General features: G+C 45.1%; 1 protein-coding gene across 5 annotated transcripts; it reads left to right on the top strand.

Moving 5' to 3' along the window:
- The first annotated feature begins 20,841 nt into the window (after positions 1-20,841).
- ZMIZ2 (zinc finger MIZ-type containing 2) lies at positions 20,842-78,389 on the top strand. 5 transcript variants are annotated; one of them, XM_044279177.1, is made up of 20 exons: positions 20,885-20,908; positions 21,176-21,283; positions 55,575-55,649; positions 56,124-56,238; positions 56,444-56,649; positions 57,293-57,479; positions 57,707-57,970; positions 59,585-59,758; positions 63,721-63,795; positions 65,189-65,360; positions 65,447-65,588; positions 65,673-65,883; positions 67,461-67,566; positions 67,692-67,849; positions 70,540-70,607; positions 73,029-73,097; positions 73,231-73,472; positions 75,680-75,858; positions 76,343-76,543; positions 76,634-78,389. In XM_044279177.1, the coding sequence occupies exons 3-20, from the start codon at positions 55,600-55,602 to the stop codon at positions 76,739-76,741; spliced, it is 2,727 nt and encodes a 908-aa protein (XP_044135112.1). In that variant the 5' UTR covers positions 20,885-20,908; positions 21,176-21,283; positions 55,575-55,599; the 3' UTR covers positions 76,742-78,389. The 5 variants fall into 5 exon arrangements, with proteins under 5 accessions (XP_044135113.1, XP_044135112.1, XP_044135111.1 ...); XM_044279178.1 differs by lacking the exon at positions 21,176-21,283 and having other exon boundaries at positions 20,842-20,908; XM_044279176.1 differs by lacking the exon at positions 20,885-20,908 and having other exon boundaries at positions 20,932-21,283.
- The last annotated feature ends 40,495 nt before the right edge of the window (positions 78,390-118,884 follow it).

Below are 118,884 nucleotides of genomic sequence, written 5' to 3'. Positions count from 1 at the left end.
GATAATGTACACAGTGATGTCACAGTACAGGATAATGTTCACAGTGATGTCACAGTACAGGGATAATGTACACAGTGATGTCACAGTACAGGGATAATGTGCACAGTGATGTCACAGTACAGGGATAATGTACACAGTGATGTCACAGTACAGGATAATGTTCACAGTGATGTCACAGTACAGGGATAATGTGCACAGTGATGTCACAGTACAGGGATAATGTACACAGTGATGTCACAGTACAGGATAATGTACACAGTGATGTCACAGTACAAATATAATACAGTATGTCACATAATGCATACCTATATGTACCTTACAAAGATTCAACCAAAAAGTACAACTTGCCCCATAGTAAGTCCACATTTGGCTGTCAGCAGAAATATGGCAGTTGAAATGCATTGGAGCAAAGCTGAGCTACGTCCTTAACATGTTGAAGTAGTTTTGGGAAATGACAAATTTGGTAACTACCGTGTGTTTCAATTCAACCCATAAACAATGATGAGAGCAGCCATGTTTTCGAGTCTCATGCAACCCCTTAAGATAGATGTAATTTCAGCCAACTAAAGAGGAGCAGTCTCCATTCAGTTCTGATTTGTGGCAGTGGACTTCGCCCTGACGGCTTCTTGTGGGCGAGATGGATTGTCAGCATCATTTACAGTACATAGGTTTAGTGCACATCACTCTTTTAAGGGTATAGCTACGCTGCAATTTTGGGGGTGACACATATTGCGCATCCAAATATCGCAGTGTAGCAGGACAACCATACAAATGAATGGGGTCGCAACGCCACCCCAGAATCTCCTAAATCCAGGGTCGTGGTTGGGGTCGCAGTTGCAGCAAACGAGTGAGTCGCTATGCAATCCCATTCATTTCTATGGCTGTTCTGCTACACTGTGATACTTGGGAGCGCAACACATGTCACACCTAAAATCACAATGTAGCCATACCCTAAAGGGAACCTGTCAGCGGTTTTAATGCTGTCCGACCACAGGCAGCATGAAGAAATACTGACACACTCCGTCATTGCAAATAGCTTTGTATAGCGGGAACATACGGGTATTGTAAGTAAACATAGGCATTTATGAAACAGAAATATGCCGAAATTAGGCAGATTTCTGGCGCAGATTGCGGCGCAAAGTTCCTTCTGCAACGTCTCATCAGGTCTAAAAAAGGGGGCCCGTCTCATTCATCATTTTCTACGCGTAGGCGTAGAACAGTGATGCCCAACCTACAGCCCGCGGGCCAAATGCGGCCCGCGAAGCCGTGTCATGCGGCCCGAGCTGCAAACGGCACAGGCAGCAGCAAAGCGATGCTGCCTGCGCCTGCAATCTCTCCGCCCAGCCCCGCCTCCTAGCTAATTTATTCACTGCACTTGCCTCTGAAATTGAAGAGAAGCGCCGCCGTAATCTTGCACAGGCGCACTGGCAGAGGCATCGTAGTGCGCATGCATCGTCTTCCTGGCCTCTGCCAGTGCGCCTGTGCGAGATTACGGCGGCGCTTCTCTTCAATTTCAGAGGCAAGTGCAGTGAATAAATTAGCTAGGAAGGGGCTCTGGGTGGGGGGGATATCTGTGGAGGACACTGAAGGGGGGATCTGTGGAGGACACTGAAGGGGGGGATCTGTGGAGGACACTGAAGGGGGGGATCTGTAGAGGACACTGAAGAAGGGAATATCTGTGGACGGCACTGAAGGGGGGATATCTGTGGACAGCACTGAAGGGGGGGATATCTGTGGACAGCACTGAAGGGGGGGATATCTGTGGACAGCACTGAAGGGGGGGATATCTTTGGACAGCACTGAAGGGGGCATATCTGTGGACGGCACTGAAGGGGGGATCTGTGGACGGCACTGAAGGGGGGATATCTGTGGACGGCACTGAAGGGGGGGATATTTGTGGATGGCACTGAAGGGGGGGATATCTGTGGACAGCACTGAAGGGGGGATCTGTGGACGGCACTGAAGGGGGGATATCTGTGGACGGCACTGAAGGGGGGATATCTGTGGACGGCACTGAAGGGGGGATATCTGTGGACGGCACTGAAGGGGGGGATATTTGTGGACGGCACTGAAGGGGGGGGATCTGTGGACGGCACTGAAGGGGGGGGATATCTGTGGACGGCACTGAAGGGGGGGATATCTGTGGACGGCACTGAAGGGGGGGATATCTGTGGACGGCACTGAAGGGGGGGATATCTGTGGACGGCACTGAAGGGGGGGATATCTGTGGACGGCACTGAAGGGGGGGATATCTGTGGACGGCACTGAAGGGGGGATATCTGTGGACAGCACTGAAGGGGGGATATCTGTGGACGGCACTGAAGGGGGATGTCTGTGGACGACACTGAAGGGGGGATGTCTGTGGATGACACTGAAGGGGGATCTAGGGAGGGCTGTGGGGATGTTGGGGTGGGAGATCCTGGAGGGGTGTTTGGGTGGGAGCTCTGGAAGGGGTGGGAGGTCCGATAGGTATGTGGGGGTGGGATATCCGGGAGGGGGGGGGGGCCATCATTTTTTAGACCTGTAGAAAAAGGTGACAGCGCAGTATGTGATGTATACATGTGTGTAATGTATGTAGTGCAGTGTGTGATCATCACATACTGCACTACATACATTACACACATGTATACATCACATGCCCCCTCACAGTAGTCATGCCCAGATATGTGCCCCCTCACAGTAATAATGCCAAGATATGTGCGCTCTTCACAGTAGTAATGCTCACACATGCCCCCTCACAGTAGTCATGCCCAGATATGTGCCCCCTCACAGTAATTATGCCAAGATATGTGCCCTCTTGACAGACGTAATGCTCACACATGCCCCCTCACAGTAGTTATGCCCAGATATGTGCCCCCTCACAGTAGTTATGCCCTGATATGTGCCCTCCTCACAGTAGTTATGCCCTGATATGTGCCCTCCTCACAGTAGTTATGCCCAGATATGTGCCCCCTCAGTAGTAATGCTCACTCGTGCCCCCTCACAGTAGTTATGCCCTGATATGTACCCTCCTCACAGTAGTTATACCCTGATATGTGCCCTACTCACAGGAGTTATGCCCAGATATGTGCCCCCTCACAGTAGTTATGCCAGATATGTGCCCTCTTCACAGTAGTAATGCTCACACGTGCCCCCTCACAGCGTTTGCATTTCTTTCTGGCAAAGCTACCTGGTCCCGGCAGGCAAAATTTATACCAAGTCTAGTGCGGCCCTCAGACGAAAAAAGGTTGGGCACCACTGGCGTAGAAAATGGTCTAAATGTAAGACAGCTAGGAAGATGTCTTACATTTAGACTGGCGCTGAATGCGCCTAAGTTATGGAGAGGCCGGCGTCTCTTCATAACTCTGCCGGATCCACTGCCAGGTATAGGGCTAAAACGTTGGTCTTAATAAATGTGCCCCATAGTGTTAAACAGGACTGTGTCGGTTCCTTTACTTGTGGAGCTGTTATCTATGACATGTAAGGGTACTTTCACAATAGCGATAAAGTTTTCCGGTATTGAGTTCCGTCATAGGGGATCAATACCGGAAAAAAACGCTTCAGTTTTGTCCCCATTCATTGTCAATGGGGACAAAACTGAACAGAACGGAGTGCACCAGAATGCATTCTGTTCCGTTTTGTTTCGTTCCCAGACTGGAGAGCAAACCGCAACATGTTGTATTTTGCTTTCCTTCCTGGGAAAAACGGCATTACCCCCAATGCAAGTCAATGGGGACGGATCCGTTTTCTCTGCCACAACCTGCCACAATAGAAAACGGATGACTTTCAATGGAGTTCAAAAACAGATCCGTTTTGGCAATGTTAAAGATAATATAACCGGATCCGTTCATAACGGATGCAGATGGTTGTATTATCAGTAACGCCTGGTGGAATTTCCATCCATAGCCACTTTCATAGGCTGAATCTCTTCAATGAATTCTATATCTCTCTGTGCCGAAATTCTCCACTGAACTTATACGACTCCACTGTGGTTTCCAGAAATCATATCGAATACCTTCTTGAGGACATTGTGAGTCACCTAACAGTGCAAAAAAAAAAGTGCTGTCATAGTGATAAGTACATGCACATAACCTACATACCGCTACATGTATATCTGTGCACATATTTGCCTTGCAGGTGTACAAGGCTTGGTGTCATTATGGGGACATGAGGCCCGGCACAGTCAGGAGAAAGCTGGATCTCTTCAGTTCTAGCAGGCTTAGAGTAAAGGTCACACTAGGTCGGAGCTCACATGGGCAGGAGACGTCAATATATTGTGCATCTGGCTCCCTGCAGGAAAGATATGGAGACGCCGAGCCTGACAATGAGTATACAGAGAGAGGATGATGATGAACTAAGCATGAGTAGCATATTTTCCTGAGAGGTCACATATCTAGGACACAGTAGAGGAGGGATCATACACTTGATCTCAGGAGCTCGTGTCAACTCCAGCCGATCCCAGTTTAGCTGGATTTGTCTTTCGCACAGAAAGGAATAGGTCACGCACTTTCCTTATCATTTACAAATTAGATTTTGATGCTGAAGTTTACTGACCGGTCGAAAATAAAATTGTAAAGTCAGTGGGGCTGATGTTCCTGCAGCTAAGCTCTGCATGAATCCTTGATAAATATTTTGTAGAATGTTGTAGACATCTTCCATATTTCTAGTTCATATCTGACTGTTAGTCAAGTAACGAAGATGTGGATTCTGTAAATTGTAATCCGTTTGGTGCTGGCTGGACTAGAGTGTGGAGTCTAGAGGATCCCTTAGTCTTCACACGTTACCTCTGCAAGGAGGTGTGGACTTTGCCATAGGAAGTCCCCCAGGTCATAAATTAGTAGTAACAGTGTTGATGGAGAAGTAGAGAAGTCAATGGAGCCAAGAATCATCCCCATGTGAGCGGTCAGGATGGATCAAACTGGAGGATGAAATGGTAGCTTAGTTAGGAACCAAGCCAAGGTTCAGGACAAGGAGTAGGACAACAGGTACCAGGCGAACAATCCCAAGGGTGAGGCAGAAGCCATATCCGGGAACAGGTTGAGGTCAGGATCAGAGTCAAACAGGAATTAGGATCAGAAGGACCCAGAATGAGAGCAAAGACAACGGTGATGGACATCTGCCTAGGTTCTGGACTGCTTCTGCTGACGGGGCCGGTTGAGTGAGAGCTCATTGCCAGTGAGGAGATCACCCTAATTAAAACAAGTGATTTTGGACCACTTTGGGCTACAGACTGCAACATGGTTGACCCAAACCTGATGGTCAGGAGTGAGTAGTAATCAGAGATTGTGACCTAGCAAGCTAGCTAGGCCATGTTATGGCTATGAATAGAGGACTATGAATACTGGTCCTGTTAATGTATACCTTGTGCGAATGATTTGAATATTTCCCTGAATCAAACTGTTTCTTTGAAACAGATCACTTTTCTGGACATCAAAGTGTCCACAGCGGGAATTTTGGAAACATGTGTATACCGCAAGGAAACCGCTGTTAATGCCCTACTTCATGCGTCTTCTTTTCATCCTAGGCACCAGAAAAGGTCGATACCAACCGGACAATTTCCACGTGCAAGAAGAATATGTACATCAACTACTAACTTTGAACATGAATCTGATATACTTAGACGATGCTTTGAACAAAGGGGATATCATCAACAGGACATACAGCGAGGATACTTAGGTGCAAAGAGTACGCAGCGTGAAACACTTCTCACCCTCGGACACAGAGACACTTCTGCTTCCTCACAGGTGGTCAGAATGATCACGAACTACAACACGTAATGGCACAATATGAGAAAAAGTTTCTCGAAATTCTGGCCTATTTTAAGATCAGATCCTGATCCTGAATGGGTCCTTACACCTGCTCCGACGTTTGTTGCCAAACGCAGCAAGAATTTGAATGATGTTCTTGTGCGTAGCCATTATGTTCCACCTAAGACCAGATTTTTGTTCCAATCACGTTGTCCCAAATGGGGCACAGTGCAATACAGTCATTGTAGTTTGTGCAAGGCTATTATCAAAACGGATACTTTTAGTGACTCGTCTGGTCAACAAATTTACAACATTGTGCATTTCATCAATTGCAGCACATCAGGGGTTATATATTATGCCACCTGTCCATGTGGACTCATATGTCGTTATGACCACACGTGAATTCCGCATTCGCATTCAGGAACACAAGAGGGACATACGAGCAGCTGCTAAGATCAGCAATTTGGAGAAGGATAAAATTGCAAAACTGAAACCAATAGCGAGGCATTTACGACACAAACATGATAATCGATGGCAAGATCCACATTTTCGATGGCAAGGTAGCCCTGGGTTCAAGGGGGGGGGGGTGATCTATTCAGAGACGGAGGGAACAAATACAAGTGGAAAGCAAGTGGATAGTGAAGCTCAAAACACAAACACCACATTGTCTCAATGACAAGATACCGTTTGCGTCTTTCTTATAAGGAGTGGTCTCAATCTATGTTTTTTACCTTTTTTCTATTTTTGTTGTATGTCAACTGAGCTGGTGCTTCTTGCATGATGATAAGTTATGGCTCTAACTATTTTAGGTTGGTTCTCTAGGTCTCTATCACCCATCTGTGTGATTAATGGGCAGTGAATGTCTGGCTGGTTGAATTTTGAGGCATGGTAGTTAGTGAATGGGACAATCATCCCCTTGGTATGTGGTGAGTGAGTGAGTGGACCCGGAATTCCGTCGTCCATGTGTCTCATTGGCTTTACATAGGTCCTGGTACTGCATGCTGTTTCAATTGGTTTATATATTTTTTCTTCTTGTCTGTTTTTACTTGTGCTTCACTCTTCACTTTCTCAGTTTGACCTCATTATACCGAATGATGGTTAGTAACCAGTTGTATTTTTTCTGGTGTTTTGTGTCACTGGGTGTGTTCAGTGCATCATATTTTGTCACGCGTCATGCATTCAACATTGCGGGTGTTAGCTCCAACTATTTTGGTTCACACCACTTTCATGCACTCGTCATTTTCACCTTGTGTACGTTGACCTCACTTTCTGTGCACCACACTCATTTCTACATCACTATTTTCTGTTTTCTATTATTGTCTTATCATTCGTTTTCCATTGCACGTATTGTAACCGCATGCAGATATATGCTGCAATATTTTCTATAAATTATTCATCTCATTATCACTTTATTTCATTATGTGAACACAGTCCACTTCAGTTTTGTTTTCCTTCTCTACCTTTTTTTTCTCCTTTTGTCTTCTTTCTCTTTTTTCCTCGTTTCTTTTTTCAGTTTTACCATGATCATTTTCTTCACCATTCACTCTGAACTATCACATATGAATTTTATACTCACTTATACACCTTTTTTGGTTTTTCAGTTTTACCATGATTATTCTTTTCATTATTCATTTTTAATCACTACATATGAATTCTACAGCCATTCACACACTTTTTATTATGATTATTGCATTCAGACAGTATTTGGTTTTATTATCAATTTTGTAGTTTTGATTTATATTGTATAACATTAATTCAATATGTTCATGTTATTATGTAGCAGTAATCATCACTGGCACTCCTTATCATGTATCTATATATACATATACCCACTGCCATGCTTTTGGCACTAATTAATACCGTAGGGTTCATTATACGCACTAAACTTACAACAAACACTCCATTATCAATATGTTTTAGGTAAATTATACATTTTTTGATCAGCTATCCAATATACATTCCATAACTGTTTATGTGGATCATGATGTTTATTTATGCTTATTTACACTTTGTATACACTACCTCTATTTTATTATGCTTTTGTAGTATGCATTGTCCCATGGGGACTAGTTATTAATCATATTGGTCCAATGTAATTTGTTGCGCCCCCACACCATTTCCAGCTTCCACTCCCTCATCCAACAGGGCGGCCGCAGCACGCCTGGTCTTCTGCACATGCGCTGGGGTGCGAGTGCGTCCTGTTGCTCCGTGATGACGCGGATCACGCACTTGTGCGTGTTCCTCCTCTTCCGGACCGGGTGGCTCGCTCGCACCCACGGTGCACATGGGCAGGGATTCAGGAGCCATATAGTGAGCGGCGTCCGTTTAAATATACACGTGAGACGGATAGCTAATGATTACTCAATCTATCATATTCTAACTGAATCTTTGTTTAAATCTCGGGGCCTGAACGCCCTTTGTTTCCACCTGCACTGTGATTCGTGCTATACTTATATAAAGCACCACTGCCAGTTTAGCCATCACCCCTTGAAAAAGCAGTACGTGAAACGTGCGTCGGGGAGCGGACTGGTGGTGCTTGTGCTGGTTGTGGAATCTTGCGTGGTCAGTACTAACACTCATTGTTACTTTTTCAGCATAGCTTTACTGTATTGTTATTGGTATTAACTCTTGTTGATGCATATACATTTCTAAGTGCACATGTCTTGAACACTGCATGTGGTCTCCACATATACATTGTTGGACACCCACAGTGTACTCTAAATTGCATCACATGTGCCTATACCTGCTGGCAATATAGCATGGTGTATTGAACATTTTGCTGATCTGACCCTTTTTGCACTTGCACTTTATGTAATGGTCTGCCGACCACGCACCACCAGCCTGTTTGGTTTTTAACTGTGCTTTTATTTATTGTGCTATGTCAGTCATGTGTATTTTGTTGGTTATAATAAAATCATGTATTTATCTACTATACTTTGTTGTTGCTCATCTATTTTGGTAATATGGTGAGGATCCATATATCCCTTTAGGAGTTTGCACTTTGGGCTACAGACTGCAACATGGTAGACCCAAACCTGATGGTCAGGAGTGAGTAGTAATCAGAGATTGTGACCTAGCAAGCTAGCTAGGCCATGCTACGGCTATGTACGTATAGAGGACTGTGAATACTGGTCCTTTTAATGTGTACCTTGAGACATACCTGTACTGTGACCTTAGCAAAGAGATTGCCCTGTGATTAGTGATGGCCGCCTGTTAAGCCCGCTGTGAGTGTGAAAAGTGTCTGTCTTACTTCTATCGGCAACTACCTGGTAAAAGTATCCTGGATTAGAAGAGAGTTCTGCCACCAAGGGCAACCACCAGTATAGACACTCATCTGTTACCAGTGGCGTTCACCTGTACAGTATAGAGACTGCTCTGTTACCAGTGGTAACCACCTGTAGAGTATAGAGACTGCTCTGATACATGGGGCTACCACCTGTATAGAGACTGCCCTGCTACCAATGTCAACCTCCTGTATAGAGACTGTCCTGTTACCAGCAGCAACTGCCTGTGGAGTACAGAGACTAGCGATAACCACCAAGCTCTACACCTCTCATTAAAGTGTGTAACCACCAAGCTCTGTGCCACCATGCTGTGTGTGACCACCAATCTCTGTGCCACCATGCTGTGTGTGACCACCAAGCTCTGTGCCACCATGCTGTGTGTGACCACCAAGCTCTGTGCCACCATGCTGTGTGTGACCACCAAGCTCTGTGCCACCATGCTGTGTGACCACTAAGCTCTGTGCCACCATGCTGTGTGTGACCACCAAGCTCTGTGCCACCATGCTGTGTGTGACCACCAAGCTCTGCGCCACCATGCTGTGTGTGACCACCAAGCTCTGCGACACCATGCTGTGTGTGACCACCAAGCTCTGTGCCACTATGCTGTGTGTGACCACCAAGCTCTGTGCCAACATGCTGTGTGTGACCACCAAGCTCTGTGCCAACATGCTGTGTGTGACCACCAAGCTCTGCGCCACCATGCTGTGTGTGACCACCAAGCTCTGTGCCACCATGCTGTGTGTGACCACCAAGCTCTGTGCCACTATGCTGTGTGTGACCACCAAGCTCTGTGCCAACATGCTGTGTGTGACCACCAAGCTCTGTGCCAACATGCTGTGTGTGACCACCAAGCTCTGTGCCACTATGCTGTGTGTGACCACCAAGCTCTGCGCCACCATGCTGTGTGTGACCACCAAGCTCTGTGCCACCATGCTGTGTGTGACCACCAAGCTCTACGCCTCTCATTAAAGTGTATAACTACCAAGCTCTGTGCCAACATGCTGTGTGTGACCACCAAGCTCTGTGCCACCATGCTGTGTGTGACCACCAAGCTCTGTGCCAACATGCTGTGTGTGACCACCAAGCTCTGTGCCACCATGCTGTGTGTAACCACCAAGCTCTGTGCCACCATGCTGTGTGTGACCACCAAGCTCTACGCCTCTCATTAAAGTGTGTAACTACCAAGCTTTGTGCCACTATGCTGTGTGTGACCACAAAGCTCTGTGCCACTATGCTGTGTGTGACCACCAAGCTCTGTGCCACTATGCTGTGTGTGACCACAAAGCTCTGTGCCACTATGCTGTGTGTGACCACCAAGCTCTGTGCCAACATGCTGTGTGTGACCACCAAGCTCTGTGCCACCATGCTGTGTGTGACCACCAAGCTCTGTGCCACTATGCTGTGTGTGACCACCAAGCTCTGTGCCACTATGCTGTGTGACCACCAAGCTCTGTGCCAACATGCTGTGTGTGACCACCAAGCTCTGTGCCACCATGCTGTGTGTGACCACCAAGCTCTGCGACACCATGCTGTGTGTGACCACCAAGCTCTGTGCAACCATGCTGTGTGTGACCACCAAGCTCTGTGCCACCATGCTGTGTGTGACCACCAAGCTCTGCTCCACCATGCTGTGTGTGACCACCAAGCTCTGTGCCACCATGCTGTGTGTGACCACCAAGCTCTGTGCCACCATGCTGTGTGTGACCACCAAGCTCTGCGACACCATGCTGTGTGTGACCACGAAGCTCTGCGCCACCATGCTGTGTGTGACCACCAAGTTTGTGTCCAATATCCCACATCTTATGCAACTGACCCAATCTCTTTGATGATGGCCCTGGTGCTATGTGGCTCCACCACAATCTATCAACATCCAGTGTAATTCCTTTTACACCTTCAGGTCTATATAGCAATTACAACAGACCACTCATATTTAGTAGTCCAAATAGGAAAATCCTTTATTCCAAAAATTCAAATAGTCCGAACACTCCAGGAAAGTGCTCATAGCTGAAGCATATTTTACACAGAATCCTACCACATGACGTTTCGGGTATTGAGTTCCGTCATTGGGGCTCAATACCGACAAAAAACGCTTTAGTTTTGTCCCCAATTATTGTCAATGGGGACAAAACTGAACTAAACAGAACGGAGTGCTCCAAAATGCATTCCGTTCCATTTAGTTTCGTTCCTAGACCGGAGAGCAAACCGCAACATGTTGTATTTTGCTTAACGTCCTAGGAAAAATGGATCCGGCATTACCCCCAATGCAAGTCAATGGGGACGGATCCGTTTTCTCTAACACAACCTGCCACAATAGCTGAAGCATATTTCACACAGAATCCTACCACGTGACGTTTTGGGAAACGGAAGACCACTTTAAAGGTGCTAGATGCTTTTAGCTATTTCTGGACCTCTCTATAAAGAATGGACCCTGGGAGCCCCTTGTTCTCAGGCGCAGTGCGGGTGCCAGCGGTTACTCTCCACCAATCGCACTTTCATGTCACGTCTAATGGAGGGGAAAACGCACTTAAGTCATGATAATAATTAGTTTGGGGTTTTCTTTCTTGTGAGAACATATTTTAATTGTTACGACATCAACTGTACAAGGTTTTTCAGTCCACTGCACCACCTCTTTACAACCTGCAGATGTCACTCTTGATACTGCAGAGTACAAGCTAATGACTCTTACTTTATTAATTCCATTAAAATTATAACTTGGGTACAATGGCAATTTTATCTTTAAGACAACATATAGTTTTGACTTTTTTTTTTTTTTTTTTTTTATAACAATATACAAATATGGGGTCGGATAGCTGGCTTTTGGCCCAACAAAATGGGTGCAAAATCTTACCCAGATTTGCCTACAAAGTAGAATGTTTCACCAGTTGTGCTGCCATACACGTGTCAGTCCTAAGGCTCATAGCTCTTACCTACACTGATGCATTGTAACGCACCCCCAGTGGTTTAAGCAGGACATGGTTAGATTGGGTTATTAGCCTTTGAAGACAAACCATCCTCAGGATAGGTCATCAGTATCTGATCGGTGAGGGTCCGTCTCCCAACACCCCCGATGATCAGCTGTTTGAAAAGGCACCGCCTCACAACATACCAAGCACAGCACCACACCTTGTATAGTGGCTGTACTTGGTATTGCAGCCCAAGCCCATTCGCGGATCATCTGACAAATGAGCAAACACAACTGTCCGGCGTAAACAGGGACCTATAATGAAACTATATAGGGATGAACGATCGTAACAACCACCCTTCATCCCCATACAGCGGTAGGCAATCAGGAATAAACGGTTTCATTTGGAATTATTGTCCTGGGTATCAGCCCTAGGTTCACACGTGACTGATTAGCTGCAGATTTGCCGTTGCAGATTTTTGTGCGGCAAATCTACAGTGTTGTACAGCACCAGCAAAGTGGCTGAGAATTCCAAAATTCTCATCTACACGCTGCATCAAAAAAAAAATGCAGCAGAAAAGCTGTGGTATTGAGGATTTGAAATCTGCAGAAGGTCAATTTATACGGCAGATTTCTCTTGCGGATTTCACCCTTCTCAATGGAGAGGGATGGCTTTTGCACTGAAACCCCCCCCCCCCCCAAAAACAAAACAGAAACACAGCAAAAAGCTGCAGCGTGTGACTACAGTTGTACTCGGCCAAAAGAAGAACAAGTTGTAAGACCCCACACTTACCAAATATTACTGCAGAACGAAGACCCATGTTTGGGTGTTGGGTGTCTGGACATCTAATTTAGGGGGAATCAACACACATAATAATAGCCTTAGATTAGTCATAGGATTAAGGGGTTACCAGGACCACAGACAGGAACACAGGGTGTGCCCAGAAACACCCTAATACAGCCCAACATAAGTCCTGCATGAGCAGAGGCAGCTCATTTCCTGGGTGCACATCATAAGGAAACACACCTCTGCTCCGGATTAATGTTACGTGACACTTCTGTGTTCCTTACTAGGGATGAGCGAATCGACTTCGGATGAAACATTGATTCGCATAAAACTTCATTTCAATACTGTACGGAGCGAGCGCTCCGTACAGTATTAGAATGTATTGGCTCCGATGAGCTGAAGTTATTACTTTGCATAATAGTCATAATAACTTCAGAAATTGATTTATACTGTAAATAAAACATTTCTTGAACGCGGGTTCGGTTCCAAGGTATCCTCCAAGATGACCTAAAGAAACCTTGCTAAAGAAACTGAGGGTAAAGCCTCATTCACACATCAGCGTTTTGGTCAGTGATTTCCATCAGTGATTATGAGCCAAAACCAGGACTGGATCCTCCACAAACTTGAATTATAATGGAAAGATCTGTACCCATTTTGTGTGTAGAGCTGCACCTGGTTTTGGCTCCCAATCACTGATGGAAATCACTGACCAAAACACTGACATGTGAATAAGGCATAAAGGTGCTGGACTGGCCAAGCATGTCTCCAGACCTAAACCCTATTGAGCATCTGTGGGGCCTCCTCAAATGGAAGGTGGAGGAGCTCAAGGTCTCTAACATCCACCAGCTCCGTGATGTCGTCATGGAGGAGTGGAAGAGGATTCCAGTGGCAACCTGTGAAGCTCTAGAGAACTCCATGCCCAAGAGAGTTAAGTGCTGGAAAATAATGGTGGCCACACAAAATATGGACACAATTTGGCCATTGTCACTTAGGGGTGCACTCACTTTTGTTGCCAGCGGTTTAGACATTAATGGCTGTGTGTTGAGTTATTTTGAGGGCACACCAAATTGACACCATTATACAAGCTGTACACCGACTACTTCACATTGCATCAAAGTGTCAGATCTTCAGTGTTGGCCCATGAAAATATAAGAAAATATTTACTACAATGTGAGATACTGTAAATAGATATATAGATAGAACACATAGATAGGAGATAGATATAAGATTAGACAGACCGATAGATGATAGAAAGATAATAGATAGATAATAAATAGATAAAATATACCAACTTGATTTAGACAGCAGTGCCCAATGACGCCCCCAGCAGTACAAATCACGTATAATAATATGTTGGAGTGGCTGCTAGGTAGTAGTAGGAGACAAATGAGTCTTGTTTATCAGTGGAGTGTGCCCACCGCTACTTTCATTGCAGTGTACTGTTCACACAGAAATATTGCCTTGTGCTGCTCATAAAGCAAATGGATGTGTGCACACTGCCATAACTCACACAACGTTATATAGCTCCTGGCACATTCTATGAATTACTGATATAGACGTTCATATTGCTGCCAATGAAAAACGTAATCTCCCGCTAAGTGTTAGTGATAGGAACAGCGACTCCTGCAGGAAACGTCTCTGAAGCTGAAGCCAACCAGTGAGCATAAAACACTCGCTCCTGTCCAGCTCAATCACTAATCCCTTTCGAATCCCCCATTTTGCTTAGAGTAAACCTTGAGGAATGGTTTTCAGGTTCCCACAGGCACTGCTTTAATAGACAGGGCCAGATTTAAGAGGGTGGTCGGACATCAATCTTAATAAACAAAAAAAGAAGCGATACTCACCTCACCGGTTCTCCACCACTCACCAGGTCCTCACTGGTCTGTACTTCCTGTTCCCTCTTGACACACTGGAAATGACTGGTCAGCCAATCACTGGCTGAGGTAGGTCATCACTGCAACCAGTGACTGGCTGAAGGGTCATTTCCTGTGAGTTTCGAGGGACAGAAGGAAGAGACCAGAGGCGACCTGGGAAGTGGAGGGGGACCTGGGAAGTGAGTATGACTATTTTTTTTTATGCCATTCTAACCATTCTTCACAAGTACTATACTGGTCAGACAACCCCTTGTAAGAAAACTTTAATGAGGGTTCCCATCTCTCCTCTGGGACCAGAATCCCACCTGACCAGTCAAAGGCTCCCATGCACTCGTGAGACGTCTCGCTGTCTTGATCTGGTTTTATTAACTGTATCGGACAGGGAGGAAGGGTGGTAGAGGCCCGAATCACATGCCCTATGTGCCCTGCTTATAATCAGGCCCAGTTAATAGATGCGTGCAGGCAAATATGTAGAGTTTTTGGCTTACTTTCGCTGGGACCCACTCCTATCTCCAGTACGGGCCCTCGAAATAAAGGAGATCGCAGCACACATGCACAGTGTGCTCTTCAATCCTCACTATGGGAGTTTTGTAAAGAGCCAAAAGAGCGAGCTTGATTATTTTTGGAAGTCCCACAGTGGCAAATGGAGACTTGGCCACTCAAGAGCGGGTACCTCTCCATTCAGTGGAGGGTGGCTGAGCTTGCGCGGCTACTCTCTGTTCACTTTGAGGCCCTGTTCTGGAGATAGGAGCAGGTTCCAGATGTGGGACCTGCATCTATCGTACACTGATGGCATATGCTAGCTATATGCCATCAAGGTCCCATAAGGGAATAGAAATAGGTATGTGGAAAAAAGCTAAAAAGGGTTATTCCCATCGCAGACATTAGGGGGCATATTGCTAGGATATGCCCCCAATGTCTGATAGGTGCGAGTCCTACCTCTGGAATGGAGCCCGCAAAGACTGGGAGGGTGCACCGCAAATGCATTAATTCCTATGGGTGCGCAGAAAATAGCCAATCGGCACACTCGGCTATTTTCAGAAGTCCCATTGAAGTGAAAGGGATGCAGCCACTGTTCCATTCACTTCTATGAGGCTAACGTAAATAGAGCTCGGCTATTTTTGGCACTCCCATAGGAATGAATGGAGGGAGATCGTGAGGACCAACAACTATCAGACATTGGGGGCAAATCCTTGCAATATGGCCCCAGTGTCTGAGATGGGAAAACCCCTTTAAGCATCCAATAGGAAGTAAAAACTCCAGCCTGCCTCCAACTTCCATACACAGTACCGCTGATGCGTTCCGGATCAACAGTGGTCCATCTTCATAGCTAGTTATGAGGAAGACTGTTGTAGGTTCGAAACGCATTATTGGTGTGGCACGCGTGTAATACGGATTCTATGGACACTGAACACTTTCTAATAGACACTGGAGCATTCTTCGCAGCGGCGTGATCCACAGCACGTGAGTGCGCCCTCCGCGTCGCGGGTGAGCAGAATCTACTGTCTGCATAGTCACATAAGTACATCTGATGGCTTATTAGAAAGGAGTGCCCTGATACAATGTAACAAAGCTGCATGCTGGTGTGAACAGGGCTAGGTCAGGACAGGCGTTCAGCCCCTGGAGTTAAACAATGGATGTTTTCTTCACTGATTCCAAATGCGGATACTGAGTTCAGGGCGGACTTCTGAACACGGGGTAAATTAGAAATTTGTAGAACTTTTCAGAATACAAGCTTTGTTTCACAAAAACTGGAGAACTTCTTAGGGGCCCCTTCACACACAGAATTGACTTTGGCATTTTTTCACCACTGAAAAACCCATAGAAACTGAAACCGCACAGGTTTTGATGGCTTCTGTCAGCAGATTTGTACGCCCCCGTTGCTCCTAGAGGCTCATTTCCATATATTAAAACATCATTTTTCTCAGCAATACGGGCACATATGTAGATGGGACCAACACAGATGTCTTCAGCTTCCAAGTGCACATGTAACAAGTCAGACAGTTTCATAGGCACAAAACTGCTGACAGATGCCATTTAATAAAACAAAAACAAAAAAACGCACCAAAAAACACAGGTGCAGAAAACTCCACTAAAAATGCAAAAGTGATGAAGAACTAAAAAGCTATGTGTGAACTTACCCTAAAGGGGCATTTACACGGCCAGAGAATCCGTCAGGTTATCGCGAACGACTGTTCGGGAATGGTGGCTCCCAACCATATGGCCATATAAATGTGCTGCCGATCACCCGATCCTGACGCTCGTGCAGGCACCACCGCCAGGAGTGCACCTAGCCTTTCTGCTGTCTGAGGCAAAAATTTAAATGGTGCCCCCCTCAGGCCCTGCTGTTAAAGGCATACTTTTCCATGGCCCTGCCACCGACCCCACTTGTCTCCAGGTTTCGCCGCCTGAGGCAGTCGCCTCACCTGGCCTCATTGGAGGTGCACCGCTGACCACCACCCATGGCTTCTGAGCACCAGATTGTGTGGTCTAAACAGTGATCTGCTGCTCAGAAGCCATGATTCTGTATCAGGACAAGGGATCGCGATAGTCATCTCTCGTCCTCATAATGTGGAGGTGACCGCTGCATGTAAACGCGTGGTCTCCTTCACTGAACGAGCAGCCGACTGTCAGGATGGAACGTTTCCTTCCCGCTCAGTCGGCCGGTCTAAATCCAGCTTAAAAGAGTCACAGTATGTTCACAAGGTGTTTTTCCTGGGCTGAAAAAATCCTGCTGGGGATCTGCTGCAGGATGCCTTGTGTTTTTTTTTACAATTTAGTTTTTATCCTGATGTGGTTTTTGATGCGGTTTTGATGTGATTTTTTCATCCTGCCCCTGGGACTCTGGACGTGGATGTCATGCAGAATCAACGTCATCTCATTTTTCGGTGGCACGGTTTTTAAAACCACAAGCAGAAAAGAGGTGTCATATGAGTTAACAAGAGGTTAAAGGAGTTGTCTCATCTCAGATAATGGGGGCATATCGCTAGGATATGTCCCCACTGTCTGAAAGGTGCTGGTCCCCGCTATCGAGAACGGAGCCCCGAAAGTGGTGGAATGCGCACTGCGCATCCGCATCCGCCCTCCATTCATTTTCTATGGGGCCGCCGAAAATAGCTGAGCGCTGGCTGGGCTATTTCCGTCAGGCCCATGGAAGTGAATGGGAGTGGTGGCTGGTCATGTGCCGTGCGCTCCTATTCACTTCTATGCGGAGAGCACTTGGTGGTGGCCGGACCAGAGTCCTCCAGCCACCACCTTGCAGGGCTCCGTTCCCGATATAGGTGCAGGTCCCAGCGGTGGCTGGAGACCCGATCTTTATTATTTTTCCTTATAACATGGTTTTAAGGGAAAATAATAGCATTCTGAATACAGAATGCATAGTAAATGAGGGCTGGAGGGGTTACATATTTTTTTTTATTAAACTCACCACTTGTTCGCGCAGCCCGGCTCGTCTTCATTCTTCTTCTTTGAGAACCTGGGAGGAAAAGGACCTTTGGTGACATCACTGCGCTTATCACATGGTCCATCACCATAATGATGGACCATGTGATAGACCATGAGATGAGCGCAGTGACGTCACCACAGGTCTTTTTCCTCAAAGAAGAAAAACGAAGACGAGCCGGGCTTCGCGAACAAGTAGATGAGGGGAGTTTATATTTTTTTTTATTATTAACCCCTCCATCCCTCATTTACTATGCATTCTGTATTAAGAATGCTATTATTTTCCTTTATAACCATGTTATAAGGGAAAATAATAAAATCTACACAACACCTAACCCAAACCCGAACTTCTGTGAAGAAGTCCGGGTTCGGGTCTGGGTACCAAACATGCAGATTTTTGTCACGCGCGTGCAAAACACATTAAAACGCTTTTCACTCCTGGGGGAAAATTGTGCATTTTCCCGCAACGCCCGTGTGAAAGAGGCCTAAGGCAACTTTCACACTCGCGTTTGGTGCGGATCAGTCATGGATCTGCACATACTGATCCGTTCAGATAATACAAACGTCTGTATCCGTTCAGAACGGATCCGTTTGTATTATCTTTAAAGGGGTTATCCCATCTTAGACAATGGGGGCATATCGCTAGGATATGCCCCTATTGTCTGATAGGTGCGGGTCCCACCTCTGGGACCTGCACATATATTCAGAACGGAGCCGGGGAGAGTTGTGGCTGGAGGACCCCGGGTTTCCCAGGGTCCGACCACCACCAGGCACAGCTCCCCGCCTCTCCCATTGAAGTGAATGAGAGCGCACCGCACATGCGTGGCCAACGCTCCCATTCATTTCTATGGGGCCGACGGAAATAGCCGAGCCAGCACTCGGCTATTTTCGGCGGCTCCATAGAAATGAACGGAGGGCGGCTGCGCATGCGCAGTGCGCCCTCCTCCACTTTCTCTGCTTCGTTCTCCTTATAGGACCCGCACCTATCAGACAATGGGGGCATATCCTTGCGATATGACCCCATTGTCTAAGATGGGATAACCCCTTTAACATAGCCAAGACGGATCGGTCTTGAACACCATTGAAAGTCAATAGAGGACGGATCCGTTTTCTATTGTGGCAGGTTGTGTCATAGAAAACCGTCCCCATTGACTTACATTGTGTGTCAGGACGGATCCGTTTGGCTCAGTTTCGTCAGACGGACACCAAAACGCTGCAGGCAGCCTCCAGAGCGGAATGGAGACGGATCGGAGGCAAACTGATGCCTTCTGAGCGGATCCTTTTCCATTCAGAATGCATTAGGGCAAAACTGATCTCACAGACGGAAAGCCAAAACGCCAGCGTGAAAGTAGCCTAAGGGTCCATTCACACGTCCGCAAATGGGTCCGCATTCGTTCCGCAATTTTGCGGAACAGGTGCGGACCCATTCATTTTCTATGGGGACGGAATGGATGCGGACAGCACACAGTGTGCTGTCCGCATCCACATTTGCGGAGCGCAGCCCCAATCTTCGGGTCCGCAGCTCCGCAAAAGATAGAACATGTCCTATTCTTGTCCGCAGCTTGCGGACAAGAATAGGCATTTCTATAGGAGTGCCGGGCGGGTGTGTTGCGGATCCGCAACACACCACGGACGTGTGAATGGAGCCTTAGACACACCTGTGCAATATTCATGGTGTCTAATCAGCACCCTGATATGCCACACCTGTGAGGTGGGACGGATTATCTCGGCAAAGGAGAAGTGCTCACTAACACAGATTTAGGCCGAATGCACACGACTGTGGAACACGGCCGTGAGCGGTCGGTCCGTGGCATCCCGGCCTGGATTCTTGCTGACAGCGGAGCGCACGGCGTCATTGGTTGCTATACAGATCATACCAGTGTAATACTGTAGTGCAGCGGCGGCATGAAGCGCATGGCGTCATAGCAACCAATGACGCCGTGCGCTCCTGCTGTCAGCAAGAATCCAGGCCGGCATACCACGGACCGACCGCTCACGGCCATGTTCCACAGTCGTGTGCATTCGGCTTTAGACAGATTTGGGAACACTATTTGAGAGTAATGGGTCTTTTGTGGATGTAGAAAATGTTTCAGATCTTTGAGTTCAGCTCATGCAAAATGGGAGCAAAACCGAAAGTGTTGGGTTTATACTTTGTTCAGCGTATGTTTGGTGGGGCCCCTTTCAATCTTCAGGGGAGCAGCACTGCAGTTACCTGCTCTGTCCACTGCACAGTGGATGGCGCTGTTCTGGGCCGCTTCCACAGCAGATTTTCCAACTGGAGGGTGGAAAATGTGCAGCTTATTACAGCGGCAGGAAAGCGGATGAGATTTTTAAACAAATGTAATCCACACTGTGCGGAAAAAACCTGTGTGTGAATTCAGCCCTGCGGATTTAAAATCGGTCCACGTTGCGGATTGTCAGCGACGATTTCACCATTTGCGGATTTGCCCCAAATCGGATGCGGGTTTGCTGCAGAGGATTTTTTTTTTGCACTTAATTCACGTCCCCTTGGTTCGGGTATCTGTATAAATGGGGGTTTGGTGTGGGGTCTATTTGGGGGGGAGGGGAGGTCATACGTGCAGTATCTGTGATTGAACCCCCCTCCCCGGTTCTCGTCCCTCGCGATGATTCGCACTTCGCGATCACTCCCGGGCGCTAACGGGTTAAACACTTCCGTCCAGCGATACAATGTAGCGCCCATCCCCCCACCTCGCACGTTAGCGGCTCGATGATCTCGGCGCTTTTCTGCTCTGGCCTGGCGCGGCCTGGGGTTTCGGGAGGAGAGTGGGGGGCGTGGCCTGGAACGGCAGGAGAAGAAGGGAGGCTCGTGAATATTAATGAGCGGCAGCATTGTGCAATTGGAGATGAGACGGTGAGGCTGGAGGAGAGAGGAGGTGGGTGAGCGGCTGCAGCATGGGGTACTGGAGCTGAGCGCGCTGCCAACGGGTCTCGGTTTCAGCTCCTCATTGTCATTTGATTGCTGTGTCTATCTGGCTGGCACTTCCCTCCGCCCCTCCCCCACCCTCCCCGCACTGCACCCTCTCACTGCATATTCACTGCACCTTCCTCCCTTCCCTGTGCAGTGCATGCTCTGCACCTCCTCACCTTCCCTGTGCCTCCTCCTTTGTGCCAGGGGCTTACCCCCTTCTCCCTCTTCTCAGTTCCTGCTTGGGATATTTTGGGTGCAGAAGTCCTCCCCCCAGCTCAGAAGGTTCAGTAGTATGGGGAGGTGAGATTGTATCGCAGCCTGATACAGCTTCTTGGGCAAGGTAAGTGCACACATTGTGGTCTTCCTGTACTAGATCATTTCTGATGGCATAGACTTGCAGGTGTCTTGTGGGCACCAGCCGTGTGCAGTTGACAAGTGAAGGCTATGGAGAAGACCCTATCATCAAATGTGTCTGAGGATCTGACCATGCCATCCTCTGATTGTCCCTTGGCATGCTAGATCTTGATACGGCGTGACGTACCTGGCGGCATAAAAGTCTGTGTGTGATCTTGGTCTTTGTACGGTCAGGCAAGGAGATGGCTGTCAGCTGTAGGCTACGGTTGAGGTGGATGACTTTGGTCTTCAGTGGGTTATGGTTGGCCACTTTCATGTGTGTGGTTAGGACATTGGGTAGGTTGTTATCTCGTAGTCATGGCGGAGACAAACGTGTGCGGTGTAGGAGCAGTTGAAGGATATTTTTGATCAGTGTGTTGAAGGACTTGGTCACATCTCATGGCTATTATAGGGCATGGTCCACTGAAGGGTAGGTTTGTGTTGGTAGGTTCGAATATGCGTTCTGAAATATGTTTGCCTGATCCAGCGGAGGAACAGGCTACCGGGTTTCACGGTATCCGGTATAGCTGGATACTACCAGACCCCAGTGACTATAATGGAATCTGGTGGCGATCCAGCCAACAGCCAGATGAATGCCGGATTTCCGCCATACAGATACCTGGGCATGGCCAGCTCTGTGGATATGCTTGGGGCATGGCCAGCTCTGTGGATATGCTTGGGGCATGGCCAGCTCTGTGGATATGCTTGGGGCATGGCCAGCTCTGTGGATATGCTTGGGGCATGGCCAGCTCTGTGGATATGCTTGGGGCATGGCCAGCTGATATGCTTGGGCATGGCCAGCTCTGTGGATATGCTTGGGGCATGGCCAGCTCTGTGGATATGCTTGGGGCATGGCCAGCTCTGTGGATATGCTTGGGGCATGGCCAGCTCTGTGGATATGCTTGGGGCATGGCCAGCTCTGTGGATATGCTTGGGGCATGGCCAGCTCTGTGGATATGCTTGGGGCATGGCCAGCTCTGTGGATATGCTTGGGGCATGGCCAGCTCTGTGGATATGCTTGGGGCATGGCCAGCTCTGTGGATATGCGTGGTTCTCTGATGGGCATGGCTAGTTACAGATGGGTCACCTGACTGTCCAAGTTGGGCAGTATAAAATGGTATAATACGATTTTGGGTCAACTAGATAAAGGCAACGATATGCTGATGGATTAGGATGGGTCCTTTTGGCTTCTAACATCTATGGTGAGTTGATTGCTATGAAGTATGGTCATCAAGGTTTTGGCTGGGTCACTGGATGGTGACATGGACTGTTGATGGTTACAGTTCATATTTTGTGGTTGGGTCTTGACCTACTCAATGTTTTTCATGTCAGTTGACCAACTTTGAGAAGTGGTTAGTAGTTCACACGTTGGCAGAACACATGCTGTAGCGCCCCCCTGGCAATGTGTATTGTGCTTGGTATGGCATGGATTGTGTCTGTTTACTCGTATGGGCCGGGGAAGCTTCGACGTATACTGTACATCGCGACCTAGCATACCAATAGGGTCCTAGTGGCAAAATACATTTTCAAGAGTGCCCTTTCCTGGGTCCATCAGGCTGGTGTATGTTGGGATACGTTGTAGTCATCCATTGGAGGTATACATCAAGAAATAACCTGGCTAAGATAAGGGGTCTAGCGTTGGGGTTCCCCTCTCTGTGATGCATTTATGCTCTAGTACAGTAACTGGAAGGGGCAGTGTTAATAGGACCACACTGGAGATGTCGAGTAGAAACGCTCCATTTGATTTGCTCAGTTGGTTGATGATTGTTACGTCTCTTGTAACCGCTAATTTCGGAAGGAACAGTCTTAGGTCAAACTTAATGAGTCTGATTGAGATGGGATGAGGACATCCCTCTTCTGGCCATACACGTAAGAGGTGGGAGATGAGTGCCTGCCTGATGCTTCTGCCTCCACTTATGTCTGAGTGAAACTGAATTGGCCAGGTCTGATGAAGTACCGTACAGTCGCACTATACCCATGCACGTTGCGCTTACCGTCTACTGACTCCGCCCATAAAGGTGGCAGTAGACGCCTCTGGCAATGGCTTATTTCCTTGGGGGGGGGGGGGGGGTGAAAGGATTGAACGACTGTTGTGCTGCCCTCATACATATTTGACCGCTCAGCGACATATACTGTGTCCTATCAAATACTTGTTTCAAGTGTATGGAGATTTTTGTTTTTAGGATTTTTGGAGGCAACTTTTGGTTTGGGGTAATGTCTCTTGACTGCAAGCTTAAAGGGGTATATCAGTAACAACAAGTTATGCACTGGGATAGGGAACACCCATGGTCACAAGAACAGAGAGGGGGTTCAGTGTCCGTATTGATTCTCCAGTTCAGTGCCGCGCTTGGCTATCGAAGGCCGTCCAATAGAATTTGGATGGGGCATCAGTTTGCACGCTTGACCACTACTCCCATCAAATGAGGGACATGTAACCCCCATTCTCATGATCAGTGGGTATAGTTTGGACCCCCACGCGTTAACAGTGATTTCCCCCCTCTCCAGTGGATAGATCATTTGTTGTAGCTGGAATACCCTTTAAACCGGTCATACACATTAGATAATTGTCGGCTGACAATCCGAATATCGACTTGCCCCTGATGGTAGATGTTGGGGGAGATCTCTGCTCCAGGAAAAACCTTAATTTGCCCGGAACGCTGCTGCGGGTGCCGTGTTAGAACTCAGAGCCTGTATGGCGAGGAGTACAAGTATGTGATTAAGCCCTGCACGTGGGGAAGAATATTCTGCTGTGGATCTGTTTGGATTTATCTGCAAAATGGTGGTTTCAGTGTAAACCCTCACACTGAAACAAGTGAAATAAGTTGACAACCTGCAATTTTTAAAAAATCTGAACCGCATCTCAATTTAGGGTAAAGCTGAAGCTAATACCAAAGTGAGCGTTATAGTAATGACGTAATTAAAGTACAGAATGTATGGACCAAGTGTGGCCTCCCATTCCATATCCGCAGAGGTTGTTGCCCTGCCGAATTCTAAGTTTGCCTAGTTATGTAGTGATTAGAAATGAGCGAAGCCGAACTTTACAGATTTGGATTCGGCGTTCGGGCAGTGGCGGAATCCTGTTATGGATTCTGTTATAACGGAATATAACTGAATTCCATGACGGAAGCCTTTAAGAGGCCTTCCGTTTTGATCCGTCATAATGGAGTTCTATGGCCAAGCATAACGGATCCGTCTGGTTTCCGTTATGCCAGACTTTTTCGGACAGGCATTTCAGTTTGTGTGGGGCCCCTCTCCCAGAACTTCCTGTTGAGAGTGTGTGCCTGTGCACCTAGCCGTTCTGTAGCCGAAGATTGGGTAGAGTGGGGCGAGGGAGAAAGTGTCTGCAAGATCACAGGTAAACTTCTTATGCCACCTTGTAGACATAGCTCTGTGTGCTATGTTTTTTTGAGGGTTTAGTGTCCCCTTTTAAAGGGATTGTCTAGCTTATTACAAGTGATGGCCTATTCTCAGAATTGGCAGGGTTCCTACACCCTACAGTAGCTCTGGCACCAGAACTACTCGGCTCTTTCTGTAGTGGACAGAGCTGGGTAAGCAGTGCTGCAGTAACCAGATGTGTCCACTACACAATGGGTGGAGCTGTGTAGTGCCGGAGCTACTGCAGTACATCTGATCGGAGAGGGAAGGGGGGTGTTAGACACCCCCGCCAGACAGAAAAAACTAATGTAGACTGAGCACCAGTATGCATGTGCCGCTTCCTGTAACATGGCACACCAGTCAGTATATGTGCCCCAGTATGGACTGGCTCATCAGAACGGTCTACCATGACTAATAGTGAAGGTCATCTGTTTCACCCTCTAAAAACGAAAAATCGGTCATGTAAATTGGCCTATTGACTTTACAGGGATTTTCCAGGAGTATAATATTAATGACCTATTCCCAGGATGGGCCATCAGTATCTGATTGGGAACCCCGCCAATCAGCTCTGTGGGCTCCTCGCAGCTTACCAAGCACATCGCCGCTCACTGCATAGTGGCTGTCCTTGGTATTGCAGCCCATGCTTATTCACTTGAATGGGACCGAGCAGCAAGTAGGCCATGTGACCGTTGATCGTGATGTCACGGGCCTAGGGAGAGCCCGCAGTGCTTCTTCAGGATCCCGTCTGACATGTATCGGGATGTGTTCACAGCTGGGCTATTGGTTGCAGACATTTCTGCCACTGAACATTCGTTCCATATAACTGCGATAGGTGGTTTCTGCAGCATAGCTTTCTGCAAGCTTCGAAAATGTATGCGACAAGTCGGCTGTGTGTGAACCTGCCCTTAGGATACGGTATGGGAGCTCTCATGGTTGCTGGAGCCCTTCTGTTGTGCAGGGGCTGGGGGGGGGGGGGGTAGCTTGTAGCTGCAGGGGATATGTTACTTCCCCATATTACTAGTAATCCCAGCCTCCACAGTTGTACGTCTCTGTCCTTTTGTAATTCTTGCATTTCCTTGTTATGTTTTTATTTTTTTAAAGTAGCTAAGGGGCAGGTCATGACAACCATGAAGCAGAGGTGTTCACTGGAGGCCGTCAGCTGTTTGCTTAGTGTCGGCTTTAAAGCAGCACTCCGCCAACTTCCCCCCCTTTAGTGCAAGGTAGAACAGGTAATTCAGCTTTATAGCTAAACTATCCTCCTGTTCCAGCCCGCCCCCCACCGCAAGGGAATCGCACAGCGTCTGCTATGTGGACCGCTCTGTATGTTCCTATGAGAGCTTGGATGTGACTCCCATAGGCATGCACAGAGAAACCAGCATCCGATCAGTAGACATTGGATGGGAACTTGCCTTTGTCCACTGCACATCCGGTCTCACTTGAATGTATGCTGAGCTGCAGTACCCTGGCATGGCCACTAGCCAATTGGTGGCGCTTAATTTTTCTCAGACTTCGTTCTGGAGGTGGCCTCTTAGTCCCCGATTCTGCCAGGTGCGGAAGACCTTTTCCTCGACCACCTGTGATTCCATTGCAGAACACTACTGATGGTCGATAACGGCCAAAAATGGATGGTGCTGACCTTCGGGTTAAATAAAGAGATTTTAGGTCTACCTTCCTTTACGTAGAGCGCCCTTTTGCCCTGTGTATTGAAATAGTTACCTCATAGACCTTGCACAATTCGTTCCGTCCGTGTGCCAAGTCGCTGCCAGGGCCACATGAGGACACTTAGGAGTCTGCTGGCATGACCTACTTTATCTATAGAGAGCCGCAGGCGTGAGTCGTCGCAATTATTATTGGAATGAATAAGGGGTGCTTGTTTTACTTTTTAATTATATTATTTATTTAGTTTCCCCAAAAATAATTTGCTACCCATTAATGAGGATTTCCGGGATGAGGAGGATTCCTTCCAAAAACAGCCCTGTACCTGTCTGTGTTTTATTTGGATATTGTAGCTTGGCTCCATGGAAGTGAATAGGACTGAGCTGTAATACCAGACACAACCTGTGGACAGGTGTGGTGCCAGCTCCGGCCCAGCAAAAACATTTTTTGTAGCGGCAATTTTTTAAAATTTTCTGGTTCTGTCTCATTCAAGTCAATGGGTCTGAGCTGTAATACTAGCCACTAGTGTTGAGCGAACTTGTGTTTTAAGTTCGGCGTCTAAAGTTCGGGTTATCGAAGAATCGCGTTATGCATTTATGATGCGTGGTAGCTAAATCCATAACCCGAACTTTAGACGCCAAACTTTGAACACAAGTTCGCTCAACACTACTAGCCACATCTCCTTGGCCCTTTCGGACAGCTGATCTTGAGGGTGCTGGAGTCTGATTTTCTCCCCCCCCCCCCCCACTGATCCATTATTGATCGTCCCATAAACATCAAAGATAGAAATGCAAAGCTTAGATCTAGGGCAGGGATGGCCAACCTGAGACCCTCCAGTTGTTGCAAAACTACAACTCCCAGCATTCCTAGACTGACAACAGCAGGTCATGGTGGGAGTTGTAGTTTTAGAACAGCTGGAGAGACGCAGGTTGGCCGTTCCTGATCTATGGTGTTTGGTGGGGTCCTCGCACTGTACTGGGGTGTGAACTAGAAGCAATCCCAGTGTTTGTGATGTAGGAGTGCGACACTAGCGGCAATGAACTCCAGCAGGCTGTTTCGGCGGATGAACATGTCATAGTTTTATTCCAGCCGACTCTCGGCATGTTTGCTGTGCTGCCGCCGGAAGTCTGGGAACACGTGCACTAGCGGCAGCATGAATCCGTCAGGCTGTTAACCCGCCGGAACAGCCTGCCAGAGTTCCTTGCCGCTATTGTGAAACTAGCCTTAGCTGGCACGGTGCAGTCCGCTGGCCATCTTTTGCATTTGTTATATGGTATCTCCCAGCGGCCTCCATCACTTGCTCACCTCGTTCTGCCTCGTTTTGGTTTTGGAAATTAGAGTCCGTGTCGTCTTTTTCTGTCGGGAACATAAAACTGAGCATCTGACTGGTCATCATGATTTAGCGTTTTACAATTCTGTAATGCAGAATCTAAAACCCTTGTGCTTTCATTCCTGAGCAGGGACACAACGGCGTCCATACTTATAAACTAATGTGGGGGCACTTATTGGAACAGATGATGCCCATTGCCTCTCCTGCTGATCAATACGCTTAATATGTGCTTATCCAGGTACAGAATCTCCATATTTGTTGACCCTTCTCTCTCCCCCCCCCCCCCCCCCCCCCTTCACCAGAACATGGAAACGTAGTGTTGTCACCCACTGGTGGCAGTGCCTGTTGGTAGGCATCCAGACCACACCTGCAGGAATGGTTCATTATGGAAGTCTGGAGGCTTCACCATTAGATAATTAATTACGATAGTAAAGTCCAGTTTTTATGGATTTTTCCTGTGAATTACTTTATAAGTGCTGTCTGCTAAGTGGTACTGTGTTGGTTGTCCTTCAGGGAATGTAAAGTAAAAAAAAAAAGGGGGGGGGGGGGGTTGTAAATTAATTGAAACTCCTACATTATACTGTCCTTACATATTAGATGTAGGTCGACTGAACGTGTCGATTTTAGGTGGGATCGGTCAATCATTTAGTGAATATGGCAGCCTCTCCACTCTCCCAACAGCAGATGTCGGGGGAGAGAAGGATCGGGCTGTTGGGTTGCAACATGCACAAAAACCGTGCGTGTGTATGGGGGGGGGGGGGGGGGAGAGATCTGTCCTCTGAACAAGTGCTCCACTACTGTTCTTATGTGTAGGGCCAAACTTGGGTAGGGAAAAGACATTGAAGCCATTAGTTCTAGAGTGCTACAGATGTGCATTAAAATAGAGATGCCACTGAATGCTTTAGAAACAAGCCAAGTTAGTTGTCTAGCTGATCTGACTGATGGTGAGAAGAAGTTGGTTGCGTATGGCCTGACTGGACCAGGCTAAGGAACCATATTGCCAGTGTGCCTACCAATTTGCTACTGGTGCCAGTAATATGTAGCTTGGATTACTGCTAATGTCTGACTCTTGAAAGATAGTAATTTCAATCCTTCAAATGCCACCTACAGACGGGCCTAATATGGCCGTGTGTTGGGGTCCATATTACGACACTTGGGTCTTAGTTTTGGTGCATTATGGACATGATCTGTGTGTTCCATGCTGTATAGATGGAGGGTATCCCCTGCATTGTGTGTTTCATACATAGACTACCTGCAAAATTTTTGTTGTCCAGGCTCTGTACACAGGGCTCTGCCGTGTACGTGAGGCCTAATTTTGTGTGATTCAGTTGTAGGTAATGACAGACTTGATACAGCTTACAATGAAAATCCCTTGTTAGACTATGGCCCGACTTACCTTCTGTGGGGTTTGTCATACATGACATGGTGGTCATGGTGTGACTGATTTGGGTGTTGGTTGTGAACAGTGTTTCTTGAAAAGCCTTTTCAGATTATTGGAGTGGACATGGCCTAATATACTCCCTTTTGTCCTCAGAATTACCTGAAAAGGTGACAACTATCTGTACTACCAGGGCCCAGTAGATTTTGACCATGGCTGCCAATATGGAATATAGTCTACTCATTTTCCCTCAAGCTAAGAGGATTAGCTTGAGGAACCTCTCTAGATATGAACATATGGGGCCTGTGCTATGACTACAAGTCCTTATTGTATTGATCGCCTATTAGGTCAAGGCTTGAGAAATCCCAGCAGCCATTTAGTACATAGATATGTGTCATTAGTGCCCATTTGGGTTGTTTTCTATTGATTTCTATTAAACGTACTCTTGATGAGCTACCAAAGGGGAGATGTATAATATGTGCTCCTTAATGGGTTGTACCTGGCTACTAAAGGCTTTTATGTATTTTGTCCATCTTTGTCTTAGGGGCGGCTCTCTGGTTTGGTTGATCGTTTGTTAGAAGAGCCACCAATCATGCATTTTGGAAATGACTGTCCAATCCTTGTTGTGTGACTTGGCAAACCACAGATTGTTCATTGGTAGTTTGGAGTCATTTCATGACTTTATTGGTGATTTTATTATGACTGAGATATATTAGGTTACACGTTTTTCTAAATCTACCATTCCAGTAGAATGGCATGGTCATTTAGGGCTCCTGCACACCACCATCTCAGTTTTTGCAGTCCACAAATCGCAGATCCACAAAACATGGACACTAAGATCCTACCGCCATTTATTTTTTAGTTTTTACTCCACAAATGTCCTATTCCTTTCACAAGACGGACAAGAATAGGACATGTTCTATTATTTTTGTGGGGCCGCAGAACAGACATATGGATGCGGAGACCACACGAGGGGACCTCTGGAGACGTGATTCCTGACTGTTAGAGAAATTACAGGAAAACTAGCAGAAAAATCTCTGAACCTGTACAGATCACTAAATTGTTTGAAGGACTGAGTAACGTTGGTCCAGGTAAATAGTAGCTCTTGAAAAATGCAAACAATATTTGCATGGTGGCCTCTTGTACGTATTGCTTATACCTCCTCTGGTACATGGGCTGAAGATCGGAAAACTAACATTCGTTTCTGAATAATTTTTACATTGGGCAACAAGTCGGGGTTAACACAAAAAAAGTTGTTTTTCCAACACTAGAGTGTTCTTCCACTCCGCAGAATCTTTCTGATCATGTTGAGATCTCTGGGCTTTCATGGAATTGACAAAATCCACTGGCTGCTGAATCCTAAAATATATTGTATATACACAAGATGCAAGATAAAAAGATCAGCCGCACCCACCGTCCGTCTTCACATCTTTATTACAGAGTACATTCAGGGGGCAGACTCGCATGGAGCGTCGATATACAGCGACGGCCGTTTCGCGGTGTAACCGCTTCTTCCGGCTGTTTGATCCACTTTGAGAATCATGTGTGCGCTGACTTATAGCGTCATCTGGGGGAGGGTTCAACCGACCCATCACTTCATAACCCTCGCCGCAGCGGCGCACGCACGAGACATGGGTACATAGATAAATTTGTTTATAATTTAAAAGCAGCAATAACATAGATACAAAGAAGTTACAAAAAAGTGACAAAAGGTTGGCATGTATGGAAGGAATGATATCTATACACCCATCAGGGATGAGTTGCATACAAAATTCGCTACTAGTTCCCTGCAGTGAATAATATAAAAAAGAGACACATTTATGTGACGCCTTATTCAATAAATACCGATAAATCATTGTGCTCGTTCAGACCCAAGTAACCAGTGGCATCGGTTTTGATGATAAACCGAGCTTCCTTTTGGAGCAGGATGCGGTGTCTATCGCCTCCCTGCAATAATGGGGGGACATGTTCCAAGCCCGCAAATCACAGGACGCTCGCATCTCCTCCATGTTGGCACCGTACATGCTCGATGAGGCGAGTGCCTCCCTTGCCTGTTCTAATTGAATTGCGGTGTTCCCGTACACGCTCCATTAAGGATCTTTTGGTCTTTCCTACATAGAAGGACCCGCACACGCAGATCAATACATAGACTACAAATGTTGCTCTGCAATTAATAAATTATATAGATCTTCTCGACGTCTAACCGTTCCTCACTTCCATACGTCTATTTTTGCTCTACGTGGATGATATCTTCATGGTGTGGTCGGGGACACAGGAGCAATGTGAGAAATTTGTGGCCCATCTCAATGGCACAAACGACATGAACATGATGAGGGGGGTTGTCCATCGAGTTCTTGGATGTTCATGTCGTTGTGGATGATGGTGCCCTGCATACCGAAGAGTATCGCAAACCCACTGCTACCAATACCCTACTGCACCATGAGAGCTATCATCCACGTAACGTAACAGTCAGTCCCTTTTATAGACAATTTTTAAGACTCAGATGGATCAACAGTCAGGATATAGTATTCCTGAGACAGGTGAAGGAACTGGGGGACAGACTAGTTCAGCATGGGATATAGCGTTGGAGAAGGCGAGGACTCGCACACAATGATCATTGATGAAACGCAGAAAATGTAAGGAGGAGAATGATGCTGAGAAAAAGGACAGATTTGTATTTGTGTTTAAACATAATCCAATGGCAAACAGTATAAAGAGATCTGGGTAAACTTGTAGATCAGAAACCAATATTAGCTTTTAAAAGATGTCGTACATTTAGGGACATTTTGGTGCGCAGCCGCTACAGCGAAGGGAAACCGCGCGATTGGTTGTCACTCGGTAAGCCGGTTGGCAACTATCGCTGTGGTGACCGTTCCCTGTGCGGTTATATGCTTCAAGGCTGCCTTTTTTTTTTTTTTTTTTTGGAGGCATTGAACATTGTGTGCACCGATTTATTAATTGCAGAGCAACATTTGTAGTCTATATATTGATCTGCGTGTGCGGGTCCTTCTATGTAGGAAACACCAAAAGATCCTTAATGGAGCGGGTACGGGAACACCGCAATTCAATTAGAACAGGCAAGGGACGCTCTCGCTTCATCGAGCATGTACGGTGCCAACATGGAGGAGATGCGAGCGTCCTGTGATTTGCGGGCTTGGAACATGTCCCCCCCATTATTGCAGGGAGGCGATAGACACAGCATCCTGCTCCAAAAGGAAGCTCGGTTTATCATCAAAACCGATGCCACTGGTTACTTGGGTCTGAACGAGCGCAATGATTTATCGGTATTTATTGAATAAGGCGTCACATAAATGTGTCTCTTTTTTTATATTATTCACTGCAGGGAACTAGTAGTGAATTTTGTATGCAACTCATCCCTGATGGGTGTATAGATATCATTCCTTCCATACATGCCAACCGTTTGTCACTTTTTTGTAACTTCTTTGTATCTGTTATTGCTGCTTTTAAATTATAAACAAATGTATCTATGTACCCATGTCTCGTGCGTGCGTCGAGGGTTATGAAGTGATGGGTCGGTTGAACCCTCCCCCAGATGACGCTATAAGTCAGCGCACACACGATTCTCAGAGTGGATCAAATAGCCGGAAGAAGCGGTTACACCGCGAAACGGCCATCACTGTATATCGACGCTCCATGCGAGTCTGCCCCCCGAATGTACTCTTTAATAAAGATGTGAAGACGGACGGTGAGTGTGGCTGATTCTTTTTATCTTGCATCTTGTCACTAATCTGTTTAAGCCCTGCACCCCGCTTTCCTGAATGGTCTGAGGAGGCCAGGACTGGGTTCCTTGGTAATTCAGGTGGGGGGACTGTGCCCTCAGCACTTCTTGTGTGTAAAAAAAAATATATATATTCAGGTTGGTTAAAGTGATCCCTTATCCACAGTATAGAGACTAACTATCAGATCGGTGGGATTCCTACCGCTGAGACCCCCACCGATTACGAGAGCGGGCCTCCGTACCATCTGGCATTCATGTGGTCGCTCCATTCATCTCTATGGGAATAGTACAGCGCTCAGCTATCTCCAGAACTCCTATAGAAATTAATGGAGTGGCCATGTGCGACCGGGCCGCTCCGTTCTTTTCGGGGAAGCTGCAGGGGGTACGGGGCCTCCATTCTCGTGTTCGGTCAGGGTCCCGACAGTAGGATAGGGGATAACTTTAACCAACTGGAATACCCCTTTTAAGCAATATTAATCGGTACAGAAGATGGAACAGACCTTGAGACTACCCTACGCAGTTTTTTGAGTTGTCATGATTTGGACGAAACTAGGTCCTAGGTGCTTGAAGAGTCTCGGGGCAGGAACATTGGGGGTGGGAGATTAAGCATTGCCTGGAGTTACACCTTAAGAAAAGACTTGTCCGTTTTGTCACAAGACCTTATGCAGAACAGTTCAGTGATGGGAATATGCAGCATTCCTTGGCCATTAACCTCCTTGTCTACATTGCCTACTGGCTATTTGTGTAGATGGTGAACTCTAGTCACTCTTGTTTACTTGAGCTCCAATGATGTTGGGCTTTATTAGAACATATAATACTGTATTACAGATGGCTAATTTGTTCTTGCATCAAGGTCTATGCTGGTTGTGGTGGTACAGATTATGTTCTAGTTTAACATGATAACTCCAGTTCTTGCCAACGTCCAGATTTGTAATTGTTTACCGCCTAGTAGCTCTGCTAGAAACCACCAACATCTCTGCAGGCTTACTTACCTCACAGGGAGGGGAAATGTTTGCCTGATGCCTCCTTCCAAGACAGTGATGTTTATCAATGATTAGCAGGTAGGTTAACGTTTACCAGCGCCTTGTAATGTTTGTACTTTTCCACGCTCAGCCGCTCACCACTATAGTATGCAAGTTTGTGTGTTTTTAGTCTTATTTTTATGGAATATGCTCCTTAAACTTTCCCCTCTTCTAGTGGTACTAATTTCAATGATATTGGTAGTCTCAACATTTTTAAAGAAGGAACAGTTGGACAGAATTTTTTTAGAAACTGACAGGGACACCTAAATCTGACCACACACCTTGTCGGCCAACTCTGCCGATTGGCACAACTGGCCAAGTTTCTAATTTGCTTCCCGACTCCCACCTGATGGGAGAGGGTGGTTAGAATTCAAAATGCCCGATCAGGAAATGTGTTGCTTTCTCCCTCCTGAGATGATTGGGCAAGTGTGTATTCTGGTGGAAAAATCTAAATGCATAGCTGAAAGCAATTTTTCCTGATGTCTCTCAACCACCATCCAATACACATGCAGGCTCTGCTGAGTGTGCATGTGTTGCCAATTGGAAGAGGAGAGTAAACCGCGGCCATACTCTAATCGGCCTATCCTTCATCTGCTTTGGTGGGCGAGTCCCGTATGTGTTAAATGGTCAGCAGGCCCTGCCGAAATCGTCAGGTTCAGCTACCTTTACCTAATATGTATGGGCAACCTTGAAGTTTACCAGTAATACAAAATGTTTTTTTTTCAATATACCATAGTTTTAGCTATGGAAATATTGTTTACCCCCTGCTTAAAGGGATTGTCCATTTGGTAGATACCGTTGCTTGACTAGTTGTCCCCTTGCCTAGCTATGTACATGATGTGGCAGGTTAAAAGAACTGACTTGCCATAGGTACAATTTTGGGTGACCAGAGGGGTTGTCTCTAGCCTCCATACTACCAAACGGGAATGTGGCAGTAGGAAGTTCTCCAAGTGCAGGTGGAAAATGGCACTTGGCAAGGGGACATTTGAAGTCTGCTCCCTACAACCTGCAGCCCGGCCTGTCCATTAGGACTCGGGTTGATTTGAATTGTTATTACTGCTATGTCTATTGCATAAAATGTCTGTGGCTGGCTTTAGGTGAGCATGCATGTTATGTTTGCGGTTTCATAGTGCTACCACATAGCTTTATAAAGCGCACATAAAAGACACACATTTCAGGCCATAAAAGGGAATCACTGCTGCTAGGAATAAAAATAACCTACACTTCGAGCCCCTTCTATATCACGGATAGGACAACGTAGATTTTTGTTGCCTTCAGGGAAATCATGTGGGCGGTCATCGTGCTCCAGTTAGCTATAGATTCTCAGATAGACGTGGACGTTTCATGTGAATTCCATGTTCTTGGAAATGCCATAGATGCTCTTTATTTTTGCTCCCTATATGGGTTGACTTTTTGGATTGCAGAATAGGAAAGTTTTTCCCACACTGTCCTCCACATAAACCAAGGGACACCCTAGTACAGTGATGTCGAACCTTTTAGAGGCCGAGTGCCCAAACTGCAACCCAAAGCCCACTTATTTATCGTAAAGTGCCAACACGGCAATTTAACCTGAATACCATAGTTCAATATAGTATATATTCCATTTAGCTATTAAAGCCTGCCTACATTAAGTGCGCTGCCTGTGCTGTTCATAGTGCACCCTGCGCTGATGAATGGCTGGAAAAGTCTAAGGTATATTGGTACAACATAGACTTTTTTCACAGTGCGGGTGCCCACAGAGGGCTCTGAGTGCCGCCTCTGGCACCCGTGCCATAGGTTCGCCATCACTGCCCTAGTATGTCCTCCACTTTCTGTGCCTAGACTTGTGGATATCATATAGGCCATCACATATCTTAGCCCACATTGTACCAAAGGGTTAACCATGAAATTATTTTTCTTTTCTCAAATTTCTTCTCCACCCATATAATGCTGATCCATACATAGATGAAATTGATATCTCTTCTTAATATAGTATTGGAATTATGATTTTTTTTTTTTATTTATAAATTGAGTCTTGATGCATTATTTAAATTCCTAAAAGATGAGACCATGATGTGGTGCACCTGCTGGCATGACATTCTTAATTCCATAGGGAAGGGCTACCAAGGCTCAGTTTTCCCCCACCAGTAACTATGTCAACTGGTTTGTGACTCTGCCATTACCTTCTTGTCTACTAAGCAATCTGAAGACACAATCTAATCTACAGGAAACGTATGCTCTTCTGCAAAAAAAATAATGCACCAAGAAGGAGTTGGAATACAATTTTGTGTGAATATAATGATAGATGTTGGTGATGACTATTAGAAAGTTTATTGGGGGAAACTTAACAATGGAATAGATGCTGTAGTACCCTGTTGTGCCACCTCTTGTCTGGATATAAGATGACATGGAGAAATACAGGTTCTGCATGGTATGCTATGGCACATTTGCCTACAGATGTTGCAATTGGGCCTGTAGATCCTGCACTCTTTCACGTTGCCGAACCTGGCGTCTCATGTTCGATCAGCGATAAATCAGGTGACCGGGCAGCCAACGAATTGTTGTAATTTGGTGGAGACGTTCCTGGGAAGCCCTTGTTATGTGGGCCAGCATTATCCTGCTGAAAAATGCCAGTCGGAAGTCCTGCCTTGAGGGGAACACATGAGGCCACAGGATGTCCTGCATACATCACTGGGCTGTTTAGTGTCCCTCGTATCACTACTAGGGGTGTCTGACTGTCGTATGCGGTGGCTCTCCAGATCATCTCGCCAGCAGTTGGGACAGTGTGTCGCTCCACAGCAATGACAGGACTGAAGTGCTCACCACAAGGCCTCCATTCTTGAATTGTCGTTCAGTGTTAGGCTACTTTCACACTAGCGTTCGTCGGTCCGCTCGTGAGCTCCGTTTGAAGGAGCTCACGAGCGGACCCGAACGCAGCCGTCCAGCCCTGATGCAGTCTGAATGGAGCGCATCCGCTCAGACTGCATCAGTCTGGCGGCGTTCAGCCTCTGCTCCGCTCGCCTCCGCACGGACAGGCGGACAGCTGAACGCTGCTTGCAGCGTTCGGGTGTCCGCCTGGCCCTGCGGATCCGTGCGGATCCCTCCAGACTTACAATGTAAGTCAGAGGGGACAGATCCGTTTGAAGATGCCACAATATGGCTCAATCTTCAGGCGGATCCGTCCCCCATTGACTTTACATTGAAAGTCTGGACGGATCCGTACGAGGCTATTTTCACACTTGGCTGTTATATGCTAAAAATAATGCAGACGGATCCGTTCTGAACGGAGCCTCCGTCTGCATTATTATGATCGGATCCGTTCAGAACGGATCCGATCGAACGCTAGTGTGAAAGTAGCCTTAAACAGAACCTGGATTCATCACTAAAGATGATATGGTTCCAGTCCATAGTGGTCCAGGTTTCTCATTCACAATACAACTGCAAATGAAGCTCAGTGGCTGTCTTTTAATGGCAGGGCATGTAATGGGCGCCTTGACGCCAAATTTCCGCCGGCTAAGCATCTGGAAATGGTTCGGGCAGAGACAGGGGTGTAATGAAGGTGCAACCTATGACTGAATGGTGGACAACAAAACAGTGGGAGCTGCTCGTGCTTCTCAGCTGATCAAACTTTCTACTGATGGTCGGTCTGGAGCCTGTTTGCCATGTGTGTCTGCCCTCATGAAACCACTACTCCCAATACCTCCGAAAAACAGGGTTTCTGAACTCTGGTCCTCGGGACCCACCTACCGGTCAGGATTTGAGAATATCCCACAGAATAAACACCTGTGGTAAGTCCTGATGCATGGATACTAATTATATCACCTGCTCAATACTAAGGAAATCCTGAAAACATGACTGGTAGGTGGGTCCCTGGAGTTGAGAAACCCTGTCCTATAAGCTCGGCCAGAAAGGCTTGGATGGTGGGCAGTTCATTGAAATGATCATCCAGCTTTTCTCAGTCCAAAGATGTGCTCCTTCTCAACGTCTGTCAGCTGGGCAAAATGTCGTAGAGGCATGTCTAGCAATAGGTGATCTCTCACCAAGAGGTACACTACTCAAAAGTAGCTCCTGAGAGCCTTTCTTATAGGGCAGTTAGGGAAGCAATGTTACAAAGTCTTTTGCCAAGAACCAGTATCTAATCGGACCTCACCTGTAATCATTTATATATCTTTAGATATAACTGCATGCTGAGCTTTAGAGCAATCTGACACTTCTATATGTGTAGTGGTGTTATGATTACTATATTCTTATTTTTTCCTGAGTTTGTTATAGAGCTGAGCAGATTAATATATGGTATATTTTTTTTATTTTTTTGTGGGAACTGGTTCAGTAAAACTTTAAAGTGCGTTATTCATAGACATTTTTGTGCTAAGTCCTATAAAACTGTGTCCACTAGTGATTGGGCTGCCCACTAGACTCCTAAGCATAGAATAGGCAGAGCTTTACAGGCTATAATGAATCTTTTCCCACAGATCTATGTCGGTGTGCTCAGCTCCTCCTGCTCTACTGCATGCTGCCCACAGATCAGACGCCATGTTCAACATGACAGGTTCCCTTTAAAGAAGTGATGGTGACGTGTCATAAGGGTGAACATGATGAACTTCCACATTTGTCCTGTGATCTCATCATTTTGACAAAAGGGATTTCCAGATTGAGTAAAGAAGCTGGTGATACCAGCGCCATGTCTAAAGTTGCCCAAAGATGTTAGATGTTTTTCAGTATGTATAAGTTGGTACCAGACTCTCACCCAATGGAAAATGTGTGCAACGGCTGAAGGATAATTTCCTTTAAAGGGGTTCTACAGTTATTTTAAACTGATCTATCCTCTGGATAGATCATCAGCATCTGATCAGCGGGGGTCTGACACCCGGGACCCCCGCCGATCAGCTGTTTGAGTAGGCAGCGGTGCTGGCAGTAGCGCTGCAGCCTTCTCGCTGTTTACCGCAGGCCCAGTGACGCCACGATTAGTATCGCTGTCCTGGGCGCGGCTAAGCTCTGGTTAAGTGAACGGAGCTTAGCCCAGCCTATTTTCCAGGTTCAGAACATTGATGGCCTATTCTCTGAATAGGTCATCAGTATCACATCAGTGGACATTCAACATCCCCCGCACCCTGGCTGATCTGTTTGAAGGGGCTGCAGCGCTTGTGTGTGTGGGTTTTTTTTTTTTTTTTTTCTGGTGATGATTGATCTTATCTGATCCTCACAGTTGGGTTCCGGCTCCATCACTACTCTGCAGGTCCCAGGTATGACCCGCGTCAAAGCGGCAGTTGACATGGGGACACCTGGGACCCGCAGAGCTGATGGGCCAGCACTGTGGATCCGATAAGTATGTACATAACCAGTGATGGCCAGTTCGCAGTGTTCGCCAACGAACACATGCGGGCTGCCATCTTAACTCACAAGTCCGGCAATGCACAGGTAATGCTACTTTCACACTTGCGGCAGAGAGATCCGGCAAGCAGTTCCGGAACTGCCTGCCGGATCAGGCAAGATGTATGCTAACTGATGGCATTAGTAAGACTGATCAGGATCCTGATCAGTCTTAAAAATGTCTGATCAGTCGAAATCCGGCATTTCTTTTTTTTTTTTTTTTTTTTTTTTTTCAGTCTGCGCAGACCAGAAGGACGGATTCAGCATTCCGGTATTTTGAATGCCGGATCGGGCACTAATACATTCCTATGGGAAAAAATGCCGGATCCGGCATTCAGGCAAGTCTTCAGCTTTTTCCGCTGGAGATAAAACCGTAGCATGCTGCGGTTTTCTCTTTTGCCTGATCAGTCAAAACGACTGAACTGAAGACATCCTGATGCATCCTGAACGGATTACTCTCTATTCAGAATGCATGGGGATAATACTGATCAGTTCTTTTCCGGTATAGAGCCCCTAGGACGGAACTCTGTGGGCTCTTTCACACTTGCGTTCTTTTCTTCCGGCATAGAGTTCAGTCGTCGGGGCTCTATGCCGGAAGAATCCTGATCAGGATTATCCTAATGCATTCTGAATGGAGTGAAATCCGTTCAGGATGCATCAGGATGTCTTCAGTTCCGGAACGGAAAGTTTTTTTTGGCTGGAGAAAATACCGCAACATGCTGCGCTTTTTGCGCCGGCCAAAAACCCTGAAGACTTGCCGCAAGGTCGGATCCGGAATTAATGCCCATTGAAAGGCATTGATCCGGCCTTAAGCTAAACGTCGTTTCGGCGCATTGCCGGATCCAACGTTTAGCTTTTTTAGAGTGGTTACCATGGCTGCCGGGACGCTAAAGTCCTGGCAGCCATGGTAAAGTGTAGCGGGGAGCAGCATACTTACCGTCCGTGCGGCTCCCGGGGCGCTCCAGAGTGACGTCAGGGCGCCCCACGCGCATGGATGACGTGATCACATGGCACGTCATCCATGCGCATGGGGCGCTCTGACGTCATTCTGGAGCGCCCCGGGAGCTGCACGGACAGTAAGTATACCGCTCCCCGTCCCCATTGTCTTAGATGAGAGAACCCCTTTAATTTATATAAGAATGAAGAGAAATTCAGGCTGGCCACTCTGACAGGTTCCCTTTAAGACTTCTCCATATATAACATGCCTATAGGCACCTGGCCAGCAGCGTGCCATCTGTTTCCATCCTGTTTATTTCTGATTTTATAGCCCGATCATGTCTTTGTCTATGATTTAGGTTGAATATATGTGTAGGTTGGTCACCACTGTGGTGTCCAGCTTGTTTACAGCAAGTTTATGACCGGTTATAAAAAATCAGCAGGAAGCCACCTGCTGAGACTCCCCTCCCCCCACCACTTTTTTTTTTTTTTTTTTTTTTTTTTTTTTTTTTTTTTTTTAAAGGTGGAGTTCCGGTTAACCCTGCACTGAGTGGGGGTTGCATCATGTGTGGTCCCTTTTTTTGTGTTGGCAATTGGCTCATATCCCAAATTTTGTAAATCCTCCCATGAAAACCCCTTAAAGGCGTAATCCCAACTGGACATTTTTATGCGATATGGGTAGACCATGCCATAAATGTCGGATGGTTGCTGGTCCCATCTTAAGAACATGGCCCTGTCATGAACTGCGAGTATGCTGCGCATGTGCAGCGCCCTCACTATTCACTGCTGTGGGACTTCTGAAAATAGCTTAGAGTACCTTCAGCTATTTTCAGAAGTTCCATAGTCGTGAACGGAAAAAGCTTGACGTGCACGGCGTGCGCTTGTTAATAGGAGCAAGATGGTGGTACTAGAACCCATCGGACATATCAATATACCATAAATGTCCAGATGGAAATACCCTTTTAAAGAGGACCAGTCCCCTCTACTGACAAGTCTGTTTTAGTAACTACTTGCATTCCCCGTGTAATAATTCTGGAGCATCTATTTTTATCACTCTGTTATACCGTTCCTCTATTATTCCTGCTAGAACTTATAAATAAATTACTAGCCGTTTACAAAGAAGGTGCAGACGAGTGTTATCAGTTGGGGGGTGGGGGGGGTCTCGCCACAGTCTGACATTACTGATTCAATAGTGTCAGACTGTGCAGAGATACCACCCCCAACCGGTAACGCTCATTTGCAAACTGCTAGTAATTAATTTAGAACTTCTAGTAGGAATAATAAAGGAATGGAGCAACAATAGAATAGATGCTCCAGAATTTTTGTTGCATAGGGAATGCAGGTAGTTACTAAAACGGACATGTCGGGAGAGGTCCGCTTTAAGTGGTCGTCTTACCAGGGTTGTCGCCCAGTTGGGTTCTTAGCAGCATATTTAGGCCTCTGGTAAAGCCGTATGTGAAGTGTTCTCTAACTGCTGTATAAAAGTGAGATTTTTCCATTCAGGACTCTAGGAAAGCTGGATACAGTGCATGGTATGAATAATGAACTGATAAACTGCAGATTTGGTAACCCAATAGGAGGAAACCTTGGTGACTTTTGCTGTTCCCCGGCCATAAGTGCACGCAGAGCGCTAGAGGAAAGGGAAACCGCATGCTCTACAGACAAGGGAAGGTGTACCACCATCTGTGGAGTTAGTCTCTTCCTCTTACTAAAATATCAGCCTGGATTGTGCAAAATACTGAATGAGCCGGTTATTGTCCCTGTGAATCAAATTACACATTCTCCTTATTTTATATAAACATTTTGTTTCTTGTCTAAAATCCACATAAATGCAGTAATAAATTTCATAACACCTAGCACCGCCACGGATCAGCTGTTTGAAGAGGCTAGCACCTTACCAAGCACAGCGCTGTACATTGTATAGTTGCTGTATTCACTTGAATAGGACTGAGCTGCACCTAGGCCATGTGACTAATGAACATGTCCTAGGTAGAGGCTGCAGCGATCACTGGCCCAGGTAGAGGCTGCAGCGATCATCGGCGCGCAGCTGCGTTTTCAAATGGCTGATTGGCGTGGAAGGCGGGAGTCAGGCTTCCATGATCAGTTACTCAAGGCCTGTCCTGAGGGTAGAACATCAATATTTTGGTTCCAGAAAACCTATTTAACAATTATTTTCCTCCTCCTTGAAAACTCCTTCCCCAGATTCAGGGGTGGGACATTTCATACCCCCCTCCCTCCAAGGTCTTTTACTGATTCATGCTTCATTAGACCTACAAAGCAGGACCGCCTTATGCAGAAGATGGCATCTAATCAATGTGCCAAGCTAAAGATAAGGTACTGCTTGATTTTTAAAGGCGTTATCCAATGCCTAAAACATGCCTGGGCCCTCACATCGCGGGTGACGCTCGGGAGGCTGGTCCCCAGTCGCACCCTGCTATTGGCAGCCATTTGGGGATAAGGAGCGACTCTGGTGCCAGGGAGTAAGTATAATCTATATGGGGGGCATGTTTTAGACACTGGATAGCCCCTTTTAAGGGGACCTTTCTTCATATTTGTCAATGAGGGTGGTAGCTCTGTTATGATGGGCACTTATTTCAGACTTCTGTGTTCTGGGTCCACATGTGAAACCAATAGAGGTGAACACCAGAGCTGCCTTCTTGGGTCCTCACTCGGGCATTGTTTTCGATACATTGGTACGGAGTGCAAATGGTCGCCCCCCACACCGTGCAATGAGGGCATTGATACCCTCAGCGTCTCACACACTGTCCTATCTCGGACGGTTCCGCTGCTCTGAGTCATGAGCTTTGGCTCCCTCCTGGGCCCATGTTTCCATGCTCTAATGGACTACCTCATGATGTTGTCTGTTTGCCCTGTGGCAGCGACTGACTATAAGGCTCATCATCCTCCCGCTCCTGTGGTGCCTGCCTGTGTGACACAGATAGGGCTGAGGCGGGGGAGGTGTGACAGCCCTTCCACCTCAGGCTTCGCACAGCAGGTTGGACAGGGAGGGGGCAGGGAGAGAATTGGCAGACGTCCTGTGGATTTAAATAATTGGGAGAATTCCAAGTATCTTGTGTGACGAGCAAGAGAATTGTTCAAGGAGGACTAGATAGGGGGACGGAGGAGGGCGCGGATAAGAATTCACTAGTGGAGGGGAGATAAGTTTGGAGCTTTCATAGCAGAAGGGCATGATGGGACAGAGGTGTGGTTGGGGGTTATCTTGTGTCAGGACAGGCATTTGGTTGATAGGTTCAGTATATTGGCCAATAACTAACATAACACGGGCTTCATATACATGTAGACAATGTAAATCACTTGCAGGACCCACCGCAGACCACAAGCTGCTGCTTATGGACCGTGGTCTACAGGCTGTTGTAAAAGCAGGCCTTTAAAGGGAACCCATCATCAACGTTATGCTGCCCATACTAACGGCAGTATAAAGTAAAGATAAATGAATTGATTTCAGCGGTCTGTCATTTCTTTAAAAGTAAGTGGTTGCCGAGAACCAACATCACAATCGTTGCAGACTGGGCCTGGAAAAGAGTCACGGCCACCTGAGAAGAGTCCTGGTTATCCATGAATTCCTGCTGATGACTGACAGTCTTCTACCTAGTTTTCTCCCTTTCTCTCTAGGAGAGAACTGCCAATCATCAGCAGATGGGTGAGAGAGCAGGAGATTATGGATAGCCTGGGCTGTAATGAGTGACACACTGCTGAAATCAGCATTTCTGTCACTATTTTATGGGGCCCCAAGTAAGGTCAGCATAAAATTGAAGACTGGTCCCCTTTTAAGAGCTTGCCTAGGATCTTTTTATATTTGATTAACTATGCGCAGGACAGGCGACACCCAGAACCCCCGCCACAATTGCCAGTTCCCGTGTAGCTCTAGCGCCCGAACACCACAGCTCCTCCCACTATGTAGTGGGCAGAGTTGTATTACTGCTCCAATTGAAGTGAATGGCCGCAGTGACCAGCTCTAGTCATTAGCGTGGACAGAGCTGTGCAGGGCATTGAACTCCCCGCTGATCAGATTTGAAAGGGGTTATTGAATCCCTATAATGACCCTCAGAATGCCTGGGCCCCTCCTCTAGAGCATACTTACCTGCATCTTGGCACCCCCACGTCCCTTTGGATCCCTGCATGGCCGCCGATGCATCTTCCCATTGCGTGGATCAAAACATCCGTGAGGGGGGGGGGGGGGGGGGAGAAGCAGCCAATGGCAGGCCGCAACGGGGGGCGAGAATCCCTAGCTTCATGGGGTTACTGTTAAAAATGAAAATCGGGCACCGTATAGTACATGACCATCTCTCTAACAAAGCTGGAACCAAGCCTTGTACCTCACATGGATCCAGTGCTGCCCTCTTTCGTTGTTCCAATTGCTCTGCTAGATGTATCTCAGGCAGGAAGCTTGGGGGCGTGTGCTTTCTGCTGCAGCTCTCTTGCTATCACAGATCAGGAGCACGTGCGTCCACCTCAGTGAACAAAAAACAGCAGGTGGGGCTATAGATATACTGTGCTATACTACATTTATCTTTATTTTTTATTCTATGCAATTACAAAAGTGCTCAGATCCAGTTGCTGGTTTGAAAACCGCTGAATATTTTTTGTGGAACACCCACTTTAAGGTTATTTTACATAGATTTCCTGTCCGTGAGGAGCGCCGATGTGCTGCTGACCAGTTATTTTCATGTCCACATAAACTATGTGGTCAATAACATGACCAGTTTGACGGCAGACATGTTTACACGGGGCATTGCCTCAGAATAAACACTTGTAAGAACAATCATTCGCCCATGAAGAAGGGCCTCCAGTCTGCTTGCTCAGATCAGGCAATTGCCATGTAATCAATACTTTTAAGGCAGGTCTCTAACTCCCACAATTTCCTGTGGATTTATTTTCCGGCGCAACCGAAGCGGGAGTCTCTATCATAGTCTGTGTTCAGTGGTGGGACACCTGGTCCCTGAGATCTTGTCAGTAACTCATAGGATTGTGTATCAATTCTGGTGCCTTGGCGTTCTCCTTTTAAAGGAATTCTGTCACCTGAATTTTGCCTATAGAGCTGCAGACATATGCTGCTAGATCGCCACTAGCACGTCCGCTATACATTCCCCATAGCTCTCAGTGCTTTTATTGTATAAAAAAAACTATATTATAGCAAGTAAGAAGCCCAAGGGGCTGTTACTAACATTTCTGGAGCCCAGCACCGTCCGCATCCTCCGATCTCCTCCTTGCTCCCCGAAGTCACAAAGTTGGAGCGCAGTTATCTCGCAGCTAGCGCATGTGCAGTTCGTTCCCTGAGGCTGATGCCGGCACAGGCAAGGAACACTATGCGGCATACTCATGCGCGAGATTACGGCGCTCTAACTTTGTGACGTCGGGGAGCAAGGAGGAGATTCGGAGGATGTGGGCGGTGCTGGGCTCCTTCATGGTGGGCGTGGCTAGGCACCAGAAATGTTGGTAACAGCCCCTTGGGCACCTTACTTGCCTCACGATAATTCACATGCGTTTTTCTTTTCCGGCACTGAGTTCCGTCATAGGGGCTCAATACCAGGAAAGAACTGATCAGTTTTATCCCCATGCATTCTGGAATGGAGAGAAATCCATTCAGGATGTCTTCAGTTCAGTCACTGAACTGCATTTTGGACGGAGGAAATACCGCAGCATGCTGCGGTATTATCGCCTTCCAAAATTCTGGATCAGTTGCCGGAATGCCGACTCTGCATTAATTTACATTGAAATGTATTAGTGCCGGAATCGGCATTAAAAATACCACAATGCCGGATCCGTCCTTCCGGTCTGCGCATAACGATAAAAAATGTGAAAAATATATAACTGATCCGTTTCTCCGATGACTAACATACGGAGAGACGGATCCGTTCTTGCAATGCATTTGTAAAACTGATCCGGGTCCGTTTGCATGCAGATTGCCGGATCCGGCAGGCAGTTCCAGCGACGGAACTGCTTGCCGGATCACTTTGCCGCAAGTGTGAAAGTACCCTTAAAGCACTCAGAGCTATGGGGAATGTATATTGCGGACATGCTAGCGGCGATCTAGCAGCGCATGTCCTCGGCTGTATAGGCAAAATCCAGGTCCTCGGTGTTTGAGCAGTTTGTGTACTTGAGTGTGCGTTTTGGCACCGCTTATCTTCTCTGTAGCAGGAATGATGAGGGCAAATGTTTGCAGAGCACCATAGCTGTGAACTCAACAGTAGTGTGTTGTCAAGGAGCGTGTGATCGCCAAGCACAGGAAGACTTGTGGGCACAAACCTATAGGTGCCTCCAAAGAAGATTCAAACTGTTGTTCCATGAAAAATATCGTAAAATTTTCAAAGCAACACCTGGATTCGAATACTTTTATAACTGCACGTCATTAGAAAAGGTATTCTAGCGACTGAGTTAAGTGAAATCCATCTGTGTAGAGCTATTTTCTGTTATTTCTTCTAATTTCTCTGTCCACCTCACTGAGGTGGACACACATGCTCAGTCCTTAAACTGCCACCAACTGTAGAAAAAGGACACTATCAGATTGGTGGGGGTCCTATCGTTGGGACAGGACCTCTAATGTGCCTTAAGGACTCGGGAGATCTTACTAGGGTGTTTAAAAAAAACACTGACATAACCCCTTTTTTTCACTCAGGCAGTCCCTCTGAGTTTAAGGGGTTGTCCGGGTTCAGAGCTGAACCCGGACATAGCCTTATTTTCACCCCGGCAGCATCCCTAAGCCTAGCATCGGAGCATCTCATGCTCCGATGCGCTCCTGTGCCCTGCGCTAAATCGCGCAGGGCACGGGCTCTTTTGTTTTCAATAACACTGCCGGGCGGTAACTTCCGCCCAGCAGTGTGTTCGGTGACATCACCGGCTCTGAGGGGCGGGCTTTAGCTCTGCTCTAGCCATTACTGGCAGAGCTAAATCCCGCCCTTCAGTGCCGGTGACGTCACCGGGGTTCCTGTCAGACCCATGGAGACCCCCGGTACGTCACCGGAACTCCTAAAAATGCCTTTGCCCTGTGCAATTTAGCGCAGGGCAAAGGAGGCCATCGGAGCATGAACTGCTCCAATGCTCATGTCAGGGGGGCTGCCGGGGTGAAAATGGAGGGATGTCCGTGTTCAGCTCTGAACCCGGACAACCCCTTTAAGGCTACTTTCACACTAGCGTTCGGGGCTCCGCTTGTGAGTTCCGTTTGAAGGCTCTCACAAGCGGCCCCGAACGGATCCGTACAGCCCCAATGCATTCTGAGTGGATGCGGATCCGCTCAGAATGCATCAGTTTGGCACCGTTTGGCCTCCGCTCCGCTCAGCAGGCGGACACCTGAACGCTGCTTGCAGCGTTTTCGTGTCCGCCTGGCCGTGCGGAGCCAAACGGATCCGTCCAGACTTACAATGCAAGTCAATGGGGACGGATCCGTTTGACGTTGACACAATATGGTGCAATTTCAAACGGATCCGTCCCCCATTGACTTTCAATGCAAAGTCAGGAGTCCCCATCAGATCGGAGTTTTCTCCGATCCGATGGTATATTTTAACTTGAAGCGTCCCCATCACCATGGGAACGCCTCTATGTTAGAATATACCATCGGATTTGAGTTACATCGTAAACCTCAGATCCGACAGTATATTCTAACACAGAGGCGTTCCGATGGTGATGGGGACGCTTCATGTTAGAATATACTGAGAACTGTGTACAGACCCCCCCCCTCCTCCTGTAATTAACTTATTGGTGGCCAGTGCGGGCCCCCCTCCCTCCCCAGTATTAAATATTACCAGTGCGGCGGCCTCCCCTCCCTCCCTCCCCAGTATTAAATATTACCAGTGCGGCGGCCTCCCCCTCCCTCCCTCCCCAGTATTAAATATTACCAGTGCGGCCCCCTCCCTCTATATTTATTGGTGGCCGGGCCAGTGCGGATTCCAAGTATTGTGAGCAGTGCGGCCTCCCCTCTCCCCCCCTAATTAAAATCACCCCCCCCCCCATCATTGGTGGCAGCGGAGAGTACCGATCGGAGTCCCAGTTTAAATCGCTGGGGCTCCGATCGGTTACCATGGCAACCAAGACGCTATTGGCAATAAATACAAGCATTATACTTACCTGAAGAGCTGCGATGTCTGACCGGCCGGGCGCTCCTCCTACTGGTAAGTGACAGGTCTGTGCTATAGGCAATGCGCCGCACAGACCTTTCACTTACCAGTAGGAGGAGCTCCCGGCCGGTCAGACATCGCAGCTCTTCAGGTAAGTATAATGCTTGTATTTATTGCCAAGTAACCATGGCAGCCAAGACTGCAATAGCGTCTTGGTTGCCATGGTAACCGATCGGAGCCCCAGCGATTTAAACTGGGACTCCGATCGGTACTCTCCGCTGCCACCAATGATGGGGGGGGGGGGGGGTGATTTTAATTAGGGGGGGGAGAGGGGAGGCCGCACTGCTCACAATACTTGGAATCCGCACTGGCCCGGCCACCAATAAATATAGAGGGAGGGGGCCGCACTGGTCATATTTAATACTGGGGAGGGAGGGAGGGGGAGGCCGCACTGGTCATATTTAATACTGGGGAGGGAGGGGGGGCCGCACTGGCCACCAATTAGTTAAATACAGGAGGGGGGGGGGGGGGTCTGCCCCCTGCTGCCTGGCAGCATCTGCCAGGCAGCAGGGGGCAGTCGTGTACACAGTTCTCAGTATATTCTAACATGAAGCGTCCCCATCACCATGGGAACGCTTCTGTGTTTAGAATATACTGTCGGATCTGAGTTTTCCGAAGTGAAAAATCAGATCTGAAATAAACAGTTATGCAAACGGATCCGTTCTGAACGGATGCAAGCGTTTGCATTATAGGAGCGGATCCGTCTGTGCAGACACCAGACGGATCCGCTCCTAACGCAAGTGTGAAAGTAGCCTAAGCATCGGAGCATTGCATGCTCTCCCTTGCCCTGTGCTGGATTGCCAGGGCAAGGGCTTGTTTATATTTTCACACTGCTAGGAGGAGACTTACACCTAGCAGCATTGCCCGTGACATCACCGGCACTGATGGGTGGGCTTTAGCGCTGCCCTAGCCGTTTTACGGGCTAGGGCAGCGCTAAAGCCCACCTATCAGTGCCGGTGACGTCACGGGCAATGCTGCTAGGTGTAAGCCTCCTCCTATCAGTGCCGGTGACGTCACCGGGCTCACTGCTGGGCGGAAGCCGCCTCCTAGGAGTCCCCATGGTGAGCCCAGTATGTCACCGGATCTCCGTGAAATGTCCGATGCTCATATCAGGAGGGCTACCAGGGGATATGTCCAGGTTCAGCTAAGGAATTGGGATAAGGATTTGGCTCTAAACTTACAAAAGCAATATTTGTAGAGGCGTGGGTGATCTACCTGTATTCTCTCATCTAATAGTTACCGAGGCAGTGTACTATGGAAAAAATGAATTGGGAGAGATTTATCAAACCTGGTGTAAAGTAGAACTGGCTTAGTCGCCCATAGCAACCAGACACCTCCTTTCATTTTTCACAGCTCCTTTTGGAAAATGAAAGGTGGAATCTGGTTGCTTTGGCAACTAAGCCAATTCTACTTTACACCAGGTTTGATTAAATTTACCCCAGTGTTTTATTTTTATTTTTATTTTTTTTAATGCTCCATTTATGAAGTGTCAAGTCTCTAGTGGTTCACTATTCAAGTATTGGTCAAAGATTTTGGGCCCTGTCACCTCTCCTGACGCGTCTGTTCAATATATAATTGTATTCCACACCAAATGACCATTCTGGAGCATTTATTCTTCTAGCTCTTTGTTGTGCCGTTCCTCTATTATCCCAGCTACAAGCTTATGAATAAAGGTTCAGCTGGCTGTTACCAGTTTGGGAGGGGGGCATTGGGACACTATGCAAACAGTGCTGCCAATGTCTGACTGTGTAGGGACATGCCCCTCCATCTGGTAACACCCATATGTACATTTATTCATAAATGCCTTCTAGTAGTAATAGAAGAATAACAAAACTGAGTCATACGATGAAAAACATTTTCATTTTTTTTACATGGGGAATGCAAGTGGTTAATAAAACAGACATGTCAGGAGAGGTGACAGGTCCCTTTAAGTAATATTAGGTAGTGTTTTTGTACATTCTTGCTGTAGAGTCCCTGCGATCTAGGCTGACACCCACACTGGAGCAAGTCCTGACATCACAACGGGGTCATATGTCCATGAGTCACATGAGCTCTGGGATGAGTGGTTGTGACCGCGCACAACACGGGCTGTGTCACACTGACGAGTGCACTCGTGTGTTGCACTGCAGCCACAGCACATGTCCAGCACCACTTCTGTTCCGCCATATCCTTGTTGGATCTCTTTCTGGGAAAGCTGGGTGACTCAGGTGGCTGTCATTACAGTATCAAGCTTTCCTAGGGTTCTGAATGACAAGCTTGCCAAGTATGATATTCATATCCATAGGTCGGCCATATTGATTGTCACTAGGACCTGTATTTTTGTGATGTTCTTTATTTTGATAGTTGGGTATTTTTTATATTTTATTTTTTACTTAAGCTCCCGGGATGCCTCTGGGTACAGTGATTGGAGCAGGTGGTAGATTTACGTTTTATTGTAATGTTGCGGTAGCGACACGTGGATGTGTGGGGTATGGCGCAGGGATGCTGCGGCACAGGAAAGATTACAATGTGGATTGCAGCATTCTTCTTTTTTTTTTTTTTTTTTTTTTTTTAAAAGCTTTTGGTTTGCTATGTGTGACGTTCAGGGAGGGGTAGTGAGGGATGGAGGGGCACTGTGCTATAAAGAAGGGGGGGCTCATACATTTTTGTGTTTGGGTTGGACAGAGAGATCCTGGTGAGAGAGAACAAGACAGAACCCGATGTTCCAGGGACATGACGGGAGAGGCGGAGGAGGGAGGGGGAGCATCATGAGGATTTGTGTAGAGATGCCAGCCGTACATACTGCAATACAGCTATTAACCCTGTCCTGTGTGTGTTTACAGACGTCAACGTCAGGATGTCTTGTCTGACCGGTTTCTGGACAAAACTTCAACACTCTTCTTAGAATTTTTTAAATTTGATCTTCAGTTCAGTTCAATTTCCTAGAAATGGGGACAATGGCTTCTAACAAATGATCCTGTAGTTATGATTGTTCTGCCCAGACCTAATCAGACGTGATCCGTCTCAAGTAACAGATTTTTATTTTAACATGGCTCTTGGGATGATCGGTTGTAATCTTAATTCATACTGGTTTATGTAGGATGAGGAGAGATTCTTGCAGATTGTCTCCCTTTCTTAAATGGCAATTCGACCTACGTATGTGAAATTCTTGGAAATCTGGATGACGGGAGATGTGGCGACCTTCTCAAAGTGGTTGTTACCCAACCATCCTGGCACGCTAAAGCTCAATTCTAGCTAGTTCTGCTGTGATTCTGGTGTAGGAATCTAGGAAAAACTGGTTGGTGATCCTTGTGGAAGCGCGATCCTTATTGACTTTTCCAGGAACTGGTATAAGAAATGCTCAGTAGTAGAGCACCTTCACAAGAATCTAGGGGGGGGGGGATATATATAAAAAATCTAAGGTATTGTAGGAGCTTACAAAAACATGGTTGACTTCTTATAGAAACAGTGCCACTTTTGTCCATGGTGTTTCAGCATAGCCTTATTCCAGAATAGAGCGTTACGTTCTTGGAAGGAAGCAGTCACGTCTTTGTAATCTTATACATCCCCTCTAATACTTTGAAGCTGCTGATATTTCTTAAAGGGGTTGTTTAGCCTTTGAACACCTTCACTTTTAGCATGGGGTGGTGTAAAAAGCCCTTTAAGTGAGCACTGATCGACTTGTAAAAGGACTCTAACCTATATAATTGTATAAGTATGCAGTTTCTACGATTCATCTCATTTCTATCACATCTTTATGATCGCTGCTGGTGAATGACCTCTACTGACTTTCCTTTTCTGTCACCCACCAAGGTTTATATTTGCTTGGCTTGTGAACAGCCATTTTAAGCCTTCTTCACATTGACAGGTCAACTATTTTATGGAATAGTTCAGATGGTATAAAAAAAAAAATTGCAAGCACTTTTATGTACATCGTAATAATCGTTGGGTGGAAGATCTACTTAGCTATTCGTGGAAATACAAGGAAGCTCACCCCCATGTTCTTCACAGGCTCACGGCTTTGCCCTTGTGTATGACTAGATATGTTTTCCTCACAGCTGTCAGTATTAACCATGGTGGATCTATAAAGAGGTGGTTTTCTGTAAGGTAGCCCTCAGATGTTCTCTTTTGAAGACCCGCCCACTTTCCTATTGAATAGGGTTGTTCGTTACAATGAGATAAGTGGCCGAGGATGAGAGACCTGAGGATAATTTAGCTGGTCCCAGTTGTGTTTCTGGGCGTCAGAAAATATACTTGCAAGCGAATGTGCCTATTCATCTGACGGGAAGTGTGTAGGTCTATATCTACATCAAAAAAAATGGGAACAGCAGGGAAAGGATAAAACATAAAAGTGATTGATTGATCTCTAAGTGGCAGAGCGCTTGTGCACACCAGCACTAAGGAAGATGGATCTCCTGGGAAGACGGAGGAGGAGTAGAGCATGTCCAGCTTCTCTGTGAAGGTCTATCTTCATTAATTCCCATGTTCTAATAGTAATTACTGATCTATCTATCCCACTTCATCAAAAATTCAATGAATGGGTATGCAAACAAAGCCTACAACGAGTAGTCTTCTCCCAATTTACTGTGCAAGTGAATGACTATTGTTTCCCTTTTATCAGAAAATTATTAAAGGTTGAAGGACATGAGGAACCTGAAGACCATGTAATGCCACAGCATTATTGGCAAAGTGTCTTGTGTGATTTATGAATGGTCTTCTCAAGTTTATGTGGTCAACCTATTTACAAGTCTGGAAGAGAGGAAATTGACTATTTGTCAGGCTGCAAGACTCTGTGCAGACTCTAGAAACTAACTCTGAGGCAGCGCCAAAGGGCTTTGGATATTCTGTACAATCTTTTTCATTTAAGATTGTTTTCCCAGTCAGGAGATCAGGCTTTTTCCTGTGAAGATGATTTTGACTAGATTCTCTCTCTAATGAATAACTGGTTCTTATGCGGCCATACACGTTAGATAGACGTTGATGGTTGAACAACTGTTGACTGATCATCTGGTGGACAATACACATCCGGACACGTTTTAGTCCATACAGGGGGGTTAAACTGGCCATACATGATCAGTGACAGCAGGTGAAGGGCAACCGATCCTTTTTGGGAATGTTCTTTTAAAAGAAATTTTGCTTATCCTTGAAGATAATTATTTAAACACGCAATCTTTCAAACATGGCTGACTTCTTTCAGATGACTATGACCTTTCATCCATCCGCTGGAACAATCGTCCTTTAAGTATCACCTGATGAACGATGGTTTTGGTTGAAATTGTTCATTTTGATCAGCTTTTAGAGTAACGTGTCCAACTCTTGTCCTATTGTAAGCTTACGTAGCAACAAGTTCCACCACCAGCAGGTGACATTTGAACTCCATTTGGGAAGATGTAGTAGTGTTAGCCTCAGAAGGGCTAGTGCCACATATTGATCTGCAACAGAATCTTTCAACCCAATTTGAGTTTTTCAGAACATGTGGGTTGGGGATTTCAGTACATGTGGGGTACCTAGATGTTTTCATTATGGTCTGTAACTTCAAGTCCTCTGTGGTACAGCGGTATTGAGGGAAGCTAAACATGTTGACACCCCTGGTGCTTTGCACTGTGGCTGATTGCCGATATCTCTTGCTCCATTTACTGAATTGCCCTGGATGAAACTACCTAAGCCATAGATAACACTATCAAGCTGTAACCGGTAATAAATACATATAAAGAGTCAAAGTTGAGACAGAGAAATGTTCCAGGAATTTGTGCTATGGTATCGTTAAAAAAAAAAAAGGTTTTATTTATGGGTGGAGACCCATCACCCTTCATGCATTAAAAAATGGCACTGCCTAAAAGGAAGTTATCTACCACTTTCTCCATGGCATGGAATACTGTATCGGATCATAAGATGGCTGCCTTCTCGTCTCTTCCAGGAGCCATTATTGCTGTATATGTCGTCCATATATATATATATTGCCGGTAGATGATGGATTACATCAGCACCTCGCCTTTTCTTCTGGTAACCTCAGTACCACCCATTACATTGTGGTTAACGTGCCGAACATGACACAAATGAATGGGGTTTATGTTAAAAAGCCACGGCTGGGCCTCAAAGTGCGTAGTTCACTTCCACAGAGTGTGAATAGGGGTTTCATGAAGTTCCTTTCTCTAATATGTAATGGCTGACCACTACAGACGAATTTGAAAAAGATCTTTTAAAGCCCTGTGCGTTATAGGTCTGGTAACTCATGATGGTGGTTATTTATGCTCCATCACTGAGACATGAGGCAGGATATACCTCATGAGTCATAGATGACACCCATGTCTAGTGAACTGATATTTCCAAGAAGGTTCTGTCACAAAATGGCTGTGAGTGGGGGGGAGTGAGTACACAGTAACCACAAAATGTTATCTTCTCTACTACAAGACTGGCTTCCTCTGGTACCTATCGGTGGATAATTACACTTCTCCTTTCTTCAGTGTCTGCTACATTAGAATTGACCCTTCTTTGGAGGCCACTTGTCAGGACAAGGATTGTGACACCTGTCACCTCAGGCTACTTGTCCTCCATGCTTGACTTGGCCTCACCTTCCAGCTCTGCCCTTTGCTTACTCCCACCCGCTAAGCGTTGTTTTCCGTTCCCTCCTCTGCTTGCTTCCTTCCTGTCCCCCAGTGTACACTCCCTGCCCTGCGCCCCCTCTTCCTGAGCACGCCCTGCACAGTCGCCCTCATTCGTTCTAAGGGGCTGCTGGTACCCCCATCCTTTATTATGTCAGATGTGCTCGCCCACTTCCATTGCCCAGCATTTCCTTTTGTGGTTGACTTCTTTTTTTTTTTTCGAACACCTGCACCATGGCAGCTTAAAGACATTTTTGGATTTTTTTTTTTTTTTCTTAATGCGGACAAAGTTAATGCATTAGATAAATTTAAAAAAATATAATTCTGGTTTCCATATCTGCCCTACCAAGATGGAGACACCATTGAAGATTTGTGTCCATCTGGTGAGGTCATGTCTGCGCAGTGCCCAATGGTCAGTGGATTGGGTTGCCTACGGCAGCACCAGGGTTAATCAAGGGTTGTCTTGTCTAAGTGCTGGCAGGGTGCCAGCTTCCACGTCCTGTGTACAGAATGCATGATCATGTGACCAGAGGGGAAGGCTGGGGGCAGATGAGCAGAACGTTAACCCTTGCCGTAGGAAAATGCTTAGAAATTCAACCTCTGTATGACATGCTGCATAGAGATCTTAGAGGGGAAGAGCCGCCAGCCTTGCAGGGCAATTTAAAGGTGCGCGGTGACAAGCCTCTGGGGATGGAGACATAATAGATGACTGAGGTTCTTTCTTTTTTCTCTTTCTGCAGCCACTGACGAAACAGTCGCCTGCAAATGAATTCAATGAACCCCATGAAACCATCTCATCCAGGCACAGGACACAGGTAAGCATCAGCATGGGATGATCCCAATGAATTGTGCATCCGTGACGACTCTTAAATGATTGCGCTTGTGTGTATATAAATTCCTTCTTTTTTTTGTTTTGTTTTTTTGTTTATGTAATACTGTGTATATAATTTAAGTTTTTTTGTACTGTGTATAAAATATATATCTTTTACTGTATTTACCGTTACAGATAACCCATGCATTTTGCAATAAATAGGTTTTTCAGTGAATTTTTAATTTTATTTTTATTTTTTTTATATTTACAAATCTTATATATCTTATGTAATAATCTTGGTTGTGCTGACAGTTCACTGAATGTCTGGTGGAGAATTTCCCTGCATCTGTATGTGTGGATGCTGCCTGCGTAATCTCTTGTTTCTGTGCCTTCTGTATCCGATGTATCTAAACATTTTCATATGGTTCGTGCACACACACACACACACCGCTAACTCCCGCCTCTGCCCCCTAAACAGTGATGGTTCATTTGCATACGACTCTGTTCCCTGGCAACAAAACACCAATCAGCCTGCAGGATCGCTCTCCGTAGTAACCACCGTCTGGGGTTTGAGCAACACGTCGCAGAGCCAGGTAACGCATGACGTCACCGCAGTCACCCCCTTCCCCCCCCCTCCTTGGTATTGAGCCCGTCTGGCATTGCCTCGCTTAACCCTTTCCTGCATCCACTCCTGTTTAGTCATCTGCTTACTATTATCTCAGGCGTTCACCTTCTTATATTTTTTTTTCTTGGCACTGATAACATGTGACATTTTTCTTCTCTTGTGCCCTTCCCCAGGAGCATCTTGGGAATCCCATGGTGCCCAGCGGTGGCCCCACAGGAGGTGGAGTCATGCCAGGTCTGGCTGGCAACGGCGGGGGAATCGGAAGCCCTCAGTACATTAATCAGCAAGGGTTTCCAGAAAATGGCGCTGGAAAAGGTTATATGCAACAAAACATGTATGGACGTGGGGGATATCCAGGAGGCTCGGCCTATAGTAACAGGTAACCGTTACACAATCGCAATTAAAGGGGAGCTTATATTTTTTTTTCTTTTGCTGGTATTTGTAGTTTTTTTGCCAAAGTTGGAGATCTACAGGTTGGAGAACACTATGAAACACATGTCCTGGAGCCCCTTTTCTTAGAAGTCTTGTTCTTCTGTTATTCCCTCAAGAAATATTTCAATAAATTGACAACTGGCGTTACCTTTCTGCTTGTCAAAAGGGTGGGTCCCTACTCGGTTTGAGACGGTCAGCATTGATTTGAACAATGTCAGAATGAGCAGGAATAACGGAGTAAGAATAACTGAGGAGCAGCACAGTGCAGAGCTATGAGAAGAGACATGTCAGGAGATCGGACATATTACTAAGGGCTGATGTGTTTAGTGCTAGTTGACGTTTGTATGTGTTCCCCCTTTGTAAATGGCAGATCATATGCTAGGCCACGGGGCTCAAACCTTTACCCCTCCAGCTATTGCAAAAAACTGCCACTGATTGGAGACAGCTGTGCTCGGCGATGTCATCTGTGAGGCCACTTACTGAGCCAATACATTTTAATGGATTCCCGGAGTTGCCCTTAAATTTACAAAGTGACTGCAATGTATCAAGTCCTTATAGTAAATTTTTTTTTTTTTCCTCCCCATTTGCAGTTACCCTGGCGGCCCCACAGCTGGCGGTGGAATGGGCATGGCTCAGCACTCCGGACGCGGCCCCACAGACTTCACACAGGCGGCAGCTGCAGCAGCTGTGGCCGCGGCCACGGCCACAGCGACTGCAACAGCGACAGTGGCTGCACTGCAGGAGAAACAGACCCAGGAGATGAATCAGTATGGCGGGGTGAGTTGTCAGATCACATCTACAGTGCAAGTGTCACGCAACTCCAGTTATTGTTCAGTGATGTTTAAAGGGGAAGCCGCAGGTTGGCCATACCTGCCATAGAGCTTTCATTCGGGAAATGTTATGTTATGTCATAGACTTCTTCTACGGCACTGGGACATGATTTACTCCGTCTCCTCATAGAGAACCATTTAATTTATTATCGTCCTCCTTGTTCTTTTCCACAGGTGGGACCTACTCATAACTTTGGTGGCCAGTTCTTACCTCACTCTGGTCCCCGTGGACCCTCCATCCAGGGTGGAATGACATCTGGGGGTATGGGATCAGTCATGGGACCTGCAGGAATGGCTCAGATGAGTATGAATTCTGCAAGAGCACAAAGTATGAACCCAGTGTATAGTGGGCAAAGAATACCACCCCATGGCTACCCTGGGCAACTCCAAGGCCAGCAGATGTCACGTCAGGGAGTAAAGAGGACCTACTCCAATGAGGTGAGTCTGGCTGTAGGTCCCCCAAGTAAGTTATAATGCCAATTCTTTGACGTGAAAGTCGCAAACTGTGTGTTTGCAACTCTCAACTGTACTTGCCCGAAAATTTCTGCGCAGGTGCCATTACTCCAGCGGCTTTGCCACTTTCCCAAAAAGGTCATGTTGAGGGAAGGGGTGGCTCTGGAAGTCTTGACACATTTATGATCTACACCAGATTTCTGGCATGGAAGAAGACTGAAATCTATGCCAGCCTGGTTCTGGCGGAAATATCTGTGTAGGTGCACATAATTTGGGACGCTGCGCCTAATGTGTAACTGTGTATGCTCTCCTCTGGATATCATGGCCACACTAATGCGTCGGGCTACGATGAATCTGCCCCATAGTGTTGAGCAAATCGATCTTCGGATCATAGATCCAAAGTCAATTTGTTTTAATGCTGCACGGGGGTCTGTCTCTGTAGAGCATTAAAATGTATCGCCTCTGTGGAGGCAAAATGCATTTCACCCAAAGATGCGCAAAACTTCAGTAAATGAATCTGTGTTCATTTCTATATCTTTTAAAACATTTAAAATTAGGTACCAAACCCGACTTCGGATTCCAGATTTGAAATGCTTTTAAAGATTTAGAAATGAATACCGAAGTCCTGTGCGACTTCAGGTGAAACTAATTTTGCCTCCAAGGAGGAAATACATTTTAAAGCTGTACGGAGACAGGTCTCGGACGGCATTAAACAAAGTGTTTGAACGAGCTGACGTCGGGTCTATGATCCAAACTTCTATTCGCTCAACACTAGGCCCTGTCATTGTCTTTATAGGGTCACGTTTTGTCCTTGGTGGATTCCTGTTGATACGTTACACTTTCTAATCTGTTCAAATGGTAGAAAAATCTGACTTGGATTCCACAGCAAATATAAGGATGACCCTCTTGGATTTTTGCCGTAAATTTGAAACTACAGCTGCTCAGGGCCGCATCCGGATTAGCCCGATTTCAGTGGGGATTCCAGATAAAAATTGCATCAAGACATGACTTGTAACTAGGGTTGAGCGAACCCGAACTGCAAAGTTCGGGTTTGTACTGAACTTTGTAAAATCGGGGACCCGGACCTGGACTTTTTCACTGAAGTTTGGGTTCAGTATTCGGGTGATTTTTATTATTTTCCATTATAATATGGTTACAACGGAAAATATCATTCTTAAGGCAGAATGCTAAATAAAATGGCCATTGAGGGGTTAAAAAAAAAATGACCTTATCCACTTGATCGCGTAGCCGGTATCCTCTTCTTTCTGCAGGACCTGCATCACCTGGTGAGCGCGGTGATGTCATCGCAGGTCCTGCAGAAAGAAGAGGATACCGGCTACGCGATCAAGTGGATGAGGTCAGTTTTTATTTTTAACCCATCAATGTCCATTTTATTTAGCATTCTGTCTTAAGAATAATATTTTCCGTTATAACAGAATATAGCAAAGTGAAGTTCGTGTCACTATTGACTTTAATGGGGTCAAGTTCAGTTCCTGAACCCTGAAGTTCAGGGCGAACCTGAACTTCCTTGGGTTCGCTCATCCCTACTTGTAACCTTTTCTACCATCGGAAGTAGTCATACGTTTTTTCTTTTTATAGGGCTACGCTCCTCAACAGTACATACAAAGCGGACAGTATCCACCCCACGGGGGTCAGTATGCACCATCTACACCACAGCAATCTGCCCCATCCCCTTCCTATCCTGGGCATCGTGTACAGCAGAATATGTCGCAGTACATGCCCCAGGCAGGTCCTGGAGGCCATTTTTATAAGGTAAGTGGTAGATTAGACTTTTTTTTTTTTTTTTTTTTTTTTTTTCCCCCCCTTCTCTCTAGCTATAATTTTATTTCACCGTTCTAATTCCGTGTAAATTGTACTGATATTGTGAAATGTAGACACTGGGAAAAAACTCAATGTTTCCAATATATAGAGGCTGTGACTGATGCTTAAAGGTGTTGTCCCATCATGGACAATGGGGGCATATCGCTAGGATATGCCCTAATTTGTCTTATAGGTGTGGGACCTGCACCTATATCGAGAACGGAGCCCCGCAAGTGAAGGAGGATGCACTGCGCATGCGCAGCTGCTCTCCATTCATTTTCTATGGGGTCGGCGAAAATAGCCGAGCTATTTCCGTCGGCCCCATAGAAATAATTGGGAGCGGTGGCCGCACATGGGCGGTACGCTCCCATTCCCTTCTATGAGGAGCCAGCTTGGTAGTGGCTGGACCGCAGTCCTCCAGCCACCAGACTACTATGCTACTTCGTTTAACAGATTTAATATTTTTTTTACAAGCATATGGATTGAATAGCACAGTCTGTTCTGCTGTTCCATCCAGCAACAAAAATTGCAACCCCTTTGTATACCATTTATCATATGCTTTCCTGGTACATACAGTGAATGTGCACTGGGAGAAGACCCTTAAAGGGGTTTCTAGGGTTTGGATGTGCCTATCCTAAGGATAGGTCATGAATAACTGATTGCAGGGGTCCGACATCCCTGTCGATCAGCAGTTTCAAGAGGTCGCAGTGCTCCGGTGATCACTGCAGCCTCCTCGCAGCTTACCAGGCACAGTGGTGTCCGTTGCCCAGGGGCTGTTCTTGGTGTTGCAGCCCAGGCCCATTCACTTGAATAGTACTGAGCTGGACCTAGGCCATGTGTCCGACAGCTGTGATGTCTCGGCCTCTTCAAACATCTGATCGGCAGGGATGCTGGGAGTCGGACCCCCACTGATATGATATTGACCTATCCTGAGGATAAGCAGTCAGTGTTAAAATCCTGGGCAACCCCTTTACCATTATGCCATATTGGATGTTATATGATAAGGATCACAGACAGGCCAATCCTTTTTTGCCTCTTATGTTTTTATTTTTAAGACTTATCAGTAGTTTTGAATTGTGGGGTCAATGTACTGGAACCATCACTGGTCCTGTACTCCAGCTTTTAGCAAAATATCTGCATCTCGGACAGATGTCCACTACAGTGAGTGTTTTGTATGCACACTACAGTCCATTTGAAGTCAGTGGGTGCCACATCGTCATTACAGGATTTCGATCCTTGGAAAGGTAGAAATTGCCAGCTTGCGGCATATTTGCCTTGTATCAGATAGGACTTATGACAGACCGATGCTGTCACAGTCACCTCCAGGATAATTAGGAGGAATAAATTGTTCCATCCATACATAAATTGCCTCATATACAGTACAGACCAAAAGTTTGGACACACCTTCTCATTCAAAGAGTTTTCTTTTTTTTTCATGACTATGAAAATTGTAGATTCACACTGAAGGCATCAAAACTATGAATTAACACGTGGAATTGTATACATAACAAAAAAGTGTGAAACAACTAAAAATTTAATATTCTAGGTTCTTCAAAGTAGCCACCTTTTTGCTTTGATTACTGCTTTGCACACTCTTGGCATTCTCTTGATGAGCTTCAAGAGGTAGTCACCTGAAATGGTTTGTTTTCACTTCACAGGTGTGCCCTGTCAGGTTTAATAAGTGGGATTTCTTGCCTTATAAATGGGGATGGGACCATCAGTTGCGTTGTGGAGAAGTCAGGTGGATACACAGCTGATAGTCCTACTGAATAGACTGTTAGCTGCTTTTTTTCTTGCCATAATACAAATTCTAAGTAAAGAAAAACGAGTGGCCATCATTACTTGAAGAAATTAAGGTCAGTCAGTTTGAACTTTGTTTTTGTGACTGCACTTGGGGACACTTTCAATCAAGCGCTACAAAGAAACTGGCTCACATGCAGACCGCCCCAGGAAAGGAAGACCAAGAGTCACCTCTGCTGCGGAGGATAATATCATCCGAGTCACCAGCCTCAGAAATCGCAGGTTAACAGCAGCTCAGATTAAAGACCAGGTCAATGCCACACAGAGTTCTAGCAGCAGACACATCTCTAGAACAACTGTTAAGAGGAGACTGTGTGAATCAGGCCTTCATGGTAGAATATCTGCTAGGAAACCACTGCTAAGGACAGGCAACAAGCAGAAGAGACTTGTTTGGGCTAAAGAACACAAGGAATGGACATTAGACCAGTGGAAATCTGTGCTTTGGTCTGAGGAGTCCAAATTTGAGATCTTTGGTTCCAACCACCGTGTCTTTGTGCGACGCAGAAAAGGTGAACGGATGGACTCTACATGCCTGGTTCCCACCGTGAAGCATGAAGGAGGAGGTGTGATGGTGTGGGGGTGCTTTGCTGGTGACACTCTTGGGGATTTATTCAAAATTGAAGGCATACTGAACCAGCATGGCTAACACAGCATCTTGCAGCGGCATGCTATTCCATCCGGTTTGCGTTTTAGTTGGACCATCATTTATTTTTCAACAGGACAATGACCCCAAACACACCTCCAGGCTGTGTAAGGGCTATTTGACCATGAAGGAGAGTGATGGGGTGCTGCGCCAGATGACCTGGCCTCCACAGTCACCAGACCTGAACCCAATCGAGATGGTTTGGGGTGAGCTGGACCGCAGAGTGAAGGCAAAAGGGCCAACAAGTGCTAAGCATCTCTGGGAACTCCTTCAAGACTGTTGGAAGACCATTTCAGGTGACTACCTCTTGAAGCTCATCAAGAGAATGCCAAGAGTGTGCAAAGCAGTAATCAAAGCAAAAGGTGGCTACTTTGAAGAACCTAGAATATGACCTATTTTCAGTTGTTTCACATTTTTTTGTTATGTATATAATTCCACATGTGCTAATTCATAGTTTTGATGCCTTCAGTGTGAATCTACAATTTTCATAGTCATGGAAATAAAGAAAACTCTTTGAATTGAGAAGGTGTGTCCAAACTTTTGGTCTGTACTGTATATAACACTAGTATAGCGGGTTGAATTGTAGAGGCGCAGTATATAACAGGGATAGTCATATGGTTTTGAGACCAGAATATGCATACATTTCAGCGGCAATGGATAGTTTTATCGTGCATCGGCGCTCATTCTGCCTATCTGCCTAAACATTGGGCAAAGTATTAGGGCGTCAATGTCTGAATGGACAACCAGACTATCGAGGATTAAGCATGCCAGATAGATAGATAGATAGATAGATAGATATATAGATATATATAGATATATATATTTTCCCCTTCCTTGTAAAACTAGCTTCCCCTCGTAATGACTGCATGAAAAAATTGTCCAGCAGGCATCAGCTACTTTTAAACTACAACTCCCACAATCCTCTATTTACTTCTATGGATGTTAGAAGAACAGTTGAGTAAGTGTGCACGCTGGGACTTGTAGTTTTACAGTAGCTGGAGTCCCGAAGGTTGCTGATCTTAGTCATATAAAAGTGTGACCGCTTGTAATCTGAGGGGTGCTGCATTCTCCTTATGAATTCCTTCAAGGACATCTGAGCTTCACAGTGCATGCTCTGCATAGGCTTCTGTTGATATCCTCCGGCGGTCCATGCACCTAAACGGCTCTGAGCAGCTGTAGGTTTCTGGCTTCATTTGCACCAGAAAATTGGTGTAAATGAAAATAAACTCATTGTGGCAGATGGCCACGTCGGCATCCCACTCTTTCAGAAAAGTGGCGTAAAACTGCTTTGTGGTTTCAAAAAAAAAAAAGTTTCAAACGCAGCTGTTTTCTGGTGCAGGGAGAAATCTTCCCCGTCAGTTTAGCAAATCTCATCTGGCATATTCTTTTAGTTGTATAGAGATTTGTGGAAAACTGCTGTACCAGTCCCATCATTCAGATCTGACATTTTTCCTTCTCTTTTTCTCTCCAGCTTACGGATCAATACAATGGACAGAGCAATAACTTCAATGGTGGAAACTTTGCATATACTCAGACGATGAGTGGGGTAAGCCTAAAGCACTCCATAAAAATCGCTTAACCGCTTGCCGCCTGCCTACTATATACGTCCGGGCGCTAAGCATTTATCTCTGCAAGAATGTTTCTGCATGTCCTTGCAAGGGTGTCTGCTGCACACATAGAAGGGCTCCTGATAAATATGGCAGGGACGTTTTTTTACTGTCCCTGCTTTACCGATCACTGTATATATGGTGTTCAATGAGTGCTGTGTAAACCAGATCGGGAAGCTCATGTAATCGGCAGCACAGGGTGTCTACATGAGCTGCTGGGTCCTAGCAGACACACGATCAGCTCTGCAGCACGGCTGCACAGTCTTGTACAACCTCCCTGGGGGCTGTATTCACCCTGAATTTGTGGGTTAATATGTCGGCCTCAGTCACAGGAGAAATCGGCAATAAGTCCAATGTAATGTTAAATGTCACCAAAATGTCTTGTATAAAAACAAGATTAAATAAATAAAAACACCATGGCACTGCAGCTTTGAGCCACAGCCCCCTATTTGACCATTATGGAAAAGGGGACATAATAAGAAAATACTCCAATTATAAATGACCTAAAAATTAAGCCTATGTATCGCCAAAAAAGCGCACAAATTATTTGCTTAAGCGAATGGGGGAAAAAAAGTTTTTTTTATAGCGGTGAAAGGCGCCTGTACTAAAGAAACGGAAAATGGGCCTGGTTCAGGATGTAGGTTAAATGGCATGGGTTTAAACTGGTTAAATAGCTGGGTTATTTTGTACATGTCCTGTCCATATGACAGACTCAAGCCCACTGATCTCTATGGTTGTGTTCTACGTCCAAGGGCTTAGGAAGCTGTCTTACATTTAGAAGTGGCGGAGGATCCATCGGAAGTGCAGGGCTTTATTAAGACCGGCGTCTAAAATGCTTGTATTAATAAATGTGCCCCTGAATTTGTATGGGGATGAATGATCGTAGTGGTGATCTTTCATCCCCACACATAGGAAATAATTGCTGCTGTAAATTCAACTGAACACTCCGGGACAAACTGTTCCCTGCCCTGTGCATCCGCCCATGTAAATAGGCCCTAAGGTTAGGGCGTCATCACCCACAAGGCACAGTGAAAGCATGGCATTTCTGTGATTCACAAGAATACCATCCGTGCTGGAATACTTGTGATGGCTGTGCAACGATGAAACGTCGGGGGAAACCCCTTTTACAGCTAAAATTTTACACAACTGTAGATGAAGGGGGTCCTAAAGGATTGGAAAAAGAGGGCCTCTTTCTTCCAGCGACAGTGCCACACCTGTCCACAGGTTGTTGTGTTGCAGCTCAACCCTAATCACGTCAGTGGAGCAGAGCTGCAATACCAGATGCGACCTATGTAGCGGTATGGTGCTGTAAGCACTCACTTTGTTTTACAGCCAGGACGCCCCATGCCTGGATATCCCAGCTCTCCCCTGCCTGGAAATCCCACGCCACCCATGACTCCAGGAAGCAGTGCGCCACCCTACATGTCACCAGGTCAAGACGTCAAGTCCCCATTTCTGCCTGATATCAAACCAACACACAACTCTCTGCACCAGTCTCCCACAGGTAAGTCTTTAAAAAAAAATCTAGACACTACTATGGGCAACTAAGATGGAGAACGAGGTAATATTGCTACGAATCTCTGCCCTTAGGTGCCTCCAATGATGAGCTGAGGCTGACCTTTCCGGTACGGGATGGGATTGTCCTTGAACCCTTCAGATTGCAGCACAACCTGGCGGTCAGTAACCATGTATATCACCTGCGGGAGTCCGTGTATAAGACGCTTATGATGAGGTATGCTCACGTCGGGTGGGGTTCTTCCTATGCAGTACGGTGGATGTGAGTTATTGTGCAATTCACACTTTCTCTCGCTCCCAGGCCTGATCTTGAGCTGCAGTTTAAATGTTACCACCATGAAGATCGACAGATGAACACCAATTGGCCTTGTTCTGTACAAGTTAGCGTGAACTCCACACCACTGAGTATTGAGCGGGGGGACAACAAAACTTCCCATAAGCCTCTCTACCTGAAGCAGGTGTGCCAGCCTGGCCGGAACAGCATCCAGATCACTGTCAGCGCCTGCTGCTGTGTAAGTACCGCATGAGGAGCCCCAGTGAAGTCTCACGTTTGGCCTGTTGGGGACACCAGAAATGATTAGCTGACTCCAAACATATACTAAGCCTAATTTCATGTGCATGTTCATTCCAGGGAACGTGGTGGGTGGCTGCATTTCCTGGACTGAACGCTGCTCCTTTTAACCTGAACTGATACTGTGAGTTTGTGCCCGGCTGCGGGTCTACTTTAGTGTACTCGCATAATGCCGTGAGTACAGTATAGTAGACCCGCAGTCGGGCAGGAACTCACAGTATCATAAATCATTACGGTGCTGTGAGTTCAGGTTAGAAGATGCAGTATTCAGGCCGGGAAATGCAGCCACCACACGGTGAAACTGGCCTAACAGGTCAATTGGCTTCTTTAAAAAAAAAAATGCTCTTAAAGTTCAGCTACTCATTAAACTTTGCCGTGTACTTTAAATTTCATCACCCTAATCATTTTGTTCTCCTGGGAGATAAGCTGCAGCTAGAGATGTCCTGGCTTAAGGGTTGGACCACAATAGAGAATCCTGGCTGGGAACTGGTGCTACACCTGTCCATGGGTTGTCTGGTATTGCTGCTCACCTTCATTGTAGTGCATAAGGCTGAGCTGCAATAACACGCACATCCCATGGACAGGTGTGGCGCTGTTGTCCCCAAACACTTTGTGTACCTTTTTTCAGCACCTCTTTTGCCAGCACCTGTACCGATTAAAGTGTATCCTGCATAGATAAACTTATGTTGGCAAATTATGCCCAATTCCAGCCACTGCAGTCTGCGACATGACATCAACGGCTGCACTTGCGCGACCAGGGAAGTAAAACGTGTCCATTTGGAGGCTGTGGTCATACGCTTGAATTCAGCAGATACTCGAGTCGTGTCCGCTCTTAGATTCTGGTCTTCTGGAGCCAAAGGGGGGTTCTCCAGGATTTTGATATTGATGGCTTATCCTCGGGATAGGCGCTCAATATCAGATTGGTGGAGATTCTGCATCCTGCCAATCTGCTGTTTCGAGTTAGTTCCATCACGTCAATGAGTGCAGTGGACGGAAATTTAAAGGTGATTGTCGGTCTGTTTTGCTGGACTTGTGTACTCGTGTGATAATTCGATTGACGCCTTCCAAAGCATTCAGTGGCAGCTGGACACACTCTCTAGACTCTAACAAAGTGAAATGTTTCACCGGCCCACTCCCATAATTAAAGGATTATACTGCAAACTGAAAATTACCAAGAGTTCAAGAGGTTTGACAACAATAAGAATGGGGTTTGCCTGCTCGTTGCGACTTCTCGGCACGGTCGTCATCGCTAACATGGCTCCGTGCCTGCTTGAAGCAGGTCTTAACTTGTCGCCACTGGTTTTCTTTCCCATGAACAAGATGGCAGTTCTTCTGGGTTAAGGAATGATACGTTGATTTTACTAGTCGGGAGAAAATCACTGGTGACATCTGGTCTGTGATGGGACCCTGAAAACGCCCATCTCCGCTTCCTGGACAAAATGGAAATGAGAGATTTAGATACATATTGTTTGCATAGTTTCTTGGTGTTAATATAACTTATCTGTCTGTTCCTTACAGTCTCATCTGTTTGTTCTCCAACTGGTTCACCGACCATCTGTAAGATCTGTCCTCCAGGGTCTGATAAAGAAGAGGCTGCTCCCTGCAGAACATTGCATCACAAAAAGTAATATCATTGCTCCAGATATTGCTTTTCTTATTACCCTTCACCCCTCTTTCCCATTCTTTCCTTTCCTGTTTTCTCCAGTATAATTGCCCCTTTGCTCATATTCTATTAAATTTCTTTCACAGTTAAAAGAAACTTCAGCAATGGCAGCATCCCCGGGACTCCTGGGCCTAATGGGGAGGATGGTGTGGAGCAGACGGCTATCAAGGTGTCCCTGAAATGTCCAATCACCTTCCGAAGAATTCAGCTCCCTGCCAGGGGCCATGATTGTAGACACATCCAGGTAATAAAGGCGTGACAACCTGAGCCCTCTTTTTCCAAGTGCCTAATTTTTTCGCACGTAGCATTAAACTTTTTTTTTTTTTTTTTCCAGTTTAGTCAGTTTATTGCAAATTTCATGCCACAAATTCCAAAAGCCAATCTACTCTTATTGTAGGCGGTTGTTCGTCTAAGCCAGGGATGCTCAACCTGTGGCCCACCAGCTGTTGCAAAACTACAACTCCCAGCATGCCCTAATAGTTTTAGGCTGTGCAGGCATGCTGGGAATTGTAGTTTTGAAACAGCTGGAGGGCCGCAGGCTGGGCATCCCTGGTCTAAGCAGTGCTGCACTTTGCCTTTTCTAGCTATGTATGATAGTCTAGCTATAGCTAGTCAGACATATTCATGGACTAAGGGCTCATTAAGACGGCCATGTGTTTTTTGCTGTCCGCAAAAAATGCGGATCTATTTTTTTTTTCGGGCAGTTCAGCATGTCTGCAAAAAAAATAATTAGCATTCCTCATTTTTGCGGACCCATAGACTTAAATAGGACAATGTCCTGATTTTCACTGACAAGTATAGGACATGTTTTATTTGTTTTGCGGGGGCCGTGGAACTGAAGAAAAGATGCAGACACTTTTGGGGCCCCATAGAAGTGAATGGGTCCGCATCTAATCTGCAAAATTGCGGATCAAATGCGGAAAGCAACATACGGCCGTCTGAATGAGCCCTAATCTTGTACACACGTGGACAAAATTGTTGGAACCCTTCTGTTTAAAAGAGGAAAACCCCACAATGGTCGCTGAAATGACTTGAAACTTAGAAAAGCAATAATAAAAATTACTCAAAATCGGCTAATGAAATTCAGGCATTGCTTTTGAGCTGTGGTTCGACAGAATAATTAATAAAAACTAAACAAACTAATGGAATTGTCCTAGACAAAAATGATGATACCCCTGGAAAAGATGGTCCATAGGGACATGGTAATAAGGTGTGTTCTGTAATTGGCATCAAAGATGTCTTTAAACTTGTAATCCGTCAGTCTGCCTGTAGGGTTTAGAAGCAGTCACTGTGCGGTTTGGTATGATGGTGGATAGCACAATGAACATTGCTTCTGGGAGAATAGCCTTTGGATAGATGAGACAAAACTGGAGCTTTTTGGCAAGTCACACCAGCTCTTTGTTCAGATGCAAAAAATGCATCCTACAAAGAAAAGAACATTGTACCCCCTGTGAAACAACATGGAGGAGGCTCGGTTATGTTTTGGGGCTGCTTTGCTGCATCTAGCACAGGGTGTCTTGAGTCTGCGCAGGGTACAATGAAGTCTCAAGACTATGAAGGCATTCTGGAGCGAAACGTGCTGCCCATTGTCAGAAAGCTTGGTCTCGGTCGCAGATCAACTGGATAATGACCCAAAACACTCGGCTATAAACCTCCAAGAACTGGACTATTTTTAAAGTGGCTTTCTATGATCCCTGATCTAAATCCTATTAAACATCTGGTGCTGAATCTTGCAGTCTGGAGAATGCATCCTTCAATCCTGAGAGGAGCAGGCCAAAATGCCTGTGGACAGGTGCAGAAGTATCATTGAGGGTTACATAAATCCCTTGACTGCCTCAAAAGGTTGTGCAACAAAATAATAATATGGGTTATCCTACGACTGACTTTTTTTTTTTTTTTTACATTAATCATATAGTACATTACGATCTCTTTCTAACAAAGCTAGACCCAGCCCTGTACCTCACACGGATCCAGAGATCTCCTCATTCATTGCTCTGCTAGATTTATATCAAGCTGGCAGCTCAGGGGGAGTGTCTTCTCTGCCGCAGCTCAGGGGGCGTGTCTCAGCTCTCCCTATCACAGCTCAGGATGAAACTGAGCATGTGCGGCCATCTTAGTGAGCAGGTCACAGCAGGTGGCACCATACAGATATGTTATTAAATACCTTTGTGGCTGTACTAAGCTTTTAACTATATGCGATTACAAAAGTATTCAGATCCAGGTGCTAGTTTGAGAACTGTAGAATATTTTTCATGGGACAACCCCTTTTAAGTTGGGGGGTATCATAGTTTTTGTCCAGGCCAATTTCATTATAAATTATTCTGTTGAACCACTATTCAAAAGCAATGTGACTTTCAGTAAATCTTTATTTGTTATTATTTTTGTCAGTTTTAAGTTATTTCAGTGACCTTTTGTGGGTTTTTCTTTCTTTAACTGAAGGGTGCCAACAGTTTTGTCCACGTATGTATGCAGTTAAAAGGGTTTGGGGGCCACTACCTCTGGCGTTTTGGACAGTGCCAGATCTTATGCAGCAAAGATCCAGGGTGACTTTTACATCCGGGACAGAGCCGAGAGCTCCTGGTTTTAGTATTGTGCATGAATGCTGCAGTTCTGTGCACCCTATATAATACGAGGCATACAATGTGCCTTACTTAGTGCCAGTGTGGGTGCTGTCATTTTAGTAATACTCAAGAAGTCCTGCTTCAGGAGATGGAAATTGAATCTAGAAATTTAACACAGGAGACTTTGGTATATTAATGAAATTGGACCTGACGCTGTGTCATAGGCTTATTAGTTACTGCCAGCACTTGGGTTCGAGGTTCAACACCACGTACATGACGAGGTGGAAGATATCTGCAATACATGTTTGGAACTGATTGGCCTGTATAACCCCACTCGTGGTAGATGTCTTATTCGGGCCTGTTTTTTTTGCAGTGCTTTGATCTGGAATCGTACCTGCAGCTGAACTGTGAACGTGGGACCTGGAGATGCCCAGTGTGCAAGTAAGTGTCAGACATGGCTCCTTCTTCCCATATTGACCTTTTTAGAGCTTTTTCTGTTCTATGTGACCTCCTCCCCCCTTTTTTTTTTTTTTTTTTTTTTTTTAAAGCTCCATTCTGCGCAACTGACTGGTGCTTGGAAAAGTTGTTTGCAAGGATCTGATGGACATCTTCATCATGAGTATTCTTGAAGCCAATGGGCAGGCATGTCCTCCAGCCATGTGGAGATGGTCATTGTTGCTGGAAGCTGTTCTAGCAAGCAATGCCTTCAAAGGGGTTCTGCACTTTCATTTAACTGATGATCTATCCTCTGGCTAGATCATCAGCTTCTGATCGGCTGCGGTCCGACACCCGGTACCCCCGCCCATCAGCAATTTGAGAAGGCCGCGGCGCTGCTGGAGCGCCACTGCCTTCTCAAACAGCTGATCGGCGGGGGTCCCGGGTGTCGGACCCCCGCCGAACAGAAGCTGATCTATCCAGAGGATAGATCAGTTAAATGAAAGTGCAAAACCCCTTTAAGCTAAATGCACGTGGATTTGGCCGCCCAGGTTTCCCCTTATGCATTCGCCATATGCAAAGGGTGAATCTCGCAAAATGAAAATCCACAGAAAGTAGATAATGGAGATAATTGGTCAATGTGAACATTCCTTAAAGGGGTTCAGGTGATGACGTCTCATTGGGATAGGAAATCAGTGTCACCTGGCGCCCCTGCGGATCACTTTATCCGGACCAGTGCTGCAGTTACCAGCTCTGTGCACTACACAATGGCTGAAGCTGTGCACTTACAGCACCAAAACTACTTGTTGGCCGCCTTTCCTAGGGATGGGTCATGAATTGTTCAATTCTAGGGTAATTCTGTCACCAAATAGTGTCTATATGATGTTCATAGTAATGTGCTTCAGTGGTGGACTCTGTTGCCATTCAAAAGCATGGTTGGGTCAGGAGGCAGCTTGTGATTTAAGAGAAGTTTCAGTAAGGGTGCTGTGCTAGCATTTCTCAATGAGCTACTATCTAATTTATTTTATTTAGTTCATCCATAACTGCTAAAACATGTAGCTGAAAAGGCACGCTTTAAGTGAAAAGGCACGCTGATGAGAATTAAGTGTATTTTACGGTTGCAGTACCTACTAACAAACAGCAGATGGTGCTAGATCTCCATGGATTTCACTGCAGGCATTGACTGGCACATAATAATATTTATATAGCACCACCATATTCCGCAGCGCTTTACGAATTCATAGGGTTCGTGTACAAAACAAAAGTAACTGGCTAATATGCAACTGAAACAGTAGGAGTCGGGGCCCTGCTCGCAAGAGCTTACAATCTGAGGAACTGGGGGTGACACATAAGGTAGTTGATTTGTGATGAGTAGGATTCGACCCATTAAACTGACAGGAGTGGTGCCGGCCGATCTGCTTCGGGTTTGGGACTACTAGAGGATCGAGTTTAGGCCAGAGGAGTTGGGGGGGGGGGGGGGGGGTGTTTAGTCTGGGAAAAGCCATTTTACGTAGCTTAATAAGCCTGCCTGAAAAGATGTGTTTTCAAGGCACGTTTGAACGTGGAGAAGTTGTGAGTTGACCCAATATTCCGGGGCAGAGTATTCCAGAGAGTAGGTGCAGCTCGATAAAAGTCTTTAAGACGGGAGCGAGAGGGACTGATTATGGAGGTTATCAATCTTGGGTTGGTAACCGAACGGTGAGCACAAGTAGGGTGGTAGATGGAAATGAGGGAGGAGATGTATGGAGAAGCAGCACTGTGGAGAGCACGAGTAGGGTGGTAGACAGAAATGAGGGAGGAGATGTATGGAGGTGCAGCACTGTGGAGAGTACGAGTAGGGTGGTAGATGGAAATGAGGGAGAAGATGTATGGAGGTGCAGCACTGTGGAGAGCACAAGTAGGGTGGTAGATGGAAATGAGGGCGGAGATGTATGGAGGTGCAGCACTGTGGAGAGTACGAGTAGGGTGGTAGATGGAAATGAGGGCGGAGATGTATGGAGGTGCAGCACTGTGGAGAGTACGAGTAGGGTGGTAGATGGAAATGAGGGAGAAGATGTATGGAGGTGCAGCCCTGTGGAGCGCACAAGTAGGGTGGTAGATGGAAATGAGGGGAAGATGTATGGAGGTGCAGCACTGTGGAGAGCACGAGTAGGGTGGTAGATGGAAATGAGGGCGGAGATGTATGGAGGTGCAGCACTGTGGAGAACTCTGTGGGTGAGAAGTTTGAATTGTATTCTGTGGCGGACGGGCAACCAGTGAAGTGACTGGCATGAGTAGCATCAGTATAGCAGTTGGATGGATAGATGGCACATAGCTTACCATTGATTACAAGTCATTGCTATTATCTCGCTGTAAAGCAATATCAGGAGATGCCATAGTATCGCTGGAAAATGCTTATGAATGACGCAATTCTTTTTTGTTTTGCAGTAAAACCGCCCTATTAGAAGGCTTGGAAGTTGACCAGTACATGCTGGGAACCTTGCTGTATATCCAGAAGTGAGTATTACTGGAGTATAGTACATGTCATGATCTCCTATGGTTATGTCTTATAGAATCTCATTTGTAACTTTGTTTTATATCCAATTTCAATGAATTCTGGGCTTTTCATACATTGTGTTCTGTTCGCTAGCTCTGATTATGAAGAGATTACGATTGATCCCTCCTGTTGCTGGAAGCCTGTCCCTGTGAAGCCAGACACCCACGTGAAGGAAGAAGCAGATGGACCAGTACTGAAGCGTTGTCGGAGCCTGAGCCCAGCACACATGGTTATGCCAAATGTTATGGAAATGATCGCTGCACTGGGACCAAATTCTTCTCCCTTCAATAGTATGCAGTCAGGTGGTGTGCGATCAGACTACGGCGGCCAACAGGGTGAGTAATCAGATGCTGTTTAGTGATCACTTACAGGGAATATCTCATGATTAATCATTGATCTCATGATTAATGTAAAAAAATTAAATTTGCTATGATATAGTACATGACAATCTCTTTCTAGCAAACTTAGAACCCTGTACCTCACATGGATCCAGAGCGCTCCCCATTCATCGCTCAAAGCTGGCAGTTTTAGGGGGTGTCCTTTCTACTGTAGCTGTTAGTGGAAGGATGGAACTGAGCATACATTTCCATCTCGGTGAGAAGGGCAGAGAAATTAGAATTGGAGCAAACAGCAGGTGGCGCTATAAAGATGCATTTTAGTGGCTATACTAAATTTTCAATTATGTGCAATTACAAAAGTCTCAAGATCTAGGTGCCAGTATAAAAAAAATTATATATTTTTTTTTGGTGTGGGACAACCCCTTTCATTTTGATTTATTTATTTTTGTCTTTTTGCTGTAACTTGCTGTTTCTTGATCATTACTAATATTGAGAGCACACATTAAAGGGGTTGTGTCACTTCTGCAAATGGCATTTATCATGTAGATTATTTTTCTATTGCATTATACACTGCTCGTATCCAGGTGTTATAGCCACCCTGCAATCCAGTGCTTGCACACTATAAGACACAGCACTAACCTATGCACATTCCCATGGTCTCTGCCTTCAGAGAGGCCCCGTATTCACTTTCTCTACATGATGCCACTTGCTGAAGTGAGACCACCTTTTAAGAGCCATATTCTTGAACATATTTTACAACTTGGCTATGTTCATACCAGATTCAAGTCTATCGGAAGGAGCTGTCCCATTGAAGTGAATGGGACGGCTTCTTGTAATTACACCTGATCACATCTGCGCTGTCGACAGCGAGCAGGTATACAATGAAGAGATGGAGGCTCTGGCAAAGCGCGCCTTCTCTTCAACTAGCTGATGGGTGGGGGTGCCGGGCATCGAGCCCCCGCCAATCTGATATTGATGACCTACCCTGAGGATAGATTATCAATAAAACCAAAAAATATTGGACAACCCCTTTTAATAAACCCTTTTTACTTTTACTTTTTTTTTGCTGGATGTTGCCTCTATGATTAGAGCTTGTGTCTACACATTTTCTAAAGGGGTATTCCCATCCGGGACATTTTATGGCATATTGCAAGGATGTGCCATAACTTTCCTATGGGGGCAGGTCCCATCTCTGGAACGGTGCACCAGAGTAAAGGAAAGCATGCTGCACATGTGTAGTTTGCCCTCCATTCACTGCTATGGGACTTCCAAAAGTGATTGTTCAGCTATTTTTTCAGAAGTCCTGTAGCAGTGAATAGAGAGGACCAGAGGTGGGACCCGCACCTATCTGCTAATTATGGCGCATCCTAGCGCAATGCTATAAATTTCCCAGATGGGACAAGCACTTTAACTTCCCTATTGACTTTAATGGGATTTTACTGGCAAATGCCGAAAGGGGAAAGTGTCCTCCTCTGTTCCACCAGGTCCTGCTATTTTATCCAGCGTTTGTCGCTCTTCTTTGCAGAGTAGCGGGTACTCCTGACAGCCTGGGTAAGGCCTCTGTGCCCCTTCTGCCATGTGGGATAATTCGTTTTTTTTTTTTTGGAGCATGTTTTTGAGGCAGATTTCCCTTCAGTGGATCCAGCAGGAAGGAGAATTTTTTTCCAAATCGTTTTGAATCCACTTTTGGCTTTGGCTGAAAAACATGAAGGGAAATCTGCGTCAAACTGTGTGTGAACCTAGTCCTGAGGTGGAAAACCCCATCTTTACTAGTACTGCTCACACTGCCATTGGGATGTAACAGTAGATCTGTAAAAGTCCAGTTCAGGAAAGTTCTCATGTGCCTGATCTCCTCCAAACCCCAGTCCTGCTCACACAGACAAGTTGTTGAAGTGTCCCTCATCTCACATTAGGTGTGGAGAGAAGCACACTGGGCGGTACGTGGTTGAGACCACCATAGGATGCTCAGCCCTATTCTGGTTGATAGGTTCTCTCCTGGAGATCCTGCGCTGCGTGCCGCCGGTGTCTCTCCACCCTTCACGTCAGATCGATCAGGAGAATGAGATTATAGGGCCATTTTCATCCCCTGCATGTAAACAATCAGTGCACCATGAAGTAACTGCAAGCGGAGATCTTGAACATTGTGGAAGGTGGCAGAACGTTTCTATAGTCACTGACCCCGTGCATTCCTTTATCCCTTCTAGGCCCAACTTTCCAGAATCAAGGGGGATTTCCTGAAGGCGGCTTCCCGTCCTCTAACCCCAGCACGCCCACGATGAATGACTTCACCCCGAATGGTCCGCCACCCATCTCCTATCAGTCTGACATTCCAAACCAGATGATGAACCAGGAAAAGAGCGGAGGTCCACCCTTAAGTGGGCAGGTAAGGAAAACAATGCTAGCATGGCATGTATAAAGGTAGGGGCATGGAGACGGGTTGCTACGTCCCATACAAGAAGCTGCGACTGTTCCAGGGTGATGTCTCATGCACATGGCCGTAAGTGTTTTGCTGTCTGCAGATCCCAGGCCGCGTGCATGCTGCCGGTTTCCCATCCTGTCCTTGTCTACAAAACTGACATGAATAGGACATGGCCTATGCTTTTTGGCGTGGCATACGGATGTGGACAGTGCACGGTGTGCTGTCCGCTTCTTTTGATGCCCCGTTGAAATGAATGGGTCCGCATCCAATCCGCAAAAAAATTTAAATGCGGATTGGATGCGGACAGAAACTACAGCTGTGCACATGGGCCCTTATTGCCAGCGCCTGAATACCCATCTGGACTCCTCCACTATTACCTAGCGACATTCATATTAGCGGCAGACTGTGTAACTCAGTGCCAATTATTTTGCACTTGGTATATTTGCAGGTCCCTCCTTCAGGGCGGATAGACGCATCTCACAATCCCTCCCAGTCACTTCATACCGCCAACCTCAACAGTCAATCCCCGCAGCAGCTTCACCATCGGAACCCGCAGCGGCAGACAATGGCTCAGCCTGGCAGTGATCTGGCTTTTAATCCTTCAGTGGGAATCCCAGCTGGAGGCGATGTGAGCGAACCCTCCCTTGATGTAAGATTTTTTCTTCCACATTAAATTTCTTTTTCTTTTTATTGTCGATCTACCGCGTGTTCCAATACGCCCATCCTCTCTGCTTTCCAGCTTCTCCCCGAACTGACAAATCCGGACGAGCTGCTCTCCTACCTTGGACCCCCGGACCTTCCAAGCAGCGGGAACGATGACCTCCTGTCCTTGTTCGAGAATAACTGATTCAAGATTTTATTTTAATTTTTAAGTTTTTTAATTTCTTCCTCGTGCCCAAATTTTAACGAAATGGATGACTGGGAGCAGTGCTGAGCACAAGACTTGATCTGGATCCGGACTGTTCACCTCCACAGATGAACACAGACTCTCCAGATCATTGCACTATTGTAAACCTGCAGCGCTGCCCCGGAAAATTTTAAAGAGAAACTCTGCGGATTAGGAATACGTTAACTTTTGTGAATAGAAATTGTCGACTATGTTATCTGCAGATCTCCATTTCAAAGAAACCAGCAATGTTCCTCTTTTTATTAATGCCTCTGCTACCAGGCAAAGGTGCCACGTGCCGGCTGACTTGTGTACATGCCCCTTTTTTTTTTTTTTGCCACAAAGCACCAGCCTGAGAGTTTGTTGCAGGGCTGGTAGCCCATTTTATTATAGGGGGGGGGGGGCACCCAGTCCGTGGGTGATGGAAGCTAAGAGCACAACGCCGGTGTGTGTACTAGTCTACACACTACTTCTTCTCCCCCTCTCTTTTTGTAATGTAAAGATACATAGATTGCGTGTGTGTATACATGTATAATATTGCTGGTCCATAAGTCATAACTCATTCCTTTTTGTGGGGCGGGAGGGTGGTTTGGTTTTAAAGGACACTGTAAGATCCTGGTGCCACACTTCATTATATTTCCTACCGTCTCAGCCATAGCCTGAGGTGACTTTGCTACGTATATCTATCTTATTATACAGGAGCTGACCCCCCCCCCCCCTGTAGTAACGTGTCCTTGTCGTTGTATGTTATTTCCGATATTAAAGCTTCAGTAGCCTGGGCAGCGCCACCCACTGTACATGCAATAATCAAGGGCCTGCAGCCTTGCAACACCTGCATTATTCGCTCTGCAGCAGAGCGGGAATCTGTGTACAGTATATAAATATATATATTTATATATATGTTTTGTGTGATAATATCACATGTCTGCGGGAAGGATGCAGCATGTACATAAATTTCTTACATTTAGCTGTCGCCTGCACAGTGGGGAGAGGGGTAGAGTCCCTTGGAGATCGAGGCTTCATGTACAAGATGTTCAGATCTCAGCGATTCGTCAGCCAGCCTTAGGCTTTGAAGGGATGAATTTTCATGCAACCTGATGTAGCTAATAAAACGCCCCCCCCCCCCCCCCTCCCATTGAACTGTGCATAGGGCATGAGCGCACTGCAGACAAATGGTCAGTGATTTGCATAGACCATCTATGATGCGGCTGAGACCCACGCTGATTAGCCATAGCTGTTTTTATTTATTGTTCTAGATTATTTCTGGATTTCTAAAAAGTAAAAATCCTGCAAATTGTTTTTAAATAAGCCATGAAGGAGTCTGAGCGAGGTATGACGACGAAGCGGGGGGGGGAATAAAAAATAAAATAAAGACAAGGGACCACCAGTTGTTAAAGTCGTCAGCCTCCTCGACTGAAGTACAGATTTATTGCAAAGCCAAAAAACCAGATAACTCTTTCCAGACACAGGCAAACAGGCCAGGGATATATCCTGCTGGTGAGTGTGGTTAAATGTCCGGTTCCTATTTAAATATCTAGGGTTTGTGCTACGTGCTGGAAAAATGTGCGTTTTGCATAAATAAAAAAATATATATCTCTATATATTGAAACCATGGTGTCACGCGGTTTGTATGTAGATAATAGATACAACATGGGACGTTCACAGGTGAACAGATGTCGACTAGGATTAGTAGTAGTCAACCAAAGATGCCGCTCTCCAGTAACCTGTTCCATGATTGATGAGAAGAATGGAAAATTGGGTCATAAGAGAGTGGCCATTCCAAACAGGTCAGCCAGTCTCAGGATTGTACAAGTGCCCTGCGTACTATAGGGCCTACTACTGGACCACACTTTGGCCCGGATTTAATAATGGGTCTGAGCTTCGATCCGGTCCGCAAAGTTGCACAGTTTTGATGCTATTTGGTACATCTTAACCTGTGATGGCTATCCTCCGGCACTCCAGCTGTGTTTAAAACTACGACTCCAAAGATCTACACTTGTTTGGCTGCTCTAAGAACTCCATAGAAATCAAAGGAGCTTGCCGGGGGTTATAGTTTCACCACAGCTGGAGTTTAGCCATCATTGATTCTAGGCTTTCAACAGGTTTTCTGAGTTGCTCAAAATGGGATGGGACGGGACTTAATGGGGGAAAGGGATGTGGCCTCAGATACAACTTCTGCTCCAAAATTGCACCACAATCCAGGTAGTGGTGTAGAGTTGGGGGGGGAAAGCATCTATCCCTGCACCCGATTTATCATCCTGCCTGGGCCCTTGTGATGTATCTAGTGCAGGTCTAGACATCTGTAGGATTAGTATGGTAAGTCTGGGCCTTTTGTATTCGTGTAGTGCTGTTATGCGATGAGGAGAAGTTTAAAGGATAATGCCGAATCAGGTCCTCCTAATGAGATGGTCTCTTTAAAGTCTATGGACACCTTTTTAAAAGTTTACATTTTTTTTTTTTTGTTAATTTGCTTTTGAATGCACAATTAAGCAACTTTCTAAATAGTTTTTCATGAGAACTTCCTACCTTCACCTAGCTGGTACTGCTGCTGGATCTGAGCTGTAAGAGCATGGCTCCTTTTCTCTAAAGGTAGATTTAGACAGCCAGATCTAGTTCCCAATAATCTGCCCGTGTAAAGGTGCCGCTGTTCATTGGCTGAAGGCACCTATTGTTTCTGGGCAACAGATTGTGCTGTCCAAACGGCAATCTGCTGCCCAGAAACAATGTAGCTGTATGAGGACGAGCCATCGCTAGAGAGATCCCTTGTCCTCTTACTGTGGAGGAGATTGTTGCATGTAAATGCAGCGCTTCACCTCCACTGAATGAGCAGCTGACTATTGGGAAGGAACACCTCCTTCCCAACAATCTGCTGCTCATCGGCCCGTCTAAATCGCCTTAAATCCCCATATTCTGTCAGTGTTGAGAGGAAGAAAGAATCCAAGGAGGACAACTTGTAGTAATGGCAGAGAATATAAGCAAAGCAGCGTGCAGGGGTAATAGGAGCGTTCGCCATCAACACTGCAGCAGCAAGCAGTGTAATTACAGGTCCTCCGTCCCATTCACTTGAATGGGACAGTGTGTGTAACTATCACTGCTCCTTCCCATTCAAGTGAGTGGGCACGGAGTAGCTGTAATCTGCTGATCGGACACCTGCCGATCTGATATTGATGACCTAACCTGAAGGTAGGTCATCAATATCGGAATCTGGACAGCCCCTTTTTAAAAGTTCCTTTCTGTCATGTTTCAAAGGTTTCAGTTGCTTTTGATAGTAGAAAAGCGAATAAGAAAATAAGGGCTGCACAGTTGTGTGAATCAACCCTAACACTTTTAAACAAACGAGGACTACGGCAAGTCTCGCAACTGCAGAAGGCTGTTCCAGCAGAGTAAAGCCTACTGGAGTTCTCCAGATCTGGCATTGCCAGATAGTGCCATCTCCCCGCTGGACTCCATTGACTAGAATTGGGGCCGGCAGAGATCTGGCCTTCTCTGCTGGAACAGCAGACCGGAGATGATAAAGCAGCCTAAAATGGATCCAGAGAGCCTTGATGATAGGTGCCATTGCCCTGTGGTAGGTCCCGCCCTTGCTTTGGTTCTCTATTAGACAGAACACAAAGATTCTGAAACTGCTGCTCTTGGTATGGAGGACTGGATGTGACCATTTAGGGTTTATTTGTAGGTCTTTGTCGTGTGTGTATTATTATTCTGCTGGCCACTGATTTAATTGGTGTTATGCCAAACGTGAAGGTGCTGGCAGCTGGAGTTGTCCAGGTGGAGAACCCTTTTAATGACAGAATTAGGCCTTCAGTACAGAAGTGGAGTAAAAACAATAGCTCCTCAGACCTATGTACGGGTAGGGCTAGATTTTTATATAAACTGCAAAAAGCAAGCTGAGCAGGTTACTGTAGCAACCACATTATTATTTTTAATGGCTAATTTTTAGGTCATTTCGAAGATGAAAGGAGGAGTCTGGTTTCTGTTGGTAACTGATCCACTTTTGCTTTGTGCCGGATTTCATTAGGCTGGGGCTGCACAGTATTCTACATCTGTGATTTGGCTGTAAAAACACATTCACATGGCAGGTAAGTCACAGTCACACGTGACTTATGTTGTGGTCTATGAAGACAAAGTCGCTTACGACTAAATTTCCAAATGTGGAATTTTCTTCGATTTGTGGCATCGCATTGTGACCCTATTAGGTGCAGTTTCGTTCAATCCTCATGTTGCATGTATCTGTTTTATAACCGCTCTTCATTTTAGGCTCTGCTCTTGTCATGTTTGAGCTACATATAAAAGTACTATATAATAGTACTAAAGGTCTCCATGCTACATTTATGCCAAAACTGAGTGGCAATTTCACAGAAAATCACCTTAAGGCCGAATGCACACTGCCGAGAGCGGTCCGTGGTATGCCGGGCTGGATTCCTGTTCAGAGCAGGAGAGCACGGAGTCATTGGTTGCTATGACGCCGTGCGCGTCATGCCGCTGCTGCTGTACAGTAATACACTATACAAGTGTATTACTGTACAGTGGCGGCGGCATGAAGCGCACGGCGTCAAAGCAACCAATGACTCCGTGCTCTCCTGCTCTGAACAGGAATCCAGCCCAGCATACCGCGGAACACGGCCGTGTGCATTCGGCCTAAAGGCTTTAGACCCCTTTTGACAAGGATATATACAGGGGTGTTCAAAATAATAGCAGTCAGACATCACTAACCTGATCAATCACTGGTTTTGGTAGAAATGATATTTGACATGGCAAATTTACTAGCAGGTGTAGTAGAGTGATTGATTCCATGCATGCTGCTGATTCTCTGTAATTCAATCACTTATTGAAAGGGGCATGTTCAAAATAATAGCAGTGTGGAGTTCAATGAGTGAGGGCACTCATTCTTTGAAAAACAGGTTGCAATTATTGCCCTTATTTAGGGAAGGAAGGCAGCAAATGTAGTACATGCTGGTTACAGTGCATTTCTCTCTGAAATTCTGAGGAAAATGGGTCGTTCCAGACATTGTTCAGAAGAACAGCGTACCTTGATTAAAAAGTTGATTGGAGAGGGGATAACGCATAAAGAAGTGCAGAAAATGATAGGCTGCTCAGCTAAAATGATCACAAATGCTTTAAAATGGCAACCAAAACCTAAAAGATGTGGAAGAAGGCGAAAAACTACCATTCGAATGGCTAAAAGAATAGCCAAAATGGCAAGGACTCAGCCAACAATCAGCTCCAGGAAGATCAAAGAAGGTCTAAAGCTACCTGTGAGTACTGTTACAATTAGAAGACGCCTATGTGAAGCCGAGCTATCTACAAGAAGCCCCCGCAAAGTCCCACTGGTGAAAAGACATGTGCTGAAGAGGTTACAATTTGCCAAAGAGCACATTGACTTATAGAGACATTTCGTGGACTGATGAAAGTAAGATTGCTCTTTTTGGGTCTAGTGGCCGGAGACAGTTTGTCAGACTACCCCCCCCCAAATACTGAATTCAAGCCACAGTACTCTGTGAAGACAGTGAAGCATGGTGGCGCAAGCATCATGATATGAGGATGTTTCTCATACTACGGTGTTGGGCCTATTTATCGCATAGCGGGGATCATGGATCAGTTTGAATACATCAGAATACTTGAAGAGGTCATGCTGCCTTATGCTGAAGAGGAAATGCCCTTGAAATGGGTGTTCCAACAAGACATCAACCCCAAACACATCAGTAAACGTGCAACATCCTGGTTCCAGACCAACAAGATTGACATCATGGAGTGGCCAGCCCAATCCCCGGATCTTAATCCAATAGAAAACTTGTGGGGTGACATCAAAAATGCAGTTTCTGAGGCAAAACCAATAAAAGGAGAAGAACTGTGGAATGTAGTCCAATCATCCTGGGCTTTCTTCAATATATTTATTTTTTGAGGAACACAAATTTGATATATTTTTCTTCATGTTTTGATTTGGAATAGAATGTGTAGTGTTCCCAATGCATTTGTGTGTATGGAAATAAAAGCTATTAAAAGGATTTTGAGCTTTATTCACTTTTTTAAAAACACTGCTATTATTTTGAACACAAGTGTGTGTGTGTGTGTGTGTATATATATATATATATATATATATATATATATATATATATATATATAAACACACACACACGTCATTGCCTTGAGTAAGTTGCACTAAGTCTCAGTCTGCAATCTTAACTTCTTAAAGTACTTTCAGACTCCCTGATATACAGGTTACAACCTGTTCCTGGTTTTCTACTTTTCTCATGTGGACATCCCTCACAGTAATGCATGCTGGATGTGAGACCTGTGTCTCCTGGATCCTGCTGCCTTCACTAGACACAGTGATGCAAGGGAGTTTGTGATTGCCCCCTTCCTCCCGCTGTAGAGCCTGCCTTAGGTTAAGTCCTCTCTGTCCAAACACATACACAACGTGTGTGATCTGCAGGCTGTGTCTGCTTTTCCCCTGTTTACACTCTAATACAATACTGCCTGTGGCATCATTTTAAGATTTGGATGCATTCTCCCCTCTCCACACAATGATCTGCGTGTACAACCACCTTCTCCCTTTAATACCGGGAGAGGCGAGTGAATGTACTCTGCCATGATCGGTGTGCCACTGGATTCTGGCTTGGGCACGGCAAAGGATCTCAAAACCAAAACTTGATAACACATCCGGATGCATCTGTTTTGTTAGGATGCGGTTGTGTTACATCAAAATTGAACAAACTGAATCCAGTAATATAGAAAGGGTTGTAGCCAGCTCACCTCATCGTCCTGCACAGCGGTGCACGGGGCGGACTCAAGCCAGTCCCTTGTAAGCAGAAGAAAATTGAAAGAAATGCTCCAGCACCGCAGTGGATAATATGAAAGTCCCGGTCTTTATTGACACCATAAAAAATCCAGGTGAGTACAGCAATCAAAGACAAACACTGGTGGTCCCCGGTGCCCCGGATCTACGTGTTTCAAACTGTTGAGTTCTTAGTCATGATCCTAAGTGTCTCATGTTCCAAGCCTAAAATACTGTTCCCCCGCCATTATCTCCTCCTAGTAAGGGAGGAGTATGGTGGAACAGGGCGGGCAGCAAAATCGGCTGGGTTCATGGGAGACATCTGTGTAAACCCAATCACATGTTGCACAATAGGAATCCCAATAGTGCTCCATAAATTACATAGAAAAATATATACATGAATAAAACATCTTTCAATGTATAACTAACTTAATATAAAATCCTCTGTTAACCATCTCTCCAAACATGCGCGGCATAATATTCTTATTCAGTACAGGTTGTAAATCAATAAATGTAATATTCAAAAGACAAACGTAACATCTCCAGGTCTCAATCAACACAAAAGAGCAGTATTTTATCATATTATATTGTCTCATTTATATCATATATTCTTTTGGTTCCATATGTCCATCCTTTGATTTCTTTATTCATCTGTTATACTAGTGTGGAATATTTAACTTTCTTCACTACGTTCAAAAAACGCATTGTATGAACCAGGACCAATCTTTAAACTGAAAAAGAGAACCACTTTTATCGGACAGAATACATTCCATGGTTAATCCATATAACAGATCCACGGTGTATCATGCGTCATGGAATTAGTTGTTTAATAGATGTAAAAAATATATATATAGTGGTCAAAGATTGCTATTTATCCCATCTTGTTTGTAATGCAGTTAATTTTTGCATACCAAAAAATCCCAAACATTAGGGCTTTATATTCCAAGTTGCTTTGATCTATCTAATATAGCAATGAAGTTAATCTCAGGTGAATTTACAGTCACGATTAAACCACACATTATTAAAAAATAATTTTGTGTATTTATCCATTTCGTGCATGCACACCGTGGAAAAGTTGCTAAACTATATAGACTAGTGTCCGGTTGTTCATATTCTTCAGAGACATTGTGAGTCATTGTATAAAGTCCTATGTATTATTCACATCATCATCTCATTTCTGAGACATGGACTATTTATACCCAGGATTTTTTAACAACAAGTCCAGATATCCAAAACCGCACATGCGTTTGTACTGGTATTCAACTTATAATGTTCAAACTATAGTGCATAAGTATTCCTTATTCATCTGATATGTAAGGGCGTGCAGAGAAAGGAAAAAATTTCTCTTCCCCCCGTCACGCCCATTGTAAGGTTGATCAGTATGAACACCATTTATCGCATATGCGCTTTTAGTTCCAACACTAATACCTCCTATTTTTTGTATTGTTTTGTTGATAATATGTCAGTAAGGAGAAAAAAGACCATCACAAGAGGAAAAAGGAAAACTTTAGAGTTAAAATGAACATATAAATATATATGTTGGGCTAAAAACATATTAACAAAACCATACAAATGCTGCAAGTCAATTTCAGTATAGGTACATCAGTTCCCTTTTGAGATTGAGCCCCAATGGATATCTTGTGCTCAATCTCCAGATCCAAAACGCTTCTCTGAGAAGAATTTTTTGTTTCAGATTTCCACCTCTTTTTGGTAATGTAACCCGTTCAAAGGCGAATGTACTGAGATTGTCTACATTACGTCCATGGACACTTATGAAGTGTTTGGCCGCATTTGATATACCTGTTGCTGATGGATTGCAGATGTAATTCAGGTGTTCTCGCAGTCTGTCTTTTTGAATTTTCTGCTTGTGCAGCCAATGTATATTAAATCACATAATGTGCATGTAATAATGTAGACAACCCCAGTTGTACCACAGTTTATATAGCTCTTAATGGGAAAGCTTTCTGAATGAGATGAATTAGAAAATTCTTTGGTATTAATAGTAAATTTACATGTTATACATCTGCTACTTCCACATTTAGAAAAGCCGATGACATCACCGAAATAGAAGACGTCATCGGCGCAGGCGCACTGAGGGAGTGCTGAGGAGACGAGCCTCCTCATCTCAGAGCGCCTGCGCCGAACCCACAGAGGCGCGTGATTTTTGAAATGCCGACAGGGCCGGCCGGAGGAGGAGATCCCGGCTGGCCCTGTCAATCAACACGGCGAGGGGGCGGATTTCTGCAGCAGCTAGCAGCAAGTAGCCGCCCTACTTGCTGTTAGAGACCTAATTTACATATGATAAAACTTCGTTTTTGGAAGAAACTGCTGGATCAAAGTAAGTGACACAATTATATTGTGATATATCGCAATATAATTAATTTCACCAGCCCAAAAAAAAAAATTCACTTTAGTGGGGTGACAGAAGCCCTTTAACCACGTAGGTGGATCCTTGGTCTGAATTGGACTATACATGGAGGGTGAAAGCATTTTGCCTAAAGTTCCGGGTCTCTTTGAGACCACACGGCATCCATTTTGTAGGACTTCTCTCAGGATTTTGTCCTCATACAAGATTGGAATACATTTTTGAATGATCTTCTTAATTTCGGGAAATTGTCTACTGTAAGTTAGAACCAATGTCGGTATAAACTCATTAGCCCGAACTTTTGTAGATGAAATACATGTATTATCAGAGCCATCATTTTTCTTTCCATCTTGTAGAGGACAATCATACCTGGTAGAAAATCTTTTTTGGTTGTAATTAGTTGTGAGTCCCAATAGGTCTGTTCTAGATTTATTTTTCGCTATTTTTAGACCCCTATATAACATCCAGTGTGGGTAACCTCGCTTTTTTAAGCGATCCCAGATGTTAGCACATTCCCCAAAAAAGGCTGCATCCGTGCTACAATTTCTCTTTGCTCTTATGAACTCCCCCACTGGAATGCTTTTGATTGTATGCAGTGGGTGGTGGTTATTTGCCTTTAAGATAGTGTTGCCAGACACCTCTTTACGGTATGTCTCTGTCATCACTATCCGGCCCGATTTCCCAGTCAGCTTCAGATCCAGGAAGCTGATATTTTCGGAATGGTGGGAACAGGTAAATCTCAGATTGTATTGGTTATGGTTCAAATAATCTGTAAAGTCCGGTATGGCAGACACATCGCCACTCCATATGAGTAGTAAACTGAATCCAGCACTAAAATCCTTGTAAGTCAATGGGTGACAGATCTGAAAATGATCCAACATCATTGGCTTACATTGATTTTGCAGCTGGCTCTGGTTTCTTGTGTTTCACAGACCGGACACAGCGGTTTTGTGTTTGGTCAAAACAAGGAACATCCTGTTTGTCTCCACTGACAATGAATGGGGACAAAACAGAACAGTTTTGGTCCGGTTTTTGAGATCCTCTGCCGGATCTCAAAACTGGAATGCCGCAACGCAAGTGTGAAACAGCCCTAAGCTGCATTTGCATGGTACCCATGCAGAATCCTCCATACTGGTAAGGGGCAACCCCCTTAAAAAAAAAAAAAAGCTGTTATATTCCCTTTGTCAAATCCCAAGGTTTATTGTAAAGTTGGATTTTGTCTCCTAGGGAGACCCTTTCGAAATGGTTCTCTTTCCTTGGGAGAAAACTCTTTGCATATTAGTTTCCCATGGAGCGTTGCCAATAAGTCTCCATACAGGACTGGTCACTTTAAGGAGATTCAACTGTATAGGAAAGCACAGCAGATTCTAGAGGGGAAAAAAAAAAAAACACCTGGATCCACCCAAATACGGTCTGTCTGCTTTAGCACAGTGACTCGGTTCCACTGAATTCTGTGCTTCATAGCTAACATTGTAGCATTAATACAAACTTTCAGAGGCGTTCATGGTGCCTGCACATCCATATAGGGCCAAGATGCAGACACAGGGGTTTTATTTTCCGTGTTTACATAGATCTGGCACGGATAGAAAGGACGTCCACAAACTGCCAACACTTTTGCTGTTACTGGTCTTATGACTGCTTTTTCCTGCATTAAAAGATGGAGAATGCAGTAGGCACCACCAGATCTGCTATGTTTAATCAGTGGCACTTCCTCGTGACTGTAAAGTCTAAGGGTATGTTCACACATCACATCTGTACACAAAACTGATGCAGAACCCTCATGGTTTTTAGGGTGTTTTTTTTTTTTTCTCCTCACCCTGCCAGTTTCAATGAGAACTCTGTGGATTCTGTGCCGAAAAAATGCCATATGAATGAAAGCGGTTTAACCTATTGAAATCAATGGAGTTTATTTGGAAGCATTTTTGGGTGTGGAACCAGCACCAAAATCCATGTAAAAAAAACCTGTGAATGTACTCTAATGCTGGCCATATGCAAGATGGTGAACCTGATGGCAGATTTAGTGGAAAGGGAATGAATTTGCTGGAACCTTTGTTCTGGGAGAAAATTAGCTGCTGCCAGAGGCAATTCAGCGGGCAATTGAATGGCCGGCTTCACTCCAGGATTTTTTTTTATATATATATCTATCTCCGCTCTTTTGTATGAATTTATGCTTTTCTTCAAAATTCCATCTACCCAAAGAGGGCTGCTCTGGAGATCCCGTGCCTGCTGTCCTCTACAAGGTCTAAACTGGACATGGCAATGGAGAGTCAGCATTGAAAACACTACAACCGTCCTCACTGCAGTTTTGAACCGCAGAGGAGACCTTATAGGCAAGATTGTGACCATCTACAGCAGGCATGCTCAACCTGCAGCCAGCCCTCCAGCTGTTGCAAAACTACAACTTTCAGCATGCCCGAACAGCCTACAGCAGAGCGTTGTGGGAGTTGTAGTTTTACAACAGCTGGAAGGCCGCAAGTTTAGCATCCCTGATCTAGAGGTACTGGGAGAGACCACCAAGAATTGATAAACGGTGCAGTAAATGGTAGGCACCAAAATTTCAAACCTTCCTTGACAGATCTGCTAAGTGTCTGGAAAAAGGATGTGGCTGCAACACATGGCTAGGAGTAAAATGCACCATTGACCCTCAGAAACAGGCATAATAAAGTGCACACTGCAAGTCTGCAACGTTTTAAACAGTGGGCCTAAATTTAGGGGCAAAGTGGCAAATTTACACCACCCTTACCACTTTCTGAAAAGGCGGTGAGGCAGGGATGGGGCCGTCGGCTCCAGCTCATTTATACAACTTTTCTGGAAGAAATAATAATTTATTTTACACAGACATTATCATCACTCACTGTCCCCAATGGGGCTCACAATCTAAGGTCCCTATCAGTATGTCTTTGGAACGTAGGAGGAAACCCACACAAACACAGAGAGAACATACAAACTCCATGCAGATGTTGTCCTTGGTCAGATTTGAACCTAGGACCCCAGCGCTGCAAGGCACCACTGCTAACCACTAATAATGACTGAAATCCGATTTTAATCTAGGTGCATGGAATGCCAGAGGATGCAGATGTGGATAAAGATTTAGCAAACCTTATATACACTTAAATCTGCACTTTCTGAGCTCCGTTGTACACTGGGGAAGTGTTATCAGTGATTGATGGCATTCTCTGTGTAAGTGTTTATACAGAGAGCGCTGTCAGTCACTGATCGCTGTACACTGGGAGGTGATGGCGTTCTTTGTGTAGGGCTACTTTCACACTTGTGCTAGCACGGTCCGGCATGCTGTTCCGACAGCGGAACAGCCTGCCGGATCCATACTAACACTAGCCCACATGTGCCACCGGAAGTCCGCTCTGGCCCCATTCACTATAATGGGGATGGGCCGGAGGTCCGGCCGCAGCATGGCAAACATGCCAAGGTGGCCCGGCAAAAACTACAGCATGCAGCACACATGGGCTAGCATTAGTAGGGCTAGCACAAGTTTGAAAGTAGTCTAAGTGTGTATAAAGAGAGAGCCATCAGTCACTGATAGTTGTACACGGGGAGGTGTTATCAGTGATTTGATAGCATTCTCTGTGTAAGTGTGTATACAGAAATAGCTGTCAGTCAGAAATAGTTATACACAGGAGAGGTATTATCAATGATTGATAGCATTCTCTGGGTAAATGTGTATACAGAGATAGCTGTCAGTCACTGATGGCTATCATGGGGAGGTGTTTTCCCAGATTGATAGCATTCCCTATGTACATGTGTATACATGGATAGCTGTCAGCCACTGATAGTTGTACACGAGGGAGATGCTATCAGTGATAGAATTCTCTGTATAAGTGTTGTAAAGCAGAGATGCTCAACCTGCTGCCCCCCAGCTGTTGTAAAACTACATTTCCCACGATGCCCTTCTGTAGGATGATAGCTGTAGGCTGTCAGGGAATGATGGGAGTTGTGGTTTTGCAACAGCTGGAAGACCGCAGGTTGAGCATGCCTGTTGTAAAGGATCGCTCTCTCAGAGGGGGTCACAATCACAGATTTCTCCTCTGACAATGGCGTTCAAGTCTGAATGGTGCTTTATTCTGGCACTTCAGCACCATCACAAACATAAACCAAAATAAACACCTGCCCGTCTGGGCTCTAGCTAATACAGAGGTCTTCTACCTGGCTCACCTAAATATAAAAATGCTGTTAAATTGTTATATATCCAAATGAAGAGCACACATTGTGTTGACTATTAGATCGCTTTATTTGTGTATTAATGTACATCTATTCGGAAATAAAAAGCAATAAAAAGATGTTTTAAAAAAACAAACAAAAAAAAACACGCAGTTTACACATAGAGTCTCCGGCTCCAACCCCCTCTCTAGGGTCACTTCCACTCCCCGGTCATACACAGAGAGTTGTATTATCCCTCCTTGATTATAGCCCATCTGACCTTACCTGTGATCTCCTCAGCTAAAGAGAATACCAGTAGTGGACTAGGGGTGTGGACTGGAAGACTCCCACTACCAACCCATCTCCCAGTCCAAAGAAATCCAGCCCATACAACTTTAAACAGAACAATCTCCAGCAAGCTATGCCTCCCTGAAGCAGCACTTTTTCTGGATTTCAGTTATCTCACCCAGGGGCGGATTAAGTGCATCATAGGCCCGGGGCTGTTTCCCAAACTTGGGCCCCTTTTCTCTATTTATCAATGACCCCGCGTCCCCCCCCCCCCCCCCCAATTCGGTGTTCTGCCCCATATTTATAGTAAATATTTAAAGATAACTACACAACATGAAATTCTTTGCAAACTTCGAACCTTTATTGAAGTTTTTATCACAATAGTAGATGGTCCTTCAAATAATATATTAAATGGATGTATTTCTTTTTATTACAGGGAAAGATTTATCCAAACTAAATTAAAAGGAAAAGTGACTTGGGTGACTTGGTTACTTAAAGCAAACAATCAGATTCCACCTTTCATTTCCCAAACGAGATCTGAAAAATGAAAGGTGGGATCTGATTGGTTGCTCGGGACAACTAAGTCAGTTTTCTGTACAACCAGTTTGGAAAATGTACAATAGTGCCATACTGTATACAATAGTAAGTGTCAGAGGACATACAGACCACATACATTTATAACATCCCCCATAATCATGTTCAGAAAATGAACAATCTAGAATCCGAAAATATTACAAAATCATATGTGCACTCTCCACCCAGTAACTGCCTCCAAGGTTGGCGCAAGTAAATGTGCCTTGTGTATAATTAGACCCCAGTATAAGGCTTTGTCTCACTTCAGTAAGTGGCATTCATCATGTAGAGAAAGTTAACACAAGGCACTTACTAATGTATTGTGATTGTCCATATTGCCTCCTTTGCTGGATGCATTTTTCCATCACATTATAACACTGCTTATTTTCATGCTTATTATGACCACCCTGCAATCCATCAAATCCATCAGTAGTGGTAATGCTAGCACACTATAGGAAAGATTGTGCACTCATGTGGTCTCGGCCACCAGCGAGTCTGGAACTTTCTCCTATAGTGTGCACGCACGACCACCGCTGCTGGATTATAGGGTGGTCGTACCTATGGAAACTAGCAGTGTATAAGGTGATGGAAAAATGAATCAAGCCAGGAAAGGAGACAATATGGATAATCACTATACATTAGTAAGTGGCTCATGTTAACATTGTCTACGAGATAAATGCCATTAGCTGAAGTGAAAACCGCTTAAGTATAGAAAAAGCAGAGGGTTATACATGTATAAGTTACAAGTTTGGATGAATATTTAACCCAAAAAACGTATAAAGCTCCTTTTGCTATATAAAAGTTATGTCTACAGTTGAGGACGAGTTGAAGAAAGCCAAGTTTTATTCCATATCTGTTGATATTTTATATCAATCCTTCATACAGCAGATTTGAACTTTACTACCTGGTGGCAGGTTACTTTTTTTTTTATAATGGATTATTCTGCACTATATAGGCCAAAAAAATGAGTACGTAGTGCTTTAACTGGTTATTAAAGGGCTTCTGTCCCCCCCCCCCAAAACTTATTTTTCATTTTTGGGCATATTAAAATCCTTATTGGACGACTATTCCCTATATAGGGCTCTTACCTTGTTCTGTGGCTTGGTTTCACTAAAAATCAATCTTTTAAAATATGCAAATGACTTCAGTACCAGCAAGTAGGGCGTCTACTTGCTGGTAGCCGCCGCATCCTCCTTTAAAAAAAAAACAAAAAACACCCCCTCCTCCAGTTGATTGACAGGGCCAGCGAGCGCTCTCCTCCTCCAGATGGCCCTGTCTGCAATTCAAATCCCGCGCCTGCGTCTTACGTGTCTTCATTCGGCGCAGGCACTCTGAGAGAAGGACGCTCGCTTCCTCAGCACTTCCTCAGTGCGCCTGCGCCGATGACGTCTTCTATTTTGGGTTTAGAAGTGACGTCATCGGCGCAGGGAGTGCTGAGGAAAAGAGTGTCCTTCTCTCAGAGCGCCTGCGCCGAATGAAGACACGTAAGACGCAGGCGCGGGATTTGAATTGCAGACAGGGCCAGCTGGAGGAGGAGAGCGCTCGCTGGCCCTGTCAATCAACTGGAGGAGGGGTTGTTGTTTTTTTAAAGGAGGATGCAGCGGCTTCCAGTAAGTAGACGCTCTACTTGCTGGTAGTGAAGTCATTTGCATATTTTAAAAGCTCGATTTTTTATTTTTATTTTTTTGTGTGAAACCAAGCCACAGAACAAGGTAAGAGCCCTATATAGGGAATAGTCGTCCAATAAGGATTTTAATATGCCCAAAAATGAAAAATGAGTTTTGGGGGTGACAGAAGCCCTTTAAAACTGAAATATACGGTTGCTCACTTCAGTCATTAGCCGCTCTGAAAATTGCAATGTATGTCCACATGCAAACATTTCTCAATAGACCAAAGCCTTGCATTTGTTTACACTAAATTTCCTTTTATAGGGAAGAATGTTTTAGGCAGTCAGACAAACCAAAAGTTCCCAATAACTACTTGATCAGCAGAGATGAAGGTGCATTCAAGAGGACCTGTCACCGCTCCTGACATGCCTGTATTAATAGCTACATGCATTCCCCATGTAATAACAATTGTGGAACATCTATTCTTATGACTCTATGTTGTGTCATTCCTCTATTATTCCTACTAGAAGGTATGAATGAATTGCTAGCAGTCTGCAGCAAGGGTACGGAGGGGAGGTAACCAGTTGGGGTGTGTCCCTGCACACTCTGAAAATGGCAGCACTGATTGGATAGAGTGAGTCTATGCAGGGACACACCCCCAACTTGTTACCTCCCCTCTGTACCCTTACTGCAGACTGCTAGCAATTCATTCATAACTTCTAGTAGAAATAATAGAGGAATGGCACAACATAGAGTCATAAGAATAGATGTTCCACAATTGTTATTACATGGGGAATGCATGAAGCTATTAAAACGGGCGTGTCAGGAGTGGGGAGAGTATACGCAGAGGTTTGGCAGCACTACTGAGCCCAAAAGATAGGGAAAGCCATAAAAAATACCTTAAAAGGTGATGGTGGTGCAAGCAGATGAGGATCTTGGCTAATGGTCCCAACGTCAAATAAAATGCAAAAAATCTGCAGCACTCGCCAATGTGGAAAATCCAATTGTGGTTTTATTAAAAAACAGCAAGGTGATGCAACGTTTCGACCTTCCTCTGTCTTTTTCAAGCAATACAATGAATTAACAAACATGTGCCTTATATAGTGCCCAGTGGGTGGGATTAACCCTCCCCCAGGTGAGGTGATACATCCTTATTCATATATATATTCATACGTCATCATATACATTCATAGATATGGATCACTTCCGATACAACTCAGTATATTACAAAAGCTTCCAGTGAATTGTACAATCTTATAAGTTAATATTACCTCTTATGTTGTGATGGCGTCCCCGGGGTATTATACCATGTCCGCAGAGTTTGTAAAGTGAGCCGAACTCGGCGTCCCGGAAGCTACAGTGCGCATGCGCTCTCATCCGTCATCAGCCAATGGGGAAAATTCCCCAAGTGACGTCAGCTGTTGCCAATGCCATGGAGGCAGATTATGCTCCACGGCACTGCAGCACACAGAACATGTCGCTTATCGATGATGCAAGGGTTGCCATGGAGACACGGCCATCCACAAAACAAAGTCATGGATCGTCCGCGTCGCACGGCTCCTCACTTCATCAACACTACAGTGGCTCCAGGATAGGTCCTAGTAGGCGGAGGTCCAATCAACTAAGGCTACTTTCACACTAGCGTTCTGCTGTCCGCTCGTGAGCTCCGTTTGAAGGAGCTCACGAGCGGAGCAGAACGCTTCCGTCCAGCCCTGATGCAGTCTGAATGGATGCGGATCCGCTCAGACTGCATCAGTCTGGCGGCGTTCAGCCTCCGCTCCGCTCGCCTCCGCACGGCCAGGCGGATAGCTGAACGCTGCTTGCAGCGTTCAGCTGTCCGCCTGGCCGTGCGGATCCATCCAGACTTACAATGTAAGTCAATGGGAACGGATCCGCTTGAAGATGACACCATATGGCTCAATCTTCAAGTGGATCCGTCCCCCATTGACTTTACATTGAAAGTCTGAACAGATCCGCTCAGGCTGCTTTCGCACTTAGAAATTTTTCTAAGTTATTAATGCAGACGGATCCGTACTGAACCTCCGTCTGCATCATATTAATGCAGACGGAGCCTCCGTCTGCATTAATATGATCGGATCCGTTCAGAACGGATCCGATCAAACGCAAGTGTGAAAGTAGCCTAAGTCGCCACACCTCCAGGGCATGTGGTGACTTAGTTGATTGGACCTCCGCCTACTAGGACCTATCCTGGAGCCACTGTAGTGTTGATGAAGTGAGGAGCCGTGCGACGCGGACGATCCATGACTTTGTTTTGTGGATGGCCGCGTCTCCATGGCAACCCTTGCGTCATCGATAAGCGACATGTTCTGTGTGCTGCAGTGCCGTGGAGCATAATCTGCCTCCATGGCATCGGCAACAGCTGACATCACTTGGCTGACGGATGAGGTGCATGCGCACTGCAGCTTCCCGGGACGCCGAGTTCGGCTCACTTTACAAACTCTGCGGACATGGTATAATACCCCGGGGACGCCATCACAACATAAGAGGTAATATTAACTTATAAGATTGTACAATTCACTGGAAGCTTTTGTAATATACTAAGTTGTATCGGAAGTGATCCATATCTATGAATGTATATGATGACGTATGAATATATATATGAATAAGGATGTATCACCTCACCTGGGGGAGGGTTAATCCCACCCACTGGGCACTATATAAGGGTCCATTCACACGTCCGTTGTTTCTTTCCTGATCTGTTCCGTTTTTTGCGGAACAGATCTGGACCCATTAATTTTCAATGGGTCCTGAAAAAAAAAAAAAATGGACAGCACAATGTCTGATTTTTTTTTCAGGACCCATTGAAAATTAATGGGTCCAGATCTGTTCCGCAAAAAACAAAACAGATCAGGAAAGAAACAACGGACGTGTGAATGGACCCTTAGGCACATGTTTGTTAATTCATTGTATTGCTTGAAAAAGACTGAGGAAGGTCAAAACGTTGCATCACCTTGCTGTTTTTTTAATAAAACCACCATTGGATTTTCTACATTGGCGAGTGCTGCGGATTTTTTGCATTTTATTAGGAGTGGGGAGAGGTCGTCTAACATAAAGCAATCACCTGTGCTGTATGGGGACGAGTGATCACTCCATCGTGACTTTGGGAAAAAAATTTTTTTTTTTTTAAAACACCATTAACAAATGAACAATATTGTTTATCAGATTATTGCTGGCAGATTTTTAAAAGGCAATTATTGGGAACCATTTTTTCTACAACTTTTCCCTGGTAATTTGCCTTAGGTCTAGTTCACACTTCTGTGATAATTTGCCTTAGGCCTAGTTCACAGTTCTGTCATTTGGTCATTGATTTCCATCAGTGAATGTGAGCCAAAACCATAAGTGAGGCCTACACAAAGATAAGGTACAATTTCAATATTTGCACCTATTTTGTGACTCACGCCTGGTTTTGGCTCATAGTTACCAATGGAAATCACAGACCAAAAGACTGAAATATGAACTAGGCCTAATGATCGGTCTCGGTAAAGGGAAGTTAACATCTTAAACTTAAAGAATTTTCCTTCGAGACTTTCGGTGGCTGAAATCATTGATGATTTCCGATAGGTCGAGACTTCTTAATAGCTCATGTTCAATGCTCATTAAAGAGAGATTATTGAGTCTTTCTTGTCCCATTTGACTCCTTAGCTCATTTTTAATCAGTTTTAATTTTGAGAAGGATCTCTCACCTGTGCAGTTTGAAACCATCATACATAAATATATTCTCAAAATTATCTCAGTGTTGAAAAAGGTTTGCGTGAGGCCATTTTGATGAAGAAATAAGAACATATGTAGTTCTGGTATTTTTTCACCACAGGATGTCATTGTTTGTGACTTTGAAGTAGAGAGAAAACTTGAAAATTGAATCAATTCCGTCTCAGTCACCTCTGGCATTAGGTCATCTGGATATGACTGAACCAGGTTTGCAGCGGCTTCCCGAATTTTAGAAGTGGCAAGTGTAGACAGGTTGGATAAAAATCCAAACTTGGAGCAGAGATCATTATAAGCCTCCAGTCTTTGCTGTAAACCACTATATAAGTGATCAATGACAATGGTAAAAACATCAAATTTGAATTTCTCCCTGGGTGTCAGTACAGTGCTTTCTCCTTGCCCTTCATCATAGCGTGAATTACGTGGCCGAACCCGCTTTAGAGCAGCATTATAATCGCTGTGGCCACATAACGCAATTGCTTTCTGTTCAAAATGGTCAAAATTTTCTCTTTGGCTCTGTACAAAACTTGAAAGAGATTGCAGTAAAGAAACTACAGTGTTTAAATTCAAGCCAGCTTCTTGCAGCGAAAGGTTTGTATTCTGAAACCTTTCTAAAATGGTGTTCCAAAAAACTAAAAGAATAGTAGAATCAAGTTCAGAAAACTTGTCCAGCAAAGAGCAGGCTTCATTTTTACATGATGAATAGTCAGTGTCAGAGGACAAGCACTGTAACAGACCACATATAGACTCATAACCCTTATAAAGTGCTGATACAGCATCATATCGTGCAGACCATCTGGTACCAGAAAGATGCTTAACAACTGGTAGACCTAAAGCTTTCTGTTTTTCAACAAGCTGTCTCCATCTTGGAGATGATGAAGAAAAAAATACATAAAGTTGTTCAAGATTGTTAAAAAATGAGTAGACAACTTGGTTGCATTCTGCACTGTTTTTACCCACTAGATTAAGAGAGTGTGCAGCACATGGAATAAATGATGCGTAACAGCATCGCTCTCTTATTATAGTTTGGACACCATTATACTTGCCACTCATGTTGGCAGCGTTATCATAAGATTGACCCCGACAATCTTTGATATCAATTTTATGTTTATGTAGGAAATCCAAAATTAGCTGAGCTATTTTTTTGCCAGAGTGACCAAATACTGGTAAAAATGTTAAAAACCTTTCAACAGGGCCTGTTGGTAACACATATCGTACAATGAAAGTTAACTGGTCAGAGTGTGTGATATCAGGTGTAGAATCTACAGATATGGAATAAAACTTAGCTTTCTTCAACTCATCCATAATTTTACACATAACTTTGGACCCCAAAATTTGTATAAGTTCTTCACAGACAGTGGAGGAAAGATAAGATGTGTGGCCTTTTCCTTTGTTAGCATAATGCTTGATGTGCTCTTCAAGAAATGCATCAACATGTCCCATAACTTCTAAGATCCCTAAATAATTTCCATTATGGGGGGAGCCAATAATTTCATCTTTGCCTCTCAGCGGAAGGCCTCTTTCAGCAAGGTGCTGGATGACAATTATACATCTCTTAAGTACCTTGCGCCAGTACAGCGTTTCAGCTTCTAACTGTGAAATTATTTGACTGTCAACTCTCCCACAGCTTTGACCTCTTGCTACTAGTGCTAACACTGATTTTTTGTGATTATCACTACTTTCATGCCTGATGATACGACACACTGCATGTTTCCAATCATTAAAGCCAACAGTGAAAGGGCCACGTGTACTGGCTATCAGTTTGCAAGCAAAGCAATATAACTTTCCATTACATGGAGAATAACATAACCAACTTCTCTCTGAGATTTCGTTGGTTTTTGGGTTAACATGAGTGAAGAATGATTTTTTACAGTAACGATAATATCCATCACTGGAAAATACACCATTTTTTTTAAAGTCTGCATCTACAAATTGGCAAACCTTACTTCCCTTGGAAACAAAGTACTCCAAAAATTCTTTGGAGATATGTTCTCCCCACATTCCTAGATCACTAGGAAATTGCACCATTTCGTCATGCGCATCCAAATCTTGAAGATGTTCCACAGGATCTTCTGTATGAACGTCTAATACAGAATCAGATGACTCTAATTCAATGGATATATTATTTGGGTCGCATGATAAAATAGGTGTTACACTGGTGCTAGGCTCATGGTCTGTTCCAGGCTGAGTTTTCTTTGTGAAGAATGAAGCTATCTTTGGCATTTTAGCAAGCTGTTCTCTTTGCTGTTGCTCTCTTAACTGTTGTTCTTTCCTTTTTTGAGCTCCTGATTTCTGTGTTGAATGCATCTATTAAAATATCAATTAAAGAAAAGTAAGTAAGAGTGCCGATCTTACTTATTTATAAAAATATGATGGTAGAAATTTGGTATGTATGTTATCACTCAGGGTATGGCCTCTTGCACACGACCGTATGCCCTCCGAGACATACGGTCCGTGAGCGGGCCATATGTCACGGAGCGGCATTAATCGTGCGCAGGGGAACACACAGCATCATAGATTACAATGATGCTGTGCACGTCGGGCCGCCAGCGGGACTATTGTCCCACACTCATATGATCTTATGAGTGCAGGACATTAGTCCCAAGGGTGGCCCAACGTGCACAGCATCATTGTAATCTATGATGCTGTGTGTTCCCCTGCGCACGATCAATGCCGCTCCGTGACATATGGCCCGCTCATGGACCGTATGTCTCAAAGGGCATACGGTCGTGTGCAAGAAGCCTATAACAAATGTGAGAATAGTGCAGTGCAGTGTCTAAAGTGCAATAATAGGGGGAAATAGCTTACCTTCCCATATGGAGGATCCAGTCCTGTTCGGTTGTTGCTGATATCTGAAAGCACTGGATGCTTATCTGCAAGGTTAAAACAAAGCTTTTTATTTTATTTTATTAGACCATTTTGAAAAATAAATATAACTGTAGATAATATATTGTTACCAGATACCACAGGAGTCTATGTCTCATTGGGTTAGCTTCAGGGGACCAACACAATATGAGGAAGCAGCTTCTAATGTTGGGATTGATACCATTGATTGATGGACATATATGCCAAACAATAACAAAAGGATGCTCACCACAGCTCCTTCTCCTAATGCAATGTGCTTTCCCCATGGCTCAAAACAAGTCCGCAGACCAATGGACAGAAAACCAGTTGCAGCAAGCCTTGGTTAAAATCAAACTTTTATTCCATCGTCTGAATAAAATTAGCAGTACGGTAGTAGATCACCCATAACTTACGTGTAGGTTATGGGTGAACTACTACTGTATCGCTACTTTTGTTCAAATGATAAAAAAAAAAAAAAAAAGTAGAATGATTTTAACAAATGATTTGGTTTTCTGATTTACATATGCTCCATATATAAATATATTTAACTTCTCACCTTTGAAATGAATGGCTTGTGATTTTCTTGTTGGACTACCAGCCCTTGTCTTGTCAGACTGACTGCCTGCCCTCGTCTTGTAGGCTTCTGTGAGACGTATTTCGGAGGCGATAATGATATCTGTAGAATAAATATAACATATTCTAGCTGCACACTAAAATCCTTAAAGGGGTTGGACACTTTCTGACTACTGTTGATCAATGTGTTTGTGAGATCATTATATAGCACTTACTAATATAGTCCTTGTTGAAATTCTTCACCATTTTCTATATTTTATCAAGTATGCTTCCTTATTTCCATAGAGATCCTGTCCATAAAATAGCAGCTGATGGTCCTGTGACCAGGGAAATCACCTCCATTTGATGGCTCATTCATTCAAACACACTGCACCTGTACTAAACTCCCAACAGAACAAGTACACATGGCAGATGCAGTGGCTTTGAATTGAAGAGACATCACATGGAGGTGATTTGCCTGGTCACATGACCCTCCATCAGCGGCCATCTTATGGACAGGACCTCTGTGTGGACATCACAAGAGACTTTGTAAACAAGGGAGCATACCTTATGAAATATAGAAAATGGTGCAGAACTTCACCAAGGACTATTAGTAAGTGTCATATCATCTCAGAAACACATTGGTCAACAATTACCAGAATGTGGCCAACCCCTTTAAAGGGAATTTCTCACCAGCGACCTGCCTACCAGACAGTTTGCATAGACACAGCTTCTTACCATCAAAATGAATGGCTTGTGATCCTGTTGTAGGACGGACTGCCGTTGTCTTGTAGGCTTCTGTGAGACGTATTTCGGAGGTGATAATGATATCTGTAGAATAAATATAACATATTCTAGCTGCACACTAAAATCCTTAAAGGGAATTTCTCACCAGCGACCTGCCTACCAAACAGTTTGCATAGACACAGCTTCGTACCGTCAAAATGAATGGCTTGTGATCCTCTTGTAGGACGGACTGCTGTTGTCTTGTAGGCTTCTGTGAGACGTATTTCGGAGGTGATAATGATATCTGTAGAATAAATATAACATATTCTAGCTGCACACTAAAATCCTTAAAGGGAATTTCTCACCAGTGACCTGCCTACCAAACAGTTTGCATAGACACAGCTTCTTACCGTCAAAATTAATGGCTTGTGATCCTCTTGTAGGACGGACTGCCGTTGTGTTTTTTGCTTCTGTGAGATGCTGGATTTCACTGGTGGTAATGATAGTGGAATAAGCAGATCTGTAGAATAAATAGAACATGATGGTGGATTAGTAATCTCTATATTTGAGGAGGAACCACTCTGGAGCTTTGGCTCGGTTCTGACTGAAATGGCGACTGCTGGCCAATGTCTCTGTGCCACTGCTCTTTCTCTCTCCTCACAGGTGCCCAGTAGTGTTGAGTGAACTTCTGTTTTCAAGTTCGGTATATAAGCTATGGGTTATCTAAGAATTCCGTTATAGATTCTGCAAACAGAAACCATAACTTAGGGTCCGTGGTAGTGGAATATCCATAACGGAATTCTTAGATAACCCGAACCTTATACGCCAAACTTAAAAACATAAGTTCGCTCATCCCTAGTGCCCAGCACACCAAGTGTTTGAACATCAAAATGGTGGATTACTGTTGATCCTTCTCCTCACACGTGCTCATACCAGCACAACAAGTGTTTGAACATCAAAATGGTGGATTAGTAATCCCTGTATCAGATTCATACAGGGATTAATAATCCATCATTTTGATGGTCAACAACTTGGGTGTGCTGGGCTAGGCACCTATAAAGAGAAGGATCAATTGTAATCCACCATTTTAATATCAAACACTTGGTGTAATAATCCATAATTTTTATAGTCAAACACACTTTGTGATGGGCAGTGGCACCTGTGAAAAAAAAGAGGCAAAGCAGAGGCCAGACAGCAGCAGCCATTTCAGTCAGATTAGAGCCAAAGCTGCAGACTAAATTCCTGTAGCCTGTAATCTGACTAAAATGGCGGTGGCTGGCCAATGTCTCTTTCTCTCTCCTCACAGGTGCCCAGTAGTGTTGAGCGAACTTCTGTTTTCAAGTTCGGTATATAAGCTATAAGTTATCTAAGAATTCCGTTATGGATTCTGCAAACAGGAACCATAACTTAGGGTCCGTGGTAGCGGTCGGAATATCCATAATGGAATTCTTAGATAACCGGAACCTTATACGCCGAACTTGAAAACAGAAGTTCACTCATCCCTAGTGCCCAGCACACCAAGTGTTTGAACATCAAAATGGTGGATTATTAATCCCTATATCATACAGGGATTAATAATGCATCATTTTGATGGTCAAAAACTTGGTGTGCTGGGCTAGGCACCTGTAAAGAGAAGGATCAATTGTAATCCACCATTTTAATATCAAACACTTAGTGTAATAAATAATCCATAATTTTTATAGTCAAACACACTTTGTGATGGGCAGTGGCACCTGTGAAAAAAAGAGGCAGAGCAGAGGCCAGACAGCAGCAGCCATTTTAGTCAGATTAGAGCCAAAACTGCAGAGTGGCTGTAGCCTGTAATCTGACTAAAATGTCCACTGCTGCTCTGCCTCTCACTCACAGACACAGGCAGGCAGCCCACAGTTCCACTGCCCTGCTGCCCAGGCCATCACCATTCATAAAAATGTACTAGCTTTGGCTGTTGCTGCGCCTGCTCACTGGAATGCTGGAAGTTTCAAAGCAGGTCCTCCTTGGTGCTTTCTCTCACAAGAGTCCCCAGCCAGGCTGTGGCTGTCCTGACTCCTGGTGCTGGCACTGAGAAGACTGGGGGCGGGCACATCGGTGGCGGGAACAAAGCACTGCAGCGCGCCTTCTGTGACGCTGTGTAGGAGGCGGAGCTACAGTGAGTGACTGACTGAGTCACGTGCCCCCCTCCTCTCCTCAGCAGTCTGTCTTCCGCCGAATCCGCCCTGCTTCATTTTTACAGGCAGCCTTCCACCGCGACGCTGACGGGGGCGGGATCAAGCAAGCCGCCCGGCTGTTACTGTCAGGCAGCGCAGCGGCGTGTAAGTGAAGCGCTGGCTGTGCGTCGCGCCTACTACTGCAGATATGTTTAACTTTTAGTAACTTTGCGGTCTGGTGGTGGCGCAAAATGGGGCGTTTAGGATGGCAAATTGGCGATGGGCCCTTCACTCACCCTGGGCCCGGGGCTGCCGACCCAAACGCCCCAATTATAATCCGCCACTGATCTCACCCAGCTAAACTGAACCACCGGGTGAAATACACCCCCCCACCATACCTCTACTGTGCACTTTATCACAGTGTGTATACAGAGATAGCTGTCAGTCACTGATAGCTGTATACGGGGAGGTGTTCTTTGTGTAAGGCTACTTTCACTAGCACGATCCGGCAGGCTGTTCTGACAGAGGAACAGCCTGCCGGATCCGTACTAACGCTAGCCCACGTGTGCCGCTGGAAGTCTGCTCTGACCCCATTCACTAAAATAGGGAAAGGCCGGAGGTCCGGCCGCAGCACGGCAAACATACTAAGGCGGCCAGGCAAAAACTACAGCATACGGCACACATGGGCTAGCATTTGTAGGCTGTTCCCCTGCTAGCACAAGTTTGAAAGTAGCCTAAGTGTGTATACATGGATAGCTGTCAGTCACTGATCGTTGTACACGGGGAGGTGTAATCAGTGATTCATAGCATTCTCTAAGTGTGTATACAGAGGTAGCTGTCAGTCGCTGATAGTTATACACAGGGGAGGTGTTAGCAATGATTGATAGCATTCTCTGTGTAAGTGTGTATACAGAGGTAGCTGTCAGTCGGTGATAGTTATACACAGGGGAGGTGTTAGCCATGATTGACAGCATTCTCTGTTTAAATGTGTATACAGAGATAGCTGTCAGTCATATAATTCTCCAGAACTCCAATGAAGAAAAGCATGTACAGAAAGATCTTTTAGTTCCCCTGTTCTGGTCGCTGCTGCATGTGTGCAGGGTCCACTTGCAGAGTATCATGAATTTGCAAAATTTTTTTGTGTGAAAAGATTGCTAATGCTCAAATAGGTATTCCCATCTCAGATATTGATGGCATATTAGATAGGTGGTGGTCCCACATCTGGGACCCGCTCCTATCTGATATTGATGGCATATCTTAGCAATATGCCATCAAAGTCTGAGATCGGAGATAGCCCTTTTAAAGGGAATTTGTCAGTAGCAATCTCCCTATTCAACTGTTTGCGCAGACATATACACACCTTTGGTGCAATGAGGGCTTTATCATTGCCCTTGCTGTGCCCAAGATCCATTTATTTCTGTAGCCAGCCCCTCCCTTGCTGCTTTGATTGACAGGACCAAGCAGTGTTAAAGCAACGAGTTAGAGACTGGCCACAGAAATGAGTGAAGCTTAGTGAGCAATAGTGACACCCTGATTGCACCAAATGCCTGATTTGCATTTTAAGCTAAAGAATCATAACTCGGGAACGGAGCCTCAGATCAACAAAGTAAAACCAGCATTTTAATCGGGTGAACCACAGCTATGTGTCTTTGCAAACAGCTGGATAGGGAGGTCTCTGGTGTCCGATTCCCTTGGTTTCCCGGTTGTTTGATTCCCATAGGGAAGATTTACTCCTTGTCTGCACTCTGCTCCAGACAATGTATGTCAAGGAGAACCTGGAGAAGGGATTTATTTTCCCATCCAGGTCCCTAGCTGGTGCTGGGCCCATTTTTGTGACCAAAAAAGGTGTCCGTCTTTGTCCCTGTATTGACTAGAGGGGACTAAGGGTACTTTCACACTAGCGGTTTTATTTTCCGGCACTAAGTTCTGTCCTAGGGGCTCTATACCGGAGACAAAAAATGATCTGTTTTATCCCCATGCATTCTGAATGGAGAGCAATCCGTTCAGAATGTCTTCCGTTCAGTCATTTTGACTGATCAGGCAAAAGGGAAAACCGTAGCATGCTACGGTTTTATCTCCGGCGAAGAAACTGAAACTGAAGACTTGCCTGAATGCCGGATGCGCATAAACAGACCCAAAAAAAAGGTGAAAAAAAATAAATGCCGGATCAGTTTTCACTGGAAAGACGGATCCAGAATTTCAATGCATTTTTTTTTTGACTGATCAGTCTTACTAATGCCATCAGTTGGCATACGTTTTGGCGGATCCGGCAAGCAGTTCTGGCGCCGGAACTGCTTGCCGGATCACTCTGCCGCAAGTGTGAAAGTAGCCTAAATAAGATCTCCATATGTAACCACTATCCTCTACCCCTCATCTCAGAATGAATTGATCAGCTCAAAAAGGCAGTTCTCTAAAACCAACCATAGGGAAGTCTATAATCGTGTCCGAATCTGTGAGGAGGAGGAATGGAAGACAGCTTTCAATACTTATACAGGGCATTAGGAATACTCGATAATGCCTTTTGGGCTTTGCATTGCCACGACTGTCTTCTAGGGCTTTATGTAAGATGTATTAAGAAAGTATTTGGGTCAATTTGCGGTAATTTACTTGGACGATTTTTTTCCTTGTCACCAGAGGAACATCTTGTTTGTGTTAAAGTCCTGCCTAAATTGAGAGAGAATAACCTTGTTGCTAAAATGAAGAAATGTGAGTGTCTCATTTTTTGGGTACATTATTTCCTCTAAAGCAGGCATGCTCAACCTGCGGCCCTCCAGCTGTTGCAAAACTACAACTCCCAGCATGCCTTAACAGCTATCAGCATACTGCAGGGCATGCTGGGAGTTGTAGTTTTGCAACAGCTGGAGGGCCACAGGTTGAGCATGCCTGCTCTAAAGGATTTTCCTTAGATTCAGTTAAAGAGGTATTCACATCAGACAATAGGGGCATATCGCTAGGACATGTCCCCATTGTCTGAGGTGCAGGTCCCACAGCTGGGACCCGCACCTACTTGTATATCAAGAACGGAGCGGGGAAAAATGGTGGCTGGACGACCCCGGGTCTGGCCACCACCAAGCACTCTCCCCATAGAAGTCAATGGGAGCGCATGGGCGGCTACCGCACCCCCATTTACTTCTATGGACCAGACAAAAATAGCCGAGCCAGCGCTGTCACATGCAGCCCTGTGTAACCACAAATAACACAGTGACAACTCTGAGTGCAGATAATGTAGTAGATGTCACATGTAGTCCTATGTAACACCACAGATAAGATACTTTCACACTAGCATTTTTCTTTTCCAGCACGGAGTTCCGTCCTAGGGGCTCTATACCGGAAAAGAACTGATCAGGCATATCCCCATGCATTCTGAATGGAGAGCAATCCGTCCAGGATGCATCAGGATGTCTTCAGTTCAGTCACTGAACGGCGTTTTGGACGGAGGAAATACTGCAGCAGCATATATTAGTGCTGGATGCAGACCGGTAAAAATGTGAAAAAAATTATATAACGGATCCGTTCTTGCAATGCATTTGTAAGACGGATCCGCATCCGTTTGCATGCAGATTGCCGGAACTGCTTGCCGGATCATTCTGCCGCAAGTGTAAAAGTAGCCTAACACCGTGATAACTCTGAGTACAGATAATGTAGTAGATGTCACATGTAGTCCTATGTAATACCACAGACAACACAGTGATAACTCTATGAGTACAGATAATGTAGTAGATGTCACTATCACAGTCCCTCAGGTGACTGGTGTCAGGAGATCAGAGAGACTGGCTGAGCGTGGAGGAATCTAACTGCCTCCTTGATTTCACTTTATTTAGTGTTGATAGGGTAATGACCACTTCCCTTTACTCAGCTGTTGCTCAGTGGTCCTCACTTCTACCTTTTATAGTCTGACCCCACTCTTCTGACTATGCGGTAGATAGCTTCATTTGGGTTTGGCTGAGCTGGTGTGAGGTTGTCCCTGGTTTTCCTGTTCTTTTATCTCTACAGAAGTTAAGCGTCACATTTGTTTGTATTTATGTTCCCTGTTGTTGTATCTGGGCCTGAGACAGAGACTTCCATTCGTCCATCTGGGAAGGAATGGGTTGTCTCTGGTCCTAACCTCATTCCAGGGCCTTTATAGGGATATAAGGGCCTAAGTATCCTGCATATGAATATTCCTACCTTCAAGGTCTATTCATATTGTTAGGTAGTCAGGGCCTGGATTAGGTTTGTCTAGGAGGTGACCTGTTTCTTCCCTAGTTTCCAGGCCCAGTTACTGTTCCCCTTCCCTCCTGTGTTCAGTGTGGAGTTTCCCCCACACACTGATCGTGAAAGTCACCTGCAGTCCTATGTAAGACCACAGATAACACAGTGATAACTCTGAGTACAGATAGTGTAGTAGATGTCACCTGCAGTTCTATGTAACACCACAGATAACATTGTCGTAACTCTCTCCTATGAGATCTGTCTATGACCCCAAAGGGACCCCGCTGATCTGCTATTAATCTATGTCCTCAATAAGTCCTGGAAAATGTTATGGGTTCATGTGCTATGCAGGTGCAGTCTGGATAGCACATGGACAGGAATGACTGTCATCTGAATCAGCCCAAGAAATACATTTTTCATCACAAGCACCCTGGATACAGAGCGAGATATTATTGCTTCTGAAAATAGCTTAGCTTCATCTGGTTTTGTGAGCAGCAATGTGCGGTGATTTGCAGCTTGAGTAAATAGGTCAGGACAGTCAGCGGGGAATACAGATGCCACAGGGAGGTGGAAGCAGCATATGAACCCCCTAGAGGCTCCTATCTATATCTGGTTCTAAATCTCAAGCTTCTAGCATGTTCTGGGATGTACGATTTTATCATATGAAGTACAAATAAAATCTGTGCTGAGCCAGTGGCTTTATGATTCTGATCTAACGCCTTGCATGTCTAAATTACACTAGTTACATGGGATGCACAGGGACCAGACCCTAAGGCTATGGCCACATGTTCGGATTTCTGTATGCAGTTTTGAAAGCCAAAATCAGGACTGGATCATAAAAAGAAAATATATACAGGACTGATTTCTCCCCTTTTTTTTTTTTTTTTTTTTTTTATATTCACTCCTGGTTTTGGCTTCCAAAACTGCACGCAGAAACCTGAAGGTATTATTTATTCATGTATCTTATATTCTACAGCGCTGTAGAGAGATTGTAATTTCTCACAGTAGTCCCTGACCCAAGGAACATGCTCTGGGGTCAACGTCATAGGCATGGCGTGTGGGAGGATACTGGTGTAACCAAAGGAAAACCATGCAAACTTGAGGATAACCTACAAACGCCATGCAGATGCTGACCTTGGTCAGACTTAAAGTGTAACTGCCGTTTCATTTTTTTATTCCTTAATGGTATAGTACACCCTGCTGTATAAGTGCTTTTGTGATTTAAAATTTTATCATTTTCTGTTTTACCTGGTAATAACTCCCACAAATGCATGCTACTTTCCTATTCAGCAGCTCTCCTCTCACAGCGTTGCCATGTGCAGTCCGTCTTCTCAGTATTATAACAAGAGACGGAGGAGCTCTGGGAGGAAGAGCGGAGGAGCTCAGCCCTGACAGCCTGGAGCTGGGCTGAGGCAGAAAGTGGAGGGGGGAGGGCTGCTTGAGATGCTGATATCTTCTCAATGGTAGCAGCTAGAAATATGCAACTGGTCTTGTTTGAAAGCTGACAGGCTTCCATACAAGACCAGAATGACTGCTCTAGTCCAAGCAACAGAGAAATCACTGTTAGAAATAGAGTCGGGAATAATCGCGTGTAAAATCGGCTTTTACTTTCAGCTTAATTCACAGCATCCCGATTTCTATCATTGATATCTTCCCCTGTACTGAACAGATTTATATCATTCTGATATTGGCTCGGAATGTCAGCTTCAGACAATACAAAGCCCATATGTCTAGCTGGTACCAAACCAGAGATATAAGAAGCTAAAGCAGCCATGACCCCCACCCCCCTGTCAGTCTGGAAGAGAATGAGGGATAGCTGGCTAGTGAGAGGTTAAAAGAAATGCTTACTGATTTAATGTAATTGCAGGGCTTGTCTCTGGTTAGCTGTATGTAAGGATACACACTGTTCTGGGTACTGTGGGTAGTTATCCGCATTCTGATTGCAGGGCTCCAGATGGAGTCCAAAATGGTCGCCAATGCGACTTAGAATTGTTAAATGGCGACAAGACTTTGTAATCTTGTCCCCATTTGCGCCTAGACCCTCCGCTGCTCTGCCTCTCACACACGAGGAACTGACATGGCACGATCTGCTGTCAGCGAGTGCCATGTTCTTCTCAACAGCACAGGGGAGAAGGATGCAGTCCCTCCCCTCTGTACCGCTGCCACCAATGGGCTGATAGCAGGGAGGATCTGTGGCCACTGCGCCACCAATGAATATAGTTTATGCTTAATACAAACGCAGGCTGCGCTGCGGGTGCCGGCCTTATCCCATACCCGGCACCCAGCCTCTATGACTGCGCGCTGCGATCCACCACTGTTAACCCCTCAGGTGTGGCACCTGAGGGGTTAATAGCGTCGGATCACAGCGCACAGTCATAGAGGCTGGGTGCCGGTATGGGATATGGCCGGCACCCGCAGTGCAGCCTGTGTTCATATTAAGCATAAACTATATTCATTGGTGGCACAGTGCATCGACCCCTCCAACCCCAGTATTATAAAGTAGAATCATGCGCCCCAACCATCATAATCATTGGTGGTGCAGTGGCAGTTCTGATCGGAGCCCAGCAGTGTAAGCCTGGGGCTTTGATCGGGTACTATGGCAGCCAGGATGCTACTGAAGCCCTGGCTGCCATAGTTGGCTCTCTGCTGCTGTGTGCACTATGCACAGAGCAGCAGGGAGAGTGTAAAGTCCTATTTACCCTGATAGAGATCTATTAGGGTGAATAGGACAAGGGTTGAAAGATCCCAGGTTCTAGTCCCTAAGGGGGGAAATAGTTATTAAATAAAAAGGAAAAAAAAATAAAATTGTTAAGTTTAAATCACCCCCATGCCCAATTTTACATATGTATTTTTTTTTTATTGTTTATATATTTTCTATCGCCACGCCCGAAAAAGTGCGAACTATTAAAAAATATATCCTATGCGGTAAATGCCGTAACTAACGGGATAAAACCAAAACGTGCAATTTGCCACTTTTTTAGTCACCTTGTCCCGACAAAAATTAGGTTAGGACTGTTCTATTATGGTCCAGACGTTCCATAAAATCTGGAATGCATGCAGCTTTTTTGGTGTTTTATTTTTTCACATGGTATTGAGTATCGCAATACTTTTTTTTTATGGTATCAAAATTGAGTCAAAATTTTGGTATCGTGACAACCCTAGGTAAGACATGTGTTTTTTTGTGGTTTTTTTCTGTATTTTTTTTATTATACCGTTATTATATGTATTTTAAATTTGGCAACAAACAATTTAAATTTGGCTCCTAAATTTTTCAGGTTCGTAGCCAATGGCTCCTTAATATTTTTTTTAGTTTGGAGCCCTGGATTGGTCCTGCTAGTTCATGTGATGAGAGCAAGGGCTTATGTGAAGTGAGGGAAATACAAGATGGCCTCAAGGAAGGGCAAAGATCATCACAGGAAGAGCAGCAGAGGCCATCTTAGGAAGTTGCTGAAATAGAGGCACAGAGAAATATGGTTGCTAAGGGCTGAATACAGACATCAGAAAGGTAAAATTAGCTGAAAAATGCAGCTTCATTAATATCTTCCCTTCAGCATCACATATGTTATAAATTTCATTTTTGGTAGTGAAATGGCAGATACACGTTAAACCCAGAGCTGCAAGACAACAGTGCTAACCACCAAGCCAATGTGTACAGGGGTGTAACTAGAGCGTGCTGGCCCATGCCGCACTTTTAGACAAATCAGACAAGCCAAATAAAAACAGGCATTTACTTGCCTATCGTCTATCTTGTCCTCTCTTGTCTAAAGGGCTTGGCATACAGGTTTTTAGTTGCGGCACGTACAAGGTCCCAACATCTGCTAGCCTCAGGATTTTGTATGTGATGCAGTGTGCAAGGTCCTGGATTAGAGAACATAGGTGACAATACCAGTTTAGATAAATATAGATGCATGGAGTGGAGGACCCAGATCAGGGCTGCATAACGTGGTGAGAGTGCTGTACCAGGTAATCAATAGTTGTCAACTTTATCTGGGTCCTGAGGATACAGATCCAGTTGAAAATGGTCCCCCTTCTAGGCTCACGGTTATGCCACTGACTGTGCAGACCTTCTTGACTGGTGTCTGTATCTCCTAAAAAACGGATGCTCAACTTGCGGCCCTTCAGCTGTTGCAAAACTACAACTCCCAGTAGCTGTACGCTGTGCAGGCATGCTGGGAATTGTAGTTTTGCAACAGCTGGAGGGCTGCAGGTCGGGTATCCCTGTCCTAAAGGATCCAGAGAAATTAAAAGCTTGTAGTGCAGCTTGCACAATGAAGAGTGAGGTGGAAGAGTGTTGGCTGCAGCGATGAGGGCGGTTATAGTCCTCACAGTGGCTATTTACTGCTCCGGTGCTCTCCCAGGCCACGCACACAGTGGTTTGAGGGATGCAACCCTTCTCCTCAGGGCAAACTGTAGACTTTGGGGTCTCCTGCCTGGTGCTGGCTGAAGTGCGGAGTATTAGTAATAATACCTCCTACAATGCACCCAATAATAATGTTCTCTGAGAATACCCGTTAGTAGTAGTAGTAGTGTACTCCAGTGTCAGACTGGGGTGTCTAGGGCCCACCAGTAAAATTTATTTGGGGGGCCCACTGTACGGATACATCCAAATATTACCTGTTCACACACCAGCAAGATGCTACCAGATGATTGAAGGTAGGTCCTGGGGAGAAGAGGACACTGGCGACTTTCCGCTATACCAAGAAGTCACCAACTCTGATCGTGTCTATGATAATAAACTGGGGAGTTTCTTTAATAATCTGTCACGTTTTTTATATGAACATAAGCTGGTTGAGGTGCTGTACATTGAATATATGTATGTAGTGCAGTAAGTCTATTGTGTTATGTGCCGCTTGTGCAGGGGGTGGGAGACTAGGGGCCCACCGGGGAATTGACCTGTAGGCCAGTCCAAGCCTGGAGTCCTCCATAGTGTGCCAAATAATAATGCCCACCATAGTGCACCCAGTAGTATTAAGGCCCCTCTTTTGTGCCCCCAGTAGTTATAATGTCCCTTATAGTACCCATAGTAGGTACTCTATGATGGCCCCATTGTGCCCCCAGTAGTTAGAATCTACCTTATAGTACCCCAGTAGATAAAATGTCTCCCATAGTGCCCCAGTTGGAGTAGTTATAATGCCCCAGAAGATATAATTATGCTTGAGTGAATCTGGTTTAGATTGCTCTATCCGAACCCGTTTACAATATCTCCTCTGTAGTGTGCTAAAATGTATGGCCTCCACTGAGGCCTGGAAAACCTTGCTGCAAATAACGCGAGTCTTGCTTTGTCTCATGTCTATGACGTTACACTTCGGTTACGCACATATAAATTATTTAAAGAGGACCTTTTATTACAATAAAAAATCTAAACTAAGTATACAGACATGGAGAGCGGCGCCCAGGGATCTCCCTGCACTTACTATTATCCCTGGGCGCCGCTCCGTTCTCCCCGGTATAGGCTCCGGTATCTTCATATGTTCGGTTCAACTGGGAGGAGCCTGCGGGCGTCTCCTTCTCCCAGGCTGTAGCGCTGGCCAATCGCAGCGCTCAGCTCATATCCTGAGAGAAAAAAAACAACTCTCGGGCTATGAGCTGTGCGCTGCGATTGTCCAGCGCTACAGCCTGGGAGAAGGAGACACGGGCAGGCTCCTCCCAGTTGAGCCGAAAATCTGAAGATACCGGGAGTGGTGCCCAGGGATAATAGTAAGTGCAGGGAGATCCCTGGGCGCCGCTCTCTATATCTGTATACTTAGTTTAGATTTTTTTATTGTAATAAAAGGTCCTCTTTAAATGACTGTCCCAAAATTTAATGAACGAAGTTCAGCTTTGGATTTTGAAACAGTAATTTATATGCATAAACAGGGCCCTGGATGTTTTGGCCTAGCGATGCCCCTGTGCTGGGGTACTTGGGTTGTCCCTAACTACTTGTGTTGACCTCACCTCCTGTCAATTTGGACCCACTTATGATACGGGGCCACTTTTAGTTATTTATTTATATATTTAGATTTTTTTTACGAGGGCCACTTTATGTTCCCAATCTGCCCCTGAGGATAGGTCATCAATATTAGATTGGAAGGAGTCCGACACATCGGGGGCATTTATTAACACCACCGGTCTTAATAACCCCTATGGCTGGCGGTGGATCCGCCGAAGTTTGAAAAGGTGCTGGCGTATACATAACTTTGGAGTATCCAGTGCCTGTCTAAATGTAATTGGAATCATCCTAACTAGGACTATACACTCACCTAAAGAATTATTAGGAACACCATACTAATACGGGGTTGGACCCCCTTTTGCCCTCAGAACTGCCTTAATTCTACGTGGCATTGATTCAACAAGGTGCTGATAGCATTCTTTAGAAATGTTGGCCCATATTGATAGGATAGCATCTTGCAGTTGATGGAGATTTGAGGGATGCACATCCAGGGCACGAAGCTCCCGTTCCACCACATCTCAAAGATGCTCTACTGGGTTGAGATCTGGTGATTGTGGGGGCCATTTTAGTACAGTGAACTCATTGTCATGTTCAAGAAACCAATTTGAAATTATTCGAGCTTTGTGACATGGTGCATTATCCTGCTGGAAGTAGCCATCAGAGAATGGGTACATGGTGGTCCTAAAGGGATGGACATGGTCAGAAACAATGCTCAGGTAGCCCGTGGCATTTAAACGATGGCCAATTGGCACTAAGGGGCCTAAAGTGTGCCCAGAAAACATCCCCCACACCATTACACCACCACCACCACCATCCTGCACAGTGGTAACAAGGCATGATGAATACATGTTCTCATTCTGTTTACGCCAAATTCGGACTCTACCATTTGAATGTCTCAACAGAAATCGAGACTCATCAGACTAGGCAACATTTTTCCAGTCTTCAACAGTCCAATTTTGGTGAGCTTGTGCAAATTGTAGCCTCTTTTTCCTATTTGTAGTGGAGATGAGTGGTACCCGGTGGGGACTTCTGCTGTTGTAGCCCATCTGCCTCAAGGTTGTGCGTGTTGTGGCTTCACAAATGCTTTGCTGCATACCTCGGTTGTAACGAGTGGTTATTTCAGTCAACGTTGCTCTTCTATCAGCTTGAATCAGTCGGCCCATTCTCCTCTGACCTCTAGCATCAACAAGGCATTTTCGCCCACAGGACTGCCGCATACTGGATGTTTTTCCCTTTTCACACCTATCTTTGTAAACCCTAGAAATGGTTGTGCGTGAAAATCCCAGTAACTGAGCAGATTGTGAAATACTCAGACCGGCCCGTCTGGCACAAACAACCATGCCATGCTCAAAATTGCTTAAATCACCTTTCTTTCCCATTCTGACATTCAGTTTGGAGTTCAGGAGATTGTCTTGACCAGGACCACAACCCTACATGCATTGAAGCAACTGCCATGTGATTGGTTAACTAGATAATCGCATTAATGAGAAATAGAACAGGTGTTCCTAATAATTCTTTAGGTGAGTGTATATCAAGTCTGGAAGGAGTAATAACTAAATTTGCACCAATACTGGATTTGTTATCTTTAATTTTTTTACTTTAAAGCAGAATCTTGTTAAATTAAATAAAAAAAAACTGCAGCAACAAGATAAAACAGAAGTCATAGATGCTATTTTTCTTCCTAGCCATTAACATAATTTTGATCTGGTCCTTCAGCACTGACATCATCTTCCGGGCTGCAGCGGTAATGTCCCATACACATCAGGTTTCTGTGCAGCCAGTCACTGGTCTCAGCAGCAGTCGCTGTGTACGGGGTGTCACTGCTGCACCGAGGAAAACAAACACCCACGGGGACGATTAGAGCCTGGTGCGGGAAGCAGCAGGGGAGAAACGTGCAAATGAGCCTCTAGGAGCAACGGGGGCGTTGCCATTACACCTAGAGACTGTGCTCTCTCTCCAGCTGCCATGCCCTCTGCACTTTGCCAGGACCAGGCAGTGAAAATGTCATCACACCTGGACCTGTCAATGAAACTGCAGAGGGCATGGCAGTTGCAGAGAGAGCACAGCCTCTAGGTGTAATGGCAACGCCCCCGTTGATCCTAGAGGCTCATTTGCATATATTGAATCATCATTTTTCTCAGCAATGCGGGCACATATGAACATGGGACCAACACAGATGCCTTCAGCTGTAACAGGTCGGCCAGTGTCATAGGTATAAATCTGCTGACAGATGCCCTTTAAAAGGACAGTGCAAGTGAAACAAAAACCTCCACAGAAACAGTAAAAACGATTCAAATATAAAACAAATGGCACTTTTCTCCCCTGCTGCTTCCTGCACCAGGCTCTGATCCTCCCCGCGGGTGTTTCATAGGTACAGATGTGTTGACGGACGCCCTTTAAAAGCTTGTACAGTCCTGCAATCAGGACTGGTGATATTAAACCACCAAGTGATCCGGTACAGCCCTGGCACACACCATGTCTGTTAATTGTTAGGCTATTTGTTTTCAGAACTGGTCACATGGAAAACCACTGTTCAGTGCTGTATAATGCCGTTATACTCAGTACTTTTCCAGCACAATGATTTCCAGGTTAGAGAAAAGAAAACTATTCCATTTGTCGCTGATCAAGTCCTGCACGGGGTTAAGTAAAGTCTAAAGTCTCCCAGACAAAACGCACAGGAGGCGGGTGTTCAGGAATACCTGCAATATCACTCCTCTTCTCAAATATACTGACTGCCAAAAGCACTCACAATATCAGAAAGCATGTTTTTCCTTTTACCAGCTATTGCACAAGGAAGAGCTGCAGTTAAAAGGGTTAACCTGTGACTAATGTAAAAATGAACATAATACTATACTACATGACAATCTCTTTCTAACAAAGCTAGAACCAGCCCTGTACCTCACATGGATCCAGAGATCTCCACATTCATTGCTCTGCTAGATTTATATCAAGCTGACAGCTCAAGGGGAGTGTCTTCTCTGCCTCTGCCGCAGCTCAGGGGGCGTGTCCTATCTGCTGAAGCTCAGGGGGCGTGTCCTATCTGCTGAAGCTCAGGGGGCGTGTCCTTTCTGCTGCAGCTTTCTCCCCCTATCACAGCTCAGGAGGCAGTTGAAGGATGGAACTGAGCATGTGCGGCCTTCTTAGTGAGCAGGACAAAATATTAAGAAAATTATCAAACAGCAGGTGGCGCTATACAGCTACATTTTATTAAATAAGTCAGTGGTTATGCAAAATTTTAAATTACAAAAGTATTCAGATCCAGGTGCTGGATAGTAAATTGTTGAATATTTTTTTGTGGGACAACCCCCTTTAAAACAGGATTGAATACTGTATAGCATAAAGGCCAATATCTTGGCATTATATTAGAGAGGATTGTATTCGTTGCAGAGGTTTTCCATCACCTTCCTTTACTTCCTTAGGGTGGTCCCTCTGTCAATAGGTAGGGCTACCATTGGCACATACGGTGGGGAAAATAAGTATTTGATACACTGGTGATTTTGAAAGTTTTCCCACCTAAAAATAGAATGGAGAGGTCTGTAATTTTTATCAAAGGTACACTTCAACTGTGAGAGACAGAATCAAAAAAAAAAATCCAGAAAATCACATCGTATGATTTATAACCACTTCCAGACCGAGATATTTACCACCTTCCTGACCAGGCCTAATTTAGCAAATCTGACATGTGTCAATTTATGTGGTAATAACTTTGGAACGCTTTTACTTATCCAAACCATTCAGAGACTGTTTTCTAGTGATGCATTGTATGTCATGTTAACGGTAAATTTGAGTCAATATATCTATATTTATTTAAAAAAATCCAAAAGTTAACAATTTTTTTTTTATAAATTAGAATCTCTCTGCTTTTAAGACAGACAGTGATGCCTCATAAATATTTATTAATCAACATTCTCCATATGTGTACTTTATGTTGGAATCATTTTTGTAATGTAATTTTTTTTTAGGACGTTAGAAGGTTTAGAATTTTAGAAGCAATTTTTGAAATTTTTCAATATCAACTTTTCTAAGGACCAGTTCAGTTCTGAAGGCGTATATAATAGAACCAACCCATAAATGACCCCATTTTAGAAATGACACCCCTCAAACTATCGAAAATTGGTTTTAGAAATGTTGTTTACCCTTTAGGTATTCCACAGGAATTAAAGCAATATAGAGGTGAAATTTCAAAATGTCACTTTTTTTGCAGATTTTCCATTTTAATTGATTTTTTTTCCTGGAATACATCAAGGGTTAACAACAAAACAAACCTCAATATTTATTACATTGATTCTGCAGTTTGCAGAAACACCCCTATAAGTGGTCGAATAGCTTTTTGGGCACAGAATGCAAGGAGCGCCATATGTTTTTTGGAGGCCAGATTTTGCTGGAATGGTCTTTGGGCACCATGTTGCATTTGAAGAGGTCCTGAGGTAACCTCACAGTGAAAACCCCCAAAAAGTGACCACATTTTGTAAACTACACCACCCAAGGAATTTTTAAGGGGTGTAGCGAGCACTTCACTCAACAGCTGTCTCATCGAATTTTTAATACTTGGGTGTGAAAATGAAATTTATTTTTTTTTTTTTACAAGAAAAGGGTTCTTTAGGCCCAAACTTTCTTTTTCACAAAACAGGAGAATATCCCCCCACAATTTGCTACCCACTTTCTCCTGAATACACTAACACCCCAATTGTGGTCATAAACTGTTATTTGGGGATACGCCAGTGCTCAGAAGGGAAGGAGCGGGATCTGGATTTTCTAACATTGAATTTTCTGTCATGGATTTTAAGAGCAATAACTTTTTTTTTTTTTTTTTTAATGAGCTGCATGACGGCTTATTTTGTACGAGACAAGTTGTAGTTTTTAATGGCACCATTTCAGGGTACATTTGGCTTTTTGGTTGCTTTTTATCTCATTTTTGGGAGGTGAAGTCACAAAAAAAGCTGTTTGGCGTTATTTTTCTATTTTAATTTTTTTAAACCGTTCGCTTGATGTTGTAGATCATGTGATATTCTTATAGATCCGGTCATTACGGATGCAATGATACCAAATAGGTCTATTTTATTTGTATTTATTTTTTACGTTTTACACAATAAAAATAACTTGATGGGATAGATCATGTGATATTTTTTGTAGAGCCAATTGTTATGGAAGCCGAGATACCAAATATGTCTATTTTATTTTAATTTTTTCCCATTTTACACAATAAGAGCATTTTTAGAAAAAAAAAAAAGTTTTTGTGTTGCAAATTTCATAGAGCCATATTTTTATATTTTTATGGCTATGGTCTTGTGTGGGGGCTCATTTTTAGCGGGATGAGGTGACGTTTTTATTGCTACCATTTTGGAGTACATATGACTTTTTGATTAACATTATGTTTTTTCAAAACACTTAATTTTTTTATTTTTCACTCTGTGTCCCCCCATAAGGTCATACATATAGTTTTTTTACTATTGATTTCTCCTCTAACTGGGGTTGACATAGTACTCCCCCCAGAGAGGCTGTACAGCAGAATACATACCTCAGTGCAGGGCTGATGGAGGTCTGTGGAAGACCCGTCAGTTCCTGCACTCCCCCGGCCCAGATGGTCACATGATCACCAGGCCGGGACAGGAAGCGGCACATTGCTTCCTCAGCTGCATACATTCAGCGCTGTGTATACAGCGATCTAGAAGGCAGGGACACCCAGGAACGGTCCCTGCCTTCTCTCTCGGTTGCCCTGCTGTCACTGACAGCGGGCCCCCCACTCGGCAGCTGCACGATTAGCGTGCAGCTGCAATCTCTGAAAGCACGTTCCAGATCGTCTATTCAGAGATAAACCGACCGCCCAAGGACGTTTATAGTCAATGGGCCATCAGGAAGTGGTTAAATAATTAATTTGCATTTTATTGCATGAATTAAGTATTTGATACAATAGAAAAACAGAACTTAATATTTGGTACAGAAACCTTGCAATTACAGAGGTCAGATGTTTCCTTTAGTTCTTGACCAAGTTTGCACACACTGCAAGAGGGATTTTGGCCCACTCCTCCATACAGATCTTCTCCAGATCTTTCAGGTTTCAGGACTGTCCCTGGGCTACATTGAGTTTCAGCTCCCTCCAAAGATTTTCGATTGGGTTCAGATCTGGAGACTGGCTAGGCCACTCCAGGACCTTGAAATGCTTCTTACGGATCCACTCCTTAGGTGCGATGGCTGTGTGTTCAGAGTCATTGCCATGCTGGAAGACCCA

The sequence above is a fragment of the Bufo gargarizans genome, chromosome 2 (assembly GCF_014858855.1).
Source record: "Bufo gargarizans isolate SCDJY-AF-19 chromosome 2, ASM1485885v1, whole genome shotgun sequence".
Classification (NCBI taxonomy): Eukaryota; Metazoa; Chordata; class Amphibia; order Anura; family Bufonidae; genus Bufo; species Bufo gargarizans.
Note: the sequence above shows the minus strand (reverse complement) of the source record. Positions and strands in the feature narration are given on the sequence as shown.

Excerpts from the sequence above, each read along its gene's own strand:
- ZMIZ2 (XM_044279178.1), top strand. The coding sequence starts at position 55,600 with ATGAATTCAATGAACCCCATGAAACCATCTCATCCAGGCACAGGACAC. Across the intron at positions 73,098-73,230 it reads ACCTTGCTGTATATCCAGAA|CTCTGATTATGAAGAGATTA; the intron begins GTGAGTATTACT and ends TCTGTTCGCTAG. Across the intron at positions 73,473-75,679 it reads AGACTACGGCGGCCAACAGG|GCCCAACTTTCCAGAATCAA; the intron begins GTGAGTAATCAG and ends TATCCCTTCTAG.